The following is a 144,179-nucleotide window of genomic DNA, read 5'->3' on the forward strand; positions in this document are numbered from 1 at the left end:
AAGTGGGGTCCCGTTGTAGGTGACGGAAATGTTGGCGGATGATTTGTTGGATACGCTGGCTGATGGGGTGGAAGGTGAGGACAAGGGGGATTATGTCCTTGTTAGGAATGGGGGGAGCGGGAGCAAGAGCGGAGCTGTGGGATATAGAAGAGGCCCTAGTGAGAGCCTCATCTAGAATGGAAGAGGGGAAGCCCCTCCCCGTGGCCGCCACCGCTGACCTCCTCGGCCTACCTGAGGCTTCCACCGCTGCCGACCTCCACCGCCTCCCCGGGGCCGCTGCCGCCGACGTCCAAGGCCCCTTCACTGCCGCTGCTGCCGACCTTCCAGACCTCTTCGCCGCTGTTGCTGCCAACGTCCTCCCCAGCACCTCATATTTCGCTTGGGCAGCTTGCAGCCCAGCGATATGAACATTGACTTCTCCAATTTTAGATAGTTCCTCTCTTCCTCTCTTCCCCTCCCCCTTCCCAGTTCTCCCTCTATCTTCTTGTCTCCACCTATATCCCTCCCGCCACCTGACATCAGTCTGAAGAAGGGTCTCGACCCAAAACGTCACCCATTCCTTCTCTCCTGAGATGCTGCCTGACCTGCTGAGTTACTCCAGCATTTTGTGAATAAATACCTTCGATTTGTACCAGCATCTGCAGTTATTTTCTTACAAGGTGTATCAGGAGTCATTGAACCTAAAGAGTTTCTCAAGTTTACTCTTACAGAGAGTGCATGATATCTTTTTAAAAATCCACATATTGCATTGTTTTGTAGTCATCAGACATGATACTTTGTAATGTTAAGAGAGACTGCTTCCAACCCCTAGATAAATAGTTTGATTGTTAAATGGTATTTTAATGTCACATGTATCAAGGTGAAATTAATTTAAGTTCAGTACACGTATCACTTCATAAGCACTTAGATCCATCCTAGATATACATCTCAGATACAGTACAAGTGTACAGCAGTACTACATTGAGAAAATATACTGTTGTCAGTTTTTGGCACATTTTCGAGTCTGGTTGTCATAAGTAGGGTTCCTGGCCTGACCATGAAGGCTCATTGTCTTGGTGGAGTTGCAGGGTCAGCCTGGTGACCTCCATCACTGCTCCACCACCATGGCGTCCAGACCACATGGTCGGCCTTTTGGAACGGCGCCCGGTCCACCCCAGCCCCAGGCTGTTGCAGGGCCTCCGGCGATCCTCCACCATCGAGGCAACGCACTGCCTCCCGCAGTGAAAACGAAAATCATTGGAAAAATGTAGCAGGATCTGTGCAAAAAGAAAGAGTCAAGGTTTTAGGTCAAGAACCCTTTATCAGAACTGGGAAAGAGAGAAAAAAGTAGGTTTTATGTTGCAGTAAGGATGGGTAGGAATCAAATGGACAAAACGTCATGGTGGCGCAGCGGTAGAGTTGCTGCCTTACAGAGAATGCAGCGCTGGAGGCTCAGGTTCGATCCTGACTGCGGGTGCTGTCTGTACGGAGTTTGTACCTTCTCCCCGTGACCTGCGTGCGTTTTCTCCGAGATCTTCGGTTTCCTCTCACACTCCAAAGAAGTACAGGTTTGTCGGTTAATTGGCTGGGCAAATGTAAAAATTGTAGGTTAGTGTGCGGGGATCGCTGGGCGGCACGGACCCGGTGGGCCGAAGGGCCTGTTTCTGCTCTGTATCTCTAAATCTAAAAGGAAAATCTCTGACAGAGTGAGGCCTATTTCCAGCACTGGAAATAGTGGAATTATAGAGACATTTAGTCAAGTAGAAAACAAAGGGATATGTATTGTGTTTGAATGCAGGTCAGAGCTCTTGCAGTATCCTGAAACCAAAGGGAGCATGTTGGAAATACCCAGTAGACAGGCAGTGAAAAACTAAGGTAACATTACAGGCCAGTTCAGATATTAAAAGGAAATCCTTGTTTTCTCACTTTCGGTGAAGAGTTTTTGACTTGAAACGTTCACTCTATTTCTCTGTCTAATATTTCCAGTGTCTTCTATTTCCCAACATTTGTATTTCTTTATTTTCTATTCCATTCACATTGGGAAGCAGAAATAAAACAGGAAACATGGCCTCATAAGTTCATAAGTGATAGGAGCAGAATTAGGCATTCAGCCCATCAAGTCTCCGCCATTCAATCATGGCTGATGTATCTTTCTCGCTCAACCCCATTCTACCTTCTCAAAATCCTGTTGTCTCACAGCAGGGTTGTCTTAGTGGGTGACTTTAATGTCTCCAATATTGACTCCGACTTGCACAGTGGAAAAGGTTTAGACAGGGCAGAATTTGTTTAGTGAATCCAAGATGGTTTCTTCAAACAGTATGAGGATAGTCCAACCTGAGAAGGGAACATACTGGACCTTGTATTGGGAATTGAGCCTGGCCAGGTGACTGGTATTATACAATCCACATTTTGAGGATAATGAGCACAATGCCACAATGCAATTGAGGAAGAGAAAGAATAAGGCAAAGTACAATGTTATTAGGCAGGAGCTCAGGAAGGTACACTAGGAACAGTTGTTACTGGGTAAGTCTGCATCTGACATGTGGAGCCTTTCAAAGGCCTGTTTATCAAAGTTCAGGACCGACATTTTCTGGTAAGGAGGAGGGATAAGGATGACAAAGTAAGAGAATCTTGGATGACCAGAGGTTGTAAATTTGGCCAGTAAGAAACAAGGAGCACATGTAAGGTTTAAGAGGATGGAATCAGATGGGGGCATTGAGGCATTTAAAGATAGGAGAAAAGAACACAAGCTGGCAGTTGGAAGGGCTAAAAGAGGTCACTAAATGGCTTTGGTGAATCAGTTTATAGAAAATACTAAGGCTTCTTAAAGGCAACATTAAAAACGAGAGTAAGCGGGTAGGACTGCTGAAGGATAAAGGAGGGAATTTGTGCTTTGAGTCTTGGGATGTAGACAAGGTTCTAAATGAGTATTCTGCATTTGTTTTCACCATTAATGTGGAGAATACAAACAAGGAAGCACTGTTTGAGATTTGGAAAGAGGAGGTGTTGGGGCTCTTGAAGAGCATTAAGGTGGATAATTTGTCAGGACCTGATGGATCCATCCCACATTATTGAGAGAGGCAAGAAAGGAAATTGCTGGAGCCTTGGTGAAGATCTTTGCATCTTCTCCAGCCACAGAAGAACCATCAGACTATTGAACACTATGAACTACAACTAATCTAATATAATATAACTAAGGTGAACTACAAGTCTTACTAACCTGATCAAGTTTTTTGAGGCGGTGATGAAGGCGATCACTGAAGGTAAGGCAGTGAATGTTGGATTGTAGCCATGGTAGGCTGATAAAGTCCCTCATGGTAGTGCTGATCCAGAAGATTAAGAATGCACGGGATTAACAGTGATTTGATTATGTAGATTCAGAACTGGTTTACTGATAGATAACAGCTGTGGAAGGACAATATTCAGGTTGGAGATCTGTGGCCAGTGGGATCTGTGCTGGGACCACTGCCATTTGTGATATATATAAATGGCTTGGACGTAAACATTGACGAGTTGGTTGATAGGTTTGCAGATGACACCAAGATTGCTGGGGTCGCAGACTGTAAGGAAGGCTGCCAAAGAATACAGCGGAATATAGATCAGCTACAGAAACGGGTGGAGAAATGGCAGATGGGATTTAATTGGAACAAATGTGAAGTGTTGCACTTTTGGAGGTTAAATTTAAGGGTAAAAGATACAATTAACAGTATGACCCTCAACAGCAACTCCCTTAATCATCTTCAAAATAGTATGATGGGATCTTTTGAGGATGAGTGAAATGACTGAACCAAACATTTATACTTCTCTTAACTGATGCTATTGACTAGATTTTCTGCCCATCTACAACAACTGAGATTCGTAGATTGAAGGTTTAAAATTCATCACCATCTGACTTAGAAATGGATGTTTACATTGAGGTGTGGTAACTCCTTTTGCAAGCTCTCATTTTCCTATTTATTTTCCTGTAACCTATTCTCTCTCACAAGTCCATCAACACATCCCTGTTGCTCTCCCACACCTACCTCCACTGAGTGCTCATTTACAATAGTCATTTTATGTACCAGATTGTGAGAGAAACCAGAGAACCATTGAGGAATACACATGGTTACAGAGAGAACTTACAAACTCTATTCAGGCCACCAGTATAATCAAGGACGAATGTCACTCTCTCTCCCCCCCCCCCCCCCCCCCCCCCCCCCCCCCCCCCGCCATTCCCCATGTACCTTGGAGTTTACCTGGACAGTAAACTGGACTGGTCCAGAAACGCTGAGGCACTGTATAAGAAGGGACAGAGTCGCCTGTACTTTCTGAGGAGGCTCCACTCTTTCAACATCTGCAGTAAGATGCTGCAGATATTCTATCAATCGATGGTGGCCAGTGCCATCTTCTTCACTGTCGTGTGCTAGGGTAGCAGGGTGAAAGCCGTGAATGCCAACAGAATTAACAAGCTCATCAGGAAGCTGGCTCTGGCCTGAAGGTGGAGTTGGATTCATTGTAGATGGTCTTGGAGGGGAGGATGCTCCTCAAACTGCGGAGCATCTTGGACAGTACAGCTCACCCCCTCCATGACACGCTGGTCAACCTGAGGAGCACCTTCAGCCACAGACTTGTTCCACCAAGATGCAGCACAGAACGCTACAGGAGAACCTTTTTCCCTGTGGCGATCAAACTATACAACTCTTCCCCCTTCTGTCATTGGGTAGACGGACTCCTCTTCCCCGCACCCCCTCCCTCCCCAATTTTTGTACATCCCCAATCCTGGACTTTCCACTCGTAACTATAATTTCATGTTTCATGTATCTTGTTGTGATTCATGTATCTTGTGATTCAGACCAATTTCCCTCCTGGGATAAAGTTCTATTGTATTGTATGAGGCAAAAGGTACAAAGTGTGAAAACCCAGACCTCCAAATTCAGGGGCAGTTTCTTCCCAGCTGTTATCAGGCAACTGAACCATCTACCAACAACTAGAGAGCAGTCCTGAGCTACTATCTACCTCATTGAAGACCCTCGAGCTGTCTTTAATCGGACTTCACTGGACTTCATCTTGCACCAGTGTTGTTCCTTGTACACTATGGACGGCTCGATTGTAATCATGTATAGTCTTTCCGCTGACTGGTTAGCCCACAACAAAGACCTTTTCACAGTACCTTGGTACAGGTGACAATGAACAGATTCAAAGGTTAGGATTGAATCCAGGTAGCTAAAATTGTGCGACTGGCAATGGTTTTAATGTTGCTTCACTTTGCAGTCTATAGTTATTAATCAGGGTAAAATATCATCCTTTGGTCAGTGTCCTAGTATAAATTATGTCCTGAGATCAAAGGTATTTATTTCACAAAATGCTGGAGTAACTCAGCAGGTCAGGCAGCATCTCGGGAGAGAAGGAATGGGTGACGTTTCGGGTCAGACCCTTTTTTCGACCCGAAACGTCACCCATTCCTTCTCTCCTGAGATGCTGCCTGACCTGCTGAGTTACTGCAGCATTTTGTGAAATAAATACCTTTGATTTGTACCAGCATCTGCAGTTATTTTCTTACAATTACATGTCCTGAGATCACAAGTGTTAACACAGCCGCATTTCTGAGATGCATGCACACATTGGCTGTCATTCCACTTTTACATCACTACAATCAGAACGGACTGATTCTTTAATCATCTTATTTCGTTGGAATAAATTAGCATTAGTTTATCTTCTTTGAGATAAACGTTGCTTCATTTTATCAAAGTGAGTGCTCGCTCGGAGACCTACAGGTCCTGCAGGTCGGAACATTAATGCAAAACCAGCGATGCCACGGGGGAAGTGTGGGTGAACTGGACAATTTACACGTGTCGCGTGTGCAGGGAGAATGGTTCCGGGTGGCTCTAACCCGGGTTTAATGGCCGCCGCTGGGAAGGAGACAGGGGGAGGAAAGATGGTTGGAGACACGGAGTGCCTTTTGCTTTGGTGTCAGGAGGAGTTGGTTCGGGTGTTCGGTCTGGAAGTGAGCGAGGATTTGATTCAGTGAGTGAGCTTTGTCGGCCGAGTTTCCAAACGATGGCGAATGAGCCGGGACCTTCGGGCTTGGTGGAGATCTTCCTCCCCCAGCGACCACCCCGCTGCTTCCTTCCCAAATCATCAGTGAAGAGTTGATGGCGTATTGCTGACCTGGACGGTTTTAGGGGAGAATAAGAGCATTGAGGGGTTTGACGGGAAACTGAGCATTGTGAAGCAGAGGCAACATATATCACGGCGCTCATGAGTGATGTGGAATGTGGTTTAGGACGCGGCAGTCAGTGGTAGTCACTGCCTGGTCCATCATGAGAACTGACTGTCCCACCATTGAAGAGATCCATGTGAATGCTACCTCAAAAAGACCTACATCAACCTGGCCATGCTCTCATTTCACTCCTATTATTAGGAAGAAAGTATAGGAGCCCTTGAAAACTGTGACCACCAGGTTCAAAAATAGCTTCTTCTTAACACCATTGGGCTCTTAAACACCACACAACGCTAACCTCAATCATGAATTGTCTTTGGTTGCATTTTGTTTTTTTTAGATGAACCTGCACTGTGGTTATTGATTTTTTAAAATTTATGAAATATTATTCACATGTATTGTGTGCACAGGTCTGCTATGCTGCTGCAAGTAAGGATTTCAATTTTCTGTTGTCGGTACATATGATAGTTAAACACTCTTAGATGAGATTAAGCTGAGGAAGAGGAGAAAGAGGGAGGCCAAGCAGCTGAGCTTTGGAATTATTAAGTCGCAGGGAACGTCAATGAATGAGGATTTTAGCAGTGGATTTGATGAGGTGGCAGCCAGGCTGCTGTGATGGAAGTAGACGGTTTTGACGATTAAATGGGTATGTTAATATCCAAGAAGTTACTCTTAAGAAAGCAACTGATTTGTTCCAATTTCAGATGCTGGTTATGGGAATGTAGTTACGATACGATACAATACGATAGAACTTTATTTATCCCAGGAGGAAATTGATCTGCCAACAGTCATAAAAACACAAAATATATGAAACACGAAATTAAAGTGATGAGTGGAAAGAATTGGGGATGTGCAAAGATTGTGGGGGGAGGAAGCGGAGTCAGTCTGTCTACCCCACAGCAGAAGGGGGAGGAGTTGTGCAGTTTGATAGCCATAGGGAAGAAGGATCTCCTGTGGTGTTTTGTCCTGCATCTTGGTGGAACCAGTCTGTTGCTGAAGGTGCTCCTCAGGTTGACCAATGTGTCACAGAGGGGGTGAGCTGTATTGTTCGGGATGCTCTGCAGTTTGAGAAGAAATTGCTGGAAAAAATATAATTAATCTTGTGCATCCTCTATCATATACCTTAACATTTGCAATGAACTATTAAAGAACAAAATCAAGATTTTCTTTTTCACCCAGAAGCTGGTTGTGAATTGGAACAATGTCCCTCAACTAACTTTTGAAGGGCACATGGGGACATGAAATAAAAACAAAAAATTCTGTTAGCACCCAGCGGGCCAGGTAACAATTGTGGAGAGAGGAATGCAGCCTTTGATAGGAAATATTAATTCTGTTTCTACAGATGCTGCCTGATCTGCTAAATGTTTCCATTATCCGCAGATCCCTGATTTTCACATGAATGCATGAGATGTGTGATAGGAAAATAACGAGAGGAGTAATTCACAGTGGTTTCCAAAACTAAATTTAAAACTAAATCTTAAAAAATTGCTCTCAGGATAATTAATTAATTGGACGAGAAAGTAATAGGATCTTTACAGCAATCCTCTCCTCCTTTGGAAAAGGAAATCTGTAATCCTTCAACTATTTGTGACTCCTGACCCTCAGGAACTTGGATGAGTTTTAACTGTCCTCAAATTGCCTAACAAGCCAAGGTTAAATGGAATTGGAGATAGGAAATAAACACTAGCTTTGCCAGTGACACCCACATCTTTACAGGAAATAAGTGACAAGTGTCAACATTTCTATTGTGTACTTATTGGTGGCTTTTAACCTGCGTTGCATTTACGATGAGATTCCTGATTGATTGAAATTGAAAGATACAACATGGAAACTGGTCCTTTGGCCCACTGAGTCCACGCCGACCATCCATCACCTGTTCACGTTAGTTCTATGTTTATCCCACATTCTCATCCATTCCCTGCACACTAGGGGCAATTTACAGAGTGCCAACTAACCTATGTTAATTGTCTTTGGTCTTTGGGATCTGGGAAGAAACCGGAGCTCCCAGAGGAAATTATCATGGTCACAGGGAGAACATGCAAATTTCCTGTAAACAGCACCCGAGGTCAGAATGGACTCCGAGCCTCTGGCACAAGTTCACGTTATAGGAGTAGAATTATTATCGAGTCTATTCCGCCATTCAATCATGGCTGATCTCTGCCTCCTAATCACATTTTAATGCCTTCTCTCCAAGTCTCCAAGTCTCCTGTTCTAATCAAGAATTTGTCTTTTGCTGCCTTAAAAATATCCACTGGCTTGGCCTCCACAACTCTATGTGGCAATGATTTCCACAGATCAATTACCCTTTGACTAAAGAAGTTCCTCCTCACCATCTTTCTAAAAGAGCGCCCTTTAATTCTGAGGCTATGATCTCTGGTCCTAGACTATCTATGCCTTTCATTCTGTAAGTTTCAATTAGGTTCCCCTTCAACCGTCTAAACTCCAGCGAGTAGAGGCTTAGTGCTGTGAAACACTCATCATATGCTAACCCACTCATTCCTGGAATCATTCTTGTAAACCTCCTCTGGACCCTCTCCACACCCAGCACATCCTTCCTCAGATATGGGGCCCAAATTTGCTCACAGTACTTCAAATGTGGCCTGACCAGCACCTTGTGGAGCCTCAGCATTACATCTCTGTTTTTGAATTCCAGTCCTCTTGATATAAATGCTAGCATTGAATTTGACTTCCTTACCACCGATTCGACTTGCAAATTAACTCTTTGGGAGTCCTGCACCACCACTCCCAAGTCCCTTTGCACCTTCGATTTCTGGATTTGCACCCCATGTAGAAAATAAATGGCACTATGAGGCAGCAACTGCCAGCTGCACACTGTGCCATCTCTGTTGTGCTACCATTGGGATGAGGAAAGCGATGTGTGTTTACTTCCTTCAACCTCAATAAAAATGTTTAATTTCTTTTCTCGTCCCCTTCCCTGTGGTTTAAAAAATATATAATTTGGTTCTGTAATTAACAGGTATATCTTGTCGATCGAGAGTGCAGAGGAAATTGAAGACTATGTCGCCGACTTGGTACAAGGGACTGATGGAAAGAAGCAGCTTTTCATCAATGAGCTGCTGAAAAAGTGGAAGCGATCGCGAGAGTCGCCTACCCCTGGACAAGGACAGTTATACAGAAAAAAAGATGGTATGTTTAAATTGAGTACAGTATGTACAATGCCCTCCATAATGTTTGGGACAAAGACCCATCATTTATTTATTTGCCCCTGTACTCCACAATTTGAGATTTGTAATAGAAAAAAATCACATGTGGTTAAAGTGCACATTGTCAGATTTTAATAAAGGCCATTTTTAGACATTTTGGTTTCACCAGGTAGAAATTACAGCAGTGTTTATACAAAGTCCCCCCATTTCAGGGCACCATAATGTTTGGGACACAGCAATGTCATGTAAATGAAAGTAGTCATGTTTAATATTTTGTTGCATATCCTTTGCATGCCATGGCTGCTTGAAGTCTGCGATTCATGGATGTCACCAGTTGCTGGGTGTCTTCTCTGGTGATGCTCTGCCAGGTCTGTATTGCAGCCATCTTTAGCTTATGTTTGTTTTGGGGGCTTGTCCCTTTCAGTTTTTTCTTCAGCCTAGAAAAGGCTCAATTGGGTTCAGATTGGGTGATTGACTTGGCCACTCAAGAAATTACCATTTTTTTTGCTTTGAAAAACTCCTTTGTTGCTTCAGCAGTATGTTTGAGATCATTGACTTGCTGTAGAATGAACCACCAGCCAATGAGTTTTGAGGCATTTGTTTGAACTTGAGCAGATAGGATGTGTCTATACACTTCAGAATTCATTATGCTACTACCATCAGCAATTGTATCATCAATGAAGATAAGTGAGCCAGTACCTTCAGCAGCCATACATGCCCAGGCCTTAACACCCCCACCCCCACCACCGTGTTTCACAGATGAGGTGGTATGCTTTGGATCTTGGGCAGTTTCTTCTCTCCTCCATACTTTGTTCTTGCCATCACTCTGATATAAGTTAATCTTCGTACCATCTGTCCACAAGATCTTTTTCCAGAGCTGTGGTTGCTCTGTAAGTGCTTATTGGCAAACTGTAACTTGGCCATCCTATTTTTGCAGCTAGAAGTTTGCATCTTAGACAATAGACAATAGGTGCAGGAGGAGGCCATTCGGCCCTTCGAGCCAGCACCGCCATTCAATGTGATCATGGCTTCATGAAGTCTTCTGCCGACAGTGGTCATTGACAAATCCACACCTGACTCCTGTGATGGAAAGACTGGAGGTGCTGAGAGCTCTCTTATACCTGCATTAAGGAGGCAATTAAACACACCTGAGCAATTATGGGGGGGACTATGTATAAACACAGCTGTAATTTCTACGTTGTGAAACCAAAATGTATAAAAATGGCCTTTCATAAAATCTGACAATGTGCACGTTAGCCACATGTGATTTTCTATTCTATTACAAATCTCAAATTTTGGAGTACAGAGGCAAATAAATAAAGGATGGGTCTTTCTCCCAAACATTATGGAGGGCACTATATCCCCTGAATTTTTTTAATTTTTAGTTCAGAATTTTAATAACTAATGACAACTTCATTACCTTTCTGCTAATTAATTAGGATTTTAACTCTGGAGTTTAAAGTATTCTGAACACTTACCACCGACGTGGGATCTTCAGATGAGGCTTTACCTCACCTGTCCCTTTTAATAGATCCAATGACATTATGGGGGGAAAAAACAGGGCAATTGGTACTATGCCTTCACATGAATGACATCAAAAGCACACATGGCTGAGAAGAGCAATTACTAAAAGTAGAAGGAAATTAGTTCTGAAAGTGTTGTGTAGGAACAAATGTACGTGTGTCCATAAAAAGACACAAAGAGTCGGAGTAACTCAGCAGGTTAGGTAGCATCCCTGGAGAGATTGGATAGGTGACGTTTCTGGTCGGGACCTTTTTCCCGACTTGAGACGTCACCTACCCATGTTCTCCAGTTGCTGAATTAGTCCAGTGCTTCGTGTCTTTTTTTGTCAACCAGCATCTGCAGTTCCTTGTTTCTATACTACGTCTGTACATGGTTGGATTTTTGAATTTATTCATATTATGGGAGTCTGCTCTGGCACTGGGATATTGGAGTATGCAGGGGTGCCCATAAGTCAGGGGTTGGTAGCCTAGGGATGTCCTGCAATGACTGCTGTAAAATTAATTTGTAAATCTTTTAGATTTTTTTTAGATTTAGAGATACAGCGCGGAAACAGGCCCTGTCAGCCCACGGAGTTCGCGCCGCCCTGCGATCCCCGCACATTAACACTATCCTACACACACTAGGGACAATGTTTTTTTACATTTACCCAGTCAATTAACCTACATACCTGTACATCTTTGGAGTGTGGGAGGAAACCGAAGATCTCGGAGAAAACCCACGCAGGTCACGGGGAGAACGTACAAACTCCGTACAGACGGCGCCCGTAGTCAGGATCGAACCTGAGTCTCCGGCGCTGCATTCGCTGTAAGGCAGCAACTCAGAACTTGGCAACATTCTGCTCTTCAAAATGTACCATTTTGGCCAAAGATGCTTTGAAACATCCTGAGGTAGTGAGAAGTGCACTTTCTTCAAGTCTTTCTCTCTGCAGATGCTCCGGATTTATCAAAAGCAAGTGACCCGTTCAAGAAGTCGAAGCGGAAAGGTCGGAACAAGCAGGAACCGTTCCCTGTATCTGAGCAGCAGCCTCCAGCTGAAGAGGTTAAAACACCGATAGATCTGGTGAAGGTCAGTGTTGGCGGTTTGAAGCCCAAACCCACTCTAACATTTGATAACGGTACAGGGAAACGTGGATGCTTCTGGGTACCAGAAAGCAGATGAAGCAAATGATCCCAGGAATGGTTGGGTTAACAAATGATGAACATTTGATGGCACTGGGCCAGTACTCACTGGAGTTTACAAGGATGAGGAGGGACCTCATTGAAATTTACCAAATAGTGAAACGCCTCGATAGATTGAATGTGGGGAGAACTTTTCCACTCGTAGGAGAGTGTAGGGCCAGAGGCCATAACCTCTGAATAAAAGGATGTGCCTTTAGAAATGAGATGAAGAGAAATTTGTTTAGCTCGAGGATGGTGAGTCTGTGGAATTCATTGCCACAGGCGGTTGTGGAGGCCAAGTCATTGGGTATTTTGAAAATGGAGATTGACGGATTCTTGATTAGTAAGAGTGTGAGGGGTTATGGGGAGAAGGCAGGAGGATGGGGTTGAGAGGGAAAGATAGATCAGCTATATTTGAATAGTAGTGTTGACTTGATGGGCCGAATGGAACTTCTGCTCTCAGAACTTATGAAATGATGCCAAGGCACTGAGACTTGAGCTGACTTTATGATTCAGAGTCATTCAGCCTCTTGAGTATTCTGCTATTTTGCTTGATGATGGGCAAATTTATGCCCTTAACCCTGGTCAGATTAGAAAATTACTAAACATAGCACAAAAAGTAAGGAAATTTGTGTTTGGTAGATTATTTCTTTGTTGTAACAATGCTTCTTGGCAATAAATCTTATACCGTTGGAAAGCCTGTTTATTTCCCCTTTAAATGGTGCCACATTTGTAAGGAACATGCATTTGTGGGATGAGCAGCAGAGCTGAGTATGTGGGTTGCTCCCATGAAAAATCAGCCAAATCTTCTCTGCAAATGCCAAACAGCTTATTCTGCCATTGACTCTTGTTCGGTGTTGTTTGGTGGATTGGATGATTGAAGTCTGAAGAAACAAGACATATTGGCAATTTAACAATTTATTCATTTAATAAACAGGAGCCTCAGTAGCGTGTGGAAGAACCATACACAGCCACAACAGCCTGGCACCTCCTCCTCATGCTGGTCACCAGCCTGGTCACACACTGTTGTGGGATGGCATCCCATTCTTCAACCAGCATTTGTCGCAAGTCAGCCAACGTGGTTGTGTTGGACACTCTGGCATGAACAGCACGCCCAAGCTGATCCCACAAGTGTTCAATGGGGTTGAGGTCAGGATTGCTGGCAGGCCATTCCATCCTCTCCACTCCCAAACTCTGGAGGTAGTCTCTGAGAAACCCTGCTCTGTGGGGGCGAGCATTGTCATCTTGGAGGATAGAGTTCGGTCCCAGATTGTGGAGATATGGGATTGCCACTGGTTGCAGAATCTCATCTCGATATCTCTCTGCATTGAGATTGCCTCCAATGATGACAAGCCTCGTTTTTCCAGTGAGAGAGATGCCGCCCCACACCATCACACTGCCTCCACCAAAAGATGTTACTCTATCGGTGCAGCAATCAGCATAGTGTTCTCCGCGTCTTCTCCACACTTTGACCCTATGATCCAACTGCCTTAGGCAGAATCTGGACTCATCGCTGAACATAACGTTCCTCCACATGTTCAGGTTCCAGTGCACGTGTTGCCGACACCAGCGCAAACGGGCCTGACGGTGAAGGGCAGTCATGGCAGGCCTCCTGGCAGCCCTATGAGACCGGAGATCGGCTGCGTGCAGTCTGTTCCGAATTGTCTGGGCAGAGAGCCGTCGGCCATATCGTCCTGCAAACCTTGACTGCAAATCTGTAGAAGACAGCCTACGGTTCCTAAGTGTTGACAGGGTGAGGAAATGGTCTTCTTCTTCGGGTGTCGTCTTCTTGGGACGCCCACTTCGCGGCCTGTCTCTGACATCCCCCGTTATATGGAACTTGGCCTTCACTTTGGAGATGGTACTAGGGCTCACTCCAAATAATGCCGCAACTTGGTTTTGCGGAACACCAGCTTGAAGTTGCCCTATCGCACGGGCCCTATCCAGATCAGTCAAACGTGGCATGCCGATTCTTGGAGCAGACACCTACTGACCACTGTAGCAGGGCCCATGCTCACGTATGCTGCCAATCAGGTGCCAATCAGGCACCTGATTGTCAGCACCTGGGGGTACCAGAAGCTCAAAACAAGAGTCAATCGCAACAGCAGAATAAGCTGTTTGGCATTGGCAGAGAAGATTTGGCAAATTTTTCATGGGCGCAACCCATATACTCAGCTCTGCTGCTCATCCCACAAATGCATGTTCCTTACAAATGTAGCACCATTTAAAAGGGAAATAAACAGGCTTTCCAACGGTATAAGATTTATTGCCAAGAAGCATTGTTACAACAAAGAAATAATCTACCAAACACAAATTTCCTTACTTTTTGTGCTATGTTTATATGCACTGAGATTGAATATTTCAATTGGCTTCCAAAGTGTCTTGGGATGAGTTTTATAGATTTTCTCTCACTTTTATAAAACAAAATTATTCCCCGATTGGACTAACTTGAGTGTTAACTCTTTTGTTTCTTTTGTACTCAACTCCTGCACGGGATTAAATTATTTTTTATTTACCTTTTTTAAAATCAGTTTTAAACAACAGTTAATTATATTACTCCTCAGCTTTCCTCAGTATACAAGCCTAGTCGCTCCAGTCTTTCAACATAAGACAGTCCCGCCATTCCGGGAATTAACCTAGTAAACCTACGCTGCACGCCCTCAATAGCAAGACTATCCTTTCTCAAATTTGGAGACCATTCAGTCTTCTTTCGGACTTTTGTAAATAGCCCCAAAATATGGTGACTGCTGTATGTATGATCTATGCAAAAAGAATTTCACTGTGCTCTGCACAAATGACATTAAAGCTCAGTTGAACTATTGCTCTCAATTCCGTGATCTTTCAAAAATGTATCTACTTCCTCTTTAAATACCCTTGATGGTTCAGCCTTCACAACCTTCCAGGGCATGGAGTTTCAGAGATTCACCACCCTCTGGAAGAAGCCCTCTTCTTCATTCCCCCCCCACCACCAGCCCCATGCACTTCAGTTTTTTTGACTGCCCTTCTAACTTTATAACCCCTTGTTTGGGATTTTCCCACCAATGACAGGGCACCCTCTTGACATCTATTCTGCTGTGCTATCACAGTACCTTGTATGTATCAATAAAATCATCTCTCATATAGACACAAAATGTTGGAGTAACTCAGCAGGTCAGGCAGCATCTCAGGAGAGAAGGAATGGGTGACGTTTCAGGTCGAGACCCTTCTTCAGACTATACTCTCATATAGACACAATATGGAGTAGCTCGGTGAATCAGGCAGTATCTCCACCCTTCCTGAGGTCACCTGTTGCCGGCCATGATTTGTTCGGGCCTCACCTCTCCTCCAGTTCCCTCCCTCTCCCCACCCGCTCCACCTCTTATCTTTCAGTCTGAAGAAGTGTTCCCACCCGAAACGTCACCTATTCTTTTTCACCAGAGATACTGCCTGACCCGCTGAGTTACTCCAGCATTTAGTGTCTATCTTCAGTACAAACCAACATCTGCAGTTCCTTTTTAGATTTAGATTTAGATTTAGAGGTACAGCGCAGAAACAGGCCCTTCGGCCCATCGGGTCCGCACCGCCCAGCGATCCCCGCACACTAACACTATCCTACACCCACTAGGGACAATTAAAAAAAAAAAAATTGCCCAGCCAATTAACCTACATACCTGTACATCTTTGGAGTGTGGGAGGAAACCGAAGATCTCGGAGAAAACCCACGCAGGTCACGGGGAGAACGTACAAACTCGGTACAGATGGCGCCCGTAGTCAGGATCGAACCTGAGTCTCCAACGCTGCATTCGCTGTAAGGCAGCAACTCTACCGCTGCGCCACCGTGCCGCCGTTTTACACAAATCATCCATTATTCTCCACAACTCCAAGCAATACAAATTTTAATTTTCCTTAGCCACTTGTGATAGGATAACCTACCCCTCCCATTCTCCTCGGTATCTTCCTGTTTCTTCCGCCTTCACCTTTATTGATCAGGTGCTAATAATTCCAAGGATATTTGGGACTCGTTGCCAGAGGAGGCGGTGGAATTGGATACAATGATTCCATATAAGAGATATTTGGGTATGCCCTTGAATAGGCAAGGCAAGAAGGAAACTGACCTAATGCAGGCAAATGGTATTAATGTCAATGGGCATAAAAGTTGTCATGATGTGGTGGGTCGAAGGGCCCATTACTCTGCTGTACCACTCTCTCATCCCACAGTGATACTGACACAGTCTATGATTTTATTACCTCCTCGGTGTTTGTGGGAGCTGCCAGGTTTCTTAGATGTAACCTTTTGCTTCTGTTTGTACCAGGTGCAGGAGGCGAGTTCTTCCAAGAAGAAGACAAAATACTTGTCCCTGTACACTCAAGAGGGCGAGGACAGACTGACGGTCATCCTCCCGGGCCGCCATCCCTGCGACTGCTTGGGGCAGACGCACAGCCTCATCAACAACTGCCTGGGCTGCGGCCGCATTGTCTGTGCGCAGGAAGGATCGGGACCCTGCATGTTCTGTGGAATGCTGGTGAGTGCGCGGCATTCCTGCCTGAAGGACCACTTGCACTGAGGCCCGACTACTGTGCTGTGATGTAGAACTGCTCACTGTTTGGGTTACTGCTAAGGGATGCAGAGTGGAAACGGGCCCTTCGGCCGACAGGGTCTGCGCCGTCCAGCAATCACCCATACAATGTCCGACACACTGGGGACAATTTACAGGAGCCATTTAACCTCCATCTTTGGGTTGTGGGAGGAAACTGGAGCACCTGGAGAAAACTCACACGGTCACGGGGTGAGCGTACAAACTCCGTACATACAGCACCCATAGTTAGGATCGAACCCGAGTCTCTGGGGATCTTATCGAAACGTATAAGATTATTAAGGGGTTGGACACGTTAGAGGCAGGAAACATGTTCCCAATGTTGGGGGAGTCCAGAACCAGGGGCCACAGTTTAAGAATAAGGGGTAGGCCATTTAGAACGGAGATGAGGAAAAACTTTTTCAGTCAGAGAGTTGTGAATCTGTGGAATTCTCTGCCTCAGAAGGCAGTGGAGGCCAATTCTCTGAATGCATTCAAGAGAGAGCTAGATAGAGCGCTTAAGGATAGCAGAGTCCGGGGGTATGGGGAGAAGGCAGGAACGGGGTACTGATTGAGAATGATCATCCATGATCACATTGAATGGCGGTGCTGGCTCGAAGGGCCGAATGTTGTTGTATTTGTTTTTCAAATTGCTCCTTTATATATCTGGGTACCTCGGGTAAGGGGACAATAATTGAAATTGCACTTTTGAGTTGTTAATTCAGGGCAGTCTCTCTGGGATACTGGAGATCTGGAAGCTTGATTTTACGTGGCACAGTGAGGCTTGATGAAAAGGGAGTGTAGGAAAATAACTGCAGATGCTGGTACAAATCGAAGGTATCACAAAATGCCGGAGTAACTCAGCAGGTCAGGCAGCATGTCAGAGAAGGAATGGGTGACGTTTTGGGTCGAGACCCTTCAAGGGTCTCGACCCGAAACGTCACCCATTCCTTCAGTCCTGAGATGCTGCCTGACCTGTTGAGTTACTCCAACATTTTGTGATTCCTTTGAAAAGGGAAATTTTCTCCTAACTTAATGTAAAGAGGAGCATCTGAAAGAATATTTACTTACAAAAATGAATGTATTTCTTGTAGGTTTGCACAAAAGAGGAGCAGGAAATCCTTGTCCGCGACTCCAACAAGAGTCAAAAGTTGCGCAAGAAACTCATGGGGACTGCTGGTTAGTGACTCACTGCATATCTCATGAACTTAAATCACTGTTCTCTGCTGGATCTGTGAAAGGTAGCATGCAATGGTCGTGCAGACAAGATCGCACTGAGCTCAGTTGCTGATCATTGGGCTGCCTTTGTCAAGGATTAGACTGGGTACAATCCTGGGCTCCTGCCTTGGAAGGGAACATCACAATGAACTCACAGGACAGGAAATGTAAGAAAATAACTGCAGATGCTGGTACAAATCGAAGGTATTTATTTCACAAAATGCTGGAGTAACTCAGCAGGTCAGGCAGCATCTCTGGAGAGAAGGAATGGGTGACGTTTCGGGTCGAAACCCTTCTTCAGACTGTGAAAGGGTTGTAAGCAGAATCAACTTAGATGAAGAGGCGTTGGGGGAAGGTGTGTGTGGAGCAAGAACATCAGCTCAAATGGTCTTTCCTGTCCTGCGAAGGTATTCGGATATTCAGAAGCAATTCGGATATTCAGTCTGAAGAAGGGTCTCGACCCGAAACGTCACCCATTCCTTCTCTCCAGAGATGCTGCCTAACCTGCTGAGTTACTCCAGCATTTTGTGAAATAAATACCTTCGCAGGACAGGAAAGACCATTTGAGCTGATAGTTCATTGCTGATATTAATAGCTATTAGCTGGATGATCCTGCAAGAATCTACCCTTGTAACATATTAAATATACATCAGGCCCCCAAGGTTTTATCTTTACTGGTTATCACCTATCTTTCCTGGCAAGCAGGAGCTCGTGAGCATCAGGAGAGACGGGTTTGGCTTGGGTCTGAAACTGTTCACTTCTTCCTTTGTCAAGAAACAGGCTGGGTTCTACCCCGGCCCTCTGTCATGGAAGGGAATGTCACAATGAACTTGCAGCACAGCAAAATGTCCGACTTGGGAAAGGACAAAGCCCCTGGAATTCTATCCCTTAGATTTTTTTTTAGATTTAGAGATACAGCACGGAAACAGGCCCTTCGGCCCACCGAGTCCGTGCCGCCCCGCGATCCCCGCACATTAACACTATCCTACACACACTAGGGACAATTTTTACATTTTACCCAGCCAATTAACCTACATACCTGTACGTCTTTGGAGTGTGGGAGGAAACCGAAGGACTCGGAGAAAACCCACGCAGGTCACGGGGAGAACGTACAAACTCCGTTCAGACGGCCCCCTTAGTCAGGATCGAACCTGAGTCTCCGGCGCTGCATTCGCTGTAAGGCAGCAACTCTACCGCTGCGCCACCGTGCTGCCCTTAACATTTCAAATTTTCTTACAATAATCTATGTTGATTCCTGGAGCAATCCAACCAGGCTTGGATAGAGTGGATGTGGAGAGGATGTTTCCACTCGTAGGAGAGTCTCAGAATTAAAGGACGTTCTTTTAGGAAGGAGATGATGAGAAATGTATTTAGTGACAGGGTGGTGAATCGGTGGAATTCTTTGCCACAGAAGGCTGTGGAGGCCAAGTCAGGGGATATTTTTAAGGTTGAGATATAAAGATTATTGATTAGTACAATCTAATTAGGTGTCAGGGGTTATGGGGAGAAGGCCATGGTAGGGTAGATTTGATGGGCCGAATGGTCTAATTCTACTCCTAACCCTTATGACCATTCCCCTTTCCCACTTATTTCCATGTAGCCTATTGTCTCATGCAGATCAACATCTTCTGGTCAATTCTCCTGCCAACTGCAATGCCAGTGGCAATTTACAACAGCCAGTCAACTCGATGGGCTGAATGGCCTCATTCTGCTCCTTTGTCTGACGATCTTAACTCCCAAGCAAGGCTTTGGAAAGTGGGAGGAAACTGTAGCACCTGGAGAAATGTCATACATGGGCAATGTGTAATCTTGGACAGTACTGGGGAACATGGCAGAATTGAACCCATGACCCTGGAGCTGTGTGGCAGCTGCACTACCTGCCCTGTCATTGTGCCACCCTTTACTCGAAGTGCTCTAATGAAACAATGCCATCTATTTCAGGATTAAAGTTCCAGGATCAAAGTACAAACTGATATAGTAAAATGTCAACTAAAATTGTAAAGGTTGACCTTGATCACCAAATACAGTCGTGATGGGGTGGTTCCTGCATTTTACAGCTCAGATGCTGCTTCCACATTGTTCTGTGGTTTTTTTTTTTCTGGGAATGGAGCATATTCTTCTTTAAACTCTCTTCCGTATCATTGTAATCTTTATCCCTACAGTTCCCTGAGATTGCTCTCAATCTGGCCTCTTCATTGTTGTACCACTTGGAACTGCATCTTCTGCAGTCTATACCCAACATTTGCAAATAATATTTGATTAATCTGAAGAAGGGTCTCGAACCGACTGAAGAAGGATCTCGAACCGAAACGCCACCCGTTCCTTCTCTCCAGAAATGCTTCCTGTCCCGCTGAGTTACTCCAGCATTTTGTGTCTATCTCGATTTAAACCAACATCTGCAGTTCTTTCCTACACAATAATATTCTCAACCTCTCTTCCTCCCCTTGAGATACTCCTTAAAACCTATCTCTGGACTGGGTCTTGCCTTACACAGCTGGGTGTAAAATTTTGTTTGCTAACAATTTTGCGAAGCACCTCGGGACCTTCTGTGATGTGAGATACACTACATAAACAACAGCTGTTTTTGTATGTGTTTGGTTTGAAATAGTACCCTGCCATCTGTAATGTTTGCCCAAGAGGAATATGCTTAGTATGACGTTTCATCTGCAAGTCAGCAGCTCCCACAATGCAGTGTGGTCCCAGTACAACGTCTCAATGTCTATTATGCACCTCCATCTTGGGAGTGGGTCCTTTAACCCATGATCTCCAGGCTCTGGAAGAATATCATCAACTGAGTTGCGACTGACACATAACTTGTGTTTTCTGACGTTGAACAATAAATCTATAGCATATAATATCATGCACCCTAATTTTGCGACATGAATGAGTCTGAAGAAGAGTCTCAACCTGAAACGTCACCCATTCCTTCTATCCAGAGATGCTGCCTGTCCCTCTGAGTTGCTCCAGCATTTTGGGTCCATTGCAACATGAATGTTCCTTTACCGCCTAAATGGTTATCTCGCTTGTTGAGCCAGCAATTGATTTCAAATACCTGTACTGATCTTTATGTGACACAATAGTCCCTCTTGCCTACTTCAATTTCTATTGCACCACAAATATTGTACTTTCAACTATTTATCTAAATCCTGTGAAACTTATTGCTAAATCACTTCGCGGAAGATTGGTCCTTTTACCGATAATCTTAAATCAATAGGATGCCACAGCTGGTTGAGCTGATGCTTCACGGTGTCAGAGACGTGGGTTCAATCCTGGCTCTGGGTGGTGTTTGCATTTTCTTTCTGTGACCACATGGGTTTCCTCCAGGTGCTCCGGTTTCCTCCCACATCCCAAAGATGTGCGGGTTTGTGGGTTCATTGGCTTTGTAAATTGCCTCTGTAGATTCCACTTGGGTAGCTTACAACTCAACGGTATAAACATTTAAAATCTCCAATTGTAGATAACTGCCCCACTCAGATGTGCACCCATTTGTCACACTATCCTGGCCCTCTGTTCCCTTCCATCTGTATACCTCCCTCTGGCTTCACATTTCACTCCTCTTCTCTCCTTATCATACAGCCTTTTGTTTTTTTTAATCTCTGGCCTTTGTTGACCCAGCTGCTGACCAAAAACCCCTTTCACCTGCATCTACTTATCGCTTGCCAGGCCTTGCCCCACCCCACATCTTTTCACAGCTTTCTCCTCCCTCATGCAATTAATATGAGGAAGGGTCCTGACCTGAAATGTCACCTATCCGAGGCTTCCAGAGATGCTGCCTGACCTGCTGTGTTACTCCAGCACTTCTTGTCGTTTCTGCAAAGTACCCCCAGTTTTGGGAGAGGATGAGAAAGTGGGATAACATAGAAGCAGTGTGAACCAATGGATGGCGTGGTCTTGGTGGGCCCAAGGCCCTGTCTCCATGCTGTATCTTTCAACCAATCATTTTTGCCTTTCTGGAGGGTTTTGCCAATTATTTGCAATATTTCCCTTTAACATTATGATCTTGATCTTGTTTTTGCAAATGCAGGTTCAGTCTGTGCAGGGAATACAGCTTGTATGTGTTGCTATGAAGTCAGTAGGTGCCAATCACTCATTGCAGTAATGAGCTGTGTGATGTGGATTAATTCCTTAGCGTGTTTTTTCCTGGTAAAGTGCCAAGCCCATGCTGAATTACACTGCATCGTGAATGGGGCATGACCCGAAAGATATCTCACCCTGGCACATGCGCCTCCAGATTCAAGTCAAGTCAAGTTTATTTGTCACATACATATACAAGATGTGCAGTGAAATGAAAGTGGCAACGCCTGTGGATTGTGCTAAACTACAAAACAGAATAGAAAAAAATAAATAAATTAAAATAAATTTTAACACAAAAATAAATTAATACAGTAAATTAAATTAGTCCCTGGTGATATGAGAGTTAACAGTCCTGATGGCCTGTGGGAAGAAACTCCGTCTCATCCTCTCTGTTTTCACAGCGTGACAGCGGAGGCGTTTGCCTGACCGTAGCAGCTGGAACAGTCCGTTGCTGGGGTGGTAGGGGTCCCCCATAATGTTGCTGGCTCTGGATCTGCACCTCCTGATGTATAGGTCCTGCAGGGGGGCGAGTGTAGTTCCCATAGTGCGTTCAGCAGGACTTTCATATGAAGAAAGACTGGATAGACTAGGCTTATACTCGCTGGAATTTAGAAGACTGAGGGAGGATCTTATTGAAACATATAAAATTCTTAAGGGGTTGGAGAGGCTAGATGCGGGAAGATTGTTCCCGATTTTGGGGAAGTCCAGAACCAGGGGTCACAGCTTAAGGATAAGGGGGAAGTCTTTTAGGACCGAGATGAGAAAACATTTCTTCACACAGAGAGTGGTGAGTCTGTGGAATTCTCTGCCACAGAAGGTAGTTGAGGCCAGTTCATTGGCTATATTTAAGAGGGAGTTAGATGTGGCCCTTGTGGCTAAAGGGATCAGGGGGTATGGAGAGAAGGCAGGTACAGGTTACTGAGCTGGATGAGCAGCCATGATCATATTGAATGGCGGTGCAGGCTCGAAGGGCCGAATAGCCTATTCCTGCACCTATTTTCTATGTTTCTATGTTTCTATAATAATAATAATATTCATTTATTGTCATTGCAACGAGTACAACGAAATTAAAAAATAGCCAATCCTGACGGTGCGTACAAACATATATGCAATAAATGCAAAAACAAATAAATACATAAATACAATTAAATACAATTATGTTAAGTACAAAGATTTTTTAGTGTTGCCTAGTGCAAAGGTAGTGTTCAGTTCTCGTATGGCCCTGGGGTAAAAACTGTTCTTAAGTCTGTTTGTTCGGGATTTTATCGACCTGAAACGTCGACCAGAGGGCAGATGAACAAACAGACGGTGGCCGGGGTGGGATGGATCTTTTATTATTTTGCCTGCTCTACTGAGGCAGCGTAGGCTGAACAGGTGCTCCAGGGAGGGCAGTGAGCAGCCGATGATTTTCTGGGCCGTCGTGATGACCCTCTGAAGGGCCTTCCTGTCCTTTTCTGAGCAGCTGGCATACCATGTGGTTATACAGTATGCCAGCACACTCTCGATGGAGCAGCGATAGAAGGACAACATGAGCTTCTCCTGCAGGTTGGTTTTCCTGAGGATCCTCAGGAAGTGGAGTCTCTGCTGTGCCTTCTTTACTGTGGTGATGGTGTTGGTAGACCAGGTGAGATCCTCTGCGATGTGCGTACCCAGGAACCTGAAAGCTGGTACCCTTTCCACACAGACCCCATTGATGTAGAGTGGGTCGTAATCTCCACTGGTTTTCCTAAAGTCAATTATAAGTTCCTTTGTTTTGGAGGAGTTCAGGACCAGATTGTTCACTGAACACCATGCTGCCAGCCTTTGGATTTCATCCCTATAGGCTGTCTCATCTCCTTCTGAGATGAGTCCAACCACAGTCGTGTCATCCGCGAACTTGATGATGGTGTTGGTGGGATGGGTGGGGGCGCAGTCGTGAGTGTAGAGGGAGTAAAGGATGGGGCTCAACACACAGCCCTGTGGTGAGCCGGTGCTCAGTGTAATGGTGGAGGAGAGGTGAGGGCCTATTTTGACTGTCTGGGGGCGGTTGGTCAGAAAGTCCTTGATCCATTTGCAGATGGTTTGGGAAAATCCAAGGTCGGAAAGTTTGGTGACCAGTCTGCTCGGGATGACCGTGTTAAAGGCAGAGCTGAAGTCGAGGAAGAGCATCCTCACATAGCTCCCCTGGTGTTCAAGGTGGGTCAGTGCAGTGTGAAGAGCAGTGTCGATGGCATCCCCTGTAGACCTATTTGCTCTGTAGGCAAACTGGTGTGGGTCGAAGGTGGGTGGGAGGCTGGCTTTGATGTGCTGCAGGACCAGTCTCTCGAAGCACTTTGTGATGACCGGTGTGAGTGCTACCGGACGGTAGTCGTTAAGACTGCTGATGACAGACTTTTTCGGCAGTGGGATGATTATGGCGGACTTCAGGCAGGGAGGGATGGTGGATTTTAAAAGGGACAGGTTGAAGATTTTTGTGAAGACCTCAGATAATTGGTCTGCACATTCCCTCAGCACTCTGCCCGTCACACCATCGGGGCCTGCAGCTTTCCTGGGATTCACTGCTCTGAGCACGCGCTTAACATCATACTCCTGCACAGTGAAGGTGTTGCTGTCAGGTGCTGGAGAGGGTGTAATGTCTGCCACTGTAGCTTTCACCTCGAAACGAGCAAAGAAACAGTTAAGTTCCTCAGCCAGCGAGGCGTCGCCGTCGGCAGTCGTGCGGTTGCTGGTCTTGTAGTTGGTGATGTGCTGGATGCCTTGCCATACCCGCCGTGGGTCATTGTTGGAGAAGTGGTCTTCAATCTTCCTCTTGTAGGACGCTTTGGCATCCTTGATGCCTCTCTTCAGGTTGGTTCTAGCAGCACTGTATAGAGCTCTATCACTAGACCTGAAGGCGGTGTTACGGTCCTTGAGGAGAGACCTGACATCCTTTGTCATCCAGGGTTTTTGATTTGGGTACAACCGGATGCGTTTGTCGACGGTGACATTGTCAACACAGTTTTGGATGTAGCAAAGTACAGTTGATGTGTACTCCTCCAAGTCCTGATCCTCAAAAATATCCCAGTTGGTCCTTTCGAAGCAATCCTGCAGCTGCGAGGAAGCTCCTTCAGGCCATGTCTTAACAGTCTTTATGGTGACTGGAGCTTTCCTCCTGAGTGGGGTGTATGCTGGGGTTAGGAATATGGACAGGTGATCTGACTGCCCCAGGTGTGGTAGTGGTGCTGACCTGAACCCCTTCTTAATATTTGAGTAAACCTTGTCTAGTGTGTTTTTCCCCCTGGTAGCACATCTTATGTGTTGTTCAAGTTTCGGGAGAACTGACTTTAGGTCTGCATGGTTGAAGTCCCCGGCTATGATGTGGGCTGCTTCTGGATATGTGCTCTGTTGTGAGTTTATTGCACCGAGCAGGTAGCCTAAAGCTGTGCTAGCGTTAGCATTCGGTGGGATGTAGACTGCTGTTACTATAACCCCTGTAAATTCGCGAGGAAGGTAAAAAGGCCTGCATTTAACTGTTAGGGACTCCAGATCAGGAGAACAGTGGCTATCTATGATTTGGATGTTAGTGCACCAGTTGTTGTGCACATAAATGCATAACCCCCCCCCGCTTGCTCTTACCGGAGTCGATGTTTCTGTCCCAACGAAACGCTGTACGCCCGGCTAGCTCAATGGCTCCGTCTGGGATAAGTGGATGAAGCCATGTCTCTGTTACTAAGAGAATGCAACAGTCCTCCACGAGTTTGTTTGCTGATATCAGCAGTTTTAGTTCGTCCATTTTGTTGATGATGGATCTGGCGTTGGTGAGGAACATGCTGGGTAGCGGTGGTTTGTGTGGCTGTCTCTTTAGCTTGGCAAGTTTACCGGACCGGCATCCTCGCTTTTGCTTCCTGTTTCTCCTCCGCCTGCGACGCCTGTTCGCGCCGACAACTATCCACGGAGCGCCCGGTGTCCTGGCTATCTCCTCCGGTATATTTCGCGGGTGTGGAAATTCGCGCACAAGGTCCCGATTGCACTGGAATCCTATGATCAGAAGGTCCTTTCGGTTGTAGGTAGGATTTGCCTGATTTTCCTGGTTTGCATGACTAAAATTGACTAACAGACATAACACAGATAACACACATAAAACGCACCGAAAGGGAGAGCTGTGAGCCGCTGCGTCCGTGCGCGCCGCCATTGTAGAGAATTATAAGTATGTTGTAGAGAAGTATGTTTCCCATGCATCAATAATGTCACTTCCATCATGTTTTCCAATTTTTAAATCAAACCCAAAATTTTACTGTGAGATTATTGATTGTTCAATGATGAAAAGCACTGGTTGACAAACAAAGAAGAAGCAGTCAGCCTTAGTCATAAGAGTCATAGAGCTGCGCAACAAAGAAACAGGACCTTGGGCCGAACTTGTCTATGCTGACCAAGTTGCCGCCTAATCTGCATCAGTACTCCCAATGCTGGGGATTTACTGCAGTGCTGATTGAATTTATTTCATAAAATGTTGGAGTAACTCAGCAGGTCAGGCAGCATCTCAGGAGAGAAGGAATGGGTGACGTTTCGAGTCGAGACCCTTCTTCAGACTGAGTGCTGAGTGAATGGTGCTTTATGGGGGAACAGTCTTTTAGATTGGATTTTACATTTAAACTTTCACTCCACCTATCAATGCCCAGCCTCTGTTGCCATCCCCACCTTTCCTTCTCCCACCTGGTTCCATCTACCATTCAACCCCTCTCACTGTAAATCCCATGACCTGGTTAGTGCTTCCTGGCCAGATCACCACCCCTCAGCTAACATCATTAAATATGATGACACAAAGAACTGCAGATGCTGACATTTTGAGCAAAACACAAAGTTTTGGAGGAACTCAGCAGGTCAGGCAGCATCTGAAGAAGGAATGGAGGTGATGTTTTTTGGGTCTGAACCCTTCTTCAGGCTGGAGAAGGGTTCGGACCCAAGACTTTGTCTGTTCTTTCCCTCCCCAGATGTTGTCTGACCCACTGAGTTCCTCCACACTTTCTGTTTCTCTAAAACTGGCGATCTGCTTATAATTCCATTGTAGTTTGGGGGAGCCTACGTGCAAATGTATTTTTACGTTGCACTCCTAACTCCACCTCAAACAATATTTGTTGTCTGTGAATTGCTTGGCAGGATCTGAACCTGTGAACTAAGTCGAACAGCACCTTTATTAGAAACAGTAAATCCCGGCCAGAATAAGGATAGGGCTCTCCTTGGCCTTGCGTTCCACCTCCCAGTTTGCACAATCAATGGATCATCCTACATAATTACCACAACCTTCAGTGGGATTCCACCGCCACTAAAAAATCTTCAGAGTACTTTTGCTCAAGTCTTTTAGCAGCTACATCAGTAGATTTTTAGATTTTAGATTTAGATACAGCGCAGAAACAGGCCCTTCGGCCCACCGGGTCCATGCCGCCCAGCGATCCCCGCACACCAACACTAGTCGGTTTGTACTCGCTGGAATTTAGAAGATTGAGGGGGGATCTTATAGAAACGTACAAAATTCTTAAGGGGTTGGACAGGCTAGATGCAGGAAGATTGTTCCCAATGTTGGGGAAGTCCAGAACAAGGGGTCACAGTTTAAGGATAAGGGGGAAGTCTTTTAGGACCGAGATGAGAAAGTTTTTTTTCACACAGAGAGTGGTGAATCTGTGGAATTCTCTGCCACGGAAGGTAGTTGAGGCCAGTTCATTGGCTATATTTAAGAGGGAGTTAGATGTGGCCCTTGTGGCTAAAGGGATCAGGGGGTATGGAGAGAAGGCAGGTACGGGATACTGAGTTGGATGAAAAGCCATGATCATATTGAATGGCGGTGCAGGCTCGAAGGGCCGAATGGCCTACTCCTGCACCTATTTTCTATGTTTCTATTAGTCCTACACCCACTAGGGACAATTTTTTTACATTTACCCAGCCAATTAACCTACATACCTGTACGTCTTTGGAGTGTGGGAGGAAACCGAAGAGCTCGGAGAAAACCCACGCAGGTCACGGGGAGAACGTACAAACTCCGTACAGACGGCGCCCGTAGTCAGGATCTGAGTCTCCGGCGTTGCATTCGCTGTAAGGCAGCAACTCTACCGCTGCGCCACCGTGCCACACTCTAAATTTTTAGATACTAAAATGTCTCGTGAAAAACATACCAGCTGAGCAATCCGGCAAAGATTTTTTGTTTAAGACTCCTTGCTCAGTCACCAAACACAGAACTCCACCTGTATACAGTGATGGTATTGACTCCTTTTTGAAACCTGTTCACTGTGTGTATGTTATGAAGGAGAAATTTGTAACATGTTGTATTTTTGTGGGTGCAGATGCGTCGGGGCATCCTGATGCCTCTGAGAGGGACCTGCTGCCCCATCAGGAAGTGGTTCTGAAGGCTGGTCTGGAGAAGGCCATTAAGCACAAAGACAAACTATTGGAATATGACAAAACCAGGTAAGAGGGAGAGCATGAGACAATCACTGAGTAAAAATGGAAACCACGTTTAAACACCTTTAAATATTGGAACTAACTGCACAATGTTTCATTCTGATTGTGACTAGAAAGATACATAGAGGATCATAAAAATAATCAGGCTAAAACTCTTGTTAGTTAAGCAGATGCAGTGGTTAGGCATCTGGAGTATGTGGTCATTTCAGGTCACCATATCAAATTTGGATTTACTAACCTTTGAAGATCAATAGTCAATAGTCAATTTGTTTGTCACATACACATAAATGCACAGTTAAATGAAAAATTACCCACAGTCCAACAATAAGACCAATAAAAATAAGCAATAAAAATAAGCAATAACACACACAATCACAAACCAACACCAAACAAAAAGAAACATCCATCACAGTGAGTCTCCTCCAGTCACCTCCTCACTGTGATGGAAGGCCAGAATGTCTTTTCTCTTCCCCTGCCGTCTTCTCACGCGGTCAGGCTGTTGAAGTTGCCACGTCGGGGCGGTCGTGGCTCCCGACATTGAAGCCCCCGCCGGGCAGAGAAAATCCCGCAGCCTATTCCAGGCCGTGCCGGACGGTGAAAGGTCCGCGGCGGGCCGACCCAAGCCCCGCGATTCGGGGCGGGCGAAGACGCTGCCGCTGCCGGCACAGGTTCATTAGAATCGTAAAAAGGGCTCAAAGGGTATGAGGCTATGAGCCAGGTTGCATAAGCTCATCTTGTGCTGTCTTCAAGCTAGGAAAATAATGGTATTAGAAATATCTAAAGGATTTGATGGACTATACAAAGAGAGAAAGCATTTTTGTGCAATACTTAAAAATAAGACACCATGTCCTTGGAATTGGATGTTTTAACATATAGATACATATATAACAAACAAACAATAATAATGCAAAGACAAAAACTGTGCCCCCAAGTCTATGTAGTTCGGAGTTTATCTAGAGGTTGTCATGCTTAATAGCTTGATGTTTGTTGGGAAGAAACTACTGAATAAGAAAAGTGCAACCACATGTGTGGAGAGAGGAAAAAGGTAGTTATTAGATATTATTAAATACAATATTAAGTCCTGAGAGTGGTGACATGCCCGTGCCTGTATGGAAAGTGATCTGCTGTTCTTGAAGCGAGCTTTGGGCATCATAGGAGTTGACTATAGAAGTTGGGAGGTCATGTTGCAGTTCTATAAGATGTTGGCGAGGCAGCTTTTAGGCCATTATGTTCGGTTCTGGGCTCCATGCTGTAGGAAAAATATCAACTTGAAAAGGGTGCAGAGAAGATTTACGAGGATGTTGCCAGGACTCGACAGGCTGAGCTATTGTGAGAGGTTAAGCAGGCGTGGACTCTGTTCCTTGGAGCGTAGGAAGATGAGGGGTGATCTTGTAGAGGTGTACAAAATCATGAGAGGAATAGATCAGACAGTCTCTTGCCCAGAGTAGGAGAATCAAGTATCGGAGGATATAGGTTTAAGATGACAGGGAAAAGATTTAATGGGAACCTGAGGGGTGACTTTTTCACACAGAGGGTGGTGGGTGTATGGAATGAGCTGCTGGAGGAGGTAGTTGAGGCAGGCAGTATCGCAACGTTTAAGAAACATTTGGACAGGTACATGGATAGATTAAGAGGGATATGTGCCAAATGCGGGCAGGTGGGACTAGTATAGTTGGGACATGTCGGTCAATGTGGGCAAGTTGAGCTGCAGGCCCTGTTTCCACACTGCATGACTCTGTGACTATAAGAGGAAAATGGGAGGCTGAAGACAGAAAGGTTAGAGTGGGATAAGGAGACGGGTGACTGCATACACAGGCTTGCCCTTGCAAGCTAAACAGGGGCATCCCGTAAAGTGGTCACCCAATCTGTGTTTTGTTTCTGCAACGTGAAATGTATTTTGTTCCCGGAATGGCGGGACTGTCATATGTTGAAAGATTGGAGCGACTAGGCTTGTATACACTGGAATTTAGAAGGATGAGAGGGGATCTTATCGAAACGTATAAGATTATCAAAGGGTTGGACACGTTAGAGGCAGGAAACATGTTCCCAATGTTGGGGGAGTCCAGAACCAGGGGCCACACAGTTTAAGAATAAGGGGTAGGCCATTTAGAATGGAGATGAGGAAAAACTTTTTCAGTGAGAGAGTTGTGAATCTGTGGAATTCTCTGCCTCAGAAGGCAGTGGAGGCCAATTCTCTGAATGCATTCAAGAGAGAGCTGGATAGAGCTCTTAAGGATAGCGGAGTCAGGGGGTATGGGGAGAAGGCAGGAACGGGGTACTGATTGAGAATGATCAGCCATGATCACATTGAATGGCTCGAAGGGCCGAATGGCCTCCTCCTGCACCTATTGTCTATTGTTTTTGAGAGATGGAAGGGTTGATGAAGAGTAGGTGTCCCAGTTGAAGGGAATGTGAAAAAACACACAAAAGTCCCAGGGAGAGCGTACAAACCTTGTGAATGTGAGTGCAGAGATGTGAGGGGTGTTTGGGCCGAAGGGGATTCTATAATGCGAAAGGGTGAGACAATGGGGGGAGTTTGGAGCAAGATGCCTGGCTCCCACGTAGGTGATCAAGCACGGCACTATCGTGAACTTGGGATAAGCAGCAGAGTTATCCTTGCGTGCTCCGGATTACATAAGCAGTTACTTAAAAATTGGAACGTAAATCCTGCTCGACGGCACGGTGGCGCAGCGGTTGAATTACTGCCTTACAGTGCCAGAGACCAGGGTTCGATCCTGACGACGTGCTGTCCGTACAGAGTTTGTACGATCTGCCCGGGACCACGTGGATTTTCCCCGGTTTCCTTCCGCACACTCCAAAGACGTACAGGTTTCGAGGCCAATTGGCTCGGTGAAATTGTAATTTGCCCCTAGTGAGTATAGGATAGTGTTTAATGTGGGGGGGGGGGGGGGGGATCGCTGGTTGGCGCCGATTCGGAAAGTGTTTCCACACTGTATCTCTAAACTAAACTAACAGAAACAATTTCTTCTCTTCCAGTGCACGTCGCACCCTGGTCATTGACGATGAGGCGGATTACTTTGCGGCGGACACCAACCAATGGCTCTCCAAGCAGGAGCGAGAGGCGTTGCGCAAGAAAGATGAGGAATTGAGAGAGTTACGACATGCATCCCGTCGAACAAATAAGATCACAATAGACTTTGCTGGAAGGCAAATCCTTGAGGATGAAACATCTTTGGATCAGTACTATAGCAGGTTGGTGTTGAATGGAACACTCTATCTAGAAACATTGAGAATGATCAGCCATGATCACATTGAATGGCGGTGCTGGCTCGAAGGGCCGAATGGCCTTCTCCTGCACCTATTTTCTATTGTCTATTGTCTATAACATTCAGGAGTATTCAAGAAGCAACTGGATTGTTGGACTGGAGTTGGAACAGTAGACAGAATCGTTATGTCACAAAGCAGGCCATTTGGCACATGGAGTGCTTCCCTGAAAGACATTGCTGAACTGCATTGATTGTATGGACTGATGGGCCTGTTAATGTGCTGTAGGACTTTCTTTGACTTTGTATGATAGGTTTAGGTTTATTATTGTCACGTGTAACAAGGTATAGTGAAAAGCTTTGTTTTGCATGCCATCCAATCGAATCAGATAACACTATACATAAATCTAATCAAACCAAAATCAAGTACTATAGATAGAGGAATGGGAAAAATGCCAAATATAGTTCTTAGCATTATATTGCATCAGTTCCAGAGACAAAGTCCAATGTCCACAGAACGGTAGAGGAGAAATGGATTATGCCCCAGCTTATGGAAGGACCATTCAGAAGCTTGATAACTGGGGAAGAATCTGCTTCTGATTCTGGCGGGAGCTGAAGTAAAGACCAGAGGGAGAAAAGTCTTTGATAATATTAGCTGCTTTAGGCAATGTGGTGCAGATGGAGTCAGTTGTGGGGAGTCTGGTCTGTGTGATGGGCTGGGCTACATCTCCAACTAACTGCAATTTTTCACGGTCTTGGGTAGAGCTGTTCCCAAACCAAGCTGTGATGCATCTGTAGGAGGTTGTAAGAACCGTTGGAGACATGCCAAATGTCCTCAGTCTCCTGAGGAAGTAGAGGTGTTGATGTGCCTTTTTGGCTATCATTTCCATGTGACACTAAGAGTTTAGCAAGGGAACAGGTATGATTTTGCGGCATGGTGGCGCAGCGGTAGAGTTGGTGCCTTACAGCGAATGCAGCGCCGGAGACTCGGGTTTGATCCTGACTACGGGCGCCGTCTGTACGGAGTTTGTACGTTCTCCCCGTGACCTGCGTGGGTTTTCTCCGAGATCTTCGGTTAATTGGCAGGGCAATGTAAAAAATTGTCCCTAGTGTGTGTAGGATAGTGTTAATGTGCGGGGATCGCTGGGCGGCGCAGACCCGCTGGGCCGAAGGGCCTGTTTCCGCGTTGTATCTCTAAATCTAAAAAAAAAAAATCTGTTTAGGATTGTATTCCCATTTGTGATTAAACTGCCACAACTGGAGAGGAAGAAGCTGGAATTAAATTGGATTGAGAATTCATGTTGAGGAATTTAGAAGTTAACAGTGCTATCCACTCCTGATCTCAAATGGGTAACCCAATGATATTGTGGAACTTCATGGTGCGATTGCACTTGGATAGGGTCCCCCAAAAAGAAAGCAATCCTTCTTCCTAGTGTAGTATGGTATGGGGAGTCGTAATTAATTTAAGGAACTAATGTTATGATAAATTTCTTGGTCTGAATCAGCAAGTTAATTTATTTTCTTACAGACGACGTTTCAGGTCAGGACCCTTCTTCAGACTCCAGTCTGAATAAGGAGCAAAAATGCTAACGGCTTCCCTTCTTTTGCCTGGATTAATCACTGGGTTGCCTGTGTACAAATATGCCGCGGTCTTTCATTTGGAATCTGCGGGATTTGTCTAAAAAAAATTGTATTACAGTGATACATCCATCGATGCACAAAGTAATTGCAAGTTCAAAAGATTCTGCGAAGAGTAATGATGAGGCATTTGGTTGATTGCAACCCAGGGGCCATCTGCAGTTCTGTTGCCTAATGTCTGTTAGCTGGATTACCAGATACAATCCTCAAGGGGGAAGCAAAAGTAGATAACTCATTCGTGGTGTGTGATCACTTATTCAACTGAAATGGAGTGCCTTGATCTGACAGTAACATACTTTTTAATGGCTGATGACCCGATGATTACACTGCTTGTTATGGGGTGATGAGATTTCGAGCTGATTCATGGAGATTTCTTTAGTATTTACAGCATGTATTGATTTCAGTGACTGGAGGTCTGGGAGCGCTACTTAATTTTAGACAGTGATGGTTCGAGATGATATCATCTGGAATTCTTTTGCAGGAGGCTGAGCGATCACGGTGACAGTTCTTGTTCCAAAAGAGTATATATTTGCAAAGTCCTGTTATTCATTCTCGAGATAATAGTGCAGTGAAATTGGTTTCCATTGGGTTTCAGGAATGATGGAATAACACTGCATTGTTAGTAAACAGCTACCATTTGTCACTGTTTGTGAATTCATTTAATAAATCCTAGATCAATAAAGCACAGGCCATTCTGTTTATTGTGTCCAGGAGCTTTTTCCAGCAATCCTATCTCCAGGGAGGGAGATGACAGAGATGGTCCAAGTGAATTTGAGTGCATGATGGAAATTAGTGGTGAAGTTGATGAAGTCAGTGAGTTCTGCATGGGTGCAGGAGGCAGCACGGATGCTCTTTCTCCATGGTTTCTGGCATGGAAAAAATAAAGATTTGCATTTCTAAAGCAAAAAAAAATCATAATTTCTAGATATTCCAAAGCGTTCATAAGTTACAGGAACAGAATTAGGCTATTCGGCCCATCAAGTCTACTCTGCCATTCAATCATGGCTGATCGAACTCTCCTTCCCAACCCCATTCTCCTGCCTTCTCCCCATAACCTCTGACACCTGTACTAATCAAGAGTCTGTGGTGCGTGTTTCAAGCTTTAGCGAGCCGCCAAATACAGCGATATGTCTGGTTACCCAGTATTACTGATTTTTGATTTATTATATTATTGATTATTACATACGTGTCATTGCATTAATGAACGTGCAAAGCTGCACAAGATCGGAATTTAAAGGTCGGAATGCTGCCTCCTGCATTCCTCGACCGCAGAACCAGCCAATTTCCGTCTACTAACACTCTCCTCCGCCTAGCAGAGCTGGTCCTTACCCCCAACAACTTCTCCTTCGACTCCTCCCACTGCCTCCAAATCCAAGGCATAGCTATGCCTGCCTCTTTGTTGGGTACGTCAAACAATCACTGTTCCAGGCGTACACTGGCCCTATCCCACTACATTGACGACTGCATCGGTGCTGCCTCCTGCACCCATGCAGAACTCACTGGCGTCATCAACTTCACCACTAATTTCCATCCTGCACTCAAATTCACTTGGACCATTTCTGACATCGCCCTCCCGTTTCTGGATCTCACCGTCTCCATCACGGACTATTGACCGACATCTACTGCAAACCTACTGACACCCATAGTTATCTAGACTACACTTCTTCCCACCCTGCTTCCTGTAAAGACTCTATCCCCTACTCCCAACTCCGTCTACGCCGTATCTGCACCCAGGATAAGGTTTTCCACACTAGATCATCGGAGATGTCCTCATTCTTTGGGAAACGGGGGTTCCTTTCTTCCATTATAGATGAGAGTTTCACTAGGGTCTCCTCGATATCCTGCAGCTCTGCACTTGCTCCCCCTCCCCCAATTCGCACGAGGGACGGAGTCCCCCTTGTCCTCACTTCCACCCCATCAGCCATCACATACAGCACATAATCCACCGACACTTTTGCCACCTCCAACGGGATCCCACTACTGGCCACATCTTCCCATCTCCCCCCCTTTCTGCTTTCCGCAGAGACCGTTCCCTTCGCAACTCCCTGGTCACCTCGTCCCTTCCCACCCAAACCACCTCCCTCGCCAGGTACTTTCCCCTGCAACCGCAGGAGATGCAACACCTGTCCCTTTACCTCCCCCCTCAACTCCATCCAAGGACAGTTTTTTCAGGTGAGGCAGAGGTTCACTTGCACCTCCTCCAACCTCATCTACTGTATCCGCTGTTCCAGGTGTCAACTTCTGTACATCGGCGAGACCAAGCGCAGACTCTGTAATCATTTCGCTGAACACCTCCGCTCAGTCCACCTTAACCTACCTGATCTCCCAGTTCCTCAGCACTTTAACTCCCCCTCCCATTCCCAATCTGACCTTTCTGTCCTGGGCCTCCTCCATTGTCAGACTGGGGCCCAGCACAAATTGGAGGAACAGCACCTCATATTTCGCTTGGGCAGCTTACACCCCAGCGGTATGAACATTGACTTCTCTAACTTCAAATAGCCCTTGCTTTCCCACTCTCCATCCCTTCCCCTTCCCAGTTCTCCCACCAGTCTTACTGTCCCCGACTACATTTTATCTCTGTCCCGCCCCCTCCATGATATCAGTCTGAAGAAGGGTCTCGACCCGAAACGTCACCCATTCCTTCTCTCCAGAGATGCTGCCTGTCCCGCTGAGTTACTCCAGCATTTTGTGTCTACCGTCGGAATTTAATTGTTCTGTTCACATGACAATTAATACTTTTGACTCTCTTGATATATTAATGGAGTGACACGGCACCATTAATATGCAGATGCTGGATACTTGCACAGAACACAAAGTGCTGGAATAACTCAGTGGGTCAGGCAGCATCTCTGAAGAAGGGTCCAGACCCAAAACATCGCCTATCCATGTCTTCCAATCTGACAAAGGGTCCCTTCCCAGAACAGTGCCTATTCATACCCCCCAGAGATGCTGTCTGATCTGCTGAGTTACTCCAGCACTTTGTGTTCTGTGCATGTACTGGAGTAACTCAGCGGGTCGTGACTCAATGTCACCCGTCCATATCCTTCAAAGATGCTGCCTGACCATCTGAATTACTCTGGTACTTTGTTGATATTTTAATGGCCTGATAATGTGTATTCATGAGTCAGTCCTCCTTTAGAATACATAGAAAATAGGTGCAGGAGTTGGCCATTTGGCCCTTCGAGCCAGCACCGCCATTCAATGTGATCATGTCTGATCATCCACAATCAGTACCCCATTCCTGCCTTCTCCCCATATCCCTTGATTCCGCTAGCCCCAAGAGCTTTATCTAACTCTCTTTTGAATGTGAATGCATCCAGTGAATCGGCCTCCACTGCCTTCTGAGGCAGAGAATTCCACAAATTCACAACTCTCTGGGTGAAAAAGTTTTTCCTCATCTCAGTTCTAAATGTCCCACCCCTTATTCTTAAACTGTGGCCCCTGGTTCTGGACAAATTAGGAGACCAAAACTGCACACAATATTCCAGGCGTAGTCTCACCAGGGTCCTGCACAACTGCAGAAGGACCTCTTTGCTCCTCTACTCAAATCCTCTCGTTATGAAGGCCAACATGCCATTAGCTTTCTTCACTGCCTGCTGTACCTGCATGCTTTCTAGGAAGCCTATCTCCAAAACCTGATGATTCCAAAGTATTGTGGTTCTGGCTAGGCGCACAAAGGTAATTTGCAATGTGAGGTTTAATTATTATCAGGCAGATATGTACCACAAACTAGTGGGTGTGTTTAAAATACTTGAGCTCAGTGGGAGGGAATAGGTTTCTGCTGTTCTCTCTGTTATTGGGATGTAACTCTTCCCACCTGAATTGTGATTCAGTTTTCGGCATTATTTTAGACTGCTAGTGTTAAATCCAAGTGATCTGATAAATTACTGACTTGTTATTTGGGCTACTTTCTGTGCTTTTCTCCCAGACTAGATGATTTTGTCGAAGAAATTAAGTCTGGATCACAGAATAACGCCTCCAGCAAGAAGGACAAACAGGGCAAACAGCCACAGCAGTTGGGTGAATTGGTCAACCCCAATATCCTTCAACCTGCTCCCATTGTAAGTGGTAACTATCGTTCACAGTCATTGTTAATGATTAATTTCTATGATGCATTTAAATGTGCAGTAATGGTAGATTAGCCACAAAACCATTGATACTGACATTTAGAGGGCATTGAGGTGGTTCAGCCAAGTCATCTATGGTAACTAAAATGTAGGAAGGAACTGCAGATGCTGGTTTAAACTGAAGATGGACACAAAATGCAGGAGCAACTCAGTGGGACGGGCAGCATCTATGGAGAGAAGGATTGAGTAACTAAAGTATAGACAGGATCTGCCAGATTATAGCAGTACAAAAGATTTTGTCTTCATTGTTGGAATATACTTTTATGCCCAGAATCTATTTAATTAGTTTAAGATGAATGAGATTACTCAACCCAGTATGGCTATTTTCCCCCCCAATATTCCTGATTTAAACATAGAAACATAGAAAATAGGTGCAGGAGGAGGCCATTCGGCCCTTCGAGCCAGCACCGCCATTCATTGTGATCATGGCTGATCATCCACAATCAGTAACTTGTGCCCAATTTCTTCCCTTATCCCTTGATTCCACTAGCCCCCAGAGCTCTATCTAACTCTCTTTTAAATTCATCCAGTGATTTGGCCTCCACTGCCCTCTGTGGCAGAGAATTCCACAAATTCACAACTCTCTGGGTGAAAAAGTTCCTTCTCACCTCAGTTTTAAATGGCCTCCCCTTTATTCTAAGACTGTGGCCCCTGGTTCTGGACTTCCCCAATATTGGGAACATTTTTCCTGCATCTAGCTTGTCCAATCCTTTTATAATCTTATATGTCTCTATAAGATCCCCTCTCATCCTTTTAAACTCCAATGAATACAAGCCTGGTCTTTTCAATCTTTCCTCATATGACAGTCCCGCCATCCCAGGGATCAATCTCATGAACCTACGCTGCACTGCCTCAATTACAAGGATGTCCTTCCTCAAATTAGGAGACCAAAACTGTACACAATACTCCAGATGTGGTCTTACCAGGGCCCTATACAACTGATGAAGAACCTCTTTACTCCTATACTGGAATCCTCTCGGTATGAAGGCCAACATTCCATTAGCTTTCTTCACTGCCTGCTGTACCTGCACACCAACTTTCAGTGACTGGTGTACAAGGACACCCAGGTGTCCTTTAGTAAGTAACTCAGGCAGCAAATGAAAAGATTGGAATGTAAGAGAAAACTCACTGTAACAATGGAGGGCTCTAGGATGTTATGTACAGTTTCTGTCTGCTTATTCAAGGAATGTATACTTCTTTTGGAGGTAGACCCAAAATGCTGGAGTAACGCAGTGGGTCAGGCAGCATCTCAGGAGAGAAGGAATAGGTGATGTTTCGGGTCGAGACCCTTAGTCAGACTGATGTCCCCTTCTTTTGGAGGTAGTGCAGGATAAGTTCCTGCGGTAGCTGGGAATATAAATCTAGGTTCTGTCTCCTTACTTAGAGAAGGCAGACTTGCCCTGGAGGCAATGAGCAAAAGTTCAAGCATTTCCTGGGATTGAACGGAAAGCAAGTTGTATGGTTGTCTTTTGTTGCATTAGGAATTACAAGAGCCCTAGTGAGACCACATCAGGAGTACAGGTTTGGTTTCCCGACCTCGGGATGAAGACCCGAGTGATAGAGGGAGTGCAACAAAGTTTTTAAGGTTGATTCCTCTGCATGGCTGGTCGATCCTATGAGGGGAGATTAAGCAGGTGTATCCACACTTGAGTTAAGAAGAATGAGAGTTTCTCATTGAAACATACACATTTCTTGCCAGGCTTGCCAGGGTAAATACAGGAAGGATGTTTCTGCTGGCCACGGTGCCTGGAGCTGGGAGTTGCATTCTAAAAATAAAAGGTTGGCTATTCAAAGTGGAGATGAAAAACAAGTTCTTCACCGTTCATTCTCTACCTGTGGTTAGTGGAGGTTCAGTTGCTGAACATATTTTAAACTGTGGTTGATAGGTTTATGAACAAGGAAATTGAGGATCAGCGGTTTAGTTCAGAAAATTGCGAGTAAACGGACAACTGTGATCGTATTAATTAATAGAACAGACATGAAGGGCTGAACTCCCCCATTTGGTCCTAATAGCTTAAGCTGGATATTATAGTGCTCCAATTCATGGGCTGGGTAAGGTTATGCAAAATCTTATGAATAAAGTACTTTGTGAAGAAAGGTAAGGGTGGGGGTGTAAGATGGACTTTTTAATGGAGCAGAACTCTAATACGGAAAAATGAACAAACTGTATTGAATGGGTAAGTTTCATTCATGGCTTTCACAGGTTTAGATGTAGGAAACGGCCGCAGTAAGTGGAATGCTTAGTCACTTGGTGTCAGGCAGCATGGTGGCACAGCGGTAAGGTTGCTGCCTTACAGCGCCTGAGATCCTGGTTCGATCCTGACTACGGGTGCTGTCTGTTCGGAGTTTGTATGTTCTTCCCGTGACTTGCGTGGGTTTTCTCCGAGATTTTCGGTTCCTTCCCAAACTCCAAATACGTACAGGTTTGTAAATTAATTAGCTTGGTATAAATGTAAATTGTCCCTCTTGTGTGTAGGGGACCATATTAATGTGTGGGGATCGCTAGTTGGTGTGGACCCGATGGGCCTGTTTCTGCACTATCTCTAAACTAAACTAAACGATAGGGATCTAATTACTTTCCATCATTATTGAATTCCGTATCCATCAAGCTGTTTGTTCTCTCAACAGTGGGTAGACGTAACCGGCACAGGCACTCAGAGGAGGGGGCTTGGCAGCCATGCGGAGAGGAGAGGCAAAGAGATGGACTCCGAGAGGACTCGGCTGCGGATCCAAGACCGAGAGTTGCTGGAGATGTCCGATGATGGGATGTGCCTCAGTATGCATCAGCCGTGGGCCTCGTTGCTTGTTCAAGGTATCAAAACGTAAGTAAAATGCAATGGATTACACAGACCATTCTGCCACTTGCTGAAATGTAAATAACAGTGTGAGAAGGGGGGATTGAAACTCAATGGAATTTTGCAAATTCACAAAGGCGATGATGAATGTCTTTGCTGTTTAATTCAAAACCTATAAATTAACTGCCAATTAGACACACTTAAACCTCTTTGTCTCTGTATGGGTTACATTTGCCCATATGCTACTGCCTTTGAGCCAGATGTTTCGTTTTGAGAATGAGCTTAACACACATCAATCCAACAAAATAAACAGCAAAATAAATGCCACATTCCTATCCAGCGTTACGTTAAATAGTTCACTTTTCAGCATTGGCAGTTTTTTTCACCAATTTTATATGTACTTAACAGCCTTTTTATTGCTTTCTACATACAAAAGAGAGGAAAGTTTTGCCAATGAAATATTAAAGATCTCACCGTCTCCATCACGGGAGACAGACTATTGACCGACACCTACAAACATACTGACTCCCATAGCTAGCTTCCCACCCTGCTTCCTGTAAAGACTCTATCCCCTACTCCCAATTCCTCCGTCTATGCCGTATCTGCGCCCAGGATGAGGTTTTCCACACTAGATCATCGGAGATGTCCTCATTCTTCGTGAAAGGGGGGTTCCCCTCTTCCATTATGGATGAGGCTCTTACTAGGGTCTCCTTGATATCCCGCAGCTCCGCTCTTGCTCCCCCTCCCCCCCATTCGCACCAAGGACAGAGTCCCCCTTGTCCTCGCCTTCCACCCCCCATACAGCATATAATCCTCCAACACTTTTGCCACCTGCAACGGGATCCCACCACTGGCCACATCGTCCCATCTCCACCCCTTTCTGCTTTCCACAGAGACCGTTCCCTCCGCAACTCCCTGGTCAACTCGTCCCTTCCCACCCAAACCACCCCCTCCCCAGGTACTTTCCCCTGCAATCGCAGGAGATGCAACACCTGCCCCTTTACCTCCTCCCTCGACTCCATCCAAGGACCCCAACAGGCTTTTCAGGTGAGGCAGAGGTTCACTTGCACCTACTCCAACCACATCTACTGTATCCGCTGTTCCAGGTGTCAACTTCTGTACATCGGTGGGACCAAGCGCAGGCCCGGCGATCGTTTCGCTGAACAACCTCCACTCAGTCCGCCTTAACCTACCTGATCTCCCGGTGGCTCAGCACTCGAACTCCCCCTCCCATTCTCAATCTGACCTTTCTGTCGTGGGCCTCCTCCATTGTCAGAGTGGGGCCCAGTGCAAATTGGAGGAACAGCTTGGGTAGCTTACACCCCAATGGTTTTAACACAAAAAATAAATGAATGCAGTAAATTAAATTAGTCCCGGGTGATATGAGAGTTAACAGTCCTGATGGCCTGTGGGAAGAAACTCCGTCTCATCCTTTCCGTTTTCACAGCGTGACAGCGGAGGCGCTTTCCTGACCGTAGCAGCTGGAACAGTCCGTTGCTGGGGTGGTAGGGGTCCCCCATAATGTTGCTGGCTCTGGACCTCTGCACCTCCTGATGTATAGGTCCTGCAGGGGGGGGCGGGTGTAGTTCCCATAGTACGTTCAGCCGAACGCACTACTCTCCGCAGAGCCTTCCTGTCCTGGGCAGAGCTGTTCCCAAACCAGATTGTGATGTTCCTGTACAAGATGCTTTCTACAGCCCCAGAGTAGAAGCACTGAAGGATCCTCAGAGAGACTCTGAATTTCCTCAACTGTCTGAGGTGGTAAAGGTGCTGCTTTGCCTTACTCACCAGTGCGGCGGCAATGTGTGTTGTCCATGTCAGATCCTCTGTGATGTGGACTCCCAGGTATTTAAAGCTGCTCACCCTATCCACAGTAATCCCATTTATCATTCGACCATAGTCAGGATCGAACCCAGGTCTCTGGTGCTGTAAGGCAGCAACTCCACCACTGTGCCACCCTAATTTGTTAGTTTTGTTTCCTTAGGAGCATGCTGTGCCTACATCGTTTGCTCTATCTGCTTACATTCCAAGAGTGCTTGCACCTCACAGGTGCTGTGCAATGTTTTAAAGGGCCCTGAGGATGAGAAATGCATTTGCCACATAAATATGTTTTTAATTACATCCTCTTTATTTCTACATTCTGAAGCAGGCCCATGCAGAATACTTGTAATATTTTAGTATTCCAGTCTCTACCAGCAGAAAGGTGAACATATTTAAAAATGTCAAAAATAGACTTTATTCTGAATAAAAAATGTACAAAACAAAATCGCTTCATATGTTTTTAGTGTCAATGCATTCAAGTGTGTCATTGCACGTTCTCCCCGTGACCTGCGTGGGTTTTCTACGAGATCTTCGGTTTCCTCCCACGCTCCAAAGACGTACAGGTCTGTAGGTTAATTGGCTGGGCAAATGTAAAAATCATCCCTAGTGGGTGATATGAAGTGGGAAAACACTTCATATGTTTTTAGTGTCAATGCATTCAAGTAGTGTTCGCACCTGTCTTTAGTCAAAATGCCGTTGCCAGTCGTGGCTTCCTGGGGTGATATCCTTTCCCTTGTACTCAGCTCCTCAATGTCCAGCTGTACCAAGTTTCAGTGTGTCCCTCCACATGCACTCCTAGAGACTGGAATGGGCTGGTTGGCAACGTTCCCTCACAACCATTTAGGGTATTCGATGTATCATCCTTTCATTGTTTTTCTGTGTGTTGGTGTTGCCAGGGTGGAGGGCAGAACTTGGTACACATCGCACCGAGGCCGACTGTGGATCGCAGCGGCTGCCAAAAGACCTACACCGGAAGAAGTGACAGCAATTGAAGGCACCTACAGGGCAATGCACGGCAGAGGTAAACCAAATCATCAAGTTTGCTTATTCATACCACGTTTGCAGGAGTAGTGATGTTGGATTGTTCATTTTAATATATGTGGGTTAATGGGTAAATCAAGGTAGATCTGACTGAAGACGTTTGATGTTGCTGGACGTGTGCTTGCTTATCCCGGGCTAACGAAACTGAGTGCTGTGTTGTCTGGTGTGAATTAGTGAGTTGAACGTCTGCCCTGGACCATTAGCACTTCAGTACAGCAGAGGAAACCGGTCGGTGCACCCCGGAGGGACACCCATACAGTCGCAGTGAGAACGTGCAAACTCCACATGGACGGCACCCAAAGTCAGAATTGAACTTGGGTCTCTGGCGCGGTGAGGCAGCAGCTCTACCAGCTGTGCCACTGTGCCGCCTTACTTGGGTGTAACTAGTGGGAGCGACCATAGATGAGGGGAGGCCTGCAATCTGACACACAATCTGAAGTCTAAGGGTTGGTGATCGCCAAGACAAATATGCAAAGAAGAGGAGCTGGCGAATGTTCTGAACTGTTAACATCCGATGGAGTCCCCAGTGTGGTGTGCGTTTGTACTTGGAGAACCCTGACATTATATTACACCAGAAGGTTTACATAAACGAGATTGTTCGGTTGGTAACCTCTGCACAGGAATTGGTTGCTCATTGCTGGCCATTTTAAAGATCTTCTCGTCCTCCACAGCCAGGGAGGTGCATTTTAAGTGCAGTCATTGTTACAATGTGTACAGCTTCAAGTTTCTGGGCACTCACATTTCGGAGGACCTAACATGGTCCACTAACACTGCTGCGCTGGTCAAGAAGGCACAGCAACGATTGTTCTGCCTAAGAACACTGGAAAAAGTCTGGTCTACCCCAACAGCTGCTGACGACCCTCTACCGCTGCACCATAGAGAGCATCCTAACACATGGCATCCCTGTGTGGTATCTCAGCTGCACGGAGGCAGAGAGGAAAGCTCTTCAGCGGGTAGTCCAAGGAGCTCAGAGGACCATTGGAACATAGCTACCAGCCTTGGAGGGCATCTACAACACACGATGCCTCAGAAAAGCCACCAGCATCCACAAAGACTCTTCACACCCCTGCAACAGTCTGTTCGAACTTCTACCATCGGGCAGACGATACAAGGCCTTCTACGCCCGCACCTCCAGACTCAGGAACAGCTTCATCCCCAGGGCCATAGCTGCTATGAACCAGTCTTGCTGAGCCGGATGGTCACATCGCACAGTGAACCGGCACAGACCTACTTGCACTTTATTCTGTTTTAAAACTGTTCTAATTTGTTTCATTGGGTTGTTTAAATTAATACTGACTAGCTAATTAATTTATTGCATCGTATGGGAGGCGCATTCCCAATCTCGTTGTACCCCTGTACAATGACAATAAAGATGTATTGTAAAGCAGTACACACCCTGTCTAGGAGATGGTGGTTGTGTTGTGTGGGAGGGGGGGGTTAGTGGTGTTGGTGATTTTCTGTCAGGTTCTGCCACATGTTAACGTGCAAACAATGGATTGGAGCAAGAAAATAACTGCTGCGTAGATGAGGGGTGAGAAGGGCTTGATTTCATTTCCTGCCGCCTCAGCTATTCGGTGACCGTGCTGGATCCAGATTATAAGTGACAACCTTATTTGGCAACAGAATGCGCTAATAGATAAGGGATGGCAGCAAAGTTAATTGACTTTTCAAAGAGATAACTGCACGCAAAGATTTTCTGTATCGTCAGCAGTTCCAGTCAATGTTTGGATGGTCCTTGTAAAGAGCGCAGAGATAAACGACTTCGCCAGAAGCTTAAGCAGTTCACGGGTTTGCCATTAACAATAATTCAAAGTTATCGCACTCTGGAGGGGAATTTGCTCCATCGTGGAATGTGTCAGCACATGCTGGAAAATTTAGAGACTAGATTAAGTGAGCTCATTCACTGTTCAATTTAGGTCACTTGGCTTTAAATCTAGGATAACACATCAGTGCTGGGTCTGAGTGAATCCAGTATAGTCTTCCAGGAAAGAAGAGTTAAACGTGCCCCTGTCTCCTCTCGGGTCAATGTGAAACATCTAGTGGCACTATTTAGAAGAAGGTCTGGGGAATTATGCTCATTAGTCTGATTTGTCTCTATGTGCAAATAAAACAGCTTATCCCCTCATCATCTCACTACTTTTAACAGACTCCGATAAAAAATTCCTGTTCCCTTGCCCGGAAAGTGAAATGCAGCCAAAGTTCAAGTCATCTCCAATAGACAATAGACAATAGGTGCAGGAGTAGGCCATTCGGCCCTTCGAGCCAGCACCACCATTCAATGTGATCATGGCTGATCATTCTCAATCAGTACCCCGTTCCTGCCTTCTCCCCATAACCCCTGACTCCGCTATCCTTAAGAGCTCGATCTAGCTCTCTCTTGAATGCATTCAGAAACTTGGCCTCCACTGCCTTCTGAGGCAGTGAATTCCACAGATTTACAACTCTCTGACTGAAAAAGTTTTTCCTCATCTCCGTTCTAAATGGCCTACCCCTTAATCTTATACATTCCCTGCGTGAGGCAAAGATTTCCTGTGGTCAGGGAAAGAAAATACTGGGGAGGCGTAATGTAGATCTCAAGTTAAGATGATGGTTTCAAACTGGTCTATCAGAGTAGCACTTTGCCATCCAAGATCAAACATTGTTACTCTCGTCCACACAAGTACAGGTGATGTACATTTAATACAATGTCCAGAGAATTGATCAGACACAGTGCTAAGAAGGGACCCGACCCGAAATATCACTCATCCTTTTTCTCCAGAGATGCTGCCTGACTCATTGAGTTACTCCAGCACTTTGTGTCTACCTTTGTGTTCAGATATTGTTTTCTTTTATTTTACATTTTCAGATGCACGTTCTGAGAGGAAAAGATAATTTTTCCTCTTTCTAGCCACATTTATGAATGAAAAACTGCTGGTGGGAACTTCTGAACTTGATTTCCCTTTCACAGATATTGACTTTCCCAAGGACTACCCGACGGGTTGCCTGTTGGGCTGCGTGGATCTCACCGATTGTGTATCTCAAGAGCAGTACCGGGAGCAGGTAAGCACTGGTTGTGTCAAAGTCTTATAGCCATATTCCTCTAGCGTGTATTAAACAGAGAGCAAAACATCAAGTGCTGGAGTAACTCAGGGGGTCAGGCATTATAGACAATAGACAATAGGTGCAGGAGGAGGCCATTATAGACAATAGACAATAGGTGCAGGAGGAGGCCATTTTAGACAATAGACAATAGGTGCAGGAGTAGGCCATTCGGCCCTTCGAGCCAGCACCACCATTCACTGTGATCATGGCTGATCATTCTCAATCAGTACCCCGTTCCTGCCTTCTCCCCATACCCCCTGACTCCGCTATCCTTAAGAGCTCTATCTAGCTCTCTCTTGAATGCATTCAGAGAATTGGCCTCCACTGCCTTCTGAGGCAGAGAATTCCACAGATTCACAACTCTCTGACTGAAAAAGTTTTTCCTCATCTGCGTTCTAAATGGCCTACCCCTTATTCTTAAACTATGGCCCCTAGTTCTGGACTCCCCCAACATTGGGAACATGTTTCCTGCCTCTAACGTGTCCAACCCCTTAATAATCATATATGTTTCGATAAGAAATTCCAGTGTATACAGTCTTTCAACATATGACAGTCCCGCCATTCCGGGAATTAACCTAGTAAACCTACGCTGCACGCCCTCAATAGCAAGAATATCCTTCCTCAAATTTGGAGACCACAACTGCACACAGTACTCCAGGTGTGGTCTCACTTGAGCCCTGTACAACTGGAGAAGGACCTCTTTGCTCCTATACTCAACTCCTCTTGTTATGAAGGCCAACATTCCATTGGCTTTCTTCACTGCCTGCTGTACCTGCATGCTACCTTTCAGTGACTGATGCACTAGGACACCCAGATCTCGTTGTACGTCCCCTTTTCCTAACTTGACACCATTCATATAATAATCTGCCTTCCTATTCTTACTACCAAAGTGGATAACCTCACACTTATCCACATTAAACTGCATCTGCCATGCATCAGCCCGCTCACACAACCTGTCCAAGTCACCCTGCAACCACATAGCATCTTCCTCACAGTTCACACTACCACCCAGCTTTGTATCATCTGCAAATTTGCTAATGGTACTTTTAATGCCTTCATCCAAGTCATTAAGTCAGTTTATTAATCAGATAAGAACAACAAATATAGTGCACCACGTGATCACAGTACAGATTGTTCTGCTATAATGTGCTGGTTACGTTCCTAACAAAACCTTATGTTAGAAAAAAATTCAGATGATTATGACAATAGGAGACCGGGGTTTAGGGTCTAGAGAGTTTCAAACTCAGTGATTTTTCCCACAGGATTTTCAAAAAGAAATGTATTTTCCAGATCATTTACTTTATTTTTGTTTTCTGTAAGCTAAAAATATCAAAGGCTGTATGTTACATTGTTTAATAGAGTATCGTTGCACAAGTGTCAATAGAAGAGTTTGCTTGCAAATTTCAATGGCCACCCACGGATAAAGTAGCTGCTGCATTCTTAAGAGATAACGCTGCCTGATTACATTGTGAGGTTACATAGAAATAGTTTATTTTGTCCCCTGCACTTTTAAAATCTGAGACAGGTTTTTTTTCTGCTTGTCAATTTCTGAAGCAATTTTTAAATGGTTCTCTAGTTCCTGATCATATAACCAATTAGGCCTGCGCAATACAAATAGTGTTTATTCACAAAATGCTGGAGTAACTCAGCAGGTCAGGCAGCATCTCGGGAGAGAAGGAATGGGTGATGTTTTGGGTCGAGACCCTTCAGTCTGTGAAAGGGTTGTAAGCAGAATCAACTTAGATGAAGAGGCGTTGGGGGAAGGTGTGTGTGGAGCAAGAACATCAGCTCAAATGGTCTTCCCTGTTCTGCGAAGGTATTCGGATATTCAGAAGCAATTCGGATATTCAGTCTGAAGAAGGGTCTCGACCCGAAACGTCACCCATTCCTTCTCTCCAGAGATGCTGCCTAACCTGCTGAGTTACTCCAGCATTTTGTGAAATAAATACCTACGCAGGACAGGAAAGACCATTTGAGCTGAAAGACCATTGCTGATATTAATAGCTATTAGCTGGATGATCCTGCAAGAATCTACCCTTGTAACATATTAAATATACATCAGGCCCCCAAGGTTTTATCTTTACTGGTTATCACCTATCTTTCCTGGCAAGCAGGAGCTCGTGAGCATCAGGAGAGACGGGTTTGGCTTGGGTCTGAAACTGTTCACTTCTTCCTTTGTCAAGAAACAGGCTGGGTTCTACCCCGGCCCTCTGTCATGGAAGGGAATGTCACAATGAACTTGCAGCACAGCAAAATGTCCGACTTGGGAAAGGACAAAGCCCCTGGAATTCTATCCCTTAGATTTTTTTTTAGATTTAGAGATACAGCACGGAAACAGGCCCTTCGGGTCGAGACCCTTCTTCAGTCTGAAGAAGGGTCTCGACCCGAAACGTCACCCATTCCTTCTCTCCCGAGATGCTGCCTGACCTGCTGAGTTACTCCAGCATTTTGTGAATAAATACCTTCAATTTGTACCAGCATCTGTAGCTATCTTCTTATACAAATAGTGTTCCTTGATTCATCACTTGCATAATATCCAATTTGTGTTATTGTAACGTGTGTTTTTAGCAGAACCTCCTGTTTTATGCCATGCTATCTGGAATCTCTGGAGCAGGGCATTAATGGACAATTACACCCGAGTCATTCCCTTTTCTCCCCTCTCCTGTCGGGCAGAAGGTACCGAATCCTAAATCAGATTCAAGAACAGCTTTGTTGTTATCAACTACAGAACTGACCTCTCATAAGCTCATTCAGTTAATAATCTGTGTATTCACGATCTCCCAAACTACCTCGTTGCGGGCCCTTTTTGTACCTGCACTTTCTTTGCTGTACTGTTGTACAAGCTGCAACACTAAAGTCTGAAGAAGTGTCTCGACCCGAAACGTCACCCATTCCTTCTCTCCCGAGATGCTGCCTTTGAGAGTTACTCCAGCACCTCACATGGTCACACACGTGACCAGTCATATTTGACCTCTGACCCTAAACAAACATTGTCAGCATAACATATAAAAATGTCACAACGATAAACTTTGACATATATAAGTCATATATACAGTACAAAACAATATACCTGTAATGCTTTCAGAATTAGAAGAGGTATATTCCACGATTTTTCACATGTTTGGTCACACACGTGACTAAGAATGGCCCAGATTCTGGTTTATACCGAAGATAGACACAAAGTGCTGGAGTAACTCGGTGAATCAGGCAGCGTCTGTGGAGAAAAAGGATGGGTGATGTTTCGGGTTGGAACCCTTCTTCAAACCCTTCGAGTTGGAACCCTTCTTCAGGTGGCAGAGTGGTTAATAGGTCTTGATAGATGTAGCGTCAGAGATTATTGTGACTGTGTGCTTGTCCCGGAAGAAGATATACTATTAACCACTGTAATTGTTCCACTCTTTTACATGTGCACGGTCGTACTCGTACCATGACTTGACTGGATAGCCCGTCAGACAAAGGTCTTTACCATATCTCGGTGCGCATAACAATAATAAACTGAACTAAACTGGAAAATGTTCAAGGGTGTGCTGAAAGTTTCCTTGAAAGAAGTGCAATGCTCTTCTGGCCCATGAAGGAGTGGGCAGGATGGTATTGAGAATCTCGTATATATACGTGCATCAGAAGCACACTGAGGCCCTGTATCGACTGTGGAAGGAGCACACCATCTCACTGCCTGCCTCTCTGTGCTGTCAGGCATCTGCTGTAGCCCCTGTGGGGAAAGTCTGCAGTTCCCACATTAGCTTCATTAACCGCCCTGTAGCCTGCAGAAAGGGAGTGAAAGCAAGTCATCCTCCATCCTGAGGGACTGCTTAAGCAGAAGATATATGAAAGGACTTTCATTGCCCAGGAGGCATTTTTATTCTGAGGCCTGATAGAAACTGCACAAAGCACAAGTGTACTCTTGCTCAGTAACAGCAGCTGTGCAAGAAGGATCAGTGCTTTGCTTTGTAAGCACAGCTCATCCACGTTCAAAGTCAGTGACAGCCTAAACCAGTAGAATGATTTCTGCCGAGGAGAAACACAAAAAGCTGTAGTAACTCAGCGGGTCAGGCAGCATCTCTGGAGAATAGGAACAGGTGACGTTATGGTTCAAGACCCTTCAGCCTTGAACTTTGAACATTATCCCGTGTCCAATTGAGCACTCTCTTCAAATTTGGTCGGCCACATAATTTTCGAGTCATCATTCCACATAATCCAGGCCATTAGAGCAGCATAAACAAAAAAAATATTGTTTATTTTGTTCATATTTGGGGGGGGGGGGGGGGGTGATTGATAACTAATTGATGGCAATCTGGTGTCACATTTGGAGGTCACCATCTTCACCCACAATTCTTTCAAAACAAATGTTCTGTAATTCGGTGCCAAATAACAACGAATAAAGGGAGTTTGTAACTGTTGTCCTGTGCCATTAAAGAAGAGGCACTGTGTGAGGGGTTGTGGGGAGAAGGCAGAAGAATGGGGTTGAGACAGAAAGATAGATCAGTCACGATTGAAAGTTGGAGTAGACTTGATGGGCCGAATGGCTTAATTCTGCTCCTGTAATTAATGAATTTATGAACTTTCAATTTGGGATTACCATGCTCCAAAGAGAGGTTTAATTTCATCAATTTAATTAATTATGATACCTTGTGTTTTGCCTTTAGCCCTTTTTGTAAGCTAATGTAATAAAGATTTATTCCACACTTTTATTGTGTCCTGGTCAGATCCCCACCTCTCTTTATGAGATTCCACCTCTCTTTATGAGATTCCCCCTCTCCCCATTCCATCAGTCTGAAGAAAGTCAAGTCAAGTCAAGTCAATTTTATTTGTATAGCACATTTAAAAACAACCCACGTTGACCAAAGTGCTGTACATCTGATTAGGTACTAAGGAAAAAAATGAAACATACAGTAGCACGCAAACAGTTCACAGCGCCTCCTCAATGAGCCTCAAACGCTAGGGAGTAGAAATAGGTTTTGAGCCTGGACTTAAAGGAGTCGATGGAGGGGGCAGTTCTGATGGGGAGAGGGATGCTGTTCCACAGTCTAGGAGCTGCAACCGCAAAAGCGCGGTCACCTCTGAGCTTAAGCCTAGACCGCGGGATAGTGAGTAGCCCCAAGTCGGCCGACCTGAGGGACCTGGAGTTAGAGAGGTGGGTTAGAAGATTTTTGATGTAGGGGGGGGAGAATGTCCATTTAGGGCTTTATACGTGAATAGGAGGAGCTTGAAGTTGATTCTGTACCGTACAGGGAGCCAGTGGAGAGAGGCCAGAATTGGGGTGATGTGGTCCCTTTTACGGGTCCCAAGGCATCACCTGTCATTCTCCACAGATGCTACCTGACCCGCTGAGTTCCTCCAGCTCTTTTGTGTTTTTTTTTGTTCCTGGTCAGCTTTGATTCCTTTGAAAATAACCATAATGTCCTACAGTACTTAATATGGAAATGCATCCCAGGATAATAATTGGAAAGGCCACCGAAAGCTGTAAAAAGTGGAATGATATATTTTTTAAATGAAGCTCGTAATGGAGGAGAGTAGAGTTGCTATGAAGGTAGAAAATATGCTTGTTGGAAACTCTTGAGCACAAGAACGGGATGATGAATGGCTGGAATTTTGCATTCAATGTATCGGGGGTCGTGGGCAGGTCAGAAAGGGCAGTGATATAGCCAGCATTTGGAGCAAAATAAGATCGGAATAGCGGAGTTTTGATTAGACTGCAGTTGTTGGAGGACGATGCGATTTGATGAAGAGAACGTAAATTACCCAGGCTGGAGCAGACAAGCATGGACGACAGTTTAAGCAGCAAATGGGCCGATGCAAATGTAGGGCAAACAGTATTACAGAGTGGATCTTTGTGATGGAAATGTATATTACTGGAAGCTCAGCTTGGAGTTGGCTAAAACAAAGTTTATCCAATACTGCCAGCAAAATAATTAAATGTGAAGTCACGAGGTAAAAAAAAGAAGAGTCTTGACCCAAAACGTCACTCTTTCCTTCTATCCAGAGATGCTGACCCACTGAGTTACTCGGTATTTTTTGTCCATCTTAAATATGGAGACAACTGGGTCAGGAACCGGAGAAGGAAAGGACATTTAACTATGTTTCTAGAGTGCAGTCATTTGTGACTAATGTTCAAAATGCATTAAAGTTGTGACAAGGATGAAAACATGGAGGCAAATATTCAAAGATATTGGAGATGGGAAGAGATCGGAGGTATTTTCAAAAAGGTGGTGCTGCCATTTTTGAAAGGAAGACAACATGAGATAGGAATTTACAATATCATTTAGCATTTTAAAGAGTGGCGAAGGAACCGTATTGGGTTGGATTGTACCAGATTGACTCTCCTTTCCCCCCCTCCCCAATCTTTGCACATCCCCAATCCTTTCCACTCGTCACTTTAATTTAATGCTTCATGTATTTTGTGTTTTATGACTGTTGGCAAATTAATTTCCCTCCTGGGATAAATAAAGTTCAATTGTACCTTATCATAAACCAGCATCTGCAGTTACTTCCTACACAACTTTATCTTGGGGTAGATTTCTCCAACAACCTTGTCTTAGGGTACTTTTATCCCTCAACTTGATCCAAAAACACTAAGAACAATTCTAATTCCTCCAGTGGTTTTCCCGTTGGGCTTGTAATCTCTATACAATGAGAACTGTACGACGGGGCGGCATGGTGCCGTAGCGGTGGACTTGCTGCCGTACAGTGGCAGTCCCAGGTTCGATCATGACTACGGGTGCTTGTCTGTACGGAGTCTGTATGTTCTCCCCGTGACCTGTGTGGGTTTTCTACAAGCTCTTCGGTTTCCTCCCACACTTCAAAGACGTATAGGTTTGTAGGTTAATTGGATGGTATAATGTAAAACCAATGTCCCTAGTGTGCGTAGGATAGTATTAATGTGCGAAGATCGCTGGTTGCTGCGGGTCTGAAGAAGGGTCTCGACCTGCAACGTCACCGATTCCTTCTCTCCTGAGATGCTGCCCGACCTGTTGAGTTACTCCAGCATTTTGTGAAATAAATACCTTCGATTTGCACCAGTATCTGCAGTTATTTTCTTACACTGGTCGCTGCGGACTCGATGGGTTGAAGGGCTTGTTTCCATGCAGTACCTCTAAACTAAATTAAACTGCATGGAATTCTGCTGGATGGAGGTGAATACAATTCTTCCACAGTCACCGTCTGCAAATGGAAGCATCAAGTGATCTTGGGTTAATGACAAACAGTGAAGAGGTAATGGGTTCCTATTTTTTTGGCTTTGCTCACCAGTTTCCATTTTGTTTCATGCAGAAGTTTCTTGGTCTGAGTGGCTTCCGAGTTAATTTTCCTTCCCACGTTGTATCATCCATCCACCTGTAGGGGGCACCAACAACCTGCCTCAATGAAAATGTGTATCAACAAATTTCCAGTGATGAAAGTAAAGTGTTCAATTGCTGATGGATCCGGAAAACTAAATCAATAGACAAAGTGTTGGAGTACCTCAGCAGTTCTGAAGGACATGGGAAGGTGACGCATTGGGGTTGGACCATTCTTCATGTAGTTCCATGTAGTTTAATTCCCGGAATGGCGGGACTGTCATATGTTGAAAGACTGGAGCGACTAGGCTTGTATACACTGGAATTTAGAAGGATGAGAGGAGATCTTATCGAAATGTATAAGATTATTAAGGGGTTGGACACGTTAGAGGCAGGAAACATGTTCCCAATGTTGGGGGAGTCCAGAACCAGGGGCCACAGTTTAAGAATAAGGGGTAGGCCATTTAGAACTGAGATGAGGAAAAACTTTTTCAGTCAGAGAGTTGTGAATCTGTGGAATTCTCTGCCTCAGAAGGCAGTGGAGGCCAATTCTCTGAATGCATTCAAGAGAGAGCTAGATAGAGCTCTTAAGGATAGCGGAGTCAGGGGGTATGGGGAGAAGGCAGGAACGGGGTACTGATTGAGAATGATCAGCCATGATCACATTGAATGGTGGTGCTGGCTCGAAGGAGCGAATGGCCTCCTCCTGCACCTATTGTCTATTCAGACTGATTTTAGTAGGGGTGGGAGCAAACTGGGAAAGAGAGAAGATGGGAGGACAAAGCCTGGCAAGTGAAAGGTGGATCCAGGTAAGGTGGGGGTCAGGGGGAGTGGATTGAATGTTAGATAGGTGGACAAAGGGTAGAGATTGAAAGGAGACCAAGAAGTTGTCAGATAAGGAGAGGAGAGGAGTGAAATGTAAAGCTGGAGGGAGGGATATAGGTGGGAGGAGACATGGGGATGGGAAAGGGGGAAAAATGGGACCACACCAGGATAGAGTACAGGAAAAAGAGGGAAGGGGGTGTTACCTAAAATTGGAGAATTCAATGTTAATACTGTAGGGTTGTAAGCTAAGGGCACCAGTCTCTTTGCAGCAGATTTTGTATTATGGAGCTGCAACTTACGGGATGTAACAGTGCTTTTCCTCATGTTTAAGTAACACCTGTGGAACCACTCCTAGATATTCACCATCTCCTGGCTGTGTACTTTGAATAGGGATAAGAGGTGCAATGCTACTCTTGTACCTTATGTGCTGCTCAAAGCCTGGTCCCTGCGAACTACCAACAGAATGCTTTGAGTTCAGTGCAAATTGCAGGAGACATGAACAGGAGTTCAGCTCTGCCTTCCCCCTGCATCTTGTCATATTATTCCGGTACTTCTGTAGCCCAGTGTTAGAGAAGGGCAGTGCGACGCATCCAAGAACGGCTCGGTTTACTAATTGAATGCCTGTAAGTTCTGCTCAGTGGCGACTGTCTGAATAATGCATGGGCAAGAATGTCGGCTTGTTTCAAGCGTCTGAATTGAAATGTAATTTTATTGAGGTTGAAATTGGAGCTTTTATTACACGACCCGGCTCACGACCCGCAACAAGTTCACAAGGCTGAAAGTAAAACAGGAAATTCGAGAGTGTGATGGAGCTAATGATATGCTGAAAGTTGAAGGAATAAGGTGAATTATAACTGGGATGTGATGGGTGGCACAGTAGCCCAGCGGTAGAGTTGCTGCACTACAGCACCAGCGACCCGGGTTCGATCCTGACTACGGATGCTGTCTGTAAAGAGTTTGCACGTGCTCCCTGTGACCGCGTGGGGTTTCTCCCACTCTCCAAAGACGTGCAGGTTTGTAGGTTATTATTTTTTTTTCATATTTCAGATACAGCGCGGAAACAGGCCTTTTCGGCCCACCAAGTCCGCACCGCCCAGTGATCCCCGCACACTAACACTATCCTACACACACTAGGGACAATTTTTACATATACCCAGTCAATTAACCTACATACCTGTACGTCTTTGGAGTGTGGGAGGAAACCGAAGATCTCGGAGAAAACCCACGCAGGTCACGGGGAGAAAGTACAAACTCCTTACAGTACAGCACCCGTAGTCAGGATCGAACCTGAGTCTCCGGCGCTGCATTTGCTGTAAAGCAGCAACTCTACCGCTGCGCTACCGTGCAAAAGGTTAATTGGGTTCATTGAAAGAGTAAATTGTCCCTCGAGTGTAGGATAGTGGTAGTACGGCCTAATTGCTGGTTGGCGCGGACTCGGTAGACCAACTGGGCCTGTTTCCGCGCTGCATCTCTAAAGTCGAAAGGAAGGAGTGAGGCAGATTAGATCCATCAGCTGGTTTACGAAGTCATGTGCAACAAAGGAGTTATAAAAGAGTTAGTAGAAGTAAGCAAAGATGTAATGACTCATTCCTGGAAGTGGAAATAGAAACATCTGATGATCAATCTCAGCACATCACCAGCTGGTCGCGTTATCAATTTCCTGCCATTGCAAAAGTGTTCTGGCAGTGATGGGAATGCAGTGCCCTCCATAATGTTTGGGACAAAGAATCATCACTGCTGTAATCTCTACATGGTGAAACCAAAATGTACAAAAATGGCCTTTATTAAAATCTGACAATGTGCACTTTAACCACGTGATTTTTTTCTATTACAAATCTCAAGTTGTGGAGCACAGAGGCAAATAATTAAATAAAGGGTCATTGTCCCAAACATTATGGAGGGCACTGTAGGTATCAGCTTTGAGGCTGGCAATGTTGCTTCCTTCCCGGCTACAACAGCAAAGGCGGCTTCAGACTTGCGCTGATGGTGAGTTGCATTGTTTTACATACATTTTGTATGCAAGACAGCTGCTAATACAGAAAATAAATTCTCATGCTGCCGCTCAGCAAAGAGTAGTGTTGCATCGTGAATTTGATGAGGGGGCACCTGCTTTAAACATCAAAATATGTAGGAAGGTACTGCACGTGCTGGCTTAAGCCGAAGATAGACACAAAATGCATAACTCAGCGGGACAGGAAGCATCTCTGGAGGGAGCGAACATGTGACGGTTTGGGCCGAGACCCTTCCTAAGACTGAGTTACTTAAACGTCAAAATGTTGCTTTTCTCTCACACTCTTACGGTTTCTATACTTGTACACTCGGTTATCTTGCAGGAGTGTATGAGTTACTATAGCATTTGTTCCTGGCAGTTCTTGTTCAGAGGGTGAAGGTTGAAATGAAATGCCATACCCTGATGTACCTGTAGCAGGGAGAACATTGTGTGTCGGAAAATAAACTGCAGATGCTGGTTTAAATGGAAGGTAGACACAAAATGCTGGAATAACTCAGCGGGACAGGCAGTATCTCGGGAGAGAAGGAATGGGTAACGTTTCGGGTCGAGACCCATCTTCAGACTGATGTCAGGGGAGTGGGGGCGGGCATCTGTCTGAAGAAGGGTCTCGACCAGAAACGTCACCCATTCCTTCTCTCCCGAGACACTGCCTGACCCACTGAGTTACTCCAGCATTTTGTGTCCTCCGAACATTGTGTATCTGTTGCTTGTCAATTATTCAATTTATAATAACCTCACCGTGATGTTTGTAAATGAAGGAGTATTTTGTTGCATTCAGTTTATCTCAACAATTTTCTTTTGGGGAAAAATTGGGATATGATCACCAGATAGGTCGTGGCATTTTTCGGGATTAAGTTTTTAAATCAAATACTTTTACAAACAAAATACAAAAAAATACTTTTTAAAATGCCACTTTGAAAGGGAATATGCAAATTTTGGGCTTTAATAATGTAGGAATCAAGGGTTAATGAGATCTGGTTCATGAAGGCGACACAGTGGCACTGTTGGTAGAACTGTTACCTCACTGCCAGACACCTGGGCTCAATCCTGAGCTTGGGTGCTGTCTGTGTGGAGTTTACATGTGACCACATGGGTTTCCTCTGGGTGCTCTGGTTTCCAAAGACGTGTGGGTTTGTAGGTTAATTGGCCTCTGTAAACTTGCCCCTAACATGTAGAGAGTGGTTGAGAAAGTGGGATAAAGCAGAACGAGTGATCGATGGTCAACTTGGACTCGGTGGGTCAAAGGGTCTGTTTCACTGCTGTTTCTCTAAACTAAAACTAAAAAAAATAAACAAGAGGAGTTGAGGCCAGCATAGATCAGTGGCGATCAACCATATTGAAGGGACCTGGTGGCCTGCTCCTGTTCCCATGTTGTAAGCAGGGAAAACAGCCAACATTGCAATGATCTTAGTCTTGTATAAAACCATGAGGGTTTAGCTAGAGTGTAGGAAGGAACTGCAGATGCTGGTTTACACCAAAGATAGACACAAAATGCTGGAGTAACTCAGCAGGGCAGGAGCTACTCATGTATCTGTTCTGAATCTTACTGTGCATATATTTGTTGCTAAATTTACTGCATTACAAAGTTATCAGTTGTTCTGGATCACTGGTCCACAAACATGAGTACAAACCACACCATGATGGCTGGGCAGCTTAAATTCAAATAATTAAATTAAAAGATAAAGGTCTGGAATTAAAACAAAAAGATATTTTTAGGAATAAAAACCATGAAACCATTGGGTTGTTACAGAAACTCTTCTGGGGCTCAGAATTTAATAAGTAGGAGCAATGTATTCATCCCTCCTGCCTGGTCCATCTTCCATTAAAATTGTGACTGGACTTTCACCGGATCTGCTCACTAACCTGGGGCGGTATAGTGGTAACCAGCTACCTTACAGCACCAGAGACCCAGGTTCGATCCTGACTATGTCGTCTGCATGGAGTTTGTAAGTAGGCCCTGTGACTGCGTGGGTTTTCTCTGGGTGCTCTGGTTTCCTCCCACGCTTCCTGTTATCAGGATATTTCACACCTTGAATGACTTTGCTGCTCTACCACTTATCCTCTTAAAAGGTACAGAGTCATACAGTGTAGAAACAGGTCCTTTACCCACACAGGCCAATATGTCCGAGGTACACTAGTCCCACCTGCCCGCGTTTGACCCATATCCCTCTAAACCTGTCTTATCGATGTACATGTCTAACTGTTTATTTAACGTTTGGATAGTCCCTGCCTCAACTACTTCCTCTGGCAGCTTGTTCCATACACCTGCCACCCTTTGTGTGAAAAAGTTACCCCTCTGATTCCTATTAAATATTTTCCCCTTCACCTTAAACCTATATAACCAGTCCTATTGAATCTTTGTGGATCAATTTTAAATTGTATTTCGGAACATTCTGTGATGTATTTTGGAACAATAGACAATAGACAATAACTGCATCTGCATACCCCCTGACTGCTATCCTTAAGATTTTATTACTAATTGCAAATCATTGTTGTTATTGATCTAATTGTCTTTGAACGGAGAAAAAAACCTTCAGTATTCCTTGGAGCAAACGCTTCTAAAATGTAATATTTGTAAAATCTTCCAAGATTATAAATTTACATTATAAATACATCTTTTAAAATGGTGAAAGATTATGACTAAAGATACAATATCTTTAAAAACAGTGGCAAATCTCTACATAGTTTTGGTGCTGGTTGAAGATCTAGTATTATTGATTGATTGATTGATTGATTGATTGGAAGATACAGCATGGAAACAGGCCATTCGGTCCACCGAGTCCACGCTGACCATTTTGATCACCTGTTCACACTAGTTCTGTCATTCAACTTTCTCATCCACTAGCTACACACAAGGGGCAATTTACAGAGTACAATTAACCTACAAACTCCCACGTCTTTGGGATGTGGGAGGAAACCCATGCGGTCACACGGAGCACGTGAAAACTATACCCAGACAGCACCAGAGGTCAGTTTGAAACCTGGGTCTCTGGCACTGTGAGGCAGCAGCTCTACCATCTACACCACTCTGCTGGCATTTTGAATGAGACTGATGAGTTAGGAAGAAATAGAGTTCTGCCTTGGGCTGTCACATTGTGAGAAGCAGTCAGATTTAAAACTTGTAACTTTCTATGTTACTGTATAACAGTCAGTTCCCTAGATTTATAATGTCTGGAAGGCAGTGGGCTTTCCTATTGCATTGTTATCGGTGATTTGCTGTTATATATCCCATGAGCAGCAAATACTTGCTGGACCTAGCTTGCCCCCGCAAAAGATGCATGTCCTTGTAAAGGCAGTCTGGTTCTGCAGCTTTAAACTGATGAATGAGTTTGGAATTAAAAGCTTCAGAAGACTTTAAATTATCTTGCTTGCATCTGTCCTCCCACAGGTCTTTAGAGGAGAGCTGTGCTGCTGATCCATTTTAAAGTTATTTCCATGAGGGAGGATCCATAGGAACCAGTAGAGAAAGGAGGGCTGTGCCATTTGGCCACTCGAGCCTGCACTATTATTCAATAAGATAATTGAATCGCCCTCCTCTATCCCCACATTCCCCTCCACCCCTCCCCCCTGTAACACCAGAGAACGTCCAGAAATGTATCAATCCCAGTTTGTCCATGTTAGTTTTCAGGAATGACAAACAATACGCTGGAGGAACTCGACAGGCCGAGCAGCATCTGTGAGCGGAAAGGAGAGGTTAACTTTTTGGGTCGAAGCACTGCATCAGGACATTTCTTACACACACACACACACACACAGACCCATTGAATTCCAGCAGATTGTTTGTTTCTCCAGATTCCAGCATCTGCAGTCTCTCGTGTCTCAGTAACTTCTGTAGAAGGACACCCAGGGCCTTTTGAGCCACAACATTCCCAAACCCACCGTTTAAAGTTTCTCAGTATTCAAGAGACAAATGGAACAGTTGAAAGCATGCTGACTGACAGGAAACAGGCAGATCGCCTTTCTGCATTGTACAATATGTCAAACTGACACCAACATTTGGTAGAAATTGAGAAATGCATTGGGACTTGTGTAAGGTGAGAGTTATTAGAATCATAATTCATTGCTGGATTCTTCTAAACACTAAATTTATTTGGCAAATTAAAAAAAATAAAAAATCCCTTTGCCTACCAGAGTACAATTCCTTTTTTAAAACACAAATTAACGGAGAAACTGGAGGACCAGAAATGTTGCCTCTCCATGTTTTAGTTTTAGTTTTAGAGACACAGAGTGGTCACTGGCCCTTCGGCCCACTGCGTCCGTGCCGACAAGCTTCCGTACACGAGTACTATTCTGCACACTAGGCACAATTTACACAAGCCAATAAAACTACAACCTGCACATATTTGGAATGTGGGAGGAAACTGAAGCATCTGGAGAAAACCCACGTGGTCGCAGGGAGAACGTACAAATTGCGTATAGACAGCACCCGTAGTCAGATTTGAACCTGGGTCTCTGGCGCTGTAAGGCAGCAACTTTGTGTCGTCCTATGTCCTCCAGAGGTGCTGCCTGACCCGCTGAGTTACTCCAGCACTTTGTGTTTTACTCAGGTTTCCGGCATCTGCAGTTCCTTGTGTTTATAATTTCTCTCTTTGTCTTTGATTGAAGTTTTTGAGAGTACTCCTGAGCCTGAGATGGTGAATCAGAAAAATGTTACCTGCGTTGTTGTGTTTGCCTTTGGGGTGGAGGTGGAGGAGATTACGTGGGCCAAGACATGTTTGCGTGGTTTCAGTAATATACCAATGGGAGTGGTTATTTGAATTTCTGTACTGGGTGTGGTCCATTGATTAACATCAGCTTGTCAAAAGTGTTGGTGATGTTGGTAATCCTTACACAAGTGTTTGTAATTGTTGGGTTGGATCACCACAGAGGAAACACAGAACCAGAGGAAGGGTGGCAAGATGGCTCAGTGGTAGAGTTGCTGCCTGACAGTGCCTGCAATGCCAGAGACCCAGGTTCAATCCCGATGACGGGCGCAGTCTGTACGTTCTCCCTGTGACTGCGTGGGTATTCGCCGAGATCTCTGGTTTTCTCCCACACTCCAAAGACGGAAAAAGTTTGTAGGTTAATTGGCTTGGTATAAATGTAAATTGTCCCGAGATTGCGTGTAGGATGGTGTTAATGGGCAGGGATCGCTGGTCAGTGCGGACTCGGTGGGCCGAAGGGCCTGTTTCTGCACTGTATCTCTAAACTGAACTTAAACTAAACTAAAGGTTATAATGCAGGCAGCAATGCTTATGGTTTTGTCATCCTATCGTGCTCTTATCTCCATCTCTCCACGATCAACAGCCTTTTCAAAGGTTCTTTACAATCACATGTACTAAAGTGCAGTGACATGTTTTTTTGCATACAGATCAGTAAAATTATTGTCATATATACAATACAATCCCCGATTAAGTACACAATGCACTGAAACAACCTACTGAGTTCATATTTGGCACCATTTTCAAAATCCAAACTGCAGCTGGCCATAAAGGCCCATTTCAGCCACTGCCTCCATCTGGGTGGTCCAGCGAGCAGTCGCCCCTCTCTGTGCCCAGCCACCTTCAGCCTTTGTGCCCCGGGGGTGCCTCCCACATCCCACCTTGAAGGTGCGGAAGGTAAGATCTCTGATTCTTCTGACCGGCCCTTTGTTCCTCCTTCAGTGACAGACTCCTTCACCCCAAGTGCGTGAAGGAGAGATATAGGAGGTCCTTCCTTCCTTCCCGCTGCTGTGAGACTGCACAACCAGCACTGCTCCCAGCAGACGAGTCAACAGTAACAGTTAAGGAATACACAGAAAACTGATGACAATTTATCCTTGTCTTTACTTTTATTTATAATGAATGATCTCTTGCTATCCACTTTGCTGCTGTAACACTGTAATTATCCCCGGTATGGGACGAATAAAGGAATATATTATTATTATTATTATTATTATTCTAGCGACCACCGCCGCCACAGACTCCCTCCACCGACTCCCCAGTTCCCGGTCCTCGTACGCAAGTGGGAGCCAAGCTCAGTGGCTTCCCACTCCAGGCGAGTTTCCGATCCAGTGGCGGGCAAGCCAGGCCTGCTGCCGTTCACAGCCCTCCGGGAGCTTCACGATCATAGAAAGCAAAACAGTGCAGCACAGGAACAGGTCTTTAGGCCCACAACATCTGTGCCAATCGTGAAGCCAAATTATAACTTATCTATGTACCGGCCACTCCCCTGACATCAGTCTGAAGAAGGGTCTCGACCCAAAACGTCACTCATTCCTTCTCTCCAGAGATGCTGCCTGTCCCACTGAGTTACTCCAGTTTTTTGTGTCTATCTTCGGTTTAAACCAGCATCTGCAGTTCATATCATATCATATCATATATATACAGCCGGAAACAGGCCTTTTCGGCCCTCCAAGTCCGTGCCGCCCAGTGATCCCTGTACATTAACACTATCCTACACCCACTAGGGACAATTTTTACATTTACCCAGCCAATTAACCTACATACCTGTACGTCTTTTGGAGTGTGGGAGGAAACCGAAGATCTCGGAGAAAACCCACGCAGGTCATGGGGAGAACGTACAAACTCCTTACAGCGCAGCACCCGTAGTCAGGATCGAACCTGAGTCTCCGGCGCTGCATTCGCTGTAAAGCAGCAACTCTACCGCTGCACTACCGTGCCGCCCTACACATAAACTTGTTCCTTCCTACACATAAACTAATTCCTTCTGCTTGCACATGATCCACATCCCTCTGTTTCCTGCACATGCATGAGCATATCTACAATCCTCTTAAGCACTGTGGACAGATGCTGAGTACTTCTCTCAACTCTTTTCTACATTCGTCAACTCTACCAACATTTTTTACTGATTTCCTCACCCCCCCACCAACTTTCAATGGTGAAACATTTCATTGCTTTGGTGAGATCTCACTGCATGGAAATCAAATGTCTACATAAGGACAGAAATTGCTGTATAAAACGTAATTTGTCCTTTTACAGTGCCCTCCATAATGTTTGGGACAAAGACCCATCATTTATTTATTTGCCTCTGTGTTCCACAATTTGAGATTTGTAATAGAAAAAAATCACATGTGGTGAATGTCGACATTGTCAGATTTTATTAGAGTTTTTTTTATACACTTTGGTTTCACCATGTAGAAGATAGACACAAAATGCTGGAGTAACTCAGCGAGTCAGGCAACATCGCTGGAGAAAAGGAATAGGTGATGTTTCAGGTTGAGACCCTTCTTCAGACTGAGAGTCAGGGGAGAGGGAAACTAGAGATATGAAGAGGTGCTAAGAGCAAATAAGGGTTGTCCTGGCATATTTGTTTTATAAATTATGAATGTTGGAAAATTGGGTTAAGCAGATGGTTTGCTGAACATTATTCCCTTATCATGTATCTTTCCACTATGAATGACTCTATTGTAATCATGCATTGTCTTTCCGCTGGCTGGTTAGCAGGCAATAAAAGCTTTTCACTGTACTCAGTAGACGTGACAATAAACTAAACCGAAACTGAACTGAACTAATACTGAAGAATGGCTCTGGCCCAAAATGTCACCTATCCATGTCCTCCAGGAATGCTGTCTAACCCACTGAGTTATTCCAGCACCTTGTTTCCATTGTTTGCTCATGACTGGAGCAGCAGTGTTCTGCAGGGCTATTCCCCAGTGTAATGAAGTGAGAGCAGACTGGAATCAGCAGTCAAAAATTGTGATTCTCTGCCAGTTTTTGTTCTCTGAATGTGGGCTAGACTATATTTATTGTTACGTGGTTGGCCTTCTTAAATTCAGCAGGTAGAGCTGCTGCCTCACAGGGCCATTGACCCGGTATTGCCCCTTAACCTTGGGTGCTGTCTGTGTGGTTTTCTGTTCTCCCTGCAACAGCATGGGTTTCCTCCAGGTGCTCCAATTTCCTCCCACATCCCAAAGACATGTGGGGTTGTCGGTTAACTGGCCTCTGTAAATTGGCCCCAGCGTGCAGGGAGTAGATGAGAAAGTGGTATAACATAGAACTAGTGTGAACTTGTGATCGACGGTCAGCGTGGACTCGTTGGGCCAAAGGGCCTGTTTCCATACTGTATCTCTGAACTGAACATTGTATTGCTTGTAGTGAGACACAAGAAACTGTAGACGCTTTGAACAAAATGTGAAGTGTGAGTAACTCCACGAGTCAGGCAGACTGAAGACGGGTCCCAACCTGAAACGTCGCTCATACGTTCCCTCCATAGCCCGCTGAGTTACTCCAGCACTTTGTGTTGTAGCTGTGCTTTTGCATGATATTGTTATTGATTAAATAGTTCAGCAAGAATGAATAACTAGTTATGTCTGTGTGACAAGTGATGGAAATGAAATTGAAGGTGGTATTGGCCTTTCTCTGAAGATGTTCGAGTTGCTATTTTAATATTTTACATATTAAAAAAATACACTAAAGGCAATCGACCTGAAATATTAATTTCACCCCCTGCATAGCTGCTGCCTGACTGAGAGTATTTGCAGCATTCTCTATTTTTCATGATGTTTTGAGTAAATATGTAAAATGCACTTGAAAGCTGCATAGATAATGCTGCCTGTAGCCAGAAAAAGTTGGAGCAAGTGAGAGAAATGTCTTCAGTCGCCTTTTTACTTTGGATAATGTTCTTGACTTTTGTAGTAACGACATCTGTCTGGATCAGCAGTGAGAGAACATTGCATGCTTGGCCCATTGCACTCCGAGCCCAAACCCTTGTTTATGATGTAGAGTTGTGAAAGATGAACCATGTAGCATTACACTCAACGCTTCTCTGTTTCAGACTCGTGATTTGATGGGCCTAGTCTAGTAGTCTGGTGATCTCAAAGTTGTCTATGTTGGGGAAATATAAATCAGTGACGATGGTGCCCTTGCGGGATGCATTGGCTTGTGTTTAGGGGTGATCGTGCTGGCTCTTGGGGCTCAGTCTTTGAGGGGGGCTCTGGTAACTTCAGCACCATTGTATCCCTCTTCCCACCAAACCATCGGAAGGTCTCCTTCAGCAGAACAGAAATTGGCATTGGGAACCCAGTGATATTATCTAAAGCTTGAGGTATCCCATGAGATCACCTTGATACAGCTTGATCCCTCAAGGTGCTTTAATCTTAATCAATTGCATTTGCTATTGTATTTAATATAGACTTTCGAAGAGATCCCCCTCCCCTCCCCCCACTCACCATCAACAACACCATAGTCACATCTGTGGAGTCATTTAAGTTCCTTTGAACCATCATCTCCAGGGACCTTAAATGGGGGACCACCATCGACTCCACAGTCAAAAAGGCCCAATAGAGGATGTACTTCCTGCGGCAGCTGAGGAAACACAATCTGCCACAGGCAATGATGGTCCAATTCCATACTGCTATCATTGAGTACGTCCTCACCTTCTCCATCATGGTCTGGTTTGGCTCAGCCACCAAGGACGACATCCGGAGGCTGCAACGGATCGTTCGCACAGCTGAGAAGGTTGTTGGCTGCAACCTTCCCCCCATTGACGAACTGTACACTGCAAGGGCCAGGAAGTGAGCGGGCAAGATCGTCTCTGTCCCCTCTCACCCTGGCCACAAACTCTTCGAAGCACTTCCCTCTGGAAGGCGACTCCGGACTGTCAAAGCAGCCACAGCCAGACATAAAAACAGCTTCTTTCCACAAGCAGTTGCTTTACTCAATAACCAAAGTCTGTCGTCTCTTTTTTGCTCTGGTTTATTTTCCCCCACATGTTTAGGCCGTAATGGTGTATCCTTATTGTTTTAATGTGTTTATGCTTTATTCTTAATTGTTAACTGTATGTTTGTGTTGTCATTTATGAGTGGAGCACCAAGGCACATTCCATATGCATATACTTGGCCAATAAACTTATTCACTCATATAGAAAAAGCCACGGTCTCACAGTTAACGGTGAGATAATGCCAAGATAATCTGCTTTCATGGTTCTAGTTGATGAAATCAGCAGCCGAACTCTGTGCCTTGTGCAAACAAACCCATCATTCCAGATGGAAGGAACTGTAGAGGAAGGGTCCCTGGGTACTCAAAGCCCTCAACAGAATCTGCACTGACCTTGGTAGGACCAGAGTAGAACTCTGCTCTGCAACTAGAATGATCCTAAATGCAACTTTGACTGAGAGTCCCAATTCACGGAGCATGTCAAGAACTGTGGCAAGATGCACCTCATTTCTCCACTCAGTGTCTCAGGATGCCATTGATTATACTGATCAACAGGACATCTAAGTGTGAGTCTATTCCCTGAATAGAGAGGTCGTACGTGTTAGCCAGGGCACCATCGGATATTGGCCTGCACTTAAGAATATTCCACCGAGTGGCGCCAAAATGGCAGCCTCGCCCACAGTCTGTCTTTCTCGTCTTTTCTTTTGTTATTTTTGGTGTGTTTATAAAGTATGTATTAATGTTCTCTGGTTTGTTTTATGTGGGCGGGTGGGTCGGGGGAAACTTTTTTTCAATCTCTTACCTTGCCGGAGATGTGATTGTTTCCCGGATCGTATCTCCGGTCGCTCTGCGGCCTAACGTCCACCTGGGAGGGTGGAAGACACTTCGGAAAAGGGGCATCTCTAATAGAGGTGCACTCCACATCTTTCATTCATTTGTTCTGTATCTCTCTACATCACCGTCTATATCTCTCGTTTCCCTTTCCCCTGACTCTCAGTCTGAAGAAGGGTCTCGACCTGAAACGTCACCTCTTCCTTTTCTCCAGAGATGCTGTCTGCCCGTTGAGTTACTCCAGCTTTTTGTGTCTCTCATCGGTTTAAACCAGCATCTGCAGTTCCTTCCTACACTATGCACTCTCTTAACTCTACCCAGGCTGCAAGCCTGGATAATGTCCTCGTGTCTCTGGAGGTTTATGGCTCAGATGGTGTTCCTCTGTGCACTTAAGCTCTGGGGGAAACCCGCATGTGTTAGATATCCCCTGGTGGATATGGCCTGGGTCTACTTTTCGGGCATTAAATCAGAATTAAAAGGTATTTTGTTTTTTATAAATTTTGTGGGTTCCCTGATGCAAGACATAAATGATTTGGAAGACAGTGCAAAAAGAAGGTGAGCTGTTGAGGCTGGGATGTCACTATCGTGAATAAAACTGACATGAATGTGAAATTATAACAATAACTAGACCAAGTGGGCCCAAACCTCTCCTGCATTGGTGCAGCACCCTCTCCTCCCCATCCCCCTCAACCCCCCCCTTATCCTCCCTCCAATCCCCTTATCCTCCCTCCACTCCCCTCCCTCCCTCCCTCCCCACTCCCTCCCTAGGAGATAGATTTAAACGTTAAAATGTGAAAAACTTAAAATATAACACCGATTTCAATGAAACTTCTTCCATTAGCACCAAAGGGACGACGGTGAGTAAGGTGGGCCTAAAATTGTCACGCTATCGTGTACCGTTTTAGCTGTAGTTCAGGAACAAACAAACAAACAAACAAGAGTTTTAGTATATAGATGTATTCCTCACTGGGTATATCTCAGGCCATCTCCTTTTCCTGCAACCCTCACAAATTCACAAATCTCTATTCCCCCTATTTCGAGCCCCTGGCACGTTTCTTTGTACTGACATTCAGATTATTGATCCGGTTCTATTTTAATTGCTCTGCCCTTAGCAGCCATGGAGTCAGCTGTCGTAGTCCTGCCCTCTGAAATTCTCTTCCCAAATCTCACTTTCTTCTTCCAAAGCCCATTTATGATTTAAGCTTATGATTAAGACCAGCACAGTGATGCAGCGGTAACGTGGCTGCCTTCCAGCGCAAGAGACCCGGGTTTGATCCTGACCGCAGGTGCTGTTTGTACATTCTCCCTGTGACTGCGTGGGATTTCTCAGGGTGCTCGGGTTTCCTTCCACACTCCAAAGACGTGCATCTTAAGGATAGCGGAGTCAGGGGGTATGGGGAGAAGGCAGGAACGGGGTACTGATTGAGAATGATCAGCCATGATCACATTGAATGGCGGTGCTGGCTCGAAGGGCCGAATGGCCTCCTCCCGCACCTATTGTCTATTGTGCAGGTTTGTAAGTTAATTGACTTTGGTAAAATTGCAAATTGTACCTAGTGTGTAGGATAGTGCTAGTAGTGTACGGGGTGATTGCTGGTCGGCATGGAAGGGCCGAAGGGCCTGTTTCCGTGCTGTATCACTCAAGTCTAAAGTAAAGTTGAGGTCAAAATTGCTTTATGCCAATTTCTGTTCAATAATGCTGTCGCAAAGCACTTGGGATATTTCACCACGCTAAAAGTGGTACATAGTGAAGTCAGGTCTATAACATATGACAGCAAAACAAATTTCTGCCAGAGACCCGACTTTGACCATAACTCTGTGTGGAGTTTTGCACGTTCTCCCTGCGACTGCTGGTGGTTCCTCCTGATGATCTGGTTTCCTGTCACATGCAAAAACATGCAGGTTTGTAGACTAAATGGCCTCTTTATAAAAAAAATGTGTCCCTAATGTATGAGGGAGGGGGGGGGGGGAAAGAAAAAACTAGTTTGAACAGCTGATCGATGGTCAGAGTGGACACGGATGAGCCAAAGGGGGCCTGTTTCTATGCTGTGTCTCTTAACCAAGGAGTGGTACAGTGGCACAGCTGGTAGAACCGCTGCTTCACAGTGCCAGGGACCCGGTTCGATCCTGACTCCGCGTGCTGTCCGTGTAGAGTCTGCATGTTCTCCTTGTTGGTTTCGTCAAGGTGCTCCAGTTTGCCCCTTTCATCCAAAAGACTGCAGGTTTGTAGGTCAATTGGCCTCTGTAAAATTATCCTTGGTGTGCAGGGAGTGAATGAGAAAGTAGGATAATAGACAATAGACAATAGGTGCAGGAGGAGGCCATTCGGCCCTTCGAGCCAGCACCACCATTCAATGTGATCATGGCTGATCATTCCCAATTAGTACCCCGTTCCTGCCTTCTCCCCATACCCCCTGACTCCGCTATCCTTAAGAGCTCTATCTAGCTCTCTCTTGAATGCATTCAGAGAATTGGCCTCCACTGCCTTCTGAGGCAGAGAATTCCACAGATTCACAACTCTCTGACTGAAAAAGTTTTTAACATGGAAGTAGCATTGACGGGAGATCAAAGGTCAGTGTGGATTCGGTGCACCAAAGGGCCTGTTCCCCTGCTGTATCTCTAAAGTTTAAGGGGATCTGCTATTTTTTTCCTATTGTCACACTTACATTTCTGTGATAGAAATTAGAATTGTCATGACGATGTAGTTTTTGAAGGTTGAGCCCATGGTCTTGTGCTCAGTGTGGTTTGTCACTCTGCTCATTCTCTGGGCATTTCCCTCATCTTCCAAATTGGGCTGGGAAAACATGCCTTTTGCATTATTATTCTTCGATCCATCTTTCTGGAAACTGTGTGTGTTATCTCTGCATGAGTTAAAGGGTGCTCTGAGTCACAAGCTGCTCATGAGTATTTGCAGAATCACAGCCATTTAGTTTAAGAAAATAACTGCAGATGCTGGTACAAATCGAAGGTATTTATTCACAAAATGCTGGAGTAACTCAGCAGGTCAGGCAGCATCTCAGGAGAGAAGGAATGGGTGATGTTTCGGGTCGAGACCCTTCTTCAGACTGATGTCAGGGGGGCGGGACAAAGGAAGGATATAGGTGGAGACAGGAAGATAGAGGGAGATCTGGGAAGGGGGAGGGGAAGAGAGGGACAGAGGAACTATCTAAAGTTGGCGAAGTCGATGTTCATACCGCTGGGCTGCAGGATGCCCAGGCGAAATATGAGGTGCTGTTCCTCCAATTTCTGGTGGGCCTCACTATGGCACTGGAGGAGGCCCATGACAGAAAGGTCAGACTGGGAGTGGGAGTTGAAGTGCTCGACCACTGGGAGATCAGATTGGTTAACGTGGACCGAGCGCAGGTGTTGAGCGAAACGATCGTCGAGCCTGCGTTTGGTTTCGCCGATGTAAATAAGTTGACATCTGGAGCAGCGGATGCAATAGATGAGGTTGGAGGAGGTGCAGGTGAACCTCTGTCTCACCTGGAAAGACTGTTTGTACAATAGAGTGTCAGGAACATGCCTCGCAAGCTTCATAATTAGTTGACTTCTGTTAATTCAGCTGAATGATCTCTTTGCATTCTGGTTTCATTGACAGAGGCTGAAGTATGATCTCTGGGAAACACCCTTTGAAAGTGTGATAATACGTGGTTTTGCTTGACTGGATTCCCAGCCATGTTATGAAAGCTAAAAGCCACATTAACTTGAATCTTGACTCCTTCCGAGAAAAATGGTCATGTAAGATTTACACACATTATTTACAATCATGTGGGCGGCACGGTGGCACAGCAGGTAGTGCTGCTGCCCCACTGCTCCAGGGACTCTGTTTCAATTCTGATCTGTGATCCTGCCTATTGAGAGAGTGTATGTTTTTCCTGTGACCTTGTGGGTTTTCCCCTGCCTGCTACGGTTTTCTGCATATCCCAAAGGCATGCTGGTTGTGAGGTTAATTGGTTACTGTTAATCACCACTGGTGCAGGTGAATGGTTGGGGACTCAGGGTGGAGTTGATGAGCATGTGAGCGGGAACAGATTACAGGGAAACAAGTTGGGGAATGAGACAGATGGGTCTGCACCAGGAATTGATGTGATCTGATGGGCTGAATGGCCTCCTATGCTAGAAAATATGAAAAAATATCAAATATGAAAACTACTCTTTGTTTTGGAAAATGACTATTATAGATATTTGCCTTTTGAATGTGCAGAGATTGTATGATTTTACACACATTTGTGCATGTGTGCATGCACACACAGTCTTTTATGCCAATTAGAATCTTAATTGATGATAGACACAAAGTGCTGGAGTTACTCAGCGGGTCAGGCAGCATCTCTGGAAAAAAGGAATAGGTGACATTTCGGGATGAGACCCTTTTTCAGTCTTCACCCATTCCTTCTCTCCAAAGATGCTGCGTGTCCCGCTAAGTTACTCCAGCACTTCGGCGAAACCAAGCGCAGGCTCGGCGATCGCTTCGCTGAACACCTGCGCTCAGACGCATCAATCAAACTGATCTCCCGGTGGCCGAGCACTTCAATTCCCCCTCCCATTCCCAGTCTGACCTTTCTGTCATGGGCCTCCTCTAGTGCCATAGTGAGGCCCACTGGAAATTAGAGGAACAGCACCTCATATTTCGCCTGGGCAGTTTGCAGCCCAGTGGTATGAACATCGACTTCTCCAACTTTAGATAGTTCCTCTGTCCCTCCCGTCCCCTCCTCCTTCCCAGATCTCCCTCTATCTTCCTGTCTCCACCTATATCCTTCCTTTGTCCCACCCCCCTGACATCAGTCTGAAGAAGGGTCTCGACCCGAAACGTCACCCATTCCTTCTCTCCCGAGATGCTGCCTGACCTGCTGAGTTACTCCAGCATTTTGTGAATAAAAACCTTCGATTTGTACCAGCATCTGCAGTTATCTTCTTATACTCCAGCACTTTGTGTCTATCTTTAGTGTAAACTAGCATCTGCAGTTCCTTCCAATGCATTGAGAGCTGTTTTATTCAGGGCAAGTAATATCTGGCCACTAGAAAATACCTTTCTACACCCATCTGGGCTGAACTCAATCCAGAGCTAAAAAACATTTATTTCATAGCCTGCATAAGTATGATGTTTCTTTTTCACCATGTGTACAAGAAACAACAAAAAAAACCTCCAGCTGTTTGTTTTCCGTCAACACCGTGGTGAGTTGCTATTTGTTTTATTGTGCTCTCACTAAGCCTGACCTTGTATGTTGATATTCCGAACACTGCTTTCACTTCATCCAAATTCTTGTCGTTGCGTGTGCCCATGACCTGCTGCTCACAATCTCACCTCCACCTTTCCGTTTCACTGAGAACATGACTGTATCATTTAAACTGAAGGGCACCCGAGACATAATCCTGGTTTCAGTCCAGCTTTCAAGAACTCATTGCACGGACTTGTTTTTTTTAAAAAGTCAACTTCATGTTTTCATCGTGAAGGTGAAATAAGACAAGTGTGTCTGACTGGCAGGGAGATAATTCCTGAACTGAAAAGACCTTGGTCGAATTCCAGATTTGAAAAACACCTCCGCCTTCCTCCTAGCTTGCTGTTTCAGGCTAACACAATGACAAGTACTGACAGATATGACACTTAAATCTGCTTTGTATGTCAGTGTATGCTTGGGTCCACATTTGAATGCTTGATATGAAATATGATGCTGCCTGCACATTGACATTTCCCTCTCATCTGTGTCTCTACGCTCATGGCCAGAGTCTGTGAGTTGGCACCAAGGAACTGGGAGCATGATTGACAAAAGGGGAGCTCTATCCTCTTTGTTATATACAAGGCGGCTGCATTGCGGTGACATGAACCATACTATCTTCCTTTCTGCAGTGCAATTTTTCAAGGAATACCTTGACGTTTCCTCCTTGTTGATTTTCTTTTTACTTTGGGGATAATCTTTTCACTGGGGGATATCCGTATTGGGAGTGAACTGCCTGAGGAAGCGATAGAAGTGGATATAATTATAACTTTCAAAAAACATATGGACTGGAAGGGTTTGGTGGGATACGTCCCAAATGCTGGCAGATGGGACTAGCCCAGAATGCCAATATGGTCCACAAGGACAAGTTGGGCTGAAGGGTCTGTTTGCATGCTGTATATTTCTATGGCATCAAAAGAAAAAAATGTTTATGTAGGTTGGTGACCACATTGGAAAATTAACCTGCAAGTACCTCTGGCCTTGAATGGGTTTTACATAGAAACATAGAAAATAGGTGCAGGAGGAGGCCATTCGGCCCTTCGAGCCTGCACCGCCATTCAATATGATCATGGCTGATCATCCAGCTCAGTAACCTGTACCTGCCTTCTCTCCATACCCCCTGATCCCTTTAGCCACAAGGGCCACATCTAACTCCCTCTTAAATATAGCCAATGAACTGGCCTCAACCACCTTCTGTGGCAGAGAATTCCACAGACTCACCACTCTCTGTGTGAAGAAATGTTTTCTCATCTCATTGAATGTTTTTCAATTTTGAAACCAAATTAACTAACACCATCCTACTGAGTCATGAATCTTAGTTGTTTGGTCTTTTTTATTTATTCACTGAGCTTGAGCATCATTGGCAGATCTAGAATTCATTATCCTGAAATGTCTTTGGGACCCTGACAGTGAGCCATCTTCTTCATCCTCTTCAGTGTGATCACTGTGGTCAAACTGCCGATGGGAAAGGGTTGCAGGTGGATGGACAAGTGCCAATACATGCAAAGGTGCTGATAATACACTCCCAGAGTCACCCCCTTGTTGTGGTGGTGAGCCTAACATCCTGAGAGCTAAACCCTCCTGCCAGGAGCTATGTTCCTGGCAGGGTCACCCATGGCAGGGCAGCTCGAAGGGAGAGGGAATTGGTCGAGCAAAGGGAATTGGAGGGGAGAGGGAAGAGAGAGAAAACAGGACACAGAATTAAAAACAATCTAATTCAAGGTCCTATCAAAGAGAAAATCAGGCCAATGTTTGGAAACCCCCAACAATGTTGTCTGAAGGTGTCAGCATGGAAGTCGGGACATCAGAGGGCACACTGAGGATTCAATGCCAGTGCATCTGGCTTGGTACCCCACCATTACAGGGCAGCAGCTCGGATATTCTGTGAGGCTGGATTCACTTCATATTTGGTGTCCCACCATCTGAATGCTTTTGCCTTTGAACCTCCTGTGACTTCCAATGGCTTCCTATTACCTTGTGCACACAATTTCAAATTAGCCCTTGTGCACAAATTCCTTGTCTCTTTCTCTGCAATCTGTCTTTCAGTTCAGTCATCTCATCCCCATTCTCCTGCACCCACATGCCCTGGGTATTACTTTCTCTATGTCTTATTTGTCTGCTTTAGCCTCGCGTAAAGACTTGCTTAGTGTTTCAAGCTAGTCCACCGAGTGCTTGGGACAAAGGTGCTGGATAAATTGTGATTTGAATCCAAGGTAAGTCGTTCAAGGTGTGGACTCTTATACATCGCCGAGACCAAACGTAGATTGTTTTGCTGAACACCTTCGCTCAGTCTGCCTGGGCCTACCTGATCACCCGGTTGCAAAATACTTTAATTTCCCTTCCTATTGCCATACTGTCCTGGGCCTCCTCCATTGTCAGAGTGAGGCTAAACACAAATTGGAGGAACAGCACCTCATATTTTGCTTGGGGATATTGTGTTGGGAAAAAACTGCAGATGCTGGTTTAAATCGACACAAAATGTTGGAGTAACTCAGCGGGACAGGCAGTATCTCTGGAGAGAAGGAATGGGTGACGTTTTGGGTCGGGACCCTTCTTCAGACTGACCGACTTCAGTCTGAAGATGGGTCTCGGTATGAATATTGTTTTCCCTAACTTCAAGTAATGCTGTATTGTTTGATCTGAAGGATGATCATGGGTGTGTCCTGGTGCCCTGTTGTGAAATATTATTTGGAATGGTGTTTAGCAGCTTGTTATAGATTTGGCCAACCTCGATAGTTATATTGCAGTTTAAGAGCATTCAAGGATTCCTTTTTGTCCCAACACAGCCTGATATTTTCAAAGTAACCTTTTCAATGTTGAAAAGGTCTAAAGTTCTGAAAGGGGCCAATTGCTTAGGGTATCTTCATCTCCTAAATTTAGAGTGCTGACTTGAACTAGATTAAAGAATGAGGAAGATTCTGTGGTAAGCTCTAATGCCTTCGGTTTTGTTTTGTTAGCAACATTTAATCACACCCACCCACGGATGTTGAAATATAAGAATTATCTACAGATCTGTCGTACTGCAATAGATAATCACATATTGAATTACATTACTCAGCTTTTTGTACTGACATTAAGTGTGATCAGTTAACAATTAATTATGGTTAATATTAACATCCTTTGCAACTTCTCCATCTGTTCCATTGATTTTGTTGTTGTTGTTATATATAAACTAAACTTGCACCAGGGTGAGGAAACAGGGCAGAAGGGCTTATTGATCGTAGAGGAACAAGAGAGCTATATTAATGCATTTGCACAGAAGCATCCTGTGTTTCTGTATGTCTTTGTTATCTTTACCTCTTGTATTTGTTAACGTTACCTCTTGTATTTGCCTCCTCACCTCATCAGGATCAGTAATACTGGGAACTTGTGTTTGGTCAGAACTATCCATGTTTAGTGCACTAATTTAGAAATGGGCTGAAGGTTTTGTTTTCATGTTGCTTGATTTTCTGTGTCTTTAAAATTGGTGTTGGTTTATTTTGTCACATGTGATAAAGTGAAAAACTTTGCTTTGCTTACTATCCAGTCAAATCATACTATACGTGAGTACAATCAAACCATACACAAGTTCAAATGTTAGTACAAGGGGGAAAACACCAGAGTGCAGAGTATGGTGTTACAGCCACAGAGAAAGTGCAGGATTTTTAAAGAAAAGTGCAAGGGTCACAATTAGGTAGGTTGGGAGGTCAGGATTACACGTTTGGTTTGTGAGAAGTCTGTTCAGTAGTAGAATGACAGGAGGGAAGAAGCCATTCATGAATCTGGTGGAACATGCTTTCAAGCTTTGATATCAAAGGGAGAAGAGAGAATAAGCGGGATGTAAATAATCCTTGACTATATTGGCTGCTTTCCCAAGGCAGGGTGAAGTATAAACGGAGTCGGTGGAAGGTGCAGGAACGAAGTGCAGTTGTTGGTTTAAACCAAAGATGGTCTCAAAAAGCTGGAGTGACAGGGGGTCAGGCAGCATCTCTGGAGAAAAGGATTTGGTGATGTTTCGGGTCGAGACTCTTCTTCAACTGAGAGTCAGGGGAAAGGGATATAGCTGGTGATATAGACAGATATAGAACGTGCATAAAAGATATGCACAAAGTATCGATGATCAAGGAAAGGTGGAGCACACAATGGTCCAGGTTTGTGAAATGGTCTGGTCGACATCCACAACTCCCTGATGTTAGTATTTTCACTATTTAACTTAATTAATACTGAGGTAGGTGAAATCATACCCACCAAGAGGACATCTGAACCTCGTATTGCTCAGGAATTTATGTTGAGCTGTTGCGTCTCGCAGGGGCTGAACATTGGAACATCCTGACACATTTCATTTATTTTTAAAGTGATATCAAACTGGGATTTTATTGTAATACGAGACCACGTAGAGGAGGGACAGGGAAGGGGAGAGGGTGTCACTGATCTGGACCCCATATCACAAGCGCTGCAGCCAGAGCGAACCATGGACCCAAAGCCTCTCCTGAATTGGTCTAGCACCCTCAACCCCCCCCCCCCTCAATCACCCGTATCCCCCCCTCCTCCACCCACTGACCCACTCCACCCCCACTTGCCCCTCCCCTTCCCCCACTCCCCTCCCCCCACCTCCTTCCCCCCACTCCCCTCCCCCCACGCCCCTCCCCCCACTCCTCTCCCCCACTCCTCTCACCCCCACTCTCCCCTCCCCTCCCCCCACCCTCACTCTCCCCTACTCCCACCCTCACTCTCCCCTACCCCCACCCTCACTCTCCCCTCCCCCCACCCTCACTCTCCCCTCCCCCCACCCTCACTCTCACTCTCCCCTCCCCCCACCCTCACTCTCCCCTCCCCGACCCTCACTCTCCCCTCCCCCCACCCTCACTCTCCCCTCCCCCCACCCTCACTCTCCCCTCCCCCACCCTCGCCCTCCCTACCCTCACTCTCCCCTCCCCCACCCTCACTCTCCCCTCCCCCGCCCTCACTCTCCCCCACCATCACTCTCCCCTCCTCCCACCCCCACTCTCCCCTTCCCCCACCCCCACTCTCCCCCCACCCTCACTCTCCCCTCCCCACCAGCACTCTCCCCTCCTCCCACCCCCACTCTCCCCTCCCCCACCCCCACTCTCCGCTCCCCCCACTCTCCCCTCCCCCCACTCTCCCCTACCCTCCCCCCACTCTCCCCTCCCCCCACCCCCCTTCCCCACCCCTCCCCCCATCCCCACCCTCCATTCTCCCCCCACCCTCCATTCTCCCCTCCCCCCACTCCCACTCGGCCCCCACTCCTCTCCGTGGGCCCATTGGCGGTGAAAGCCGAAGTCTCAGACTTGACATTTGTTTTGGTCTGTCATTTAAGGTTGCCTGGTGGGTTTGCACACATTAGCGGCAGCGTGTCACGGCGTGTTTGAAATACTCTATTACTGCCACACATTCCTGTTCACCGCTGCCACCTCCACACATTCTAGCGTTATCGTCAAAATTGAGGCAGCTCCTTGAAAGCAACTCGTCTGATGATAAAGGAACTATCAAAGCTGCAGCCTCCATCACGGTCAACAGTAGTGGAGAGATATGTCAGACACGAGGAGTGATAAATGTCTGATAAAGGCAGGAATAATTAGGCAGTAGCAAAGATACTAGAGGAACAAGATGGACCACTCCGTGAATCGCCTATACTGAAGTGTAGTACGCAAAGGAGCATAACGTCTGCCATTTTTATACAGTTATACAGACAGTGAAACTCAACAGGACAACAGTGATACTAGTATGACGACTCGGGTAGGGGAGGGACAGAGAGAGAGGGAATGCAAGGGTGAGGCTGGGTTGTGAAATGGTCTGGTCTACATCCACAACTCCCTGATGTTGCTATTGAGGGCGTGCAGCGTAGGTTTACTAGGTTAATTCCCGGAATGGCGGGACTGTCATATGTTGAAAGACTGGAGCGACTAGGCTTGTATACACTGGAATTTAGAAGGATGAGAGAAGATCTTATCGAAAAGTATAAAATTATTAAGGGGTTGGACACGTTAGAGGCAGGAAACATGTGGGAGTCCAGAACAAGGGGCCACAGTTTAAGAATAAGGGGTAGGCCATTTAGAACTGAGATGAGGAAAAACCTTTTCAGTCAGAGAGTTGTGAATCTGTGGAATTCTCTGCCTCAGAAGGCAGTGGAGGCCAATTCTCTGAATGCATTCAAGAGAGAGCTGGATAGAGCTCTTAAGGATAGCGGAGTCAGGGGGTATGGGGAGAAGGCAGGAACCGGGCACTGATTGAGAATGATCAGCCATGATCACATTGAATGGCGGTGCTGGCTCGAAGGGCAGAATGGCCTCCTCCAGTTCCTATTGTCTATTGTCTATTTTAGTAGGCAAAACCCGCCGTTCGCTATGCCTCTCGCAGTGTAATCAGTGTTTTGGGGGAACAGTATGTGTGATGATACCATTAAAATGCAGAATATATCTTATCTATCAATTCACAGATTTTTGTTATTTAAAAAAAATGTTTCTGCCTACTAAAATGGCGCCATGAGATACTATGGTTTTTAGGGTCGAGTGGTCTATCTTGCTCCTCTAGTATCTTTGGGCAATAGATCATCCCATCGACACGTTTTTTCAAGCTCAGACTTTGAATGATACAAAATTTTGAATTTTACCTTCCAGAACAAACTTCCACCGCAAATGCTAAACTTAAAATGTATTTCATATCTCTGGATTGGTATGAAACGATTCGCACACTAATGAGTTTCTGGCATAGTTGTTCAAGAATAAAGAAAGGAAAAACTCGTATTTATGTAGTGCTTTTTCGACTTCTGTTCCCAAAGCTAATCCAAAGCAGGGGAACAGTGTTGAATGTGTACAACACGCTGGTCAGACATGGTGCAGTAAAGATTATTCGGAGTAATTCTAAGAATTTAAAGTTGTGCCTTTATTTAAGGAAGATTGCAATGACCAGCCAAGGAACAAAAGCCGGTGACCTAACATCAGTGGTGTGAAAGTTACTGGAGTTATTCTAAGAGTCAGGATCTATCTGCATTTAGAAAGGCAGGCACTGATTAGAGATAGCCTGCATGGCCTTTTTTTGCATGGGATATCATTTAATTGAGTGTTTGGAAGTTGTGACCAAGAGGAGTGAGAAGGGCAGGATGTCGATGTCTTCATGGACTTAAGAAAGGTCTTTGACAATAGTCAATAGTCAATTTATTTGTCACATACACATAAATGTGCAGTGAAATGAAAGATTACCCACAGTCCAACAATAAGACCAATAAAAATAAGCAAGAAACATCCATCACAGTGAGTCTCCTCCAGTCACCTCACTGTGATGGAAGGCCAGAATGTCTTTTCTCTTCCCCTGCCGTCTTCTCCCGCGGTCAGGCTGTTGAAGTTGCCACATAGATCTCCACATAGATATTGTAGACAGTCATTGTAGATATTGTAGACAGTCATATTGTAGACAGACATAGATATTGGAGGAACAGCACCTCATATTTCACCTGGGCAGCTTGCAGCCCAGTGGTATGAACATCGACTTCTCCAACTTTAGATAGTTCCTCTGTCCCTCTCTTCCCCTCCTCCTTCCCAGATCTCCCTCTAACTTCCTGTCTCCACCTATATTCTTCCTTTGTCCCGCCCCCCTGACATCAGTCCGAAGAAGGGTCTCGACCCGAAACGTCACCCATTCCTTCTCTCCCGAGATGCTGCCTGACCTGCTGAGTTACTCCAGCATTTTGTGAATAGATACTGTAGACAGTCGGAACCTTTCTCCCAGGGTGGAAGTGTCAAAAGACTTGAGGGGGCATAGATTTAAGGTGAAGGGGTGAAAGTTTAAAGGAGTTGTGTGGAGCATGCATTTTTGCACAGAGGGGAGTGGGTGCCTGCAATGCGTTGCCTGGGGTGGTGGTGCAGGCAGATATGATAGTGGCATTTAAGAGGTCTTTATAGAGGCAAATGATCTAGAGAGATGTGGATCACGTGCAGGCAGATGAAAGAAGCTTATCTTGGCATCATTTTCGGCAGAGACACCGTGGGCCGATGGGGCTGTATTGTGCAACGGTAGGCTGTTTCAGAAGGATTAATCTGAATCCCGGAATGGCGGGACTATCATATGTTGAAAGACTGGAGCGACTAGGCTTGTATACACTGGAATTTAGAAGGATGAGTGGAGATCTTATCGAAACGTATAAGATTATTAAGGGGTTGGACACGTTAGAGGCAGGAAACATGTTCCCAATGTTGGGGGAGTCCAGAACAAGGGGCCACAGTTTAAGAATAAGGGGTAGGCCATTTAGAACTGAGATGAGGAAAAACTTTTTCAGTCAGAGAGTTGTGAATCTGTGCAATTCTCTGCCTCAGAAGGCAGTGGAGGCCAATTCTCTGAATGCATTCAAAAGAGAGCTGGATAGAGCACTTAAGAATAGCGGAGTCAGGGGAGAAAGCAGGAACGGAGTACTGATTGAGAATGATCAGCCATGATCACATTGAATGGCGGTGCTGGCTCAAAGGGCCGAATGGCCTCCTCCTGCACCTATTGTCTATTGTCTATAATCCTTCAACTAATAAAGCCCCAGGCTGCTGCCGGGCCTCCAGCAGCCGTCTCCAGTTTGAGGCCCTGCATTGTCTCACGCTGCCGCACCGCTCTGTCTGACACCCTCCTGCCCGGTCCTGGGCTGGGCGGCAACCTCTCCAGGCTGGTTCTTGGTGCAGTGGCATCGAGCCAGGCCTGTTGTCAGGCGTGGCTGTGCCTGAGGCCCATCGGGAGTTAAATGAGTGCAGGACTTACACAGTAACTGGCAGGATCCTGGAGAATGTTGCAGAACAGAGAGACCAAGGGTTACAAGGACATTGTTCCCTGAAAGTGGTGACACAGGTAGACCAGGTAATGATGAGGGTATTGGCGCTCTTGCCTTCATTGGTCAGGGCATCGAGTATGAGCTAGAATATCATGTCACAAATGTACATGACATTGGTGAGACTGCACGTGGAGTATTGTTTGTTGTTCTGGTCACAGAGCTAGAGAAAGAATATCATTAAATTGGAAAGGGTGCAGGAAAAAAAATCACGTGGATGTTACCAGAGCTGGAGGGCTTGAGTAATGCGGAGAGACTAGATAGGCAGAGACTTTTGTCCCTGGAGCCTAAGAGGCTGAGGGGTGACCTTATTCAAAATCAGGAGGTGTTCGCTCAAGATCAGCGATCACAATTGTTTGGGCTGAGGATGGTGAGTTTGTGGAGTGAGCTGGGTACATGGAATGCGCTGCCAGAGGAAGCGGTCGAGGTCAGGAGTCAAGAGGGTTTTATTGTCACGTGTCCCAGATAGAACAATGAAACTCTTACTTGCAGCAGCACAACAGAATACAATTACAATGTTTAAAAGGCATCTGGACAGATCCATAGAGTATAAACACAGGTAAATGAGACTAGCTCAGTTAGGCAACTGAGCGAACTCCCCCTGGTAAGACGATTTGATAGTGCTGTACAAGATCACTAGACCAAGTGGACCCGTTGGGCCCAAACCTCTCCTGCATTGGTGCAGCTCCCTCTCCTACCCCCCTCCCTCCCCACCCCTCCCCCCCACTTCCCTTTCCCCCTCAACCCCCCCCTTGTCCACCCTCCTCCCAACCCCCTCCCTCCCTCCCTAGGAGATAGATTTAAACTTTAAAATGTGAATAATTTAAAATATATAACAGCGATTTCAATAAAACTACTTGCTTTACCATTAAAGAGATGACGGTGAGTAAGGTGGGCCTAAAATTGTCACGCTATCGTGTACTGTTTTAGCTGTAGTTCAATCACAAATAAACAAACAAACGAGAGTTTAGTATATAGATGATGGTTTGGCCAAGGTGCAAGAGAAGTTGTCAGGTGGCACAGACCTACCACAATGCATTAACAATGTAGATGAATAGAAGCAGAAGCCTTTTAATGTGGAGTGGTTATCTAAAGTTCACTGCCTGGAAGGGTGGGGGAAGCAATTAGGATTTTCAAAAAGTAATTAGATAGGCACTGGCAGGAAAATAATTTTCAGAACTCTGGGGAATAAGCAAGGGAACAAGATCAGTGAGATTGACGGGGAATCTGCTTCACAGCAAGATTTTGTGTGACTCTGTTCATGGAAGACACTGGAGAAGCTGCAGTGTCACTAAATCCTAGGCTTCCTTAACCGGTGCCGAATTTATCGATGATATCTTAAGCTCAGATACTGCACCTTCTCAGACTGGCAGCAACAGCATGTTTAGGGAAATCACAACTCCTTGTCTTCTGGTAGATTGCATATTTAACTGATATTGGTATCAGTTTATTATTGTCACTTACACCGAGATACAGCAAAAAGCTTTGTTTTGCATGCTATCCATGCAAATCATACTCTACATGAGTGCAATCAGACCAAACAGGAGTTCAACAGGTTAGTGCAAAAGGGGAAAGGAAACTAAGAGTGCAGAATATAGAGTTACCGCTGCTGAGAACGTGCAGAATTACTGAGTTGCATTGATAATAAACTGCCTGCTATTACTGGAGGCCTCATGTGGCTTGTTGCAATACTGCTTTGGTCAGCTATCATTAATCCTCCCCTCCCAGAAGAGTTCCAAAACTATTACCTTCTGGGTGGGTTGTCTCCAAAGCTGAATATTCCAGGTTGCGTTGCGAATACGTGGTACAGGCAAGAAATACTCTTATGCAAGCTGTCCATCGCGCCGAATGGAGCAGGACTATTGTCCTTGTGTTCTCCAACGTGTTCTCCAGAGATGCTGCCTGACCCGCTGAGTTGCGCCAGGACTTTGTGCTCTTTTCTGTAAACCAGTATCTGTAGTTCCTTGTCCACTATTGTCCTTGTGTTAAGAGATGAACTAAACGCCATTGATCTTCAAAGATATGTCTACAGAAACCAGTTCTAGTTACAGGTAAAGCATTGACCTCTGAAAATCTATTAACAGTTTAAAAGGATCCCATCTTGCAGATTATGCATTCATCTGGAGCATTGTGTACAGTTATGGTCTCCTAATTTGAGGAAGGATATCCTTGTAATTGAGGCAGTGCAGCGTAGGTTCACGGGATTGATCCCTGGGATGGCGGCACTGTCATATGAGGAAAGATTGAAAAGATTAGGCTTGTATTCACTGGAGTTTAGAAGGATGAGAGGGGATCTTATAGAAACGTATAAAATTATAAAAGAACTGGACAAGCTAGATGCAGGAAAAATGTTCCCAATGTTGGGCGAGTCCAGAACCAGGGGCCACAGTCTTAGAATAAAGGGGAGGCCATTTAAAACTGAGGTGAGAAACAACTTTTTCACCCAGAGAGTTGTGAATTTGTGGAATTCTCTGCCACAGAGGGCAGTGGAAGCCAAATCACTGGATGGATTTAAGAGAGAGTTAGATAGAGCTCTAGGGGCTAATGAAATCAAGGGATATGGGGAGAAGGCAGGCACGGGTTATTGATTGGGGACGATCAGCCATGATCACATTGAATGGCGGTGCTGGCTCGAAGGGCCGAATGGCCTCCTCCTGCACCTATTTTCTATGTTTCTGGCGCTGTTTGTTCGCCGCTTCTCCGTCAGGATAGTTTGTCTGTTTGTTTTTATGTTATGACTGTTTTTGTAAAGCGCTTTGAGCACCTGGTAAAGCGCTATATAAAATAAATGCTTATTATTATTATTATTATTATTATCAATTTGCAAGATGCTCATGTTTTCATGTAAAGTTGCCAACACTGAACACTTAGATGCAAGCTATAGTGGAGACTCCATTTGAAGCATTTCACTTCGATTGTACTTTATAACACCTTTGCAGGAATTAGGTTTGCATCAATATTGCAAATGTTTGCACTAGTTTCAAACATTAGAAGAGTTGATATAAGGTGGGTAGTAGAAGTTCATTTTAACAGGTGTTGCCATGTCAAGTGTGTTGAATTTAGAGATGACTAGACCAAGTGGACCTGTTGGGCCCATTCCTCGTAGAGGGGGGACCGGGAAGGGGAGAGGGTGTCACTCACCTCAGCCCTGTGAAGCCAGCGCTGCAGCCAGAGCGAGTCGTGGACCCAAAGCCTCTCCTGTATTGGTCTAGCACCCTCAACCCCTTCCACTCACCCACTCAATCCCCCTTATCCCCCCCTCCTGCACCCAACTCACGCACTCCACTACCCCACCCCCACTCCCCTCCCCCCCCACCCCTACTCCCCCTCCACTCCCCTCTCCCCTACCCCCAAGCCCCCCTCCCCTACCCCCCACTCCTCCCCTCCGCACTCCCCCCCTCCCCTCTCAAACCCTACTCCCCCCTCCCCCCACTGCCCTTCTCCCCAGTCCCACTCACCCCACTCCCTCCCCCCCACTCCCTCTCCCCCACTCCCTCTCCCCCACTCCCTCTACCCCTCCCTCTCCCCCACTCCCTCTCCCCCACTCCCTCTCCCCCACTCCCTCTCCCCCCCCTCCCCTCCCCCCCCTCCCCTCTCCCCCCCTCCCCTCTCCCCCCCTCCCTCTCCCCATTCCCTCTCTTCCCTCCCCATTCCCTCTCTTCCCTCCCCTCCCCCCCTCCCATCTCCTCCCTCCCCCCTCCCCTCCCCACTCCCCCCTCTCTTCCTTCCCCTCCCTCACTCTCCTCCTCCCCCGACCCCCACTCCCCCCCCCCCCACCTCTACTCCTCCTCCACTCCCTGCCCCCCCCCCACCCCCCACCCCACCCCACAAGCTCAGTTGTGGGAAGGGATTATTGTGCTGGGTAAATTGGAGGAAAGGAATTTCCCCACCGCCCCAAGGTTTAATATGTTTAACATTTTTTTTTTGTTTTCAGTTTGCAGATCAGGAGAGCGGTTCCCCCTTTGTGTTTGTTTGCACCAATCCTCAGGAACTTCTGGTGAAATTTCCATTGAAAGGGCGACACAAGATCTGTAGTGATGGACTCTCATCTATAACTAATATTCTGGTGGGCCCATTTTTTATGGGTTTAAAAGCCCAAGCAACAAAGGTTGCCAGAAGACTACTTTGAAATGCAATTAATATCCTTCAGTATGTAGGTTTATTCTGAGGAATAAATAAGAGCGAGATTAATCCAGCAAGTTATGACACTGTTCTTAATTTCCTTTTTTTCTACTGCTTAATAGTTCTCTTTGCTTTACAATTGTTTTATTTCACTTGAAAACAATCCATCAATTATGTGTCAAAAATGACTTTTAACTGTGAATCAATGTTCTGATTACTTTGTGTACCAAGTATATATTTTTCACTTCATAATTATATTAAATTGAAGGCCTTTCATACTACCACTTAGGTCAGTGAAAACAATAAACTTAAATTTACCTTGTTCAAGCTCTTCACAGTTGGGTCAGCACAACAGTGGAATATAATTTGTGTAGGAAGGAATTGCAGATGATGGTTTAAACCGAAGAGAGAGACAAAAAGCTTGAGTAACTCGGCAGGACAGGCAGCATCTCTGGAGAGAAGGAATGGGTGACCTTTTTGGGTCGACACCCTTCTTCAGTCTGAATAAGGGTCCCGACCCAAAAGGTCACCCATTCCTTCTCTCCAGAGATGCTGCCTGTCCCGTTGAGTTATGCTGGAGTAACTCAGCAGGTCAGGCAGCATCTCAGGAGAGAAGGAATGGGCGACGTTTCGGGTCAAGACCCTTCAATATTTATTACTTAACAAATATTTAACAAATATTTAACAAATACTCCAGCATTTTGTGAATCTGTCATGGGCCTCCTCCAGTGCCATAGTGAGTCCCACCGGAAATTGGAGGAACAGCACCTCATATTTCGCATGATGTCAGGGGGGCGGGACAAAGGAAGGATATAGGTGGAGACAGGAAGATAGTGGGAGATCTGGGAAGGGGGAGGGGAAGAGAGGGACATAGGAACTATCTAAAGTTGGAGAAGTCAATGTTCATACCACTGGGCTGCAAGCTGCCCAGGCGAAATATGAGGTGCTGTTCCTCCAATTTCCGGTGGGCCTGACCGTCCCCGAAGAAAGGTGTTAACCCAAAACGCCGCCTGTCCATTTCCCTCACGAATGCTGCCCTATCTGCGGAGTTTCTCCAGCATTTTGCTTTTTTGCTCAAGATTCAGCATCTGCAGTCTCTTTTAGTAGATTGAGTCCAATAGATTATGTAAGAAAATAACTGCAGATGCTGGTACAAATCGAAGGTATTTATTCACAAAATGCTGGAGTAACTCAGCAGGTCAGGCAGCATCTCAGTCTTAAGAAGGGTCTGGACCCGAAACGTCGCCCATTCCTTCTCTCCTGAGATGCTGCCTGACCTGCTGAGTTACTCCAGCATTTTGTGAATAAATACCTTTGAGTCCAATAGATTAGTCATTCACAGTAAATTGAGAGTGGGGAGCTGAGGGGAGTAAAACAAAAAGGAAGTAATTTTCGCCAAGACTCTCAGCTTTCAGGCTTTGCATTTTCCCGACAGTAATTTCTAAATGTTGCACTGATGTGGTATCTGCAGTAACAAGGATGATGAGAACAGCAACAGTCCAGATTAGACTAATACAGGCATGATACACTGAATGGCCTTTTGTACTGCTTTATTCAATGATTCCAAACCCTGTCTCTTGGCATTTGCAGTGTAATTGTTTGACTTTGTGTGTTACAAGATCAAGTCTATTATTATTATTATTATTCCGTCGCTGTTTTTATGAGGCTCTTGGCCAGCTCTTCATGATTTCTAGCTTGAGGAGCAATTTTCAGCTGTGTTTTAATATGGTTTTTGAACTGTGAAGCATTATTAGAGGATTCTCAGAGGATATATAAAGTCATCAATATTTATAGCAAGATGTTCCACATACCACAAGTAAAAGTAGGAAATAAGATATTCAAGAAAATGCTTTTCTTTTTTAATGGGCTCTTCGTGGAACTGTAAATAACTGAAATATATTTACATTTCATAAGAGTCTGACAGGATAGTGGAGGCCATTCAGTCCATTGTGCCTGTACTGGCCTTTTGAGAGAGCTATCCAGTTCTTGTTTTTGTTTCCTCATATTATTTTCCTCAGCCACCACATCCAGTTTGCTTCCCCCTCCTCCCTATTTTTATTATTAAATCTGTTTGCAACATCCCCTCAGACAGTGCAATGCAGATCATCATTTTGCACTGTTTTTTATTATTGCTGATATCACTGGTAATTCTTCTGCCACTTACCTTCAAGCTGTGTCCTCTGGTTATTGATCCGTCTGTCATAGGAAACAGATGCTGCATTTATGCATCGGGCGGCAAGGTGGCCTAGCAGTAGAGCTACTGCCTTACAGCGCCAGAGCCCTGGGTTTGATCCTGACGATGGGTGCTGTCTGTATGGAGTTTGTACCTTCTCCTCGTGCCCCGCGTGGGTTTTCTCCAAGATCTTTGGTTTCCCCCCACACTCCAAAGACGTTCAGGTTTGTAGGTTAATTGGCTTGGCGTAAATGTAAAAATTGTCCCTAATGTGTGTAGGATAGTGTTAGTCTGTTCGGTGCGAACTCGGTGGGCTGAAGGGCCTGTCTTTGCACTGCATTTCTAAACTAAACGAAAATTTTACAGAATCTGTTTGCACAAATATCCTTGGCTAATTAGTTGAGAGTTAAAATGTTTCTGCTTTTACTGCTTTATTGAAAAACTAAGACTCTTGTCCATGTCATCGTCATTGTTTCAGCATATTTAATATCACCATGCACCTTGACAAAACCTATTTAAATAAGATTGCATGAATCTTTTGTCCTTCTGATCAAGAAGATGTGCACTGTTTAAACATGCATTAATAATGAAGCTGCATATATTTCACATAAAGATATGGAGAAAGGATACAAGGGGTTTTTGATGGGATGAGATGAAACAAGGCTGGGCGAAAGATGTGGAGCATGAAACCCATTATGGTCCTGGTGGACCAAATGGACAGTTTCCTTGCTGTAAAATTAATGAAATGTTAATTTAATTCTCTGCAATTTGTCAATGGTTCTTCCTGGTTTAGTATTAATTGATAATGCAGACCCGGCAGGGCTTTTTCAAACTCGAACCCTCAACCAGTGAAGAGGATTGAGTTGCACATCCAGAATTATTTTGGATTGGAGCATGTGCTCCAGGGTCGGAGCTTGGAGCTCTGCGTTTGACACTCATGAGTACACTGCTCGATGAAACGCTTCATGATAAATTCCCAGTTTGGGTATCTCTGTCAATCTATGCCAGACCAATTGGAAAAATATCAAGTAAAGGCCAAGGAGGTTCATGAGCATTATCCCCAAATGGCTTCAAAGCACCAGTGGTGACATAGTGATTTTTCTCTTCAGCTCTTGCTTCGTACCCTTTTGTTTCGGAAAGACGGATGATATTGAAAAGGACATGATGTTGTTCTGAGGTGATGGAGTAAGGCCAGAATTGGGAATGACCTTGACCAGGAAGAACAGGAAATAGATGGATTAAGTGAACAGATAACAGGGGTCGGGAAACACTTTTCAGTATAGTGTACAGTCCAAACAGCAACCAATAACAAGAGTAGCATTAATGGAGAGAGTATTAATCAAGATGTGGACATAATTCTGAGCTCTGTTGAAGGAGGACATTACCGAGTAGACAAAGTTGCTCTCTTGAACAAGCGCAACATCCTCGCTGTTTCCTGGGACCTCTGGTTCACAGTGTGGAAGGAGCATTCAAGGTAGTATTGATAATCCTGAGTCCACATTGTTCTAGAATCATACAGCACAGAAACGGGCTCCGGCTCAACTTGCCCGTGCCGACCAAGATGTCCCATCTATGCTGTGAGCTGCCCAAGCAAAATATGGGATGCTGTTCGTCCAATTTGCGTTTAGCCTCACTCTGACAATGGAGGAGACCTAGGACGGAAAGGTCAGCGTGGGAATGGGAAGGAGAATTAAAGTGTTTAGCAACCGGGAGATCAGGTAGGTTCAGGCGGACAGAGCGAAGGTGTTCAGCGAAACGGTCGCCCAGTCTACGTTTGGTTTCACCGATGCATAAGAGTCCACATCTTGATCAATGGATACTGTAGATGAGGTTGGAGGAGGTGCAAGTGGACCTCTGTCTAACCTGAAAGGACTGTCAGGGTCCCTGGACAGTCATGGGAAGAGGAGTAGGGTCAGGTGTTGCATCTTCTCCAGGTACTTCAGTTTTCACCTTCATTGCAAAGACGTGCAGGTTTGTTGGTTCTGTAAATTGTCCTTGGTGTGTCGGATAGAACTAGTGAAAGGGTGATCGCTGGTCGGCGTGGTCTCGGTGCGCGGAAAATCTCCCCAAAAACTGGAGTTTTGGGAAAGGAAACCTAACATCGTTGATGAATACAAAATTCCAAAATGTATGAACAAGGTAAAGATGAGGCTGTTTCTGCCTGCAGAGTCCAGAACTAGGAACCATAGCCTTCAGATAGGAGTTTTTTTTGCACTTCAAAAGTAAAAAATAGATTGGAATATTTTTACCTCTAAAAACTAGTAAAAGGTGACATATAGACATTTTGGTTCATGAAATGCAAAATTAGCATGCATCAAACATCAAGTACAGGTAAGCATTTAGGGGGGAAAAGGCTATTTCCTTTTTTGCAAATGGTTGTAATTGTACGGGGCCATGGTGAAGTGACAGCTGGAATAAGCGCAGTGCCTATATTCCCAAGGAGGATGAACTTGCCTTGGAGGCAGTGCAAATGCACTTGTTTGCTTCCTGGGAGAGTCATATTAGCCTGTGCTCACTGGAGTTCAGGAAAACAAGAAGTAACATTGTTGACGTGTACAAGATTCTGAAATGAATGAACAAGGCAAATATGAGGCTATTGCTAATTCTGGCAGCAGCGTCCAGAACGAGGAACCATAGCCTTCAGATAAGGGTTTGCGATCCTTTGGAATTCTGTGCTCCGTGGAACTGCTGATGCTCAAGTCATTGAGTGCTTTCAAAGCTGAAGGAATGATTTTATTAGGTAGTGATCTGGGGATCAGATGGAATGGTGAACTTGGGGTGCATTATTGGCTCTAATATTCATTGGAGAATGAACTCTGAGGAAGAATGTGGCCTGTCCCTGCTTCTTTTACTGATCCTGCAATGCCGTGCTCATTAGTTCCTAACAGCCATCGCACACTGGTGGAGTGATCTCAATTGCTACCTTTGGATGTCTGACACCCATAATTTTCCAGCAACCTATTTATCTGCCACACCATTCTCTCATAAGTAACCTTGAACCAGTTTTGTGCATTTGGTCAGACTAATGAATATCCCATAGCAGCACTGAATGCAACATGAAAATATTTATGAACTGTTTGACATATTAATCCCACAAGTTCAACATGTTCCTTATTCCAATTTACATTTCTTGGAACTTGACATGAATTGGAGCTTTATAATTCACCAGCAAGGCCAAGTAACTTTGTAGCAAGTAATTGGCAGCCCTGAAAAGTTAAATGAGATGCAGTGGTGATATAACCAAGAACAGTCATTTGAAAGCGGAACAAATGACTGGGACAATAATTCCCCTCATTACTAATCTCAGCAAGAATGCTGATGTGTTCCAAAGGCGAGTGGAAGAGACGGAGACCTTTCAGCTTGTCCAATTTGCTTAGACTTCAAGCTTGCTTTTGAAGCATCCACCATTGTCTTGTTTACATGCAAAGCCAGTACTTTTCCTAATCTTACAGGTCAAAACCTTAGTCATACATAATGGAAGCAGGTCCTTTGGCCCAATTTATCCACGCTAGCTACTACGTTAGTCCTTCCTGCCTACATTTGGTCCATATCCCTCTGAACCTGCCCATATCCATGTACCTGTCCTTCTTTAATGGTTCATCACACCTTGCCCTGTGTATGCCTTGTCCATTTCTTGTACATCTTTTCAAAATAGTGGTAAACGTCACCAAAGCTGTGTTTTATTCTAATGTCATAATTAAAGCTGGGTTAATTAAGGACTGACTAAAGAGGCCCCAGGTGTCATGGATACCATGATTTCTGATGACCTGATTTTTGAAAAAAAAGTCTTCGATATTGAATTTAATGTAGTACAGCAACATACCTACAAGGAAATGTAGTATAGCAACATACCTACAAGGGCAGCACAGTTGTACAGCTGATAGAGCTGCGGCCACACAGTGGTAGAGACTTGGGTTTGATCTTGTGTTGTCTGTGTGCAGAATGTAGGTTCTACCTGTGACCACATGGATGTCCTCCGGGTGCCCTGGTTTCCTCCACATCCCAAAGATGTGCGGGTTTGCAGGTTAATTGGCCTTTGCAATTGTCCCTAGTGTGCATGGAGTTGATGCGAAAGTGGGATAACATAGAACAGGTGTGAACGGATGATCAGTGATCGACATGGACTCAGTGGGCCGAATAAGATTATTAAGGGGTTGGTCACGTTAGAGGCTGGAAACATGTTCCCAATGTTGGGGGAGTCGTGAACCAGGGGCCACAGTTTAAGAATAAGGGGTAGGCCATTTAGAACTGAGATGAGGAAAAACTTTTTCAGTCAGAGAGTTGTAAATCTGTGGAATTCTCTGCCTCAGAAGGCATTGGAGGCCAATTCTCTGAATGCATTCAAGAGAGAGCTGGATAGAGCTCTTAAGGATAGCGGAGTCAGGGGATAAGGGGAGAAGGCAGGAACGGGGTACTGATTGTGAATGATCAGCCATGATCACATTGAATGGCGGTGCTGGCTCGAAGGGCCGAATGGCCTCCTCCTGCACCTATTGTCTATTGGGAATAATTTGTTTCCATGCTCTATCTCAACACTGAACTACTGCTTCTTGAGCCTCTGTCTTCCCTTGGGCAAAGTATATGTGACTGTTTCACATTCTGGCTCCATATTTTCCATGACAAAATTCTAGCCCTACTTATAAACAGCATCTTTGTTTGAGCCAACGGTCTTAAAGCGTAATAGGTTGGATTGGGAAACTTCATAAGCCCTCTTTCACGCGAGATCTTGCGCCAAGTCTCCATCTGCTTGCTCCAATGGGCATTAAAGATCGTGGTGCTCGATTAACAGAGAGCAGAGTGTTCTCTTCGTGTCCTGGCCTTAAATAACACCACACAAAAAAAATTTATCTGGTCATTCATTTAAAGTGCTGCTTATGGAACTGCTGAGTGCGCAAGCTCACCATATTCTTTAGTTCCATTGCAAAATTTGCTTTAAAAGTAATCCTTGGGATGTAAAGTGCCTTGCGAATGCCTTTGGGATATGATGAGGCCGTGTCAAAATACAAGATATTTGGGTTTTTGGCTAACCTATTGAAAAAAATAGCAGTTTTCTTTCTTGTTTTTTCCTTTATCCTTCTATGATGTTCTTGGCCCCTGTTCTGGGCATTATTCAGTGCTTTGATTAAAATGGAAAAATCTCAGGCACAAACCTATGTTTTAGCAATCCATAATGCAGTGTAATACACTTTCCTAAAGGGTATCACATCCTGTTTCCTCTCAGCTTCTCAAATGCATTCGGAAAAGTGAGTGTCAAAAATACTGGAATACCACCTACATTTAATCGTGTTTAATATTATGCATTTTAAAGACTGAACCAGATTGCCCGTCTGGATTTTGGGATGACCGTGTACTTTTGGAGATTGTAACCGTTTCTCTGACAATGTTTAAGGTTTTAGTTTAGTTTGGAGATACAGTGCGGAAACAGGCTCTTAGGCCCAATGAGTCCGTCCCGACCAGCGATCCCCGCACTCTAACGCTATCCTACACACACTAAGGACGACTTACAATTTTACCAAGCCAATTAGCCTACAAACCCGTACTTTGGAGTGTGGGAGGAAACCAGAGCTCCTGGAGAAAGCCCATGCAGGTCACGGGAGAGAATGATCAAACTCCGTACGGACAGCTCCCATAGTCAGGATTGAACCTGGGTCTCTGACGCTGTAAGGCAGCAACTCTACTGCTGCGCCACCATGCCGCCCTATTCCGATTTTGTTTTTTTCAATGGAGTGAATATTATTCTTATAAATTGGGTTTGAACTTTAGCAAACACCAAATATCTTTGCACCAAATATATGTCCCTGCTGATGATGGGAGTTATGTGAGGCAAATGACTGAAATATTTCATGGAACTCACACAGATGGTGTTGCAGAAATGAGTGCTGACTTTTAGAACTTTCAAAAACAGCCCGTGTAAGAGCCAAAATGAACATGTGTCGGGCTGACTATCTTCCAAATATCTACTTGTGTGGTTATAAAAGGAAAGAAAAAGATTTGTATTCCTGTCACACGTCTCACAACTTCAAAGCATTCCAAAGCACTTTCCAAAGTGTTAAAAATATTGGTAAGAATGTAGTGAGTCCGATAGCGATGGATGCTGCTTGGGGATGGTAGGTGGTGGTCCGCTGCAAGCAGGACCCATACAGCTGCGCAAGCGCGGTCCAGAGGGACGAGGTGAATTGGGCGCCCCGGTCGGTAGTGATGATAGCCGGGACGCCGAAACGGGCAACCCAATGCAACGCCAGGGCCCGTGCACAGGAGGCCGCCGAGGTGTCTGACAACAGAAGAGCCTCCGGCCTACGAGTAAAATGGTCTACCACTGTTAGTAGATGAGTGTAGCCCCTAGAGTAGGGCAATGGACCAACCAAATCCACATGGATGTGGTAAAAATGGACGGGGGGAACCACAAAAGTCTGGTACGGGGGCTGGACGTGGCGGTGGACCTTGGAGGTCTGGCACGGGACGCAGGCACGGGCCCAGGCGGCCACCTGCTTCCGCAGGCCGTGCCAGACAAATCGGGCGGCCACCATGGCCGAGGTCGCCCAGATGGACGGGTGTGCCAGGCCATGAATGGCCTCAAAAACCTTACGCCGCAGGGCAGTCGGCACCACCGGGCGAGGGCGGGGAAGGGAAACGTCGCACCAAAGTGTGGTACCTGTGGGGCCACACGCCACCTGTTCCAACCGCAACCCCAAGGCTGCGGAGGCGTACGCTGAGGCAGTTCCTTCCAGGCGCTGAGCCTCCGCTAGCTCCTGGAAATCCACCTCGCCCCCTACCGCAGCAACAGAGGAAGTGGCCGGCCGGGACAGGGCGTCAGCCACGGCGTTAAGCTTACCCGCGATGTGGCGAACATCAGTGGTGAACTCAGAAATGAGGGTGAGATGCCTTTGCTGGCGGGCCGACCACGGATCAGAAACCTTAGAAAAAGCAAACGTAAGGGGTTTGTGATCCGTGTAGGCAACAAAAGAGACGTCCGCCAACACTAACCTGACGTCCCGGGGCAATTTCTCCCGGAATGCCGCTTCGAACATCATACACGGCTGATGGTCGCCAATCAAGGTCAGCATCTCCGTCATCAAAACCGACGGCAGCCGATCCCCCAGCTCCGGTAAATGTAAAAGCTTCAGAGCCCGCTGGTTCTGGCTACAGCCAAAAGTCCTCAGCAGGAGCCTCTTGAGCCCCTCGTACTTCTCGGTTTGGGGAGGGTTGGTCAAGTACCGTCCCACCCGCGCGGCCACCTCGGGCTGTAGGCAGCTTACCAGCAGGTGGAATTTCTCCAGGTCTTCCTCCACCTTCTTGAGGTGGAACTGGGATGCTGCCTGCACGAACCACAGGTGCGGCTGATGGGCCCAGAATGGGGGTAGGTGAACGCCGCTCGCGCTCTGCTGCCCACTGTTCGCTCCTACCTGCGACATGCTCCTGTGATCTTTGGATCACGTCGGGGTCACCAATGTAGTGCGTCCGATAGCGATGGATGCTGCAGTCAAAATTTATTAAACAGCTCTAAAAACCCTGTGACAATTCGCAACACTCAAAGCTCTAGACTACTACCTAACGTCTTACCTAAAAGGGTTCCAACGCTAGACTACTCAAATCTACCGCGCTAACCCACTAACCCACTCGTGACCTCGCTAGCCAATCCGAGGGTTCGACCATCCAACCAATCCCTATGTCCCTACAAGAAGAGACTTTGTTCCTCAGAAAAAAAATCAAATGAAATGCCAGATGAATCCCTTTCCTATGTTGGTTGACGAATAAGTATAGATTATCATTGGAGCCAATTTGAATAAAAGGATGTACCTTTAGACCAGATGACGGGGAATTTCTTTAGTGGTGAATCTGTGGAATTCATTGCCACAAATGACTACGGAGGCCGTCATTTGGGTATTTTTAAGGAGGAGATTGGCAGATTCTTCGTGCGGGTGTCAAGGGTTATGGGAGAAGGCAGGAAAATGGGGTTGAGCGAGAAAGATAGATCAGCCATGTTTGAATGATGGACAGACTCGATGAGCTGAATGGCCTAATTCTGCTCCTATGACTTGCAAATGAAAACTGTAATGATAACAGTCCTGTTTGTAATTGTGTGCTAATATGAAATAGCTTCCTTACTAATGCCATGAGGTGGGCTGTGGGGTGTACTGTAGGTGACTCTGCTCAAATAGTTTTGTGCTTATTGTCATTGATTGTGGAGCAGGCTCTTCATCCCACTGTGAGAGTTGCAATTTTTCAAATAAGACACCAATCCAAAGTCTCACCAATGCTCGAAACAAAGAACTACAGATGCTGGTTAATACACAAAAGGACACAAAGTGCTGGAGTAATTCAGCAGGTCTGGCAGCATCTCTGGAGAACATGGATAGGTGACATTTTGAACTGAAACTTCAGACTGATTGTGGGGGGGTGGAAGAAATCTGGAAAAGGGGAGAACAGGACAAAGTGTGGCAGTTAATGGATGGATAGGCGAGGGGGGGGGGGGGGGTTGGTATGCAGGTGGTTAGAACAAAGGTCAGAGATAAGAGCAGAAGGCGTGAGACCGGTTTGAAGAGTTGCAGATCGTGAAGCCACAGGAAGGCTATATCTCACACCTTCTGCTATCACCTATCCATGCTCTCCAGAGATGCTGCCTGACCTGCTGAGTTACTCCTCGAAACATATAAGATTATTAAAGGGTTGGATACGTTAGAGGCAGGAAACATGTTCCCAATGTTGGGGGAGTCCAGAACCAGGGGCCACAGTTTAAGAATAAGGGGTAGGCCATTTAGAACGGAGATGAGGAATAACATTTTCAGTCAGAGAGTTGTAAATCTGTGGAATTCTCTGCCTCGAAAGGCAGTGGAAGCCAGTTCTCTGAAAGCATTCAAGAGAGAGCTAGATAGAGCTATTAAGGATAGCAGAGTCAGGGAGAAGGCAGGAACGGGTACTGATTGAGAATGATCAGCCATGATCACATTGAATGGTGGTGCTGGCTTGAAGGGCCGAATGGCCTACTCCTGCACCTATTGTCTATTGTCCTCATCTATGCTCCCTCAATGACTTAAAAATTTGCAGAGGAGTTCAAGGAAATTATTTTCCTGGTTAATATTTGTACCTCAAATAACCACAAAAATTGAGATGCTGGAATCTTCTGGCTTGAAACGTCACCTGTCCATTCCCTTCCCAGATGCTGCCCGGCCCACTGGGATCCTCTAGCACTTTGTGTTTAGCTCAACTTCGCAAACATGCTTTTTTTTTCACTTTGCTATTTGAGTGAGTTAGCTGATTGTATATTCAGTGCAGATGCTGGAGTATCTCAGCAGGACAGGTAGCATCTCTGGATGGAAGGAATGGGTGATGTTTCGGGTCAAGATCCTTCTTCAGACTCGCTATTCATTGCGTTGTCTATATACCAGTGGCAAGGATTCGGTGTACTTCAGAGCATGTTTTGCAGTGACTAGAGTCATGAACAGTACTATAAAAAACAATGTTCTCTTTGCTCCCCAACTATATCCGCTCCGTCTGCTTGTCGATCTTTTTCTCTGCCTTCCTTTCTGTCTTTTGGCTCATCTTCCTCTGCAGGAGCCTTCTCAGCTTGTCTTTTGATTTTTCTCCACCTTGAGTACATTATCAGGTTTCCTGTTAAATATATTAATGCTTCTGGTCTTAAGCATTTCTATGGGAGAAAGTTACAGCTGCAGGAAATCCAAGATTAAGAACACCTTTCCTTTGAAGCACTGCAAAATTCCCTTTCATTCTGCCTAATGCATCTCCAACTGTGTGCATCTCCTCAGTACCAGCGTGCACAATTCTGTTTTCAACACAGCCACACTGTAGCTTCTTTGTCACGGATTGTCATAGGAGTTTTACAACAGGGAGGTGCAAGGAATAGTGGCCTGGCGTCCTTACAAAAGGCAGTGGTTGCACATGAACCCAGATCCCACGGACGGAAAGTCTGTACCTGACCACTTCACTTCCCATTAATCATCTGTAGCCAGCATGATTTGGGTGTCAAGAGGATTGCAATTGAATACAAGGGGCTATTTGAACCTTTTAAGTGCTGTTATACTGATAAATAGTTTAATAAACATATGTTTAACACTAGAGGATTGTAGCCCTAATACATTCAACTGCCCTTATCCAGGCTGAAATGGCCATAAGTTTCTGATCTTAAACAATAGACAATAGGTGTAGGAGGAGGCCCTTCGAGCCAGCACCGCCATTCAATGTGATCATGGCTGATCATTCTCAATCAGCACCCCGTTCCTGCCTTCTCCCCATACCCCCTGACTCCGCTATCCTTAAGAGCTCTATCTAGCTCTCGCTTGAATGCATTCAGAGAATTGGCCTCCACTGCCTTCTGAGGCAGAGAATTCCACAGATTCACGACTCTCTGACTGAAAATGTTTTTCCTCGTCTCCGTTCTAAATGGCCTACCCCTTATTCTTAAACTGTGGCCCCTTTAACGGAACAATACAACCTCACTCCTATAATTCTTTGCTAGTATTAGTGGTATCACTGAAGGGAGAAGTATTAATTTGACTGTACAAGTTAAATTATTGCATTTGCTGCATATTAAGCAGCCTAAATTATGCAGTTCACATCATGCTGGGTGAGCTGGCATCGAATGCAGTCTAATTAAATCAGCTATCGGTGGTTGTCTCGCTCTCGCCTCCCAACTCTGAACGTTGTGGCTTCAAGTCCAAAGACTTGCGCACATCATCGAAGACGACACTCCAGTGTGGTGCTGAGGGGCTGTTGCTGTGTCCGAGGTCCCACCTTTTAGCTGAACTGTTCGGTCACGGCTCTATCTTCACCTTGGAAATATAATTAAACTGCCGATGGATTACTCATGGAACAATCTGTAGTATAAGAAAATAACTGCAGTTGCTGGTACAAATCGAAGGTATTTATTCACAAAATGCTGGAGTAACTCAGCCGGTAGGAGAACTTAGCTCTTGGGGCTAAAGGGGGGGGAGGTTGGTAGGCAGGTGGTTGGAACAAATGTCAGAGATAAGAGCAGAAGGCATGTGACCGGTTTGACTTCTCCAACTTTAGATAGTTCCTCTGTCCCTCTCTTTCCCTCCCCCTTCCCAGTTCTCCTACTGTCTTCCTGTCTCCACCTACATCCTTCCTTTATCCTGCCCCCTGACATCAGTCTAAAGAAGGGTCTCGACCCGAAACGTCACCCATTCCTTCTCTCCCGAGATGCCGCCTGACCTGCTGAGTTACTCCAGCATTTTGTGAATAAATACCAAGGAACAATCTGATCCCTATTGCTCAAAACAATCGGTAAAATGAATCCAGACATTGTTTTCTTCTGTTTGGATCATGTACAAATTGTCTGCCACATTTCTTATCTTACATCAATAAAAATAATTGTTTAGAGAGCTTTTGTAGTATGAAAAGTTCATCTCGCTTTCCATTAGAACTGTAAACAGAACGTCCACAATGTCCATGCCAAATATGATATTAATTTAAACCAATCTCCGATGATAGACACAAAATGCTGGAGTAACTCAGTGGGTCAGGCAGCATCTCTGGAGGAAAGGAGTAAGTGACGTTTTGGGTCGAGACCCTTCTTCAGTCTCAACTAGTCTCCCCTGCCTGCAAGTGATCCATATACCTCCATTCCCTACATATACAGGTGCCTACCTAAAAGCCTTTTAAAAGGTACTATTGTATCTGCCTCCACCACTACTCCTTGCATCCACCACTCTCTGTAAAAAGAAAACTTGCCCCATACATCTCCTTTAAACTTTGTCACGCTCTCCTTAAAGTTATGCCCTCTGATCTTTGACATTTTCCACCAGGGAGGAAGAAAGGGTTCTGACAGTCTTCCCTCTCTATGCCGCTTATAGTTTGATATACCTCTATCAGGTCTCCCTTCAGCCTCCATTACAGATAAAACAATCCAAGTTTGTCCAACTTCTTATACCTAATATCTTCTAGTTCAGGCAGCATTCTGGTAAACCTCTTTGCACCTTCTCCAAAGCCTCCACATCCTTCATATTAAGCTGCATCATGACCTCCTGACTCTTATACTTAATGTCTCAACTAATGAAGGCAAGCATACCATATGCCTCCTTTACCTCTCTATCTACTTGTGTTGCCAGGTTCAGCAACCTAGTTGCAACGTTTAAGAAACATTTAGACAGGTACATGGATAGGATAGGTTTAGAGGGATATGGGCCAAAGTAGGCAGATGGAACTAATGTAGATGGGGCATTATGGTCGACGTGGGCATGTTGTGCCGAAGGACCTGTTTTCACACTGTATGACTCTATGACTATGGATTTAGAATCTCAAGACCCCCCTAACATCAATGCCGCTAAGGGTCTTGCCATCTCATCAAGAGAGAGTTAGATTTAGCTCTTGGGGCTAAAGCAATCAAGGGATATGGGGAAAAAAAAACAGGAACGGGATACTGATTTTAGATGATCAGCCATGATCATAGTGAATGGCGGTGCTGGCTCGAATGGCCTACTCCTGCACCTATTTTTCTGTGTTTCTATTAATTGTTTACTTTCCAGTTGTATTCAACCTCCCAAAGTGCAACACTCACGTTTGCTAGGATCAAACTCTGAGTTTATTAAGTGCAAGATCCTTTTCATGCAGGAGGAAGCAACATATGCCTTTTAATATGCCTTAGCCTGTCAGTGCCACTAGTTTCCACCATGCAACACTGGTGCAATTGTCCACAATGGTGTCGCTCCCATTCAGGCAAGCTAGCAGCAGGACACTCCTAGTGTGGAAGCAGCAGCTTAAATGTTGTATCAAACCCACACGTTAAAAACCATCAAAATTTATTGGCCATTACAGCCTTTGTAGAATTCATGATTGTACGAAAGAGCTTTTTAAAAGAAAAATGTGCTTCCGTTGTGGTGGAGATTGATGTATGCAAGTTCCCTGCATGAAGGAGGAAAGCTTGGCTTCAAGCCTCCCTGTCACAAATGGACGAAGCCCAAGGGCACCAGCTGGATGAGAGAGTGCACAGTGTATTGTCGCAGAGGTTGTTTGGGCCTTTTAAAATTAAGTGTGGTGTTGCTTAGATGTTTTTTTTATTTGAGCAGATTAGCACATTGCTGGAGTTTTCTGGAGGCTGACAGAAAAAATATTGACAGACATTTTGGAAGAAATAATTTCCATCGGCTGAGCCAGTTATGTCACAAAAAGGATTTGCATTTGTCCTTTTAATTATGCCAGTCTTTTATCTGAGATGTAAATACAGACGAGTCAGCTATGCCTCGGTTGGCATGACAACGCAAAGGCACATAGACACAGCCTGGCACAGAGCCAGAGAGGTTTACCGTATGCTGATTGAATCCTAAGCAAATCGCGAATTGAAGTAGATTTGCTTGTACAGTGTCAAGGATTTGCATATATCTTGGGTTCTGGGCACAAGTTTGATTCTGTCAGATAATTTTGATTTCTGGAGGTGGGTGTGGGAGAATAAAGGTTCCTTCGTGATTACAGTTGGAACCACATGAAAGCAAGTGATGATAACAGCTCCATCCCTAATTGTGTGCTAATGAAGATGGGGCATTATGGTCGGCGTGGGCACATTGCGCCTGGCTATTGCCATGGGGTGAGCTGTAAGAAATCAGACTCAGCAGAGTGAATGCAAATCGCAGCAATTGTGAAACGGACAGGGTGCCCTTCCAGTGAATCCGCCTGCACTGGGATGGGTCTGTGCGTGAGGGTCAGTAATCGAAAACCACCTCGTCTCCGGGAGCAATAAGGCAGCATGTAATTAGAGCGTTGTGGCGGGCTGCTTTGTGAGTTCAATATTAAGAGCAGCTGCTGCCCTGGTCATTCAATGCCAGGTGCCCCTTATTTTATGACGTGATAATTGATGTTTGTGTAAGCTGCCTGGGAGAGTACGTAGCCCAGGAACATGCTTTGAAATTATATTTTTGTCTGCTTGTTTTTTTTCCGAGCAAGAAACCAGCAGCTCCGTGCAACCCCCTTCCCCCACCCGACCCAACCTATGTGCTCGACAGAGGGAAATGCTGCAGTGCAGATTGAGAGCAGGTGGTGAGGGGAACCCGTAGCACACACAGACCAAGGGCAGCACTTGCCTCTCAGTGGCTGATTCTCTGCTTTTTTGGTTCAATGCCTTTTTTATTGTGCATATTACCTACAAAGAGTAAAATATCAGTGGTCCTTAGGAGAGACATCTCTCACCACGTGGAACACAAAGGTTTGAACTTCCATGGAGGCGTAATGAACTATAGACTCACAAATTGCTGAAGGAAACTCAGCGGGTCAGGCAGCACCTGTGGAGGGAAAAGGACAGATGACGTTTCGGGTTCGGACCCTTCTTCAGTCTGAAACATCATGTCTGAAATGTTGCCTGTCGTTTCTCTCTGCAGATGCTGACCTGTTGAGTTCCTCCAGCACTTTGTGCTGAGTGAGGTTCTGTGATTGTTTATAGACACAAAATGCTGGAGTAACTCAGCGGGGGAAAGGCAGCATCTCTAGGACACCCAGATCACGTTGTACGTCCCCTTTTCCTAACTTGACACCATTCAGATAATAGCTTTGAAAAACTCCTTTGACGCTTTAGCAGTATGTTTGGGATCATTGTCTTGCTGTAGAATGAACCGCCGGCCAATGAGTTTTGAGGCATTTGTTGGAACTTGAGCAGATAGGATGTGTCTATGCACTTGAGAATTCATTATGCTACTACCATCAGCAGTTGTATCATCAATGAAGATAAGTGAACCAGTACCTTCAGCAGCCATACATGCCCAGGCCATAACACCCCCTGCACCTATTGTCTAAAAAATGGTCAATTCTTGAGTGGCCAAGTCAATCACTCGATCGGAATCTAATTGAGCAGGCCTTTTATATGGTAAAGAGAAAACTGAAGGGGACTAGCCCCCAAAACAAGCTAAAGATGGCCTGGCAGAGCATCACCAGAGAAGACACCCAGCAACTGGTGATGTCCATGAATCGCAGACTTTAAGCCGTCATTGCATGCAAAGGATATGAAACAAAATACTAAACATGACTACTTTCATTTTACATGACGTTGCTGTGTCCCAAACATTATGGTGCCCTGAAATGGGGGGACTATGTATAAACACTGCTGTAATTCCTACATGGTGAAACCAAAATGTATAAAAATGGTCTTTTTTTAAATCTGACAATGTGCACTTTAACCACGTGTGATTTTTTTTCTATTAAAAAAACTCAAATTGTGGAGTACAGAGGCAAATAAATAAATGATGGGTCTTTGTCCCAAACATTATGGAGAGCACTGTTTGTGTAATTGCTCTAATTCGAGACATTAATTGAAGAAAAATTGTCCAATAATTAATTGGTCAGGCCTGGATCCTGAATTCTCTGGAGCCCTGTTAAGCAACGTTTAAAATTGTGGTATTTTCATTTCTGGTTTGGATTACTCATTAACACTTAATTATGTGTACTTGCAATTTCGATCATGTCAGATCATGTCTGAGAACAAATTGTTAGGTTTTGCAGCAACTGGATTATTTTTTTAATCTAAGATGGAACCCAAGCCAGGTGACCCCTTGTGAGCTGGTCACAGCAGTGGTTCTACAATCACACATTACAACTGCACCACTCTTTAAACTCCTGCTCCAACAGCAGCTGTACACTGTGGATGGCTCAATTACATAGAAACATAGAAAATAGGTGCAGGAGGAGGCCATTTGGCCCTTCGAGCCAGCACCACCATTCATTGTGATCATGGCTTATAATCATGTATAATCTTTCTGCTGACTGGTTAGCATGCAACAAAAGCTTTTCACTGTACCTCGGTACACGTGACAATAAACTAAACTAACCTAAACTATTTAGGGACTAGGGAATCCTGTTGCTTTGGACTGTTTGCTGTTTGATACTCATTTCATTGCTGCTTTGCATGCAAGCAGCTGAGATAATAGAGACTTTGAATGTGAATAATGCGCAAATACAAAATAGTGTTAGCCAGACTGGTGACTCCGTTAATGAGTCAGAGAGTTCATCAGGAGTTGACAGCACTGAATTTGATCGGCCGCACTTAAAAGGAGAAAATAAATCACTCATCTCCTTGGCCATTATCAGCAGTTTCACTGGATTCTTTGGAGCAGTGGAATAAAACAAATGAGCCAACCCTCGGGCTCGGAAGCTGTGCCTTGTGCCAGTTAGCTGGACATTGCCACGCCATCAGTCCTTCATGGAAGGGTTCTCCCAAACGAACACCTTTGACTACGTCCATCAGCACGAAACGTCCTGCAGGCACTGCAGAACAAGGACTCGGTGGGTCCTATGGCATGGTTCCTTGAGCAGATGCCCAGGTTGTCTCGTGAAATGCCTCATCGCCAGTACTCGCCAGCAAGCACCAAGATCTGGTTTGGCTGGCGGTGAGAGTTCGGAGTGAGAGCTGGCGGTGAGAGGGGCCCTCCCATTCAGATCGATCCGACAACATCAGAATATTACTACCAGCTCATGCTGCCCTCAGGACGGCTGTTACGGAGAGCAAATGGTTGCCCACCTCAGAATTTGGATTTGCGAAGAGACTCTGGAGACTGATGAAAGGGTCGTTGTCACGGTTTATCCCAAATAGCTCCAAAATAGAGGACTCTGATTTACGGACTGTTCCCAGGGACACATTTGGAGACTGACATGAAGTGCTGCTAGAAAATCATCAACTGGCCCGCTCCAGACTGCAGGAGTACGTGCTGAGTGACCCACTGAAGCTCGGTGCAGCCAACGCCAGGACTCTGCGAGAGGGCCACAGCCTAGCGTCTTTCCGCTGCTGGACGTTGGGGTGCAGTCTGTTGGAGACCACTTCAAAAAAGGGAAAGGATAATCCGCCACGGAGCCACATAAATGGCAAAAGTGCTTGGTACAAGGATTGTGAACACTATAATGTATATATCACTAATGAATGTATAAACATTGAGAATGTTGGAAGAGGTTTTGGCACCATTCTTGTTTTGTATATATTTATTTTTCTGAATAAAGCTTTTTTTGGAAAGAGACCCCACACTTGGAACACCACAGTTGTTAGTGACTTCATAAGGAAATGTGTGGAGGAGTGAGTTCCCACGAAAAGCACCCAGAAGCCTTGGAAGAACCAGGAGGTTAGCAATCCTCTGGGCATTCAAGTCTCGTGGCTCAGATTCATTTAAGAAGTCCAGATACGACCTTCACAATGCCATCCAAAATGCTAAAAAGGACTTTTGCTCTAAATTGGAGGATGAGACGGAGATTCGGCTTGCACGCCATCAGTTCCTACAATGCAAAACCAGGGGCAGCTCCAGTGACAGCGTGGCATCACTTATGGACGAGCTCCATGTGTTCTACGCACGCTTTGGTAGTGAGAACGCTGCTGAACCTACTCGGGCCCCATAGCCCCCTGGTGTTGAAATGTCAGTTACTGAGGCTGACATCAGAAGATCTTTCAGGAGGGCGAACCCTCGGAAAGCATCTGGACCTGATGGTGTATCACGTCACGTTCTCAAAACCTGCATGGACCAACTGGCTGGAGTTTTCACAGACATCTTCAACCTCTCATTACCGAGGTTCGAAATTCCCACCTGCTTGTAAATGGCATCAAAGGTGTGCTATGGCATATCAATTCCTACCTCAGCAAGAATCTGGGCCCACTGCAAACTGCCCACTTGCCGCAACAGGTCAACGGAAGATGCGATCTCGCTGCACTGCACTGCTAGATAGAGCTCTTAAGGATAGCGGAGTCAGGGGGTATGGGGAGAAGGCAGGAACGGGGTACTGATTGAGAATGATCAGCCATGATCACATTGAATGGCGGTGCTGGCTCGAAGGGCCGAATGACCTCCTCCTGCACCTATTGTCTATTGTTATGGGGAGAAGGCAGGAGAATGGGGTTAGGAGGGAGCGATAGATCAGCCATGATTGAATGGGGTAGGAGACTTGATGGGCCGAATGGCCTAATTCTACTCCTATCACTTATGACCTATGAAGAGTGTTTTTGTACATGTTTTTAATCGTGAATAAAGTTTTGCTTTTCAAATGTAAACAAAAATGAGTCAATTAGAGAATGTGTTTATAATTATGCAATGTTCAAGCAAGTCAGCATTCCTGCAGAGTGGAGCTGTTACCTTTTAAAGCCAGTTACCTCATTGGTGTCACCAAAGCAGGAAAGCATCATTTTCTTTGAGGTTCCTGTCTCAGCACCAATGCAGAATTCCAGAAGTGGGATCCCCTTCATTTCCGGGATCTGTTTCCTTGGGTTAATGACCAGGTCACTGTTGCTGTGCTGCCTGGGTGCTCTTCAAATGTTACTGGAACTGGCTGGAAGCTACAGCTCAGCTGAACAGCGTTACTTCAAACAATTGGAACATTGCCCTGTGTTTTAAAATTGCACCAACATGCACAGCATTCTTGGAAATCATGCTGGTGCCGTCTCTCAGGGAGTAGAACAGGATCTTTGCACGGCAGCGTTGGGAAAATAGGCACATTCTTTCTCTTGGAGCACTTTGAAGCAATCCAACTCCCATTCTAGGACACTCGTTCTTTAGTAAACATGGTTTCCCCCCCCCCCCCCCCCCCCCCCCCTCTTGTTGTCCTAGATGGATCCCTCACACATAGCATTAAGGAACTGTATGGGGTGGAGTGGCTGTCTTACAGCGTCAGAGATCCGGGTTTGATCCTGACTACTGGTACTTGTCTGTCCGGAATTTGTAGTTCTCCCTGTGACCTGCATAAGTTTTCTCCGGGAGCTCCGGTTTCCTCCCACGCTCCAAAGGGGTACAGGTTTGTAGGCTAATTGGCTTGGTATTATTGTATATTGTCCCTAGTGTGTGTAGGATTCCGTTAGTGTACGGGGATCGCTGGTCGGCGTGAACTCAGTGGGTCGAAGGGCCTGTTTCCGTGCAGTATCTCTAAACTAAACTAAACCTCTTCTGTGTCCCATAGTTCTGCTCTCACTTCCCTCGTCCCCAGAAGGCACAAGGATAGGGCTCCCCATCCCACCACCCCACCAGCCTCCGCATATAGATTTTTAAGATTTTTTTTTTAGATTTAGAGATACAGCGCGGAAACAGGCCCTTCAGCCCACCGGGTCCGCGCCGCCCAGCGATCCCCGCACATTAACACTATCCTACCCACAATAGGGACAATTTTTACATTTGCCCAGCCAATTAACCTACATACCTGTACATAACATAACATAACAACACTTTATTGTCATTCGACACAACACCGAACGAAATTTCAGCAGTCACAAGACACAGCAAAAAAGAAAAAAACACAGGACACCCGATCCCAACACAAACATCCATCACAGTGACTCCAAACACCCCCTCACTGTGATGGAGGCAACAAAACTTCCCCTCTCTTCTCCCCGCACCCACGGACAGGCAGCTCGACCCCTACCGAGGCAACCGACACGCACAGCCCCCGCAAGAGGATGGAAGGCCCCGCGGCCGAGCCGCCCCGGGCACCGAAACGTCCCGCGGCCGCACCGGGCGATGTTAAGTCCAGCGGCCGAGCCGCACCGGGCACTGAAACGTCCCGCGGCCGAGCCGCGCTGGCGATGTTAAGTCCAGCGGCCGAGCCGCACCGGGCACCGAAACGTCCCGCGGCCAAGCCGCACCGGGCACCGAAACGTCCCGCGGCCGAGCCGCGCTGGCGATGTTAAGTCCAGCGGCCGAGCCGCACCGGGCACTGAAACGTCCCGCGGCCGAGCCGCGCTGGCGATGTTAAGTCCAGCGGCCAAGCCGCGCCGGGCACCGAAACGTCCTGCGGCCGCACCGGGCGATATTAAGTCCAACGGCCGAGCCGCACCGGGCACTGAAACGTCCCGCGGCCGAGCCGCGCCGGCGATGTTAAGTCCCGCAGCCGAGCCGCGCCGGGCGATGGAAGGCCCCGCGGGCGAGCTGCGCCCCGGGGAAGAGACCTAATAAAAGAAAGGTTTCCCCCCGCCCCACCCCACCCCCCTCACCCCACACCCCCACCACACATACACAACCAAAAACAGAAACAAAAACCATCCCAACACCGACACAAACAAAAAAAAAGCAGACTGCCAGAGAGCCGCAGCCGTTAGGCGCAGCCAACTCCTCCCATCTTTGGACATACAATTTTCCGACATTTCTGCCACCTTCAACGTGATCCCATCACCAATCACGTCTTCCATTCCCCACCCTTGTCTGTCTTCTTTAGGGATCTCTTACTCCGCAATTCTTTGGTTCATTCATTCCTTCCCACCCAAACTACTCCCCACCCAAACTACTCCCCACCCAAGAACTTCCCCTGCAACAGCAGGAGATGTAATGCCTGTCCCGATTCTTCCTCCCTCACATCCATGTGGGGACCTCAGCAGTCCTTCCAGGTGAGACGGAGGTTCATATGCACTCCTCTAACCTCATCTGCATTTGGTGTTTCTGATGTGGCTTCCTTTACACCAACAGGACCACATCCACTTGACCCACCAAGGCCTGTTGCAATATGCACCTTCTAGCTGAATTTGCCAGATTTCTTGTCGAATCATAGTAACTTCTCCAACTTTAGATAGTTCCTCTGTCCCTCTCTTCCCCTCCCCCTTCCCAGTTCTCCCTCTATCTTCCTGCCTCCACCTATATCCTTCCTTTGTCCCGCCCCCCTGACATCAGTCTGAAGAAGGGTCTCGACCCGAAACGTCACCCATTCCTTCTCTCCCGAGATGCTGCCTGACCTGCTGAGTTACTCCAGCATTTTGTGAATAAACTCCTGCACCTATTGTCTATTGTCCTGGCAACACTCTCGTAAATCTTCTCTGGACACTTTCTTCAGCAGGTCTTTGCGTTCTTTTGATAAAGAACGCAAAGTGTGGCTTCACCAATGTCTTGAAGAACTGTAACATCTCAACTTCTATACTCATTATCTTGACTGATGAAGGCCAATGCACCATACCACCCTACCTACCTGTGACCCTACTCCCAATTCCTCCGTCTACGCCACATCTGCGCCCGGGATGAGGTGGTTCACACTAGGGCGTCAGAGATGTCCTCGTTCTTCAGGAAACGGGGCTTCCCCTCCTCCATTATAGATGACCAACCTGATCTCCCGGTGGTCGAGCACTTCAACTCCCCCTCCCATTCCCAGTCTGACCTTTCTGTCATGGGCCTCTGCCAGAGACAGAGTGAGGCCCACCGGAAATTGGAGGAACAGCACCTCATATTTCGCCTGGGCAGCTTGCAGCCCAGTGGTATGAACATCGACTTCTCCAACTTTAGGTAGTTCCTCTGTCCCTCTCTTCCCCTCCTCCTTCCCAGATCTCCCTCTATCTTCCTGTCTCCACCTATATCCTTCCTTTGTCCCGCCCCCCTGACATCAGTCTGAAGAAGGGTCTCGACCCGAAACGTCACCCATTCCTTCTCTCCCGAGATGCTGCCTGACCTACTGACTTACTCCAGCATTTTGTGAATAAATACCTTCGACTTTGATAGCTGGTCAACATTTCTTACTCAACCAACATCACTGCAGCATCCATTTTAACACCGGAGGAAATTTATTGCGTGTGATTGGTTGCTATATTTTTAATCTGTTAGTGACTTCAGGACATCCTGAGAGCTTAAAATGAGGAGCTATCTAAAAGCAATCGATGGTAGTAACACAACTGATAAACGGTTCTGTGTGTGGCAGTCTGGATGAGCTTGTCTGTTGTTGCAAGAGCTGTTGAATGACAAAATTTGAACACCGTCTTTGGAGGAGAAAGCCTCCCATTCAGTTTATCTTGAATAACATGGAGGTTCATGTATGACGCTGGCTGCCAACAATGCTCATAGTTTTCCTTCAATAGCTACATGTGACCTATTCATTACTGCCTAAGTGATCAGGGACCTCAAAGGCAGCATTAAATGGCTTTCAACCATACTAATCAATAATGAAGCACTTCTGGGCTAATTTATATCAATGAGGGTGCTCAAATTCATTGTCAAGTGGCCAAGTTTGCAGATGGTGCCAAACTGTTGTGGGCACAAGCAGAGGAAGAAAGGGAACCCAGAACTGAGGGTTTTAACGTGGGAAGACAAAGAGGCTTAAGGCTCAGTATTGAAAATGGGAATGATACAGTTATAATCATACAGCACAGAAATAGGCTGTTCAGCCAACTTTACCCATGCTGACCAAGATGCCCCATCCCTGCTAGTCGCACCTGCCTGCATTTGTCCCAGATCACTGTGGGGAGCATAGAAACATAGAAAATAGGTGCAGGAGTAGGCCACTCGGCCCTTCGAGCCTGCACCGCCATTCAATATGATCATGGCTGATCATCCACCTCAGTACCCCGTACCTGCCTTCTCTCCATACCCCCTGATCCCTTTAGCCACAGGGGCCACATCTAACTCCCTCTTAAATATAGCCAATGAACTGGCCTCAACCACCTTCTGTGGCAGAGAATTCCACAGATTCACCACTCTGTGTGAAAAAAAACGTTCTCATCTCGGTCCTAAAAGACTTCCCCCTTATCCTTAAACTGTGACCCCTTGTTCTGGACTTCCCCAACATCGGGAACAATCTTCCTGCATCTAGCCTGTCCAACCCCTTAAGAATTTTGTAAGTTTCTATAAGATCCCCCCTCAATCTTCTAAATTCCAGCGAGTACAAGCCGAGTCTATCCAGTCTTTCTTCATATGAATGTCCTGCCATCCCAGGAATCAATCTGGTGAACCTTCTCTGAACTCCCTCTATGGCAAGAATGTCTTTCCTCAGATTAGGAGACCAAAACTGAGGGAGCAGTAGCATTCCTCGAATGGATTAGCAATAGGCACGTGTGGACGCGAGCAACTGCAGATGCTGGTTTACACAAAAGGACAAAAAGTGCTGGAATAACTCAGCAGGACAGGCAGCATCTCTGGAGAACATTCGGTTGGGGGCCCTTCTTCAATAGGCAATTCCTATTTTGTATCAATGATTTTAAAAGTGTGAGTTGCACTAGAGTTGTGATGTGCACGATATAAATTGATGAGCATTTTGCTCTCTGAGAAGTGGAAATTGTCAAAGATGTGGATGTCTTATAGCAAAGTGCCCCATCAACACAGAGAAGCTGTTTATGCACAGGGATACAAGAATCTGATAGCAGGAACAGGCCGCTCGGCCCCTTGAACCTACCCCCTCCTGCAGTGTGTAAGAAAATAACTGCAGATGCTGGTACAAATCGAAGGTATTTATTCACAAAATGCTGGAGTAACTCAGCAGGTCAGGCAGCATCTCAGGAGAGAAGGAATGGGTGACGTTTCGGGTCGAGACCCTTCTTCAGACTGATATTCGTCGAAGAGAGGAGGAGAACCTCTTCAAAGTGGACATACCTTGAGGAGAAATCGCAATGGAGCAACAGGTAGTGTAAGAAAATAACTGCAGATGCTGGTACAAATCAAAGGTATTTATTCACAAAATGCTGGAGTAACTCAGCAGTTCAGGCAGCATCTCAGGAGAGAAGGAATGGGTGACGTTTCGGTCTCGACCCGAAACGTCACCCATTCCTTCTCTCCTGAGATGCTGCCTGACCTGCTGAGTTACTCCAGCATTTTGTGAATAAATACCCTCCTGCAGTATGATTACAGCTCAACATTTCCCCATATTCACCTCAATCTTTCACAGGCATCCACCTCCACCTTAAATACTTCTAATGATATTGTTTCCACAACCCTCTGGGATAGATGAATTCCAGCATTTCACCACCCTTTGTGAAAATAAATTTCCACGCCCCTTGTTTTAAATGACTGGCCCTTTGGAACTATGTCTTCTTGATGTATAAAAGTGAAGCTGAACTTCCCAAAATAATAGATTAAAAAAATCAAACAAACTGAAGTGTCGTGGACAGATTCTTTTGAGCAATGTGTTCGTTTCTAGGCAAAGGGAGACTAAGGTCACAATCAGTGTGACAAAGGAACAGATGAAACCTTTTGGGCTAATTGTCAGGCAATATTCTTGAGCTTCCCAGCATTGTTAGAAAAAAAATGCAAACCTCGATGTGAAGATAGCAAGCAAACTTCCTTCAAGTTATATTTCGTGTGTAGGAAAAAGGGGTTCACATTGAATAATTTGAAAGGCAGATTGAAGACACGTAAAGATTTCTACAGACACAAGGAACTGCAGATGCTGGTTTACAAAAAATCCCCCACAAAAGCTGGGGTAACTCAGCGGCTCAGACTGCATCTCTGGAAGACATGGATTGGTAACGTTTCAGGGCTGAAAGAGAATCCTGACCTGAAACGTCACCTATCAATGTCTTCCAGACCTACTGCCTGAACCGCTGAGTTACTCTACCACTTTGTCTTTTTTCAAAAGTTTTTCATTCTCACAAGGGCGGCACAGCGGTAGAGTTGCTGCTTCACAGCGCCAGAGATTCGGGTTCCATCCTGATTATGGGTGCTGTCTGCATGGAGTTTGCACGTTCTCCCTATGTCCGTGTGGGTTTTCTCCGGGTGCTCCAGTTTCCTTCCATTTTCCAAAGAAGTACAGGTTTGTAGGTTAAATGGCTTCTTCAAATTGTAAATTTTCCCTAATGCATAGAATAGTGCTAGTGTACAGGGTAATTGCTGATCAGCACGGACTTGGTGGGCCGAAGGGCCCGTTTCCACGCTATATCTCTAATGTCTAAAGTCAATAGTAGGGAAAATGCTCAAGGAATGAACAGGAGGTCCCCTGTTTGAAATCTTGCAGTGATCAGTATTTATGGAGGCCTTGTTACACTGTTGGGGTGACAGTGTTTCACAGCCACTGTGTTACTTTTGAAACAGTTGCTGTTCCGGCAGTAAATATAATTGCTATACATTTACCACCCGAGGGGAGGAAGTGACCGGTTTACAGCTTTTTGTGGTGAAAGTGATGGATATGTTTCCTGTATCTGATTGCGATACGGAGAATTGTGGCACTGCGAGAGATGACTGATCTTGCATCACTTTTTAAAAAAAACAAAGCTCGTTTATAATGTCATCCAGGCCCTCGTCTGAGGTCACTGTCAAACCGCACTAAGGTTATGCAGTGCTGTGTATTAGAAGGTTTTATTTTACACAATGCAGACTCCCTAAAAAAGACTCCTGGAGACTGTGATGAAAAACAGTGGATCTTGTGCTCATTAGCTCATTCATAAATAACCGCTAAGCCTGATTAATATAAGAAAATAACTGCAGATGCTGGTACAAATTGAAGGTATTTATTCACAAAATGCTGGAGTAACTCAGCAGGTCAGGCAGCATCTCAGGAGAGAAGGAATGGGTGACGTTTCGGGTCGAGACCCTTCTTCAGACTGATGTCAGGGGGGCGGGACAAGGAAGAATATAGGTGGAGACAGGAAGATAGAGGGAGATCTGGGAAGGAGGAGGGGAAGAGAGGGACAGAGGAACTATCTAAAGTTGGAGAAGTCGATGTTCATACCACTGGGCTGCAAACTGCCCAGGCGAAATATGAGGTGCTGTTCCTCCAATTTCCGGTGGGCCTCACTATGGCACTGGAGGAGGCCCATGACAGAAAGGTCAGACTGGGAATGGGAGGGGGAGTTGGAGTGCTCGGCCACCGGGAGATCAGTTTGGTCAATGCGGACTGAGCGCAGGTGTTGAGCGAAGCCTGATTAATAGTTCAGTTTAGAGATCCAGCTGAAAACGGGCCCTTCGGCCCACTGAGTCCGTGCTGACCAGCGATCCCCACACACAACTATATCCTACACACACGAGGGACAATTTACAATTTCACCAAAGCTAATTAGCCTACAAACCTGTACGTCTTTGGACTGTGGGAGGAAACCAGAGCACCCGGAGAAAGCCCACGCAGGTCATGGGGAAAACGTATAAACTCCGTACATGTTTTAAATTTTATAGTGAACAGTATAGATGTGGTTTATCAAGTATGTGCAGAACTCAAGTGATTTCTGTACGTGTGGGATCTGGGGAAATGTAATTGTAGGTTGTAATGTACTGCACTGGAGTTTTGCTCAATTGGACTGTCAAAAATGTTGCCACATTTTATCATCGTAGTAGTTTACCTTTATTTCAGGGTCTCCCCTGGGAGAATTAAATAAATTGGATGGATTTGGTGATGGGCAAGTTGTTGTCTAGGTCAGGAAGAATTTGACAGTAAGTGGTTTGTTTCTTTTATGTTCCCTTGACGTTATTGTTGAGATACTTCTCATTTGGGTTGCTATTTTGCAATTAATTTAAAGCCATCCACAATTCATTAACATATCCTGGCACTGATTATTTCTTCAGATCAGTCTGAAGAAGGGTCTCGACCCGAAATGTCACCCATTCCTTCGCTCCTGAGATGCTGCCTGACCTGCTGAGTTACTCCAGCATTTTGTGAATAAACTGATTATTTATAATGTGTAGGAAGGAACTGCAGATGCTAATTTAAACCGAAGATAGAAATAAAATGCTGGAGTAACTCAGCGGGTCTGGCAGGATCTCTGGAGAGAAGGAATGTGTTGTAGAAGGAACTGCAGATAAAGGAGGGTCTGAAGAAGGGTCTTGACCCAAAGCATCGCCCATTCCTTCTCTCTAGAGATGCTGCCTGTCCCGCTGAGTTATTCCAGCATTTTGTGTCTATTACTGATTATTATCATTTTGTTCCTTGGTTGCTGTTCTTTATTTTAGATAGACAGACTACAAAATTACCTTTAGCACTGTATGAAGCAGCGTTAGGAAACTTGTTCTGTCTTCCCTCCCTCAACGTTCCCCCCTCCCAACCCAAATCTCCACAAAAATTAAAAATGTCTTAATTCTTAAAAATATAATTCACATGTTCATAAGTGATAGGAGCAGAATTAGGCCATTCGGCCCATCAAGTCAAATTCGCCATTCAATCATGGCTGATCTATCTCCCTCCTAACCCCATTCTCCTGACTACCCCTGACACCCGTACGAATCAAGAAACAATCTATCTGAGTCCCCCTGCAGCCGACCCACCTCATCCCTTTCTTCAGAACAAAGCAGCTTGTGATTGGTGTCAAAGTAGGTGATGAACAGGGACCTACTGTAGAAGGAGCTAGTAGCATAGGGGCGGCACGGTGGCGCAGCGGTAGAGTTGATGCCTTACAGCGCTTTCAGTGCCGGAGATCGGGATTCGATCCCGACTATGGGTGCCGCCTGTACAGAATTTGTACATTCTCCAATGACCTGAGTGGGTTTTCTCTCGAGATCTTTGGTTTACTCCCACACTCCAAAGACATGCAGGTATGCAGGTAAATTGGCTTGGTAAATGTAAAAATTGTCCCTGGTGTGTGTGTGTGTGTAGGATCGTGATAATATGCGGTGATTGCTGGTCTGTGCGGACCCGGTGGGCCTTTTTCCACACTGTATCTCTAAACTAAACATAGACTTGATGAGCTGAATGGCTGCCTCCTGTTCTGTAGTCTGTAACAGTTCTGTGATTCATTTCCAGGGCTTCCTGTCAGCAGTGCATTGAGAAATTACCTTTGTGCTCTTTGGCTTTGCTCTGCTCTATGGATTGTATATTGTCACAGAGTTGAGAGACAGAGTTGCAAGAGTGGGTATGGGTCCTGAGGAAGGGTGGGGGGGAAGAGAGAGAAGGTAACTTGATTTCTGTGGCTAACTTGCTTGAAGATAAAAAAAAAAATTTCAGCAGAGGAACCAATGCATCTTTATTCCCTTTGGAGTCCCGCCAGTTCAACGTGTTCACAATTTGTGTCACTAACTTTATATAATGTCCTGCTAATTGATACGGAAACTAGATATCTTTACAGAATCAACACATGCTGGAAATGTAGTTTTGCTCTTTGATCTTGTATGTGTAATTAGATTTCACCTCAAAAGGGAAAATATATGGTCCTGCTGCTCGTTTGTTGTGGAGCCTCTGATGCCCTTTCAAAAATCATTAATCACTGGGGTGCTCCATTGTGCATGCCACAAGGGAATTGCCTGGCCAATAAGTAAGCAAGCTATTGATGGTACAAAAATATACCGATTCCGCCATCTGTTCCTGCAATGATGCAAATTAAAACATGTTCTGCGGTTCAACTAATGTAGCTGAAGGTATTTAAGTGATTTTTATTTGATGTACTGAGTCAACGGCTAATGCGTTTGGAACTGAAATTCCAACCCAGTAAACTAGTTGGCCAAAACACAAAGCAGCAGAGGAATTCGGCACGTTAGGCAGTATCTAGGGAGGGAATGGATAGGTGACATTTCGGGTTGAGACCCTTCCTCATCAAATTAGTTGGCCTAGTCGGGAAGGGACATTGTTTTTCTGGCTACTGATTTTACATTTGTTACCTTTCGCTAATAATACTCCTCGCATTGGTTCACTTCCTCTCAATTCCTGCTACTTGCATCTCAACTGTTGAAGGATTTATGGGGGGAAGAAAAATATAAACTGCTGGAAGAACTCAGCAGATCACAGGCGCATCTGTGGAGGCAAAGGGATGGTTGGAGGCCATTTTGGCACCAAGAGAGTAGGGTAAAGATATCCAGTATAATGAGGTGAGAGGGAGTGATGAGACAGAGGTGGTAGGGGGTGGAACCTGATGAGGGGCGGGTGGGGGAGGAGGTGATGGGAAGACAGAGGGACGGGAGGGGAGGGGGAAGGGAAGAGGCGGAGGCTGGTAGGTAACAGGTGGAACCAGGTAAGAAAAGGATGGTCGGAAGATGGAGCCATTAGTTTGAAGGTCACCCAAGCAGAATACAGGGTGTTGTTCCTTCAGTTTGCCTTTGGCCTCACCATGACAATGTAGAAAGCTAGGACAGACTGAAATATATAAATTCAGAAGAATTAACTGCTGTTGTTAAGCTAGGTCTCAAGGAGTTACATGTTTTTTCACAATCAACTTTTGTTTTCATACTTGGCCATTTTGAAACCACCATTTTTATATTTGTGGCGTGAGACTGAAGTGACAAATCTCTGGATGGTATAAGAAAATAACTGCAGATGCTGGTACAAATCGAAGGTATTTATTCACAAAATGCTGGAGTAACTCAGCAGGTTAGGCAGCATCTCAGGAGAGAAGGAATGGGTGACGTTTCGGGTCGAGACCCTTCTTCAGACTGAAGAAGGGTCTCGACCCAAAACGTCACCCATTCCTTCTCTCCTGAGATGCTGCCTGACCTGCTGAGTTACTCCGGCACTTTGTGAATAAATACCTCTGGATGGTGGTGAGAGAGAAGTGCCAGGAGATGGGGACCAGGGAGTCATGGGAAGAATGGTCCCTGCAGAAAGCAGGAAGGAGTGGGGGTAGAGAGGAGAAGAGGTGGGGTGAAGAGGGCCGGTCATCAAGATATACAGCACGGAAACAGGGATGTGTGATAGTCTACCATAGGCACAATGGATGAAGTGTAGTTTCTATTCCAGTGCATTATTAAAATCCGGAGGGCAACACAGTGGCGCAGTGGGAGAGTTGGTGCCACACAGCGCCAGAGACCCGGGTTCCATCCTGACTAGGGGTACAGTTTGTGCAAAGTTTATACATTCTCACTGTGACCGCCTGGGTTTTCTCCGGTGCTCCGGTTTCCTCCCACATTCCAAATACGTGCAGGTTTGTAGGTTAATTGGCTTCTGAATAGAACTCGTGTAATTTATTGGTCGGCGTGGACTCGGTGGGCCAAAGGGCCTGTTTCCACTCTGTATCTCCAAAAACTAAAAACCAACTTGTATAGAACTGGCAAATCTTTCCATTTTTTTTTTAATGAAAAAAAGCTTTTTTTGCTGTGGACAAATGCAATCAATTTTGGAAGCAATTTATAAAGCAAAGGAAAAAAAATCCTTTCAAAATCAAATAAGTAGTTTTTGTGGCATTTTCTCAACAGCCTGACTGATTTCATGTGCTGTTCTATTCAATGCTATAGTATGAATGTCCAGCACCTGACTCTTCAAGATATGTAATCAATTGCACTGATCAACGCAAAAATATTGTTTTTACTCTCTGAGTCTCCTTCTGTTTCAGCAGCTTGAGCATCACACATAATAGACGTTCATCATTTGTGATTTGCAATTAACAGTAATGAAGAAAAGGGAAGATTTCAATATTGCGGATCTAATTATACACAAGAGAGAATTCATTTGTCTAACTATAGTCATTAATATATTGGCTTGTTTCCAAAATGCTTTGATAGAATGGTTGAACCACTTTAAAATGATTGTGATCGGGGGTTTATCAAATCTGTTTGTTTGAAGCCACACGTGCAATACACTCTAGATAGACACAAAAAGCTGGAGTAATTCAGTAGGTCAGACAGCATCTCTGGAGGAAAGGAATAGGTGACTTTTCGGGTCGAGGCCCCTTTTCAGTCTGAAGAAGGGTCTCGACCCGAAACGTCACTTATTCCTTTTCTCCAGAGATGCTATCTGACCCGCTGAGTTACTCCAACTTTTTGTGTCAATCTTCGACTTAAACCAGCGTCTGCAGTTCCCTCCAACACATGCAATAAACTCTGCTTGCTTCTTTGGTCCGTACTCATTTGTGATTTAATGCCCTTTTGTAACAGGAAGATCTGTCTTAGATTTTTTTAGATTTTTCTTTAGATTTAGAAATACAGCGCGGAAACTGGCCCTTCGGCCCACCGAGTCCGCGCCGCCCAGCGATCCCCGCACAGTAACACTATCCTACACACACTAGGGACAATTTTTACATTTACCCAGTCAATTAACCTACAAACCTGTATGTCTTTGGTGTGTGGAAGGAAACCGAAGATCTCGGAGAAAACCCACGCAGGTCACGGGGAGAACGTACAAACTCCGTACAGACGGCGCCCGTAGTCAGGATCGAACCTGAGACTCCGGCTCTGCATTCGCTGTAAGGCAGCAACTCTACCGCTGTGCCACCGTGCCACCCTTGACCCCAATCATCACACCATACACTGTCTTTATTAAGGGCAGATTCTCTTGATATTTACTTTGGAGGAGATGCTGATATCTCCTGAGTGAGGCTTCCTTACAGACCTTGTCGTTAATGACCCACAAGGCATCATTGTCTATTTCCTACTACCCTTCATTATAAATATTAGCAAAAACAAAACCACTTATAGGTCGTACTAATTTGTAAGGAGCTACAGATGCTGGTTTGCAATAAAAAGGCACAAAGTGCTGGAGTAACTCAGTGGGTTAGGCAGCATCTCTGGAAAATGTGGATCGGTGATATTTCAAGTCGGGACCCTCCTTCAGATTGAAGAGAGGTCCCAACCAGAAACATCACCTACCCATATTCTCCAGAAATGTTGCCTGACCCGCTGAGTTACTTCAGTGCTTAGTGTCTTTTTTTGTAGTAATTTGAAATATATTGCTTATCCTGCAGTAAATGTGGTTTATTTTTGTGTGTTTACCACAGGGAAATTGGACTCCAAGGTGCATCAAGGAATGAAGAAGGCATTAATGCGACAGAAACAGATAACATAGTGCACAAGAAACCAAACGTGGGATGTGGCACGAGGTTTGGATTGCCTTGTGCTGTGAAGTCCCAGAGCTGGTAACTTAAAAGTGTATTGTAAAATGTGTAGCCAGTAAGGTACAGTTGCAAAATCTAACAACCCTCCACTGCATTAACCAGCAGCCTGACACTGATGACCCAGAAATCTCAAAGCCTTGATATTTATCAATATTTAAGAATGTAATTCAAATATTTGGTAATATTAAAGTTCAGAAACATACATTCCAGTTATCCTGCCACCATTTGGCAATCCACAAAACAAGGTCTTGTTCAGCTTTACTTGCTACATTTGATTAAAGGAGTTAATGATGCTTGAAACCTATCTGTCTTTGACCATGCTTTCTAGTAATGGAGGAAACTTTAAATGCGGTGCTTACAGGCTCCTGGAAGAAATATAACATGGAAGCTGACCCTTGCCGCGAGTCAAGACCATGTACTGGGAGGTCACAGAAACAGTGGAAATCGCAGACCAGCTCACAAAGTAATAGACACTTGCCCAGTTGGCCAACACCTGCTCCATGTGGCAATGTCTGCAGTCCCCATAATGGTCCCATCAACCACCTCAGAGCCATAAAACTGAGTGGAACCAAGTCATCCGAAGACCACCTCAAAAGAAGACGTGAAATGTCACATTTTTTTCATTTTAACCAAGATTGGGTTTGAGGCAATATTGTACATTCGTTCAGCAGTCACTTATTTTAGCAACAGCCCTTGTTTAAGATTCAGCGTTCAGGATTTTTGAACAGAGTTGGAGTGTGGAAGTCACAAGCATCGTCAACATTTATTACCGTCTCTGGTTGCCCTTGAATGCTTATAGTCGTTTGATACTCCTGAGGTTTGCTTAGCTATTTTAGGGATAATTAAGAATTGAGCACATCGATGTGTCCGAGGGTTCACGTAATTGACCAGAGCAGATACGCACAGCAGGTTGTATTCCTGTCGGTCTTTAGTAAAGCAGATGGGCTTTTTAATCAACAAATCCAACTGCTTCTGGGTGAATTGCCAACTTTTATTTTCTGGTTCTTTTTTCTTTTGAAACTGAATTCATTTCTGAAGCTGGGATTTTGAACTTTCTTTCTGTGGATTGTAAGTTTGCAGCGCTTCATTGCTTCCCTGGAAATGTATCCATAACACGGGAGACACAGTGGCCCAGCGGTAGCGTTGCTGCCTTACAGCGCCAGCGAACTGGGTTCAATCCTGACTACGAATGCTGTCTGAAAAGAGTGTACCTTCTCCATATGACCGCATTGGGTTTTCCATGGGTGCTGTGGATTCCTCACAGACTCCAAAGACGTGCAGGTTTGTAGGTTAATTGGCTTTGGTAAAGATTATAAATTGTCCCTAGTGTGTAGGATAGTGATTGCGTATGGGTTTGGTCGCTGGTCGGCGCGGACTCGGTGGGCCGAAGGGCCTGTTCCTGCGCTGTATCTCTAAACTAAACTAAACTAACCTACTCAAGAGTTACAATTGTTGAGGATATCCCAGCAAAGGGACTTCTCTGTCTGTCCGTCAGTCCTAAGGGATTGAATGTCAGCTTCACAAGATACTATATACATCCCAGTCAGGAAAATTGTACATTCGTTGTATCTGCCACTGCTTGATTTAGAAGCTGTGTGTGTACCCTGTGTTTATGCTTAGAGAGTCCTTGTAGGAAAATAACTGCAGATGCTGGTACAAATCGAAGGTATTTATTCACAAAATGCTGGAGTAACTCAGCAGGTCAGGCAGCATCTCAGGAGAGAAGGAATGGGTGACGTTTCAGGTCGAGACCCTTCTTCAGACTGATGTCAGGGGGCGGGACAAAGGAAGGATATAGGTGGAGATAGGAAGATAGAGGGAGAACTGGGAAGGGGAGGGGAAGAGAGGGACAGAGGAACTATCTAAAGTTGGAGAAGTCAATGTTCATACCGCTGGGCTGCAAGCTGCCCAAGCGAAATATGAGGTGCTGTTCCTCCAATTTCCGGTGGGCCTCACTATGGCACTGGAGGAGGCCCATGGCAGAAAGGTCAGACTGGGAGTGGGAGGGGGAGTTGAAGTGCTCAGCCACCGGGAGATCAGGTTGGTTAAGGCGGACTGAGCGAAGGTGTTGAGCGAAATGATCGCCAAGCCTGCGTTTGGTTTTGCCGATGTAAAGAAGTTGACATCTAGAGCAGCGGATACAATAGATGAACTTGGAGTTGAAGGTATTTATTCACAAAATGCTGGATTAAGTCTTAGAGAGTCTTAGAGAAATGCTTAGAGAGTCCTTGCTCATTACCTCTGTGGAACAGAGCAGCGAAAATCCCATTATTTGTTCCCTTTATTGCTAAAACCTAAGAATATCAGTATCTAAGTAAAGAATGAATAGATGAATCCAAACCGAGACCACTGCTGTTCATTTTGACTGTGTAGTGCATACAAGACTCGGAGCAAAGCTTTCATATTCTACATATGTTACTGTCAGTAACTTGGCAAATTGGTTCTGATAGTTTGTGTTGCTCTGATTCAGGCTCTTCCTTATTTTCCTAACTTGCTGTCTGGATCGAGAGTGCTGTCATAAGCCACTGTACATGAATTCCTGATGACACGGGATATTGGTGATCACAAGGCTGCTGTATGCATTGTGTCTGGAGAATGTCATTGGAGGTGGCTTTCCTTTGAACTATCCCTGATGCTTCCTTTCCAAAGAAGCACGTTCTGGTGAACCACCGGTGTATACAGGGACGGAGATTACACAAAGTTAGAGCAGAGTTCCTCTCTTAGCTCATCTATGGTTCCAGAACTAGTGTGTGTCCTTGGTAACCTTGACTCCAAGCTTCCTATCACACAACTACCGAATATCAGCAATGAAGCTGCAGACAGATCGGAGCTTTGTTTAGAGTTACAGCACGGACACAGGCCCTTCAGCACACCGAGTCCATGCTGACCATCGATCGCCTGCTCACACTACTTCTATGTGATCCCACTTTTGCTTCCACTCCCTACACATTAGGGGGAATTTTACGGAGGCCAATTAACTTGCAAATCCACCGGGCGGCACGGTGGCGCAGCGGTAGAGTTGCTGCCTTACAGCGAATGCAGCGCCGGAGACCCGGGTTCGATCCCGACTAAGGGGGCCATCTGTACGGAGTTTGTACGTTCTCCCCGTGACCTGCGTGGGTTTTCTCCGAGATCTCTGGTTTCCTCCCACTCTCCAAAGACGTACAGGTATGTAGGTTTATTTGGGTTCGGAAAAAATGTAAATTATCCCTAGTGTGTGTAGGTTAGTGTGCGGGGATCGCTGGTCAGCGCAGACGCGGTGGGCTGAAGGGCCTGTTTCCGCGCTGTATCTCTAGAAAAAAACTATGTTGGCGGACACCAGAGCACCCGGAGAAAACCCACGGAGGTCACAAGGAGAATTTGCAACGACACGCAGACAGCACCCAAGGTCAGGATCGAAACCTGGGTCTCTGATGCTGCAAGGCAGCAACTCTACCAGTAGTGACACAATAGCAATCATTGTCTTTCAATTAGTCCATAACAACCCCAAAATGATGAAAGCAGAAACCCTGTTCGTGAAAAGTTTTGCACAACATAGATCCAGCGTCATGTGAATCTTACCATATGTCTCATTATCTGCTTGGTATTCCCAGTTTCTTTTCACATCAAAATGACATCAATGTAATTGAATGAATCAATACCACATGCTTCTGCCACCTCCCTCGGGAACTTATACCACAGACTGAAACGCAGTCCCTGCTGATGAGTTTTGAATCTGCTTCCCTTGAGCGTGGGTCGTATCCTTTCGTTCTGTTGTGTGGAGCAGACACATCTGTCGGCAAATAACGAAGATAGACGCAAAGTGCTGGAGTGGCTCAGTGGGCCAGGTAGCGTCTCTGGGGAAAGGACGATGGGTGGCATTAAGACAATAGACAATAGACAATAGGTGCAGGAGGAGTCGGGAACCTTCTTCAGACTGAAAATAAAGGGGAAGAAACTGGGGGTACAAATAGGCCAGAGCAAAGCAGGCCCGGCAACAGATTACCAAGGAAGGGTGGAGCCCATTGATGGCTGGGGAAGAGATAATGAAGGAACTCAAGAACACGAACAGTGGAACTAGCAGGTTAATTAGGGTGGGGGTGGGGGAAGAGAGGGGGAGGGGTGAGAAATGCGGAATTTACTTGAAATTAGAGAAACTATTGCCCAGTTTGCGCTTGGTCTCACCGATAAATAGGAGCTCACACCGAGAACAACAGATACATAGATGAGGTTGGATGCAAGCAAACCTCCGCCTCACCTGAAAGGACTGTCGAGGACTCTGGTTGGAGTCGAGGGGGGAGGTATAGGGACAGGTGTTGCACCTCCTGCAATTGCAGGAGAAAGTTCCTGGGGAGGGGGGTGATTTGGGTGGGAAGGGACGAGTGACCCAGGGAGTTGCGGAGGGAACGGTCTCTGCGTAAAGCAGAAAGGGGTGGAGATGGGAAGATATGGCTCATGGTGGGATCCCGTTGGAGGTGGCGAAAATGTTGGATGCGACGGCCGATGGGGTGAAAGGTAAGTAACGTGGGGGGCTGTGGGCCATTGTCAGGTTGGGCCGAAAGACCACAGTTTCAAATTGTTGGCGAGTTCTTTCGTCCCTTGATTCTATGTGTTACTCTGGTAACAAAGGAAACTGTGATCAAGTTTTGTTTTTAGTTTTAGAAATACAGCATGGAAACTGGTCTTTTCGCCCACCAAGTCTACGCCGACCATTTCACGCCAACCTGGTTCTGTGTTATTCCATTTTCGCATCCACTCTTTAGACTTAGACTTTAGAGATACAGCACGGAAACAGGCCCTTCGGCCCAGCGTGTCCACGTCGACCAGTGATCACCCCGCACACGACGACTGTACCACACACTAGGGACAATTTACAGAAGCCAATTAATCTACAAACCTGCACGTCTTTGGAGTGTGGGAGGAAACCAGACCACCCGGAGAAAGCCCGCGCGATCACAGGGAGAACGTACAAACTCCGTACGGACAGCACCCGTGGTCAGGATAGGATCTGGGTCTCTAGCTCAGTAAGGCAGCAACTCTACTGCTAAGTCACTGTGTCACCCACTCCCTCCCAATGTTTACAGATGCCAATTAACCTACAAACCCACTTCCCTTATGGATGTGGGAGGAAACCGGAGCACGAGGAGAAAACTCACACGGAGGACGTGCAACCTCCACACAAACAGCATCGAGGTCAGGATTTTGCGCTGTGAGGCAGCTCTATCAGGTGCGCCACTGCAGCCATGTAGATATATGGCTGGTAAACATATCTCTGCTCACTAATTTCAATGTCAAGGGCATTAATTTCAAAACGGTCAAGATTGAATCCGGGTCTGTGGTGCTGTGAGGCAGCATTGTGCACTGTGCATTGAACAATATTTTCTTCAATGAAAAGACCAGCAGGACATAGAAAAAGGAGGCTGGGCTTGACCCAACCTCTGGTGATATCAGTAAGCAGTTCCACAAAGCCTTTCAGCCTTTAGTAAGTGTGAATGATAACAGGAAGATAAATAGGTCATAATTTGTGGAAGTGGAGACCTTGTTATGTCAAGATAGACAAAAAGCTGGAGTAACTCAATGAGTCCCGCTGCACCAATGGATCTCGGAGAAGTGAAAGTAGGCGTTTCTGTGTGGATGGATTGTGTGTGTGTGTGTGTGTGTCCATACTGAATATGTAAACTGACATTGATATAACAAGGTATCACAAAATGCTGGAGTAACTCAGCAGGTCAGGCAGCATCTAGGAGAGAGGGAATGGGTGACGTTTCGGGTCGAGACCCTTCTTCAGACATCAGTCTGAAGAAGGGTCTCAACCCGAAACGTCACCCATTCCCTCTCTCCTAGATGCTGCTGAGTTACTCCAGCATTTTGTGATACCTTCGATTTGTACCAGCATCTGCAGTTATTTCCCTACACTACTTGATATAACAAAGTGTGTTGGAAGGAACTGCAGATGCTGGTTTAAACCGAAGATAGACACAAAAAGCTGGAGTAACTCAGCAGGCCAGGCAGCATCTCTGGAGAACAGGTATCGGTGACGTTTTGGGTCGAGACCCTTCCTCAGGCTGAGAGTCCGAAGAAAGGGAAGCGAGAGATATAGACGGTGATGTAGAGAGATTTAGAATAAACGAATGAAAAATATGCAAAAAGGAACGATGATCAAGGAAACGGTCCATTGTTGGCTGTGGGCTAACAATGGCCCTGGTGAGACCACACCTGGAGTACTGTGTGCAGTTTTGGTCTCCAATCTTGAGGAAGGGCATTCTTGGTATTGAGGGAGTGCAACGTAGGTTCACGAGGTTAATTCCCAGAATGGCAGGACTGTCATATGTTGAAAGACTGGAGCGACTGGGCTTGTATACTCTGGAATTTAGAAGGATGAGAGAGGATCTTATTGAAACATATAAGATTATTAAAGGACTGGACACGCTAGAGGCAGGAAATATGTTCCCGATGTTGGGGGAGTTCCGAACCAGGGGCCACAGTTTAAGAATAAGGGTTAGGCCATTTAGAACGGAGATGAGGAAAAAGTTTTTCACTCAGAGTTGTGAAGCTGTGGAATTCCCTGCCTCAGAAGGCAGTGGAGGCCATTTCTCTGGATGCTTTCAAGAGAGAGTTAGATAGAGCTGTTAACAATAGCGGAGTCAGGGGATATGGGGAGAAGGCAGGAACGGGGTACTGATTGTGGATGATCAACCATGATCTCGGTGAATGGCGGTACTGGCTCGAAGGGCTGAATGGCCTACTCCTGCACCTATTGTCTATGTTGTACAGACTATATCTCTCTATATAAAAACATAGAAACATAGAAAATAGGTGCAGGAGTAGGCCATTCGGCCCTTCGAGCTTTCACCGCCATTCAATATGATCATGACTGGTCATCCAACTCAGTATCCCATACCTGCCTTCTCTCCATACCTCCTGATCCCTTTAGCCACAAGGGCCACATCTAACTCCCTCTTAAATATAGCCAATGAACTGGCCTCAACTACCTTCTGTGGCAGAGAATTCCACAGATTCACCACTCTCTGTGTGAAAAAAGACTTTCTCATCTCGGTCCTAAAAGACTTCCCCATTATCCTTAAACTTTGACCCCTTGTTCTGGACTTCCCCAACATCGGGAACAATCTTCCTGCATCTAGCCTGTCCAACCACTTAAGAATTTTGTAAGTTTCTATAAGATCCCCCCTCAATCTTCTAAATTCCAGCGAGTACAAGCCGAGTCTATCCAGTCTTTCTTCATATGAAAGTCACCATCTATATCTCTCGTTTCCCTTTCCCGTGCCTCTCAGTCCGAAGAAGGGTCTCGACCTGAAACGTCACCCATTCCTTTTCTCCAGATACTGCCTGACTCGCTTACTCCAGCTTTTTGTGTCAATCTTCGGTTTAAACCAGCATCTGAGTTCTCTCCCACTCACCTTGTTACATCAATGTCAGTTTATATACAGCATGGACACAGCCTCACACACACGATCTATCCACACAGAAACGCCTACTTTCACTTCTCTGCACAGTTCCCCGCATCCCTAACACTTCCACACAACACACTACCCCTCCACACACACACACTCAGAAATTTTCATTATGCTTTGGAACATTTCTTGACAGATGGAACAACTTATTTTCAGGCTTCTGCAGCGAACACTCCACAGTGCAATCATTAAAATGATTCTTCCTGACTTTCTCTAGCAATGCACCTGGGGTATTCCCCATAATTGCAAAGTTTGCAGTGAGGACTCAGAGAGTAAAATCTTCCAGGTGGAAACCTACGTATTGCAGCTCTCCTTCATTAGGTGGAAGTGTATTAATATTTGAAAGCTGACAATACTGCTCCACTCTTCTCCCACTTGCCCATGAATCTATCCACCTTCTTGGCCTGTCACTCCAATGACGCATTCATAGTACACCACACCAGACCAAATTAGTGGTGAAAAAGGATTATTAAACATTAAAATGCCTTACAGCGCCAGAGGCCCGGGTGCAATCATGACCAAGTGTGCTTGTCTGTACGGAGTTTGTATGTTCTCCCCGTGGCCTGCGTGGGTTTTCCCCGGGAGCTCCGGTTTACTCCCACACTCCAAAGACGTATAAGTTTGTATGCTAATTGGCTTGGTATAATTGTAAACTGTCCCTAATGTGTGTAGGATGGTGTTAGTGTGCAGGGATCGCTGGTCGACGCGGACAAGGTGGGCCGAAGGGCCTGTTTCCGCATTGTATCTCTAAACTAAACTAAAATACAACGTGCTGGAGTAACTCAGTGGGTCAGGCAGCATCTGTGGAGGGAATGGTTAGGCGATATTTTGGGTGCGGCCCTTCCTCGCACACCCCAACCTTGAAGATGTGACTCAATCCAATTCATCCCCTCCTTTGATGCTGCCTGACCCAATCAGTTACGCCAGCATTTTGTATTTTGCTCAAGATTCCAGCATCTGCATTCCTTATGCCTTCACTATTAAAGACTAACTGCGGCAGAGGACATAAATATTGTAAATGTGCTTAGAAAATAAACAATAAATGACTCATTTTTAATTTTCAAGGATCGTCCCCAAATAAAATCATTCTTCATTAAACAGGAGCAGTGGAACATTCTGATGCACTAATTAATATAATTAAACGCCGTGCTGTGCAGTGAATGAAGTACGTACAAGGCTGTTTTCAATCTGTTTAATATTTTTTAAATAGGCTGACCTTTACCTTCAGAGATTATTGAATAGTTAAAGGAGTTCTTTTAATAAAACACATACATTATCTTGAAAATAAAAGCAAAATGCTGGAGTAACTCAGCGGGACAGGCAGCATCTCTGAAGAGAAGGAATGGGAGACGTTTCGGGTCGACACTGAAAGATTCAGTCTGAAGAAGGGTCTCGACCAGAAATGTCACCCATTCCTTCTCTCCAGAGATGCTGCCTGTCCCGCTGAGTTACTCAAGCAATTTATGTCCACGGTTTAAACCGGCATCTGCAGTTCCTTCCTACACGTTCATTATCTTCATAATCTATTCTACATTTTCCTTGTTCTCCTTTCCGTTCGCCATGTTTTCACACCTTCACACTTCCTTATCTATCTACCCCCCCCCCCTCCCCGAGGTCAGTCTGAAGAAGGGTCTCGCCCCAAAACATAACCCATTCCTTCTCTCCAGAGATGCTGCCTGTCCTGCTGAGTTGCTCCAGCATTTTCGTGTCTATCTTCAGTTTAAACCAGCATGCTTCAAAAGATCCATCATTGTACCGGTGCCAAAGAATGCCTCTCCAGCGTGTTTAAATGACTACCGACCGGTGGCCCTCACCTCGGTTGTCATGAAATGCTTGGAGAGGCTAGTCAAGAAGCACATCTGCGCCCTCCTTCCTCGCAACATGGACCCACTACAGTTCGCATACCGTCCGAACAGGTCCACGGATGATGCGGTCTCCCAGGTTCTACACACCGCTCTCTCTCATCTGGACAGCCAGGGGGGCTATGTGAGGATGCTGTTCATTGACTTTAGTTCAGCATTCAACACAATAGTCCCCAGCAGACTGGTTGAGAAGCTGCTGGAACTGGGGCTTAGCACCCCTCTGTGTGCCTGGGTCCTGGACTTTCTCACTGCCAGGCCCCAAGTGGTCAGGATGGGGGAACACACATCTAGCTCCCTCACCCTGAACATAGGATCCCCCCAGGGCTGCGTCCTTAGCCCCCTACTGTACTCCCTGTACACACATGACTGTAGGGCCAGGTTCAGCTCAAACTCCATCATCAAGTTTGCTGATGACACTGTGGTGGTGGGCCGGATCTCCAACAACGATGAGAAGGCCTACCGGGAGGAGGTGGCTGATCTGGCACTCTGGTGTCAGGACAATAGTCTCCTCTTGAATGTCACTAAAACAAAGGAGCTGATTGTGGACTTCAGAAGGGCTAAACATCCAAGGACGTACACGCCACTGGAGATAAATGGGTCTATTGTGGATAGGGTGAGCAATTTCAAATACTTGGGAGTCCGCATCTCAGAGGATCTGACGTGGGCAACGCACATTGCCGCACTGGTGGGTAAGGCTAAGCAGCGCCTTTACCACCTTAGACAACTGAGGAAATTCAGAGTGTCGCTGAGGATCCTCCATTGCTTCTACTCTGGGGCTGTAGAGAGCATCCTGTCCGGCAACATTACAGTCTGGTTTGGGAACAGCTCTGCCCAGGACAGGATGGCCCTGCAGAGAATAGTGCGTTCGGCAGAACGCACCATGGGAACTACACTCGTCCCCCTGCAGGACCTATACATCAGGAGGTGCAGATCCAGAGCAAGCAAGATCATGAGGGACCCCTGCCACCCCAGTAACGGACTGTTCCAGATGCTACGGTCAGGCAAACGCCTCCGCTGTCACGCTGTGAAAACGGAGAGGATGAGACGGAGCTTCTTCCCACAGGCCATCAGGACTGTCAACTTTGATAACCCCAGAGACTAAATTTTTGTCGACACTTTTTGTGCTATGTTTAGTAACTTATTAACTTTATTTATATGCTGTAACTGTAATTATTTTTGTGCACAACCCGCAGGCATTGCCACTTTCATTTCACTGCACATCGAGTATGTGTATGTGACAAATAAATTTGACTTGACTTGACTTGACTTGCAGATCCTTCATACATATTATTTTCATGCCTGGTTTCCGGTGAAACTTGAAGTAAGTGACAGTGCAGTGGAAAGTTCCGACTGCCACTACCACATCTGCTAACAAAAATTATTAAAACTCAACTGCTTTAATTGCACACAGTATCATAGGCATTAATAATTTGTTCGTCTTGAAAGTTTTTTTTCCTTTAGGAAAATGTTGCTTACTTCATCTTTGTTTCTTGGGGAATGCAAGAGTGAAACCATGGCTTGGCGACTAACTGGATTATCTTCATGTCCTGTTGTTTAAAATGCTCAGTATTTGCATCTCCAGCTTTGCTTTAGCAGATTCCAGCTGTGTGTAGATTTGCCTCGAGCTTGCAGGCAGAGGAGGCTGAAAACTCACACCATTGGTAGTGCAGTCACATCCAAGCTGAGTAAACGAAACACTGACATCTACTATAAACCCACTGACTCGCACAGCTATCTGGACTACACTTCTTCCCACCCGGTCCCCTGCAAAAAGTCTATCCCCTACTCCCAATTCCTCCGTCTACGCCGCATCTGTGCCCGGGATGAGGTGTTTCACACTAGGGCATCAGAGATGTCCTCATTCTTCAGGAAACGGGGCTTTCCCTCTTCCATTATAGATGAGGCTCTCACCAGGGTCTCTTCTACATCCCGCAGCTCCACTCTTGCTCCCCCTCCCCCACTCGTAACAAGGACAGAATCCCCCTCGTTCTCACCTTCCACCCCACCAGCCAGCGTATCCAACAAATCATCCGCCAACATTTCCGTCACCTACAACGGGACCCCACCACTGGTCACATCTTCCCATCCCCTCCCCTTTCTGCGTTCCGCAGAGACCGTTCCCTCCGTAACTCCCTGGTCCACTCGTCCCTTCCTACCCAAACCACCCCATCCCCGGGAACTTTTCCCTGCAACCGCACGAGATGCAACACCTGTCCCTTTACCTCCCCCCTCAACTCCATCCAAGGACCCAAACAGTCTTTCCAGGTGAGACAGAGGTTCACCTGCACCTCCTCCAACCTCATCTATTGCATCTGCTGCTCCACATGTAAACTTATTTACATCGGCGAAACCAAACGCAGGCTCGGCGATCGCTTCGCTCAACACCTGCGCTCGGTCCGCGTTAACCAATCTGATCTCCCGGTGGCTGAGCACTTCAACTCCCTCTCCCATTCCCAGTCTGACCTTTCTGTCATGGGCCTCCTCCAGTGCCATAGTGAGGCCCACCGGAAATTGGAGGAACAGCACCCCATATTTTGCTTGGGCAGCTTGCAACCCAATGGTATGAACATTGACTTCTCCAACTTTAGATAGTTCCTCTGTCCCTCTCTTCCCCTCCCCCTTCACAGATCTCTCTCTATCTTCCTGTCTCCACCTATATCCTTCCTTTGTCCCTCCTCCCTGACATCAGTCTGAAGAAGGGTCTCGACCTGAAACGTCACCCATTCCTTCTCTCCTGCGATGCTGCCTGACCTGCTGAGTTACTCCAGCATTTTGTGAATAAATACCTTCGATTTGTACCAGCATCTGCAGTTATTTTCTTACACTGACATCTTAAATGTTCACATCACCGGTGATACTGGTTGTGGCATAGTTTCAGTTGGAACAGGATTGCTGCCTCTGGTTGGAGATAATCCAAAAAGTTGCGTAAGAACTGGGTGTAGATTCCAACCGCTGAAGGTCAGGCACATCTAGACATCATCAATTGGAAAGCAAACAAACTTGGCTCCCAATACAGTCAAGCAGACTTCCTCTTCGCCCAAGGGATCTTGACACTGGCTCAGAGACAGAGAAACACACACAAAGTGCTAGAAGAACTCAGCGGGTCAGGCAGCATCTGTGGAGGGAATGGATTGGCAATGTTTCAGGTTGGGACTGAATGTGGTGGGGGGGGGGGGGGAAGCTGGAAAAGAGACCTGGGGGAGGACAAAGCCTGGCAAGATAGACACAAAACGTAGGAGCAACTCAGCGGGTCAGGCAGCATCTAGAGAAAAGGAATAGGTGACATTTCGGGTCGTGAACCTTCTTCAGTCTGAGGTTGAGTTAACCCGCTGAGTTCCTCCAGCATATTGTGTCTATGTTCGGTTTAAACCAGCACCTGCAGTTCCTTCCTACACAAGTGCTATGTGGATACAGGTGTGGGGATTTGGATGGTGAGTACAGACAATGTTTCCTCTTGTGGGAGAATCTAGAACTTAGAATCACTCCTTAAAAATAAGGGGTCATCCATTTAAGATGAGGCAAACTGTTATCTCTCCGGCAGTTATGATTCTTGATGAAACGCTCTCCCTTAACGGACAGTGGATGCAGCCTGAATATTTTAAGGCAATGATGGATGGATTCTTGACAAGCAAAGAGGTGAAAGGCGGGTAGATGGGAATGCAGAGTTGACTAGTCAAGTCTTCACTGAATGGAGGGCTTGCTTGAAAGCCCAAGTGAACTGCCCCTGCTCATAATTCAAGTTCAATGGTTCAATGGTGCTTTGTTGTTACGTGTGCACTGCATAGTGGAATTCTTTTTGCATTGATCATATATGCACAAGTTGCCATTATTTGGTGCCATTTACAAAAGGTCCATTCGCTTGATGTACTGGAGCGGCTCCCGATCCAGGTAAGCCCCAGGTTGCTCCTCCGCCGGTCGCCATGTGCACAAGTATGGTGAAAACAAAATGGAGTCAGAGAGAGGCGACATTTTGCAAGCAGCGTGCAGGAGTACGCCTATTTCATATGTTTATATCTTTAGTTTATTGTCACATGTACTGAGGTTTGCTGCCTGATAACCAGTCAGCGGAAAGACAATATGTGATTACAACCGAGCCATCTACAGTGTACAAATACATGATAACATTGATAACGTTTAGTACAAGATACAGTCCAGTAAAATTCAATTAAAGATAGTCCGAGGGTCTCCAGTGAGGTAGATGGTAGCTTAGGACTGCTCTCTAGTTGTTGGTAGGATGGTTCAACTGCCTGATAACAGCTGGGAAGAAACTGTCTCTGAATCTGCGGTGTGCGTTTTCACACTTCTTTACCTCCTGCCTCTTGGTAGGGTGAGAGGAGAAGAGGGAGTGGGCAGATGCGACTAGCCCCTGGATATGCTGGTGGCCTTGCCGAGGCAGCGTGAAGTGTAAAATAAGTTGGAAAAATACTCTTTTTAGAAGAAAACACTTGGCCAGACTTGTTGACTGGTCAAATTCTGAGCTCACTAGTCGCATAGAACAGCACACGAACTGGTCTTTCAGCTCACAGTATATATGCCGAACATCATGCCAAGACCAACTCTTATCTGCTTCCACATAATCCACATATCCATGTGCCTATCTAAAAGTCCCTTAAATGCCACTCTCGTATCAGTCACCTGCTCTTTATTTCTGTCACAGCCTTTCGGAAAGCTTCTCCCAACTAATTACTAAGACTGCTCAAATCATGCAGGATTTGAGGAGGATATTCTTGCTATTGAGGGCGTGCAGCTTAGGTTTACTAGGTTAATTCCCGGAATGGCGGGACTGTGGTATGTTGAAAGACTGGAGCGGCTAGGCTTGTATACACTGGAATTTAGAAGGATGAGAGGGGATCTTATCGAAACATATAAGGTTATTAAGGGGTTGGTCACGTTAGAGGCACGAAACATGTTCCCAATGTTGGGGAGTCCAGAACCAGGGGCCACAGTTCAAGAATAAGGGGTAGGTTAACATGTATGTGTTTTGTTAAAATTTAAATAAAATGAATTAAAGAATAAGGGGTAGGCCATTTAGAACGGAGACGAGGAAAAACTTTTTCAGTCAGAGAGTTGTAAATCTGTGGAATTCACTGCCTCAGAAGGCAGTGGAGGCCAAGTCTCTGAATGCATTCAAGAGAGAACTAGATAGAGCTCTTAAGGATAGCAGAGTCAGGGGGTATGGGGAGAAGGCAGGAACGGGGTACTGATTGAGAATGATCAGCCATGATCACATTGAATGGCGGTGCTGGCTCGAAGGGCCGAATGGCCTACTCCTGCACCTATTATCTATTGTCTATCCACTTTCCTCTCAGGAAGCCGGCAAGGCACTAACCCACCCAACCTCCAGGGGTATGTAATTGTCAAAGCTGTTACCGAGACTGAATGCTTGTGAGTGTCTTAGACATTTGCAAACATTCCTATCTACTTAACCACTCATGACAAAATAATGACAATTATTTTAAAATTAGGCTGAGCAACGCCCTCACATTCTTAAAAGTTCATGCCAAGTTTAGTTTCAGTTAGAGATACAGCATGGAAACAGGACCACCAAGTCCACACCGACCAACAATCACCCATTCACTAGTTCTATCCTACAAAATTTATTGAAATCAATTAACTTACAAACCTGTACGTCTTTGGAATGTCAGAATCAGAATAGCCTTTATTGTCATCCAAAAAAATGTCTTTTGGATGAAATTCCGTTACCCACAGTCCAACAATAAGAGCAATAAAAATAAGCAATAACACACACACAATCACAAACCAACACAAAACAAACATCCATCACAGTGAGTCTCCTCCAGTCACCACCTCCTCACTGTGATGGAAGGCCAGAATGTCTTTTTTCTTCCCCTGCCGTCTTCTCCCGCGGTCAGGCTGTTGAATGTGGGAGGAATGTGGAGCACCCGGAGAAAACCCACGTAGTCACAGTAATTATGTACAAACTCCGTACAGACAGCACCTGTAGTCAGGAGCGAACGTGGCTGTAAGGTAGCAAATCTACTGCTGGACCACCGTGCTGCCCTTAAACTAATTGAACAATGTAAAAAATGGAAGCAGGAGTCAACTATTTGGTCCTAATACTTGCCCTGCCTTTCAATAACATGTTTATCTAATCTAATACCTCAACACTACATTCTGGCAATTGCTCCCTTAATACCCAAAAGTCCATCGATCTCTGCTTTGACTGCCGGAAGAGGTAGTTGAGGCAGCTACAACTGCAATGTTTAAGAAACATTTTAGACAGGATAGGACAGGTATAGTGGCCAGAAGCAAGGCAGGTGGAACTAGTGTATCTGGGACGTGTTGGTCAGTGTGGGCAAGTTGGGCTGAAGGGCTGTTTCCACAATATATGACTCTGTGACTGAGTTTTCCTCACCCTCTTGGGTAAAGAATTTCTTAAAATCCATCATCTTCTGAGTTCAGGAATTCTTCTTGTCTCAGTTCTGAGTGACTCTGCTCTCATCTTTAAATTTGAGGGATAACATTTTCCCACAAATGGTGGTGGGTGTAAGCTGCCAGAGGAGGTAGTTGAGGCTGGGACTATCCCAACGTTATAGAAACAATTAGACAGGTACATGGATAGAATAGGTTTGGAGGGATTTGGACTAAACGCAGGCAGGTGGGACTAGTGTAGCTGGGACATGTTGGGCCGAAGGGCCTGTTTCCATGCTGTATCACTCTATGGCTCTAAGAGATCATAGACCTAGCCTTCTTAATCTCTCTGCATTGAACAATCCTCTCCATCCCAAGGAATCACACAAATAAGCCCCTGTTACTTTCAATTCCTGTTATGACCAAGTATTGCCTTCCTTGTGTAACTGAGAACTGTTCAGGATATTACAGAGCAGTCTCACCAGCTTCCTGTACCACTGTTGCAAGATATATTTTTACCCTTCTACTTCTTTTATTTTGGTCTTCATGGACAATGTAATTTACTTTAGTTTAGAGATATAGCGTGGAAAGGCTCACAGAGCTCGCACTGACCAACGATACCGTTACACTAGTTCTTTCCTACACACAAGGGACTATTTACCAAAGCCAATTAACAAACCTGTATCAGCACTGGGGGAAAACCCGCGCAGTCACAGGGAGAAGGTACAAACTCATTACAGACATCACCCATAGGATTGAACCCAAGTCTCTGGCGCTGTAAGGCAGGAACATGGTACAGAATCAACTTCAAGCTCCTCCTATTCACATACAAAGCCCTAAACGGGCTTGCCCCCCCCCCCCCCCCCCCCCCCATATCAAAAATCTTCTAACCCACCACTCTATCTCCAGGTCCCTCAGGTCGGCCGACTTGGGGCTACTGACTATCCCGCAGTCTAGGCTTAAGCTCAGGGGTGACCGCGCTTTTGCGGTTGCAGCTCCTAGACTGTGGAACAGCATCTCTCTCCCCATCAGAACTGCCCCCTCCATTGACTCCTTTAAGTCCAGGCTCAAAATCTATTTCTACTCCCTCGCATTTGAGGCCCTCTGAGGGGGCGCTGTGAACTGTTTATGTATGTGCTGTTATGTTTGTGTGCCATTGTATGTTCGTTTCTTAGTACCTGAACTGATGTACAGCACTTTGGTCAACGTGGGTTGTTTTTAAATGTGCTGTACAAATAAAATTGACTTGACTTGACTTGACACTACCGCTGCACCACCGTGCCACACTCATCTCCAGGCTCATGGCTGGCTCATATCCAGATGTGCTGGCCAACATCCCACACTTACCTGGCTCTCATATGGAAGGACATTATCTTGCAGACAGACAGTACCTGTGGTCAGGATCGAGATCGAGAGAGAATGAGGAGCTGAAACAAATAAATATCTGCCAACAAATTTAGAAATGAATGGGATCAAAATGGGTTTCTTATCTTGGGAGGGTGTGTGACACAGGTGATAGAGCTGCTACCTCACAGTGACAGAGACCCAGGTTGGATACTGACCTCGGGTGCTTCAAGAGACAGGTGATGGTGCACATTAACTCCAGCCTCCCAGTCAGCCTTGCTCCACTGCACTGAGCTTAACGTCATAACAGGTCCACAGCAGATGCCATTTTCCTGGCCCTAAACTCATCTCTGGAACACCTAGACAACAAGGACTCCTACATTAGACTCCTATTTACAGACCATAGCTCTGCCTTCAACATCATAATCCCATCCAAACTCATCTCCAAACTTCTGGATCTAGAAATCAGCTCCCCCCTCTGCCACTGGATCCTCGACTTTCTGACTCACCAACCTAATCTTATACGTTCCTATAAGCAATTAGGGTGGCACAGTTGGTAGAGCCATTGCCTCACAGAGCCAGAGACCCAGGTTTGATCCTGACCTTAGGTGCTACCTGTTTCTCGTCATGTGTACCGAGATACAGTGAAAAGCTTTTGTTGTGTGCTAACCAGTCAGCGGAAAGACAATATATGATTACAATAGAGGCCTTCAGGGTACAAATGCATGATAAGGAAATAACGTTCAGTGCATGGTAAAGGGGCCACAGTTTAAGAATAAGGGGTCGGCCATTTAGAACGGAGATGAGGAAAACCCTTTTCAGTCGGAGAGTTGTAAATCTGTGGAATTCTCTGCCTCAGAGGTGCAGTGGAGGCCAATTCTCTGAATGCTTTCAAGAGAGAGCTGGACAGAGCTCTTAAGGATAGCGGAGTCAGGGGGGTATGGGGAGAAGGCAGGAACGGGGTACTGATTGAGAATGATCAGCCATGATCACATTGAATGGTGGTGCTGGCTCGAAGGGCCGAATGGCCTACTCCTGCACCGATTGTCTATTGTCCATTGCTCTCTAGTTGCGGTGGGATGGTTCAGTTGCCTGATAACAGCTGTGTGGAACTTGTACGTTCTCCCTGTGACCATGTGGGTTTCCATGGTGGCATATGGGCAAATTAAAAATCAGCATCTTAAACATGGAGATCAGGTTTGGGAAGAATTCCAAGATTTTGGACCTGGATGTATGAAGGCCATGGTGATAATCTCCAGCAGTGATTGAGGGAGATGTGCATCAGTCCGATATTGAAGGTAGGAAGAATTCTCTCAGGGTTTTGGGAATTTAGGGGAACGACAGTAAAAAGAGGACAAGATTTTTAAGCCTGAGGTGTTGGCTGAGGGGCAGCTGGTGTAGATTAGGAGGATATAAGAAAATAACTGCAGATGCTGGTACAAATCGATTTATTCACAAAATGCTGGAGTAACTCAGCAGGTCAGGCAGCATCTCGGGAGAGAAGGAATGGGTGACGTTTCGGGTCGAGACCCTTCTTCCCAGGAGGAATTAGATTAGGAGGATGGTTGATGGATGGCATGGACTTAGAGCAACTTAGGACAAAGCCACAAAGCTCTGAATAAAGCTTAACTCTCATGTATGACACTTTTAGTACGGTGGTTCTCCAGTGCTGTGCTTCATGCCATCTGCTACTAATTTATTGTCAACATGATTACAGGGCGGCACGGTGGCGCAGCGGTAGAGTTGCTGCCTTACAGCGAATGCAGCGCCGGAGACCCGGGTTTGATCCCGACTACAGGTGCTGTCTGTACGGAGTTTGTACGTTCTCCCCGTGACCTGCGGGGTTTTCTCCGAGATCTTCGCTTTCCTCCCAAACTCCAAAGACGTACAGGTTTGTAGGTTAATTGGCTGGGTAAATGTAAAAATTGTCCCTAGGGTGTAGGATAGTGTTAATGTGCAGGGATCGCTGGGCGGCGCGGACCCGGTGGGCCGAAGGGCCTATTTCCGCGCTGTATCTCTAAATCTAAATCTAAAAAATCTAATTTTTTGTAATCTTTTAAAGGGCGGCACAGTGGTGCAATGGTAGAGTTGTTGCCCTACAACACCAGAGACCCAGGTTCGATCCTCACTACGGGTGCTGTCCTTTTGGAGATTGTACATTCTCCCCGTGACCGTGTGGGTTTTCTTCAGGCGCTCCAGTTTTCTTCCACACTCCAAAGACGTGCAGGTCTGTAGGTTGGTTGGTTTTGGCAAATTGTAAAATTCTCCCACGTGTGTGTTCGGACCTGTTTCCACGTTGTATCTCTAAAGTCTAGAGTCTAAATGAGGATTTGATGACCAAATGAGGATTCGATGACGCAATGAATAATACGAATGGCCCCAAGGGAGTTTACCCAAATAGCTCCAGAGATGGAAAATTTCAGGGACAAACTTAGACTGGGGCACAGCATATTTGGATAAGGTTGGACAGTGATCTTCAAGTCAAGTCAAGTCAAGTCAATTTTATTTGTACAGCACATTTAAAAACAACCCACGTTGACCAAAGTGCTGTACATCAGTTCAGGTACTAAGAACGAACATACAATGGCACACAAACATAACAGCACATACACAAACAGTTCACAGCGCCCCCTCAGAGGGCCTCAAACGCTAGGAAGTAGAAATCTTCTTCACTTTCCCCTGGATTGAGGATGAACTGCTACCACCCTGGTTTTGTAGGTTCTGAGGTGATTGATAAGGAAGGTGAGAAGCACAGACACTTCCACAGATGGGGCGGAAGGCACTTCATTGGCTGGGCGACGGGTAGTTTGTGGGGATGATGCACTCGTTCTGCACCTCTGTAACCTTTGCTTTCCCTCTCTCTCCATCCTTTGCCCATCCTAGTTCTCCAACCAGTCTGACTGTCCCCCTGGTTAAATTTTATCTTTATATGCCTCGTTGTCACCTTCCCCTAGCCAACAATGATCTATTCTACATTTTCCTTGATCTCCATTCCCTTTGTCCTATTTACACACCCTACACTTCCATATCTATGTATCTCCCTCTCCCCTGACTCTCAGTCTGAAGAAAGATCTCGACCCGAAACAACACCGTTCCTTCTATCCAGAGATGCTGCCTGTCCCGCTGAGTTACTCCAGCATTTTGTGTCTACGGTGTAAATCAGCATCTGCACATACACATGTGCATCTACTTCCTACACACACACAAACACCATTGATGTTGATTATCATTCCAATGAATAAATGTCTACGAAAGTCATTCAGTTAGTGCAGATGAAAGGAAAACATTCCATTGGCAGTTGATTCAAAGACCAAGGAAGACATTTAAAAGGATCATTGTCCTGAAATGTCAACTCTCTCTCCCCAGATGATGCGTGAGGTGCTGGATATTTCCAGTGCTTTTTATTTGAATGGCAAATGTTTAGAAATGTAGCGCTATGAAGAACATGGGCAACACGGTGGCACAGCAGACGAGTTGCTGCCTTGCAGTGCCAGAGACCCGGGTTTGATCCCGACCACGGGTGCTGTCTGTACGGAGTTTGTACGTTCTCCCCGTGACCACGTGGGTTTTCTCCGAGATCTTCGGTTTCCTCTCACACTCCAAAGATGTACAGGTTTGTAGGTGAATTGGCTTGGTGTAAATGCAAATTGTCCCTAGTGTGTGTAGGGTCGTGTTAATACGCGGGGATCGCTGGTCGGCGCGGACCCGGTGGGCCGAAGGGCCTGTTTCCATGCTGTATCTCTAAAACTAAAACAAACTTTATGTACAGATCTTAAAACTATGTGATCTTAAAACTATGTGAGTGTTAAGGGTGGTGGATTAAAGTCACTGAGCTTCCTGAAGGGAACGGGATGGGCGGTGAGGTTAAATAATTTGTGAGGCTATGGGGGAAAGAGCAGGAGAATTGGGAACAGATGTGGCATCTTAATATTTCAAATATATAATTTAGTCATTCAAAATATACACAGGAAGTACAGTTGGTACACATCTTTTTTTTCCATTCATTGTGCCATCAAATTGGTGGGTTTGTTTAGAATGCAACAATGCCACTCACTTTCCCCTTTGATCAATACACCCATCAGAGGCTGTTGCAGAGGACCCAGCCCCTCTGTATCCAGAGAGGTGTCAGGATAACCCTAGACGGTGGCACTTCCACACAAAGCCCCTTTCTTGGCTGTATCGAGCCTTAGTTCGTCCCCCAGCAGCTGCTTGGAAAATCTTTTATTTCAGAAGTGAGCTTATTCCGAATAATAAACATATATTAAAAAGCCGTGTAAACCTCTTCATTCACTCTCAGTGTCCGTACGTTGGAGCAAAGCACTGTGGCGCAGTTGGCAGAGCTGCTGTCTCACATGTTCGATCCTGACCTTGGATGCCGACTGTGGAGATTTTGCATGTTCTCCCTGTGGGTTTCATCCGGTTGTTCCGGTTTCCGATCACATCCCAAAGACATACAGGTTTGCAGGTTAATTGGCTTCTGTAAAATACAGCATGGATACGGGCCCATTGGCCCATCAAGTCCACGCCGACCATCGATCACTTGTTTGCACTAGTTATATGTTATCCCACTTTTGCATCCATGTCTTTTTTTGTCTTAATTGTAGTTGTGATGTGGTGTTTTTGTGTTTGTGTACTATGTGTGTATGTGGGGGGGAGGGGGGGGAACTGTAACATTGTAAATAGATGTCCCTTCCGAACGGAGACCCGACCTTTGTTTTCTGGGCCGTGTCTCCGTTCCTGCTGCGGCCTACCATCGGCCCAACTCCTGGAGCTGGCGGCCTCCAGGGCTCTGGTTCGCAGAGCCCGCGGATCGGACTTACCATCACCGGAGCCGGCCGTCTTCGGAGGCTGCGGGAGCGGCTGCGACTCGCCTTAGGCTCGGGCCGCGTGGATGCCGACATCGGGAGCTCCGGCAGCGGCAGCGTGTTCGCCCGCCCCGGATCGCGGGGCATGGGGCGCGGACATTTCACCGTCCGGCGCGGCCTAAGATAGGCCGCGGGATATTTCTCTGCTGGGCGGGGGCTTCAATGTCGGGAGCCACGACCGCCCCGACGTGCAGCAACAGCAGCAGTGTGTTCGCCCGCCCCGGATCGGACTTATCATCAGCGGAGCCGGCCGTCTTCGGAGGCTGCGGGAGCGGCTGCGACGCGACGCGCCTTGGGCTTGGCCCGCTGTGGACCGTCCGGCGCGGCCTACAACCACAACAACCTGACCACGGGCGAGGACAGCAGGAGAAGGGAAAGACATTGTGGCCTTCCATCACAGTGAGGAGAGGACTGGAGGAGACTCACTGTGATGGATGTTTCTTTGATGGATGTTTCTTTTTTTGTGTGTTTTTGGGGTTGGGTAATTTGAATGCCTATTTAATGCTTTTATTGTTGGACTGTGTTTTTGGGGGTTTTGGGGTTGTGTAATTTGAATGCCTATTTAATGCTTTTATTGTTGGACTGTGTTTTTGGGGGTTTTGGGGTTGGGTAATTTGAATGCATATTTAATGCTTTTATTGTTGGGCTGTGTTTTGGGGGTTTTGGGGTTGTGTCATTTGAATGCATATTTAATGCTTTTATTGTTGGATTGTGTTTTGGGTTGTTTTTTTTTTGGGGTTGTGTAATTTTAATGCTTATTTAATGCTTTTATTGTTGGACTGTGGGTGACTGAATTTCGTCCAATATTGGATGACAAATAAAGCTATCTTGAATCTCTTGAATCTTGAATCCTACTCATTAGGGGCAATTTACAGAGGCCAATTGACCTACAAACCCGCACGTCTTTGGGATGTGAGAGGAAGCCCACGTGGTCACAGGAGAAAGTGCAAACTCCACACAAACAGCACCCGAGGTCAGGATCGAACCCAGGTCTCTGGCGCTGTGAGGTAGCGGCTCTACCAGTGCGTCACTGTGCCACCATAATCATCTCTGGCACGGTGGCGCAGCGGTAGAGTTGCTGCCTTACAGCGAATGCAGCGCCGGAGACTCAGGTTCGATCCTGACTACGGGCGCCGTCTGTACGGAGTTTGTACGTTCTCCCTGCGTGGGTTTTCTCCGAGATCTTCGGTTTCCTCCCACACTCCAAAGACGTACAGGTATGTAGGTTAATTGGCTGGGCAAAATGTAAAAATTGTCCCTGGTGTGTGTAGGATAGTGTTGATGTGCGGGGATCGCTGGGCGGCGCGGACCCGGTGGGCCGAAGGGCCTGTTTCCGCTCTGTATCTCTAAATCTAAATCTAAATCTAAAGTTACTGTCCTGGGTGATGTCCAGAGTTAGATTACACAATATGGCGTCTATAAAGATGCACGTGTTTGAGTTCCAGAGTCTTGCAAGCTGCCTGTACGCAGTGGTGCTGGAGGGAAGCCCCCATGCATCATGAGATAAGATGTTTAACACTCTCTCCAACAATAGAAATTAGCTAACATGACCGTAATTTAAAATGACTATGGATTATTTGCTTGTGTAGGAATGAACTGCAGATGCTGGTTTACACCGAAGATAGACACAAAATGCTGGAGTAACTCAGCGGGACAGGGAGCATCTTTGGAGAGAAGGAATGGGTGTTGTTTTGGGTCGAGACCCTTCTTCAGACCTTGCTTATCAGCAATGCCATGCACAATAGGACAAGCAACATGCAACCCTCAAATGTAATGGTAGTTGAGGAACAGTGCAGAGTCCAAATCGCTGTTCATTAATCTCTCTTTGCACACAAATAAAAATTGCAAATTCATTGCTTTCAAACCACTTTTTAGTGATGCGTTACAATACTGCTAATCAACGCAATAACAAAAGACGCTTGTGGCATTTTAATGTTTCAAGAGCCCCTCTGATCCCCAGGTATTGGATGGTAATTTCCATTTCTGCTTGCTGCTTCAGAAAGCAGGTCCCTCAGCGATCTTTCACATTCTGAGATCAGATAATTAGGGTGGCCATTTTACACTTATTGAATATAAATGGATGTTAAAAATGATTAGAATGCTAATGGTGCAGGTTGGTTTCTCCCCTGATGATTGCTCAACTGCTCTGCGACCTCAGGGTGTCACCACACAAACGGGGTGAAAGTGCAGTTTAAGAGGGAAAAACACGCTGGAGGCAAATGCAATAGAATTAAGATGGGCATACGACTATTTTTTTTTTCATGTTGAAAAGGCTCGAGAGAATCTCACTGACTTCTGCCTTGCATAATGGACCTTTGTACTACAAACGTCCCTTAGCTTCCTCTCAGCTAGGAAAGCATTTGGAGTGACATTTGAGTAATTTACAAGCCGTTGGGAGCAATCGTTTCCTTGTTTGCCTAATCAGATAATTAAGTGGCTCATTTCTGTAGTCTTGTGGTCACAAGTTCAGCTCTGCAATGTGCTGATATTTTAGGCTGTACATGGCAGGTTTCATCGGTGACTGGCTGAGAATTCCTAATTTAGACCTAGAATGACTGACAAAGTCACCAGCATCTCAGTTAAAGGTGGAGGCTTTGAACTGTCAGCCTTTTTGGATTATGCTGGAGAAGTGGAAAACGCTAATCTCCTGTGCACATTGTGAACAAGAGTCAAGGACATTAAAACAAAAATATGAATTGGAACACAGAACATGGAACAGCACAGCACAGGAATAGGCCAATCAGCCCACAAGATGCCAAGATAAACTAATCTTATTTGCATGCACACGATCCATATCCCTCCATTTCCTGCAGATCCATGTGCCTATCTAAAAGCCTCCTGGATGCCACTATTATATCTGCCTCCATTACCACCCTTGGCAGTGCATTCCAAATACCCATCACCCTCTGTGTAAAAAACTTGCCCCACACATTTCCTTCCAATTTTATCCCTCTCACCTTAAACCTATGCCTAGGGGGGAAAAAAATGCTGGAGTAACTCAGCGGCTCAGGCAGTATCTCTGGAGAGAAGGAATGGGTGATGTTTCAGGTCGAAACCACTTCTTCGGACTATGCCTTCTAGTCTTTGACATTTCCACCCTGGGGAAAATTTTTGACTGTCTATCTATGCCCCCCTTAATTTTTATATACTTCTATTAGTTCTCCCCTCGACCTCTGGGGTTCCGGTGAAAACGATCCACGTTTGTTCAAACTCTCCTTGTAGCTAATTCCATGTAATCCAGGCCGCACTCTGGAAAACCTCACCTGCACTCTCTCCTACACATCCTTCCTGTAATGGGGTGGCCTGAACTGCACACAATACACCAGATGAGGACCATCAGACCAGACCATGCAACCCAGGTGGAGAGAGGACGGCAGGACCATGATTCTGGCATGCGATCCATGCATTGTTGCAGAACTTGCGCGCAAAGAAAACATTGTGGAAGGCAGGAAACCCGCAGACTCCATGCAGGCAGCAGGATTGAACACAGCTCATGGTAGTGTTGTTTGCATGTGCGATTTGAAGATGTGTTCACTGTTTTTGTGCACCCACGAGTAGGGTTGCCAACTGTCCCGTATTAGCCAGGACATCCTGTATTTTGGGCTAAATTGGTTTGTCCCGTACGGGACCGCCCTTGTCCCGTATGAGGCCCACAGGCCGCTGTTGGCACGTGGGCCGGGTTGCTACGCAAACTCCGTTAGGCGAACACACCCCGTTAGCCTACGCAGTCCTGGCCGACAGCGGCCCGCGGGTTGATTCAAGAAACTGATGGCTGTTGGAAAGAACCTGGTGGTGTGGGACGTCAGGCTTCTGTACCTCCTGCCCAATGGTAGCAGCGAGAAGAGGGCATGGCCCAGACGTTGAGCATCCTTGATACAGAGAAATTCATCAGGGAAAGGGGACTGTCTTTAGGAGCGCACCAGAGGAAACCCATCTCCTATTTCCCCGAGTACAAAAGATTTCACTTCACCCGGCAGGGTAAAATTCTTCTTAAGCTCTTAGACTGTCTGTACCTCTATCATTGTACATATTAGGTGGGTCAGTGATGCAACTGGTAGA

The 144,179-nt window shown here is 45.7% G+C and overlaps 1 protein-coding gene across 1 annotated transcript; it reads left to right on the forward strand.

Annotated features, from left to right (window-relative positions):
* The first annotated feature begins 5,827 nt into the window (after positions 1–5,827).
* trip4 (thyroid hormone receptor interactor 4) lies at positions 5,828–118,514 on the forward strand. Its single transcript, XM_078429731.1, has 13 exons — positions 5,828–5,982; positions 9,156–9,325; positions 11,795–11,931; positions 16,316–16,525; positions 17,671–17,755; positions 28,162–28,285; positions 31,277–31,492; positions 37,070–37,202; positions 39,897–40,090; positions 42,781–42,905; positions 45,873–45,964; positions 84,530–84,626; positions 118,110–118,514. The coding sequence occupies exons 1-13, from the start codon at positions 5,828–5,830 to the stop codon at positions 118,175–118,177; spliced, it is 1,806 nt and encodes a 601-aa protein (XP_078285857.1). The 3' UTR covers positions 118,178–118,514.
* The last annotated feature ends 25,665 nt before the right edge of the window (positions 118,515–144,179 follow it).

The sequence above is a fragment of the Rhinoraja longicauda genome, chromosome 38 (assembly GCF_053455715.1).
Source record: "Rhinoraja longicauda isolate Sanriku21f chromosome 38, sRhiLon1.1, whole genome shotgun sequence".
NCBI classification, from domain to species: domain Eukaryota; kingdom Metazoa; phylum Chordata; class Chondrichthyes; order Rajiformes; family Arhynchobatidae; genus Rhinoraja; species Rhinoraja longicauda.

Excerpts from the sequence above, each read along its gene's own strand:
- trip4 (XM_078429731.1), top strand. The coding sequence starts at position 5,828 with ATGGTTCCGGGTGGCTCTAACCCGGGTTTAATGGCCGCCGCTGGGAAG. Across the intron at positions 9,326-11,794 it reads GTTATACAGAAAAAAAGATG|ATGCTCCGGATTTATCAAAA; the intron begins GTATGTTTAAAT and ends TTCTCTCTGCAG. Across the intron at positions 28,286-31,276 it reads TTGGAATATGACAAAACCAG|TGCACGTCGCACCCTGGTCA; the intron begins GTAAGAGGGAGA and ends CTTCTCTTCCAG.